Source organism: Mirounga angustirostris, unplaced genomic scaffold (assembly GCF_029215605.1).
Source record: "Mirounga angustirostris isolate CCGP_5_RB_7025 unplaced genomic scaffold, mMirAng1.0.hap1 SCAF_5, whole genome shotgun sequence".
NCBI lineage: Eukaryota > Metazoa > Chordata > Mammalia > Carnivora > Phocidae > Mirounga > Mirounga angustirostris.
Genome location: NW_026991713.1, coordinates 94,338,716 through 94,482,894, shown reverse-complemented (window position 1 = coordinate 94,482,894; position 144,179 = coordinate 94,338,716). Strand labels below are relative to the sequence as shown.

The 144,179-nt window shown below is 37.3% G+C and overlaps 2 protein-coding genes across 4 annotated transcripts; both read right to left on the bottom strand.

Moving 5' to 3' along the window:
* Positions 1-43,071: 43,071 nt before the first annotated feature.
* Positions 43,072-91,387, bottom strand: LOC123840037 (ovostatin homolog 2-like). Its single transcript, XM_045869790.1, is given in 35 exon segments — positions 43,072-43,124; positions 43,726-43,828; positions 44,861-44,929; positions 45,291-45,381; positions 46,442-46,566; positions 47,020-47,229; positions 48,230-48,441; positions 49,213-49,378; positions 50,221-50,295; positions 52,276-52,432; positions 53,209-53,290; positions 54,042-54,218; positions 55,057-55,140; positions 55,900-55,951; positions 56,760-56,878; positions 59,162-59,291; positions 59,666-59,894; positions 60,533-60,629; positions 62,222-62,369; positions 63,170-63,340; positions 72,403-72,552; positions 73,144-73,314; positions 73,317-73,348; positions 74,557-74,794; positions 75,609-75,767; positions 76,103-76,212; positions 77,775-77,886; positions 81,262-81,379; positions 85,236-85,320; positions 85,796-85,964; positions 87,739-87,759; positions 88,203-88,255; positions 90,107-90,311; positions 90,823-91,006; positions 91,323-91,387. Coding segments are annotated over 35 exon segments (4,422 nt in total).
* A 31,881-nt stretch (positions 91,388-123,268) lies between these two features.
* Positions 123,269-139,955, bottom strand: KLRB1 (killer cell lectin like receptor B1). 3 transcript variants are annotated; one of them, XM_064591601.1, is made up of 9 exons: positions 139,770-139,955; positions 133,899-133,997; positions 133,165-133,239; positions 131,918-132,072; positions 131,425-131,540; positions 130,602-130,661; positions 127,911-128,040; positions 125,938-126,030; positions 123,269-125,488 (listed from the first exon to the last, which is right to left on the bottom strand). In XM_064591601.1, exons 1-9 carry the CDS (start codon positions 139,852-139,854, stop codon positions 125,312-125,314), a joined length of 990 nt encoding a protein of 329 aa, XP_064447671.1. In that variant the 5' UTR covers positions 139,855-139,955; the 3' UTR covers positions 123,269-125,311. The 3 variants fall into 3 exon arrangements, with proteins under 3 accessions (XP_064447671.1, XP_064447672.1, XP_064447673.1); XM_064591602.1 differs by lacking the exon at positions 130,602-130,661 and having other exon boundaries at positions 123,271-125,488; positions 139,770-139,953; XM_064591603.1 differs by lacking the exons at positions 123,269-125,488; positions 125,938-126,030; positions 130,602-130,661 and having other exon boundaries at positions 127,893-128,040; positions 139,770-139,953.
* Positions 139,956-144,179: the final 4,224 nt, after the last annotated feature.

Below are 144,179 nucleotides of genomic sequence, written 5' to 3'. Positions count from 1 at the left end.
CCTCCCCAGTGTCTATATGGTTCTCTATTCTTACAGTTTTGAAAGAATGTTAGTTTTTACATTTATTTTCAAAGAATTTGCTTTTAGAGTTCACTGCTCTTTTAAGTGTGTTTTCTATTTTATTTTTCACTTTGATCATTATTAATTCACTCTTTCAAGTTCCTGAAAATTAGCTTTTTGTAATACTTTTAACTTCATAAAGTGAGTCATTAAGATCATTATTTATAGTCTTTCTTTGATTAGCATATTTTAAATCAAACATTTCCCTCAGAGAACTACTTTTCTTCTGCTCTGATGGTTGTGGTATGAAGAGTCTTTGATTTTCATTTCTTTTTAAATAGTTTGTAATCTCAGTTCTGTCAACCCTATTGTTTATTTGCATAATAGGTTTTAGATTTCTATTTCTTTCTTGCTATTTTTGAGAGGGAAGTCAGGTTTTTTGTTCAGTTTTTTTTTTTTTTTTTAGTTTTTTCTCCCTCTACTCATGTGGGAAGATGTCTTTCTCATGCAGTTCCAAGGATCTCTCGGGCAAAAGAACTTTTCTAGAATCCATGTTTAAGAAGTTTCGAATACTCTCCTTTTAAAGCTCTTTTATCTTTTCAAATCACAGATCAGCTTCCCTATAATTTATTTTCCTTGATAATTTCCTGAAGCCTGATTGGCTGACAATCAGGTTCTTTGCATGTATAAATTTTTCATATAGGCTATTCATGTCTAAATAGCCATTATTTTAAAACACTCCCAAGCACGCTGGATGTCATCAAACTTAAACCTCTCTTTCTCAGGGAAATGGTTTTAAAGCAGAGAGGTAGTTTGAACTTGTAAAACCAATGTTGGATTCCAAATAAGTTACAGTTTTAGTAAAGAAATTAAGAAGACCTCTTTTACTTGGTTGCTCTTTTCTGGTGACTTTTTATGGATGTTCTGAAATAGTCTTATTTCCAAAATGAAGTAATTTTTCTGCTGTGTGAGTATTTGTTGCAATGTACCTATAACACTGAATAACTTGGGTTTAGGCAGTTTATCCTTTTGGGGGTTCTGTATGGTTTATTCAAAGATTATCAAAGTTTTGGAGAAATCACATATACATTTCTGTCTTACTGTTATCCCTTTCTCCATTCTCATCTTCAATGCATTTTCAAACCAGAGAAGGACATTCTTTTTGTCCTGTAATTTGAAAATAAGATTTCATGACAGGCCAACATTTCCACATCTTTGACTCGGCCACAACAATGACAATCATCTTGTGGGCACATGTCTAATGAGGCTATCTCCTTCCATTTCTGTAAAGTCAGAAATCTTAGGGGCGCCTGGGTGGCTCAGTCATTAGGCGTCTGCCTTTGGCTCGGGTCATGATCTCAGGATCCTGGGATCGAGCCCCGCATCAGGCTCCCTGCTCCACGGGAAGCCTGCTTCTCCCTCTCCCACTCCCCCTGCTTGTGTTCCCTCTCTCCCTGTGTCTCTGTCAAATAAATAAAATCTTAAAAAAAAAAAAAAGAAATCTTATTGTAGTGCACATCTTGAGAAAGCTGAAAAATGAGAAATCTTTCATTATGAAAGCCTCAATACTACAGGTAAGCGAATTACATCCTTTTCCTCCAAAAGTTTCCTCCCACCCTCTTTATTATTATTTTTTGAGAGATTCAGTCTTCATGGGCTTTTATATCCTTTTCTCCGCCAGGCTTAATCCCAAATTCTTTTCTGCATATTGTGCAGGATGCTCGTTTGGTTAGCTCCCTGATCCAGTTTCAGGTATCCTTTCATCTATCATTAAAATAACACATTTAGGGACACCTGGGTGGCTCAGTTTGTTAAGCATCTGCCTTAGGCTCAGGTCATGATCTGGGAGTCCTGGGATTGAGCTCATGTTGGGCTTCCGCTCAGGGGGGAGTCTGCTTCTCCTTCCCCTTCCCACTGCTCCTTCTTTCTCTCTCTCAAATAAATAAAATCTTTAAAAATAAAATAAAATAACACATTTGGCTTTTGTTTTGTAATGGCTGGGCGATGCTGTCCTTGGTATATGCCCCGGACTGAATATATCTCCCCAAAGTTCACATGTTGAGGCCCTAATCTCTGGTGAGATGGTTTTTAGAGGCCAGGCCTTTGGAAGGTATTTAGAGTTATATTAATTCATGAGGCTGGGGCTGTCATGATGGGATTACTGCCCTGATGAAGAGAGGAGGAGACACAAAATTTCTCTCTACACCATGTGAAGATACAGCAAGAAGATAATCATCTGTACACTAGGAAGAGGGGTCTCACCAGATCTGGACCATGCTAGCACTGTGATTGCAGACTTCCAGCCTCCAGAACTATGAAAAATAAATGTTTGTTGTCTAATCTACCTGGTCTATGATGTCTTGTTATAGCAGCCCAAACTGACTAAGACTATAATGCAACCATTTTCATTTTTTTAAAGATTTATTTATTTATTTATTTGATAGAGATACAGGGAGAGAGGGAACACAAGCAGGGGGAATGGGAGAGGGAGAAGCAGGCTTCCCGCCGAGGAGGGAGCCCGACGCAGGGCTTGATCCCAGGACCCTGGGATCATGACCTGAGCCGAAGGCAGACACTTAACGACTGAGCCACCCAGGCGCCCCATAATGCAACCATTTTCATTTTCATTATCTGAACTCTTATATTATATAATCAAAATAGTCACGATGTCAAAATTAAAGTAGCACTATCTTAATACAGAGCGTAACTAGTTCACAAAGTTAAGGATGGATTGTTAATGTTTATGACCACGACACACTTAAGTTCCATGTTTAAGTAGCATCACTTTGAGTGATGAAATAATGGATGGTCTATTTTTGTGATCCACAGATCATGGTTGTCTGTATCAGTGGTTGGAAAAGAAACAATAACTACAAGAGGCTGATAATGCCATATACGTTTGACATTCAAAACAGTGTTGTTTCCAGCTCCTATATTTTGTATCATCATATGTGTTTTGTACTTTTTCTCCAACTTCTCATTTCCAAAAATTTGGATTTTTTTTTTGCATCCTGGAGAGTGACTTACTGGGAAATGGATTTTCATTGCCATTAGTAGGACAGACTTTGGTAAATCAAGATGGTTGGTCATCATAGGTTATCCATTCTTATTGAGACATTGGGAGAGAAAAATCTGGCTCTGATTGAGGATCTTATTGCCGTGCTTTTATGTCAACAGTTTTTTTTTTTTTTGAGTCTGTTTTCTTTTTTGCTGTGGTCTTGGAATGATCTGAGGTGCCAGTGAGAAAGCACAGGGAAATATTCTAAAAATAAATAGTTTAAATTCTGAGATCTAACCCTACTATACTTAAAAACATCTGCTGAACACATTAGACTCAGTTTGAAAATGGAAAGCAAACAAACACTCAAGCAAAAAAACCAGACTCTTACAGAGCTTGCTTGATTTGCAGAGCATAAGGTCACAGGATAAACAAGTAGCTTCTGCTACAAATGCCCTTTCATCCACTTATATATTCAGAGCTGTAGGAAAGATAATTAGTTGAAAAGCCATTTTTCCTCAAACAATGTATTGAGATTAACTTGTCATTATTTTGCTATAGCACCACACAAGGATAATTTGCTAAATGCTTCCCATAGAACAGGTGCTGTCCTAAGAATGAAGGGGGGGGAATTGGAGGGGGGGACGAACCATGAGAGATGATGGACTCTGAAAAACAAACAGGGCTCTAGAGGGGAGGGGGATGGGAGGATAGGTTAGCCTGGTGATGGGTATTAAAGAGGGCACGTTCTGCATGGAGCACTGGGTGTTATGCACAAACAATGAATCATGGAACACTACATCAAAAACTAATGATGTAATGTATGGTGACTAACATAACAATAAAAAATTTAAAAAAAAGAACAGGTGCTATCTTAAGAATATGATGCTTATTAACACATTTAATCCTTAGAGTAATCCAATGAGGAAGTTGATACTATTATCTCAGTTTTATAGACAAGGAAACTCAGGCAGAGATAGATTGGCAAATTGCTCAAACTGGGACTTGAACCTAGTCGATGCATTTCAGAGATCATGTTTTTAACTTACGTTTTAAAAGGCAAAGCTGAAGTCATTATTGGGAAAAGAAATATTAGAGCTAATAAAATGATTCAATAAAATTGTCTGGTAAAAACTAAAAACACCTAAACCGAGAGTTTTAATATGCCAAAAACCCAGATACAAGCAAAAATAAAGACAAGAGCAGTTTACAAAAACATTTTTTTTTTAATTAAGAATATTACTGAGAATAACACACTTGTCTGATTACTAAAACTTTATGGTGAAATATACATAGTTGAAGTCACAGACACAAAATTCTTTATTAAGGAAACTAAGTCTTCACAAAATAGTTCATTTATTTTCAAACAAATCTAAATCTGTGGAAATGACGGCCAAGCTTTCTGAAGATTCTACTGTCTGGTCATTTTGGGAGAGAATTCCTCTCTGGTAGCACCTAACAAAATAAAAGTTAGGCTTCAAAACAAAGGGGGGGCGTTGTGGAGAGCCCTACCTTAATGATTTTATGGAGTGTTAAAGAAAAGTACTAGCATCATCTTCTCTGGCCCCCCTTTTAAATTTGTTTTAAATTTTATTTTTTTTATTATTTATTTTTTTAAAGATTTTATTTATTTATTTGAGAGAAAGAGAGAGCCTGAGTGTGGGGAGGGGTAGCAGGAGATGGACAAGCAGACTCCACTGAGCCTGGAGGCCAAAGTGGGGCTTGATCCTGAAGAGGAAAAATCTGTGTCCTAAGATGGCCAACCGAGCCAGCAAGGGAGTCCCAGTCCCTGCCCCTGGGCTCTTCCGGGTTCTTCTCCCTGCCCCGCTACCCGCGCGTGCCAAAAGAGCCAAGTATGTGGAAGTAGAAGTGTATAAATTACCCCTTTGTGCTCTGGGCTCAGACTTTGGAGATCATTCTCCTCTGAGCCCGCCAGCATTAAATAAACTTCCTATCCTCCAAGATCTCCGAGTGCCGCTTGGTTCTTCTTAATCCAGGTTCCATAACAATCCCAGGACCCTGAGATCATGACCTGAGCTGAAGTCAGATGCTTAACTGACTGAGCCACCCAGGTACCCCCCTCCTTTTTTTTTAAGAAATTAATAATTAGAAGGAGAATGGAGAAGATATTTTATTACTGTATAGAAGCTTATTTATAGGGTTGTTGTTATAGGCTAAACTGCGCCCCCCCATTCCCAAATCCATATGCTGAAGTTCTAACCCCCAGTACCTCACACTGTGACTGTATTTAGAGATGGAGCCATTGAAGAGGAGATTAAGTTAAAATGAGGCCTTTAGGGTGGGCTGAATTTAATCTGACTACTGTCTTTATAAGAGGAAATTTGGACACACAGAGACATAACAGCAATTTAGTACCCAGAGGAAAGACCATGAGGACATAGCAAGGATGATGGCCACATGCAAACCAAGGAAAAAGGACTCAGGAGAAACCAAACCTGCGGACACCTTGATCTTGGAATTCTAGCTTCCAGAACTGTGAGAAAATAAATTTCAGTTGTTTAAGCCCCTTAGTGTGTTGTATTTGTTACAGCATTTCTAGCAAACGAATGCTGTACAACAGTAGGACCATTTTCCCCGATGCTGGTTAAAAAGCCCAGGATGCCAATGGAGTGTATCTCAGATTGTTACTGAACCTGGACAGGATCGCCTGATGAAAGAACCAAGTGGCACCCGGAGATCTTGGAGGATAAGAGGTTTATTTAATGCAGGCGGGCTCAGAGGAGAATGATTTCCAAAGGTCTGAGCCTGGAGCACAAACAAAGGGGGTAATTTATACACTTCTACTTCCGCATACTTGGTACTTTTGGTGTGAGTGGAGGAGGCGGGGCAGGGAGAGGAACCCAGATTGGCATGCTCAGGAAGCAGAGCAGAGAGAAGAGCCCAGAAGAGCCCCGGGGCAGGGGCTGGGTCTCCTTTGCTGGCTCAGTTGGCCATCTTAAGACACAGATTCCCTTATCAAGATTACACCTCCAGACTGCTATTTGCATTTTTTAGTTATGCTGGGGCTTTGAACAGCCAAGACTACTTACCAGAAGGAAAGGTTATTAGATAAGCAATTAACTCAAAACTATAAAAACTATCAAAGAGGTGTGTTAGTCCCATATTATTATTGGATAGATTATTTTTTTGTTAAAAAGTCACACTTGCTTGTTTAAATAGCAAATTGCACACTCTTAGACAAATGAGAAGGGTATAGATAATGGCAAAATGAGAGAAGTTCCATAGGGAATATTATAGGATGGGGAGAGGCCTCTGCAGAGGATGCAGAAATTTTCTTTGAGCAGCCATCAGGGCACCGGGGACAACCAGAAGACTGAAACAGCCGACACCTTCCCCCTTCAGGTAGTCCAGGGGCCAAACATTGTTCCAGGAGCAATCCAACTAAGGCTCTCTGTTATAGGATGTTGGAGATAAAGGTACAGCTTGGGGAAGCCCAAGGCTTCCCAATGGGGTTGTGAAGCCTATTTTCCTGAAAGTTGCTGGAAGATGGGGGGTTAGTTGGGGAAATGGGATTTGTAGCTAGTGCCTCAAGAGTGCTGAGATTCACATCTGGGCAGCCAAGGCCACCTTGGAAGTCCAAGGGGCAGGGGCGGGTACCTGGAGAACTCAGATCTGGCAGGTGGTGTTGACCAAGAAGAAGAAATGGTAAAGTAACCAAAAGCATTTATTTAGGGGTCAATGGATTGCAATCCTGGAGACAGAGTGGACCAAAATCAAAAGTGAGCTTCTAATTGCAAGGGGGTAGTACAGGCTTGTAAAGGCAAAAACCACAAGGTTACATAACTTGTTTAGAAGGAATTGGTGCTGATAGAGTTGAAAAGACTATTTATTACACAACTGCTATTTAGCTAATAGATGCTACATTATCTCTATTTCACTCCAAAGTAGAAGGCTGTATTCCCCAATACAGTCCAGGTACAACTGACAAGTTGTAATTGACAGAAGCCAAAAGTTCATGGTGTTCCAAAAATGGAAACAGGAGACATGCATAGATCCTGCTTCCTCAATATCCTCCTGACCCTATTCTGAGTGACTCTTTTAGCAATGCTTACTTCACTTTGGAATCTTTTTTCACATGTGTTCCTGCAAAAGTCTGAGCCCGACTTCCCTTACCAGAGATCGTCCCCACCTCTCTCCCTCAAGTCGAAGTACCCACCTGTGATACTACATATTTTACAGATGAGAAAATTGAAGCAAAAGATGTCAAATGTGCCTAGATTGCAAGTGGTAGGGTTGACATTTTAGCCAAGCACGTTTTACAACTATACCATAATGCTTCTACAATGAAGTAATTAAATAATTCATAGGAAGTAAATCAGAAATAATATCAAATGCATCATTTACTACACAATACGAATGGACTGAATTCTCTCATTAAAATGCAGACTATCAGATTGGGCTAAAAAAAGAACATTCAACTTAAAACAATTTACAGGAAACATTTAAAACAAGAATGTTATAGAAAGTCAAAAGTAAAGAAATGGGAAAATGGAAAATGTACCCAAATTAGGAGTTGTGATATCATCAGCATACAAGTTGTTATTTAATATTGAAAACAGTAAATTGGTTAATGATCAGCATTAAATAATATACAGCAATAAAAGGTAATTTATCAAGAAGATACTAAATCAGAGAACAGAAATGTATAAACATTAGATGAGCATTAGAAACACAGAAGTTACTAAAAACAGTAGCAGCATTGAGTAAACACAGAGAAAACGTCAATAATATGAGCAACACACTTCATTTTTTTTTTTTTTTTTAATGATTTATTTGACAGAGAGAGACACAGCGAAAGAGGGAACACAAGCAGGGAGAGTGGGAAGGGGAGAAGCAGGCTTCCCCCGGAGCAGGGAGCTCGATGTGGGGCTCGATCCCAGGACCTTGGGATCATGACCTGAACCAAAGGCAGACACTTAATGACTGAGCCACCCAGGCGCCCCAACAACACACTTCATTTAAAACAAATTTGAAGACTCTTATATGCCTTAAAGAGTCTATATTTGTAAAAAATTATCATTTATGTCGTCACAAAATTTTAACAGATTTTATTAAGTATTGATTTTACTGTCCACAGTCTCTAATCAAAATATAATAGAAAAGTGATGAAAATGTTGCAGGGTTTTTGTCTCATAGAGTTGAAGAGTGAATCTTGTGAAAGGGGTGAAGTGAAGTGAAAGTTTATTAAATGAAGGTGAGAACAGAAAGAGGAAAAAAAAAAAAAAAGCTCCCTAGAGTGAGGGGGTCCTGAATGGGTTGTCACTGAGGGCTTTTTTTGGTTGGTCTTTTATAGGGAACTTGATAAATATCTTATCTATAACATTTAAGACAAACAAGGTGGATTTGTAACTTTCATGAAAATATCTCCTCTATATTTAGAATAAACAAGGTGGATTTGTTATATTCCTTTCTCTCTGGTAAATAGCTCATCTATAACATTTCTCCACATCTGGGATTTCTGTGAGCCTGGTCACTTAGCCCCCTGAGTGAGCCTAGTCCCTTAGCCCTCTACCTATCTCTTCCAACCTAACCTTACCTGTTCCTTACTCAAAAGGATTTTGTTCCCTCATCCAAAACCAAACAAATAAACCAACAAGAAACAGACAAACAAGCAGTCATTTGGTATAGAAATTAAAAAATGCAGGGGCGCCTGGGTGGCTCAGTTGGTTAAGCGACTGCCTTCAGCTCAGGTCATGATCCTGGAGTCCCTGGATCGAGTCCCGCATCGGGCTCCCTGCTCGGCAGGGAGTCTGCTTCTCCCTCTGACCCTCCCCCCTCTCATGTGCTCTCTCTCTCTCATTCTCTCTGCCTCAGATAAATAAATAAAATCTTTAAAAAAAAAAAAGAAATTAAAAAATGCATTCATGGATAACCCTTGGAAAAGTAATCAGAGTTAAAAATATTTAAAATATAATAAAAATGACTAACATTTTATATCAAAATATACAGGGAAGAACACCAAAAGCAATACTCCAAGGAATGCTCATAATTTTAAATGTGTTCATCAGGAAAAACTACTAATAAAAGTATTCACTGCCCATTTTAAGAAATTAAAAATATTAAATATGAAATTTGAGGTTTAACATACATAATTTTTTTTTTTTTTTAACCTAAGGAAGGCAAGGTGTTGTGGTACAGAGAAGTTTCAATTTCAAGTCAAAATACCCAATCTGGAGCCCTTGCTCTGCCATTTACTTGTTTCGTGATGTAAGTAAGAAATCATCTTTGTTGAGCTTTGGTTAAAACAAACAACATGATAAAAATTTGGTTAAAAAGAAAACGGAAACCCCAAATTACTTGGCAAAGTAGCTCTGATTATAAAAATATTTTATTTTAATTGAAAAATCTCACTGTACTGGGAAATGTTTGGATAGGTGGATAATAGCCCCCTATACAGATAACCAGACTAATTTGTTGAAGGATCAGAGGCCGGAGTAAGTCACCTCAGCCAACAGTCAGCTATTCCCCAGCCAAGAGCCTGCAACCAGCTGGACATTTGAATGTGGCCACCCTAGATCGGTTAGCCAGATTGACCTCAGATACAAGAAAAATTTAAGCAGCACATTTGAGTCTGCCCAGCCCAGTTAGCCTGGCTGATCCATAGAATTACAAAGAATAATTAATGGTTGTGAGTTTAAAAAATATGATTTGCCAAAATATTTTTTAGTAAGATATCTCTATCATCTCTAATAGTGTATGTGTTTTTCTTTATTCAAATAAACATAATCTCTGTGTCCTCTAATTGGCACCAATTCATAAAAAAACTGTAAGTCAACCTTCAGAGCCATTAAGTTAGTTTTGCCTGAATCTACAATTTACTCAGACAGATAACCTACTTTACATTTGTTCTCCTTTATTTTTTTTTAAATTTTAAAAAGATTTTATTTATTCATTTGACAGAGAGAGACACAGCGAGAGAGGGAACCCAAGCAGGGGGAGTGGGAGAGGGAGAAGCAGGCTTCCCGCGGAGCAGGGAGCCTGATGTGGGGCTCGATCCCAGGACCCTGAGATCATGACCTGAACCGAAGGCAGACGCTTAACGACTGAGCCACCCAGGCGCCCCCTCCTTTAATTTAAATAAATATTTCAGTGAAAAGCCTGGTTAAGAAAAATCATGTCAGGGGCGCCTGGGTGACTCAGTCATTAAGTGTCTGCCTTCGGCTCAGGTCATGATCCCGGGGTCCTGGGATCGAGCCCCTGCATTGGGCTCCCTGCTCAGTGGGAAGCCTGCTTCTCCCTCTCCCACTCCCCCTGCTTGGGTTCCCTCTCTCGCTGTGTCTCTCTCTGTCAAATGAATAAATAAAATCTTAAAAAAAAAAGATACTTACATCCTTAGGAAAATTTTTAAAAAAATTAAATAACTCCCACAATATACCTCAGATATATACACCAACACACAAACCAAATTATGACAATAAATTTACATTTTCTAGGTTGAGAAAGACATGGCTAGTTTTGATTTCTACTTTGTCATCTTCCTGAAGCTAAAATGAGGAGGGAAAATGTGCTGAAAATTCAGGGAACTAGTAATAGAAACATCTGGTTATTATAAAAGATAAAAAATTCAGTTTCAAGTTGGTGGTTTTTCTGCATCATTGTACATACTTGCAGTGTTTCCATATAGCCTCAATAACAAATATTAATCTTTGAGACTCATTCAACATTTTTGAGAGATAGCATTTTGAGAGATGGGTAAATATTAGTTTCTAATTTTTAGTAGATAGAATAATACTAAACACTAAATCATGTACCTGTTTTATTTTTTCAGGATTACCATCTCAACAATATAAGAATATAAATTTGAGAAGTTCAATGTTGTACTATTAGATACATATGAGACTCAAATTTTATTCCTTAAGAATAGAAAATGTGTCCTTTGAAAAATCAGCTTGGGACCAATGTACAGCACAGGACCTAACACATTAGAACTATCTTTGACGTTATTTTATCTTAAAAAGATTTGATTCTTTCCTGTCTTAACAGATGATTTATTAGGTACAAAGACTGAAGCATCAATGACTGACATGTTGGAAGTGCTGCACCTTTCATAACTTTTTTTTAAGAATACAAAATTTGACATTGAAATAAATTTGCTCATTATTTAGGAAAACAAATTACCAATAAAAATGTATTTTTATACCCCAAATTTATCATAACTTTATAGCTTTCACTGTTCTGATATTGGAATAATTTCATAATAAACTGAAATTAGTTGTGATGCAGTGCTCACACAATCCAAGACATTTAGAACCCTCACTTGGAAGGTGGAAACCAATATAATCATTTTGCCAATCTCTTACTGGCTCCACTGAATGGCCCCGACTCCTTTGGCAGTAGCCTTGGGCATTGTTTAGAACACACAGGACATGTTATTTCATGAACCAAGTTACTGTACTTCAAGGGCAAACTGCCATCCTTGGCAATATGCCATCCCACCTGGGCAGCACTGCAGTGGTCACTTTTTCTATGACCTACTGAAGGGTCAGTTGCTAAGGCTCATACCTGAGCGAGGGTGTCAGCTTCCTGAATGCCAGGGGGTGTCAGTGCCTTAATGAGCCAGGATGTGGAAGACAATGAGGACTGTTTCAGGCTCTTGCAGGTGAACCCAAAGGTCTCCACACACATCCTGACCCCATTAGGGCCCACTCGTGATCATCCACTCCTTGGCTTCCCATTGTCCAAGACATTGGGTTAATCTCTTTAGAACCGCCCAATTGTCAGTACAAAGGGCTAATGGCCAGGGTTTATGAGTGATCACCAGCCAGATCATCCAAGCTCAGCCTACTGGCTGCTACGGTTTGTTCCTGTTTCCAACCAGATGGTGTCAGTGTTGGGCTGAACGGTGTCCACAGTCCACGTGGACAGATTCCTTGACTAGATCCTACTGTAGACCAGGCATCAGAGGAAATTTATCCTGCTCCCTCTTTAAAGGAATAGGGGTGGGGGAATCTCCAGGACCTACATATTAGTAGCACCCACCTTTCTAGACACAGTGCTCCTCTGCTGCAAAACGACATGTCACTTAGTCAAAGTGGGGTTTTGAGCCATGACAGAGGTGAATCGATGGAACATATTGTCAACCCATTCCTTGCTAGGTAGGAAAGTGACCATAATTTGTTGTCCTTTAGTGAGCAGCTCTACTTGAGGAGGGGGGGCTGTATACACTGCTAGGAGTGATTACTTTATGGGGGGTATACCAGGTTTCTGGCCCCTTCTAGAGCTGAGACCCAAACCTAGGAATAGTCACTCCTGTTGTTTCTGCCACAGTGTCCAACCCATACTTTGTGGAGTCATGGAAACATCTAACTCAAACGCAAGCCCTACTTGGGAGATGCCCAAAGCTTTAATCTGTTTTACCAGTACTTTTGCCTTTTCAAAGGCAGCTTGTTGCTCTGATCCTCGGTGCCACAGATGCCCTTTCTTTACCAGGCAATATAAGGGATGGGGGCCAGGTAGAGAATAAAAGTCCTCCAAAGCCCCCAAATCCCTATAAAGGCTTATATCTTGTTCACATTCTTAGGGGTCAGATAGGTTTGCACCTTATCAATCACAGCTTCTGGGACAACACAGTTCTCACCCAACCAAAAAATTCCCCAAAGCTTTACAGTGGTGCCTGGCCCTTGAATTTCCTGTGGGTTCATTGTCCATCTTCTCCTTCATAGATGTTCCAGCAAAACCTGCAGAGCGTCCTGCAGCAGAAGCAAGTCTTCCCATGTTAACATTATAACATCAATGTAATGGGCCCATTTTACTGATGTGGGGAAGGACAACAGGGACATATCTTGGGGTTCCACCCTATGACATACAGTGGGGTTGTGCAGGTAGCCTTGGGGAAACGCATGAAAGGACCATCCTTGCCCCTCCTACATGAAGGCAAATTAATCTTGTGACTTAGTGGCCAGGGCTATCCTGAAATAGACATTTGTTAAGTTCAGCAGAGTGTGATATACTCCTAGGACCCTGGCCAAGATGTCTAAGATGGCAGCAATGTTGGGCACAGCCCGCGTGGATGGGGGCACTATCTTGTTCAGTCCTCAGCAGTTCACTGTCATTATGCCACTAGGCTTATTTATAGGTCATACCTGATCGTTGAAAACACTACGGGCAGGACACGCAGTGCCTACTGAGGGCAGTTCTTGCATAGTTTCTCCTAACTACTTATGCGCCCAGGACATTTATATTGTTTGACAGTTACCACCCCACATATGTGGATGGCAGGGAGAGACCAAGGAAAGAGGCAAGCCACTCATGGGGGCAGCAGGCTTACCAGTTCCCAACTGGCATTTCCTCTCAGCACTGGTTTGCTTACCTTAACCTAAAGGTGGAATTCACTGATAAAGGTTTGCAGAGTTTGACTTTGGAGGATATCAATGCCCAGTATGTTCTCTGGTACTGGAGAGATAAAAGTCTCAAATTCTTGGCAGGGGTGGGGAATACCCAATTTGCAGGGTCCAGAGGCCCTTCCTGACTATAACTGTGTGCCCTTCATATCTGTCAAGGGCATTAAGGGAGCTAGAAACCTTCTGAGGGTTGCCATGCATTAGAGGATCAGCTCCGCTGTCAGAGCTGTCACTCCTTTTTTATTTCTGGAGGACCAGTGAATAGTGAACTCAACATGAGGTCTCAGGTCACCCTCAATGGCCCTCACCTGGAGGCAGTCTTGGCTTGCAATTTATACCCACGACATAGGAGGTACCCACCCTGAATAGCACTGTGTCCCTGAGACCCCTGTTGGGTCAGATGGTGCATCAGGGATGACAGGGGCAGGAGTGTCAGATCTGAACTGTTGTTCAAGCTTTAGGGCTTTCCACAGGACAATCAGCACAGTGTTAGGTTGTCTGTGTGTTCAGATGGGGTCCCCACAGCAATGGGGTCAAGCCAATTTTGCTTCTGGGTTATGTTTACCCGACCCTTTATAGCCAATTAGGATAGCCTCTTGGCTTTCCAAGCTCCTTCTCTGTTTTGGGTCTTTCCCATAGCTTGTACCTGTTCCCAGGATTTGTCAATCTCCCCCAAATCAGCAATGGATTGCCCATCATCATAAGGTCTTGTCCTACAACTGGACCCAGCATGGATATCAGGGTACCATACCAGCAAATGGTATTTTCAGGGGGTCCCTGTACTCACACTGCAGTCCACAAGCATCTAACATACAAGCTACCCCTTCTCCCACAGAAGTCGATGGCCAATATGGGATTTCCCCCACAGATGTCTCTTTCCCAAGGCCATTTCTTCAGTCTTCTGGCTGGCTCACCGGTTGCTGGTTCACAATCCCTTCAGGTGCTTCCCAGGTAAAATCAGAAACCAGCCCCACATATGTGGATGGCAGGGAGAGACCAAAGAAAGAGGCAATCCACTCCAGATGGTAGGTGGTAGGTTTAGTGAACAACTTACACATGAGGCTTGTCTTGGACAGCTGCAGGACGAGTGAATCCCCGTACCTCCCTGCCATATCTTAAAAGTTTATGTGGAGGTCTTACCTGGGTTCAGTCATTTATACCAGCCAGAACCTCAAAGCTGTGGCCTATGTGTATTCCAAGGGCAGAGGAAGGGATGAGGGGCCTCCAATAGAGGAAGTTGAGCCTAGAAGTCAACCAGTGGTCACGTCCTCTTGGTGACCTCCTCCACCATGTCCACAAACACAAACATGAAAACACATATGAAGATGTGTTCATCATTAGAGAAAAATCAGCAATGAGTCTTGCTTGTGCTGAAATGGTCAAAGGGCAAATACAACGTGTACATTTTGATTTCTGTGAAGTTGCAGCTACAAGATGTGACTTGACTATTAAGAAGGATATTGATCCAGCATTATTTTGTGGTAGCCACAAACATATAATTCTAGTTCCTGTTGCTGTTTGTTGGTGTAAAATGTTTTAGTTCATAAGAAGCAAATTTTGGGTATCACCAGTGGGCTATGTACTGAGATTGGGTGACCAGTTTCTAGCAGTGTATTAATAACATATGCAGTGAGAAAGATTTCATTATCCTCTTCCCCTTGAATAAAACATAGGGGTGACACGTCAGTCCCATGGAATTCAGAGGAAGGAATACATTTCTTTTTAATGAAAAAAAAAATAGTGAAAACTCAGATTGGTTGCTTTCTTTCCACATTTTTTTTGGGTGGGGTTTTTCATATCTTCCAAAGGTACTGCTTATAAAATCAGGAAATATAACTTATTTATTAAAATATTTTAAAATTTATTTTTATATTTTATTTATTAAAAAGAGAAAAGTCCATATCCTATAGGGATAGGGACACAATTTGCAAAATAACTATGTGTCTGAGGAGGTATTTAGAATCGAAGGAAGCACAGAATGCCCTGCAAAGCTCTCATTAAACCTCATCCTCATCCTAGAAATAACATAGAAAGTAGGATGGAAAATGCATGCTATATTATTACAGTAATTAAAAGAGTATAGTATAAAATAGAAAGGCAGGTCAATCACCAGAATAAGTAGAGAAGACAGCAAGCAATATAATAAAGTTGGTCTCAAAACTCAGTGGGGACAGACAACATTAACTAACAAGAGGTTTCTGGTAAGTGGTGACTTATTTAGAAATAAATCATATGCGGATCATACAATACACTGAAATAAATTCTAGGTCGGTAACATTTGTTATAAATAAAGTCAAAGTGGACCAAAAAGTTTCAAGGGCAATTACAAGGGAGAAAATAAACACTGAAAATAATCATATACAAAATATTTGTCTTCTGGACTCATTGTACTGGAAACCAAAAGGGACACGAAGCATCATCTTTGTTGCTCTTCTATTTGTGAAGATTTTTGTTTTAATACATATATTACTTAATGTTAGTGATAGTGCTCTAAGTCATACAGACACTGTATATGTAATTGGAGTATTAGTGTTAGTAACTCTACTAAACATCAATCTGGTGACATTATATCAGAACTTAAAAAAGTTCACCTACAAATATCTATCCTAAGTCAGTAATGACCTAGGGGCACATATTTATGTGTGAGAATGTTTATACAACATTATTTTGAGTTCATTTAACATTACTGAAAGTTCAGCAAGAGTACTAAGTTATGGTTTATCTGTATGATGGTCTATCATGAAGCTATTAATTTCACATTCTTAATTATTCTAATGATATGGCAAAGTCATTATAGGTAATGTTAGGTTTCAAAAAAGGCAGACTAAAAACTCAGTAGAGGATATTCTCAATTATGTTCATATATTAAAGAAGAAAAAAACCAAAGGAAAATATGCCAAAATTTAATCATGGTTATCTCTGAGATGTTGACATAATGCTATTTTGGTTAATTCTTTATTTTAAATTCTCTGAGCTTCTTTCAATAAGAAGTAGATTCCTTGCATACACCAATCTGAACGTTTCCTTCTATAGGTTTTCCATATGCATACCTAATAAAATAAAAACAATAAAATCACAGAGATTAATGCCATTATTAATCTGTGCAACCTCTTTTAAAGCCTTTCTTTAGTGGCTAAAACCATTAGTGCACCTACATTTAAATAGCCAATTACTTTAAATTTTAATTTCTGGAGAAAATCTAAAAGAATGTGATTTTAATTGAGCTAAATGCTTTAGGCAAAGATAGATTTTAATTAAAAATTTAGAAATAAACAACATGTAGAAGTCATATATCTAAATCAATAAGACACAATATAAACAAAGAAAGACATTAATAAAAAAGAAAGAATGATTATTGGCTTTAATTTCTTAGGATCATATTTTGCATCTTTTAGCTTTTCTGCATTTCCAAAATATGCTATAATGAGCATACATAATTTTTTACTTTTAAAATGTAAATTATCTTTATTTTTAATTACACAGGGTATATATATGGTTTCATTGTTAAAAAAAATCAAAACAATAGGTAGAAAAGGCAAAGAATAAAATTGTAAGGAATATTAGTAGATTCCTCTGGGCTGCGTTTTATGACAATTCATCAATATCATCTTTCATTTAGTGATTCTCTCTTTAGGGCTCTCCATTCTCCTAATCAGTCCATCTACACATTTTTACTTTAAAAATCAATATGCTGAATTCCAAGACTTTTCATTGATTATATAAAAAGAGATATGGTATGCACTCTTTTCTGAGTATGTAAATTTTATTTATTAATAAATTCTTGTTCTGGTTGATCTTCAACTCTTTTCTCAGTAATAAACCACTAATTTTTCAGTTGAATATCTTGATTTCAAGTTGTTATTCTTTAACGATTTGGTTATTCATGTTTATGTTTGGGGATTCCCAGCTGGCCCGTCTCAGAGCACTGGTCTGCTAGTTGCAGTATCTCTCCAAAAAAACAACACAGATGTTAACACACAGCCAAGCATGACTGATGGTACTTGGTCATCTGAGCTTGGGGGATTTCCTTTGCCCATGAGTTTTTCTAGCTAAGCTGGTAATTTCCTGCCTCCTCACCCCAAGTATATTGGGACTTTCTTGTCCCCTACTTCTTTTGCTTCCTCTTGTTCAACGCTGGAGGTGAAGCCCAAGATAGGGATATTAAAAAGGTCAGCCATGCCCCTTCTTTACCATTACAGACTTCCAGCCTAAAGCAGAGAAGCTGGAGAATAGGCAAAGCTTTAACCCTGAATTTAGCATTCAATTTTAGATGACTAGAATGAGGCTCTCCTTATAACTAGAAATCTCCAGGGTACTTTTTATTTCTAATAATCCAAAAGGAAAAGTAATGTAATATGCATGAGATTTGATTCATAGAGAAAAAAATTAATCCTCACATCAGGTCTGAGGAGACAATGCTTTATGTTTGCACACTAGCTGTCCTTGCTGGTTACACAAGCTTGGCTAATGCTTCTGCACTTAGTTAGGAGGTGGAAAGAAATTAGTTTGAACTACCTGGCTAGTACTCCACCATACACCAATTAAGTGCCTTGTTATTTGCCCAAAGTCCCTGTCTGCCTTTGATATCCTCCCCACAGTGCAGCAGAATTACGCAGGAATGACCTCAGCTCTCATAGTGGTTTTCTCTGGGAATTTTGGGCTACAAATTTTTTCTTTAATCATGTGATATATAAAGATTAAATCAAGAAGTCAGAGTAATCACATGATACTGTCCAAAAGAACTTTCTGGAATGATGAGAATGTTCTATATTCTATGTCTGTGCTTCCCAATTCAGTAGCTACATGTGACTTGTGAGCACTTGAAATGTGGCTGGTATAACGGAGAGACTGAATTTTAAATTATATTTAATTTTAATTAATTGAAATTTCAATGGCCACATGTATATGCGAGTCAAAACACTGTATGATCTTGAGATGTAAATAGTCAGAAACAAACCATAAGAGACTTTTTTTTAAAAGACTTTTTATTTATTTATTTGACAGAGAGAGAGAGATAGTGAGAGAGAGCACAAGCAGGGGGAACGGCAGGCAGAGGGAGAGGGAGAAGCAGGCTCCCCGCTGAGCAGGGAGCCCAATGCGGGCTTGATCCCAGGACGCTGGGATCATGACCTGAGCTGAAGGCAGCTGCTTAACTGACTGAGCCACCCAGGTGCCCCGAGAGACTCTTAACAATAGAGAACAAACTGAGAGTTGATAGACGGAGGTGGGTGGGGAATGGGCTAGATGGGTGGTGGGTGGGCACTTGTTATCGTGAGCACTGGGTGTTGTATGTAAGTGATGAACCACTGAATTCTATTCCAGAAACCAATATCGCATTGTACGTTAACTAAAATTTAAATTAAAAAACCTAGTAGTCTTCAATTATTAACTAAAACCATGTGCCATAACACATACTCAAATAATTAGACATATAGTACAAATTCATAAAATCAGCAATATCATTTCACACTTTTTTCCCCTTGCCTTCTATATATTTCTATATTGCTTCTTTTTGGTTGTATTCATCTTATTCTCATATCTTTCTGTAAATACATTATTTTCTTTCTTTCTTTCTTCCTTTCTTCCTTCCTTCCTTCCTTCCTTCCTTCCTTCCTTCCTTCCTTCCTTCCTTCCTTTTTCTTTCTTTCTTTTCTTTTCTTTCTTTCTTTCTTTCTTTCTTTCTTTCTTTCTTTCTTTCTTTCTTTCTTTCTTTCTTTCTTTCTTTCTTTCTTTTCTTTCTTCCTTTCTTTTTTAATTTTATTATGTTATGTTAGTCACCATACAATACATCATTAATTTTGATGTACTGATCCACGATTCATTGTTTTCTTATAACACCCAGTGCTCCATGCAATACATGCCCTCCTTAATACTCATCACCAGACTAACCCACCCCCCACCCCCCTCCCCTCTAAAACCCTCAGTTTGTTTCTCAGAGTCCTTAGTCTCTCATAGTTCATCTCTCCCTCCAATTCCCCCCCCTTCATTTTTCCCTTCCTTCTCCTAATGTCCTCCATGCCATTCCTTAAGTTCCACAAATAAGTGAAACCATATGATAATTGACTTTCTCTGCTTGACTTATTTCACTTAGCATAATCTCCTCCAGTCCCATCCATGTTGATGTAAAAGTTGGGTATTCATCCTTCTGATGGCTGAGTAATATTCCATTGTATATATGGACCACATCTTCTTTATCCATTCATCTGTTGAAGGGCATCTCGGCTCTTTTTACAGTTTGGCTATTGCAGACATGGCTGCTATGAACACTGGGGTACATATGGCCCTTCTTTTCACTACATCTGTGTATTTGGGGTAAATATCCAGTAGTGCAATTGCTGGGTCATAGGGTAGCTCTATTTTTAAATTTCTGAGGCACCTCCACACTGTTTTCCAAAGTGGCTGTACCAACTTGCATTCCCACCAACAGTGTAAGAGGATGCCCCTTTCTCCACCACCTCTCCAACATTTGTTGTTTCTTGCCCTGTCCATTTTGGCCATTCTAACTGGTGTAAGGTGGTATCTCAGTGTGGTTTTGATTTGGATTTCCCTGATGGCTAATGATGATGAACATTTTTTCATGTGTCTGTTAGCCATTTGTATGTCTTCTTCAGAGAAGTGTCTTTTCATGTCTTCTGCCCACTTTTTGACTTGATTATTTGTTTTTTGGGTGTTGAGTTTGAGAAGTTCTTTATAGATCTTGGATACCAGCCCTTTATCTGTGGTGTCATTTGCAAATATCTTCTCCCATTCTGTGGGTTGCCTCTTTGTTTTGTTGACTGTTTCCTTTGCTGTGCAGAAGCTTTTTATCTTGATGAAGTCCCAAAAGTTCATTTTTGCTTTTGTTTCACTAGCTTTTGGAGATGTATCTTGAAAGAAGTTGCTGTGGTCGATGTCAGAGAGGTTACTGCCTATGTTCTCCTCTAGGATTTGGATGGATTCCGGTCTCACATTGAGGTCTATCATCCATTTTGAGTTTATCTTTGTGAATGGTGTTAGAGAATGGTCGAGTTTCATTCTTCTGCATGTGGCTGTCCAATTTTCCCAGCACCATTTATTGAAGAGACTGTCTTTTTTTCCATTGCATGTTTTTTCCTGCTTTGTCAAAGATTATTTGACCATAGAGTTGAGGGTCCATATTTGGGCTCCCTATTCTGTTCCATTGGTCTATATGTCTGTTTTTGTGCCAGTACCATGCTGTCTTGGTGATCACTGATTTGTAATATAGCTTGAAATGGGGCAACGTGATGCCCCCAGCTTTGTTTTTCTTTTTCAACATCTCCTTGGTGATTCAGGGTCTTTTCTGATTCCATACAAATTTTAGGATTGTTTGTTACAGCACTTTGAAAAATGTCATTGGAATTTTGATTGGGATGGCATTGAAGGTATAGATTGCTCTGGTTAGCATAGACATTTTAACAGTGTTTATTCTTCCGATCCATGAGCATGGAGTATTTTTCCATCTTTTTGTGTCTTCTTCAATTTCTTTCATGAGTATTTTATAGTTCCTAGAGTATAGATCCTTTACCTCTTTGGTTAGGTTCATTCCGAGGTATCTTATGGTTTTTGGTGCTATTGTAAATGGAATCATTTCTTTAATTTCTCTTTCTACAGTTGCATTGTTAGTGTATAAGAAAGCAACTGATTTCTGTGCATTGATTTTGTATCCTGCCACATTACTGAATTGCTGGATGAGTTCTAGTAATTTGGGGGTGGAGTCTTTTGGGTTTTCCACATAAAGTATCATGTCATCTGTGAAAAGAAAGAGTTTGACTTCTTCTTTGCCAATTTGAATACCTTTTATTTCTTTTTGTTGTCTGATTGCTGTTGCTAGGACTTCTAGTACTATGTTGAACAACAGTGGTGAGAGTGGGCACCCTTGACATGTTCCTGATCTTAAGGGAAAGGCTCTCAGCTTTTCCCCATTGAGGATGATATTCGCTGTGGGTTTTTCATAGATGGATTTTATGAGCTTGAGGAATGTTCCCTCTATCCCTATACTCTGGGGAGTTTTAATCAGGAAAGGATGCTGTATTTTGTCAAATGCTTTTTCTGCATCAATTGAGAGGACCATATGGTTCTTCTCCCTCCTCTTATTACTGTGTTCTATCACATTGATTGATTTGTGAATGTTGAACCACCCTTGCATCCCGGGGATAAATCCCACTTGGTCGTGGTGAATGAGACTTTTAATGTGTTGTTGGATCCTATTAGCTAGGATTTTGTTGAGGATTTTGGAATCCATATTCATCAGGGATATTGGTCTGAAATTCTCCTTTTTGATGGGGTCTTTGCCTGGTTTGGGAATTAAGGTACTGCTGGCCTCATAGAATGAGTTTGGAAGTTTTCCTTCTGTTTCTATTTTTTGAAACAGCTTCAGGAGAACAGGTATTATTTCTTCTTTGAATGTTTGGTAGAATTCCCCAGGGAATCCATCAGGCCCTGGACTCTTGTTTTTTGGGAGGTTTTGATCACTGCTTCAATCTCGTTACTGGTTATTGGCCTATTCAGGTTGTCCATTTCTTCCTGTTTCAGTCTTGGCAGCTTATAGGTTTCCAGGAAGGCCTCCATTTCATGTTTATTGGCATATAGTTGTTGATAATAATTTCTAATAATTGTTTCTATTTCTTTGGTGTTAGTCGTGATCGCTCCCCTTTCATTCATAATTTTATTAATTTGGGTCTTTTCTCTTTTCTTTTGGATAAGTCTGGCCAGTGGTTTATCAATCTTATTAATTCTTTCAAAGAACCAACTTCTAGTTTTGTTGATCTGATCTACTGTGTTTCTGGTTTCTAATTCATTGATTTCTGCTCTAGTTTTAATTATTTCTCTTCTAATACGTGGCTTAGGTGTCGTTTGTTGCTTTTTCTCTAGTTCTTTAAGGTGTAGAGTTAGTTGGTGAATTCAGGGTTTTTCTATTTTTTTGAGTGAGGCTTGGATGGCTATGTATTTCCCCCTTAGGACCGCCTTTGCAGTATCCCATAAGTTTTGGACTGATGTGATTTCGTTCTCACTGATTTCCATGAATTGTTTAAGTTCTTCTTTGTTTTCCTGGTTGACCCAAACATTCTTGAGCAGAGTGGTCTTTAGCTTCCAAGTGTTTGAATTTCTGCCAAATTTTTTCTTGTGATTGAGTTCCAGTTTTAGAGCATTGTGGTCTGAGACTATGCAGGGAATAATCTCAATCTTTTGGTATCGGTTGAGACCTGATTTGTGACCCAGTATATGGTCTATTCTGGAGAAAGTTCCATGTGCACTCGAGAAGAATGAGTATTCTGTTGTTTTAGGGTGGAATGTTCTGTAAATATCTATGAGGTCCATCTGGTCCAATATATCATTCAAAGCCCTTGTTTCCTTGTTGATTTTCTGCTTAGATGATCTGTCCATTGCTTAGAGTGGAGTATTGAGGTCTCCTACAATTAACGTATTGTTATCAATATGACTCTTTATTTTGGTTAACAGCTGGCTGATGTAGATGGCTGCTCCCATGTTGGGGGCATAGATATTTACAATTGTTAGATCTTCTTGTTGGATAGACCCTTTAAGAATGATGTAGTGTCCTTCTGTGTCTCTTATTGCAGACTTAGTTTAAAATCTGATTTGTCTGATATAAGAATTGCTACCCCAGCATTCTTTTGAGGTCCACTGGCATGGAAGATGGATCTCCATTCCTTCACTTTCAGTCTGGATGTATCTTTAGGTTGAAAATGAGTCTCTTGTAGACAGCATATGGATGGGTCCTGTCTTTTTATCCAATCTGCAACCCTGTGCTGTTTTATGGAGCATTTAGGCCATTCACGTTGAGAGTGATTATTGAAAGATATGAATTAATTGTCATCATGTTACCTGTGAAGATGTTGTTTTTATAGATCGTCCCTGTAAATTTCTGTTGTATATCACTCTTGGGGTCTTTCTCCTTTTATAGAAGCCCTCTTAATATTTCTTGCAGGGCCGGCTTAGTGGTCACATATTCTTTCAGCTTCTGCCGGTCATGGAAGCTCTGCATCTCTCCCTCCATTCTAAATGAAAGCCTTGCTGGAAAAGTATTCTTGGCTGCATGTTCTTCTCATCTAGTACCCTGAATATGTCTTGCCAGGCCTTTCTGGCTTGCCAGGTTTCTGTGGATAGGTCTGACGTTATTCTGATGTTCTTCCCTCTGTACGTAAGGAATCTCTTCCCCCTAACTGCCCTTAAGATGGTTTCCTTGGTTCTAAGATTTGCAAATTTTACTATTACATGCCGGGGTGTTGGCCTGTTTTCCTTGATCTTGGGAGGAGTCCTCTCTGCCTCTAGGACTCGAATGTTTGTTTCATTCCCCAGATTAGGGAAGTTCTCAGCTACGATTTGCTCAAATACATCTTCTAGTCCTCTCTCTCTCTCCACTCCCTCTGGGATTCCAATTATTCTGGCACTGGAACGCTTCATGGTGTCAGTTATTTCTCTGATTCTATTTTCATGGATTCTGAGTTGTTTTTCCCTGGCCTCCTCTTTTCCCTTTTTGTCTATTATATTGTCTTCCAGGTCGCTTATTCTCTCTTCTGCCTCAGTTACCCTAGCTGTTAGATTATCTAGATTGGATCGGATCTCATTGATAGCATTTTTAAGTTCTGCCAATTCACCTTTTATTTCTGCCCTTAGAGACTCTATGTTGCCATTAATTGATTTCTCCATTCTAGCCATTGTCTTCACAATTGCTAGCCTGAATTCCATCTCTGACATCTTGGTTATGTCTGCATGCATTTGTAAATCTGCAGCATAAGTCATAATCTCTGAGTCTTTTCTATTTAGGGGGCTCCTCCTCCTAGTCATTCTGTTGGGAATGTATAGAGTCCAAATTATTGACCAGAACCCAAGCAAGATGCACCTGTTTTCTTGGGACCTTAGGGTTGCTGGCCTCTTGTTTTCCCAGCCTGTCTTCTGTGGGAGGGGCCTGCCGCACTGTTACGCAGGCAACCCTATTTGGGCGGAGTTGCCCTGCACCCCTGTGGTGGGGGATGGGGTCAGCAGGAATCAGTCTTTGGGGCTTTTGTTCTCTGGCGCCTTTCCCTGGCGGCTTTCTGCGTCTCTTCCACGAGTCAGAGCAGAAGAGATCGTTTCCAACCCTCTGCCTCAGATCAGAGAGACCTCAGTCTGTTCTTCAGTGAGCTCTCCAGGCCACACTGTCTCAGTTTCTGTCCGTGTTGCTATAAACTGCAGTGTCCCGGGTTGTGCGCCCCTCCGCAGCACTCCCAGTCCTGCCTCCAGGTCGGGGCGCGTCTCTGCCCTTTGTGCTTCTAAAACTGCCAGCCATTCGCACGCACGACCCCGCCGCTCCGGGTTCCGCCCCCAGGGGCTGCCCTAGAGTCCTTTCCCCGCTGCTACCGGTCTGTGAGTCTGTTCCCGTCCCCAGCGTGCGAGGCTGTCGCTCACCAGCGGTGCAGGATCCCCACGGCCAGGCACCCTCCCGCTGCCGTTTATCCTCCGATATCTGCCCGCAGAATCACGGCTCCCCGCTTTGTACCTCAAAACCAACCGCCTGGGATATTCTGTTTGTAGAGATCCAGATCTTACATCTCAGGCTGGTTTCGTGGGTGCTCAGAGTGGTCTGGTAGATATCCAGCTCAATTCCGGGACCATTTGAAATAGGGTCCCCTACTCCTCTGCCATCTTTCCCCTAAAAGTCTAAATACATCATTTTAAAAGTGCACAATTTAAACTGACAAGATGCAGACATTAACTTTGAATTCAAGGTCCACAACTAAGACATTTTCTGTGCATCTATAGTCATTTGGGTGACACTGTCAGTAAAAAGAAAAAAAATAACTAATTGCATTCATAAAAAGCAGTTGTTTCCCCTTAACAAATCATGGACTTTTGTTATATTTGCTGTTAATAAATAGTGTTAGGAGGGCACTGCAGGACATAAGAGCTGGATTTTGGAATTGGATAGAAAAATGAACACTTGAATTCCAAATCCATAACTTCTGAGGTATTGATCTTGGGAAAGTGTGTCTTAATATTTTCCCCTGTAGAATGGGAATAATGATACCAAAATAGAATTTTTCTGAGGATTTTATACGATAACAAAAAAGGAGTATATTCTTATCAATTAATGTTAATTCCATTCTTTTTATACAGAATGCTTTGAACATAAATGTGTCTTAAAAAGAGACTTGGGATGCCTGGGTGGCTCAGTCGGTTGAGCGCCCCAACTCTTGATTTCAGCTCAGGTTGTGATCTCAGGGTTGTGAAGTTGAGTCCCGAGTTGGGCTCCGCGCTGAGCTCAAAGTCGGCTTGAGATGGTCTCTCTCCCTCTGCCCCTCCCTCCCTCTCGTGTTCTCTCTCTAATATAAATAAATAAAATCTTTTTTTTTTTTTAAAGAGAGACTTAATACTTCAGAAACCATCATATAAACTGGATTACAAATACCACAAAAAGTAGTTATGATAAGGATCCTAGGTTAGCAGAAAATTACATGAAGATTATAGGCTGAACTAGGGGATAAAGACTGAATAGGTGGATAGGTGGAGGATCCTGAAACAGTAACAGAGTATAAGGAAGGAGGCAAGGAAGAAATACACATATAAAAGTGCTATTGCTGGGGTGCCTGGGTGGCTCAGTTGGTTGAACGACCGAATCTTGATCTCAGCTCAGGTCTTGATCTCAGGGTCCTCAGTCAGGCCCTTCATTGGGCTCCATGCTGGGCATGGATCCTACTTTTAAAAAAAAAAAAAAGTGTTATTTAATAATCATGCCCTTCCAAAACTGGACGGACTTTTATTATTTTTCTTATCATTAGCAGATAATATCTTCATAGCTATTATGTGCTATGTCTTCCCCCCACCCACCTCCCAAAAGCAATAATGTGATTTCTTTTCAGAGAGCATCTTCATGGTGATTTTATAACAGCCAAGGATGGGCTGCGAGGTGAATTGGAAGGAGAGCTGTACCACACCTCTCAGAGACTCCACATTCACCCACTGAATCTGATTAACATGTGGATCCTGAGAAAAAAGAAAGTGTGTTTTGTTGCATGCTAGATTTTTTTTACTTATCAGAAAATGTCAGCAAGGAGCTTCCCAATTATTAACCTTCTAACCTACTGATTCAAAACATGAGGATGTCCTCTGATTCCCCAGGGAGAATTGATTACTTACTTTCTGGGTTCACGTGGCTACATATTGTAGCTCTTAGTAGATTTTAAAGTTGCCAGTTTTTATAAGTCTATTTTCAGCACAGCCTCTGTGAGCTTAGCCAGCTTCTATGTAACCGTGCTTAGCAGACAGATTGATGTGGGAACCCGAGTACAATCCTTAGCTCTAACACGCTGGATTCTAAAACACAGGAAACGAAATATGGCAGGTATCCTGGCAGCAGCTTTATTCTCTTGGAAGTCATGATTCATTTCCTTTTGATCATTTTCATTGTTATCACCCTCTTGTGGATAGTATTCTCCCATTGATAGAACATTGTTTTAGACTATCTTTGCCATATTCTTGCTATTTAGTCCCTTAACCACAGATCGGTTTCTCTAAAATAATTCCCCTGGATTTCTGGGACGTGGGGTCACTTTCCTGAATGGGTAGAAACACTTCTCACTTTTCCTATCCTGACATAAGTAATGAGTAATTTCTGAAGAGGCCCTGGAACCCTTGCTCAATTCTTTTAGCCCTCTACTCTAAACACAAAGGACGACTTTATGACTAACCATAACCCAAATGTCTTCACTTAATTTTTTTAAAAAGTATATGGGGAACATAAATAGCCATAATCAAAGTGACATTAAAAAAGTATAAATAAACAAAACACATTCCTATATCCTTGAAATCTGGAAGAAGAGACCTTGGCATACAGTAGGCTCTTAATATTAAATAATGAATAAATTATGTAATGAGTAAATATTATATAATGAGTGAATTAAGTGATAAGTAAATGAAAACATTATGGATGCTTCCTATTTTCGTTATCAAGAGAGGTATTATCTTAGGTCAGCTTCCCCAGAATCAGATTCTGAGACACAAAGAAATGAACCAGGGAGTTACTAAGAAAGTGGCCCCAAGAGAAACCAAAAAGACAATGGGGGAAAGCAAGACAGGGAAGAGCGTAAGTTTCACTTCAGTTCCTCCCATGTTTAAGAAAAGAAGCTAAGTTTCTATACTCTAACATCAGGCAGTGGCTAGTGATGGGCAACCCCCAAGGTAGTGGTAAATCCCCAGGATTTACCAAGAGGCCCAAGGACAGGCCTCTTAAATAAAAGTTCACAGGTGCAAGCTGTTAGAAGCAAAGCACAATGAAACTGGGAGTGGGACTAGTAAAAGGGATCTAGGACATCTGGGTGGGGAACTGGCCGTGAGCGCCACAGGTGGGTCTCACGGGACAGGTGAACTTGAAGAGACTTCTTAGAGAATAGAGATGGTAGGAGGATATTGCAAACAGAGGAACAATGTTAGTGAAGGCCTGGGGGTGGAGAATCAAGAGAACTTTGGGAACAGTAATAACCCAGCGCTGCTGAAACATACAACAAACAGAAGTCACGGTGAAAACAGTTTGGAAAGGAGGCTTGGTGCCTCCTTACCTGTACTTCTTTCATTGCTATTAATAGGATGCATTTTGCCCTTTCCCGTCCCTACAGGGGGCCACTTTCTCTTTTACCTTGCTGTCGGAAGCGTGGGACAGCCCCTTCTTTAATTCTCCCAAACACAACTGGAATCTTCATTGTTTGAAGACTTTGTGTATTAGTTAACTACTTCCTCCTTTATCTCTCCGAATTCACTCCTACATATTCCCATTGACATATTTCTTTATTACCTGAAAATTTCATCATTTTATTTTCTATAATGCAGTTACTACGGTGCATTATACATATTTTCATTTGGGGTCCCTGATCAGTTTCCTGCTTACGAATTTTGCATTGCTTATTCACCTTTGTATTGCTACCCTGTATCAGTTTACCCAGCATATAATAAGAGTTCAGTACATTTGTTGATTACATTGATTTTTTTCCAACCATATTAAAATATGAAGACTCTACCAGATATTTACTATGACATTATTCACTGTTGATTTGAAGGACAGATTTCTGTGGAATTATGAATCAATGTTTCTTATAATGTCAAATAGTTTAGGTGATATTGAAATTTTATTATAAAAGTTTAATGTTACATAACTCATATTCACTAAAGAAAATTAAGACAAAACTCGTAAGACAAAAACAAATTCCTTTTAAGTCAATTACAGAAACAATATCCAAATGTGGTTCGTGGTTTGGGTGCTTACATCTGTGTGTATATTTTCCATGTAGACTCACCTTAATAATACTGCATTTTTCCCTTCTTTTAACACATTTCCCCTCTTTTAACACAGAGTAAATTAGGTGTTTTTGAATTGTGTCAACACCCTGTGAAATATTTGAGACAGCTATGTAATATTAGATCACAACAGGTTAATTTTATTACCTTTTTTTAAATAAGAGGGCACCCTTCTTGTAAGAGATACATTTTTGAAAATCTCAATGTAAAACTTATTCAATTCAGGACTTATCTTGTTAAAAGATGACATGTGTTTTTTTTTGGACTACTTAAAGTCTAGTCCCCATGTGGCTATAGCAGAAATAGCTTATAGTACACTCAGTTTGCCGGCTTTTTTATTTTATTATTTTATTTTAATTTAATTTAATTATTTTTGCCAGCTTTAAAACTATGAAAACTGAAAAAAACCCATTTTTTTTTCAGTTAAAAATATGAAGCGGGTGGCACCTGGGTGGTTCAGTTGGTTAAGCATCTGATTCTTGATTTTTTTGGTTAGGTCATGATCTCAGGGTTGAGAGCTTGAGCCCTGCATTGGGCTCTGCACTGGGTGTGGAGCCTGCTTGGGATTCTCTCCTGAAAGGAAACCTCTGCCCCTCCCCACTGTGCTCTCTCTTTCTCTGTCTCTCTCTCTCTCAAATTGATAAATAAATCTTAAAAAAATATGAGGAGATATTTTCGTTTACTAAAATTATGAACATAGAATGAGATTTAAATACATATATATTCATCTCAACACTTCCAAATCATATAGTTTAAATTCATATGCTTCACAGAAATTTCTAGTGAAATAACAGATAGCACAAAATCGCCAAAGTAAGACAAAACTTTCACATAGAATGACAATAATTGTCAGTATAAACATAATCCTCTTTTCTAGGCAGTGGAGATACTATCATTTACTCTGGGTTTGGCGGGGTAGGGGCAAATTACCTCCCCTTCCTAATTTTATGACATTTAGAGGTTTGTTTTTGGAGCTTAAAACATCTTTCAAATTTTTGATGAGCATTTTTTTTTTTCTCCACTTAGGTGTCCAGTGTCTTTATAGATTTACCTGTATGTATTTTCAAGAAAAAACCTAAAACTTATTGAGTTTAAATAAAGAAAATGGCTTGTTGTCTTAATTGTGCGTTCTAGCAGGGATAAATACTTGAAACAAATGCAGCGAAGCTCCTGCTAAAGAATTGTGGGACTCCAGGACTAGTAGTGGGTGGTGATTGTTTTAGGGGAGGGACTTGCGACCTGAAATTATACAAGATAAAATAGACTTTAAATTTCTTTATTTTTTAAAATTTAGTGTTTATTATTTTTTAAAGATTTTATTTATTTGAGAGAGAGAGAAAGAGAGCATGAAAGATACAGAGAGCATGAGCACCACTGGGGGGAAGGGAGAAAGGAGCCTGATGTGGGACTCAATCCTGGGACCCTGGGATCATGACCCAAGCTGAAGGCAGATACTCAACCGACTGAGCCACCCAGGCATCCCATAGACCCTAAATTTCTTAAGGTCTGCCCTATTGTCACTGCCCTGTAAAAAGAGCAGGCAAATAAATTGGCTAACGTGTCCTTATTTCTGATCTCTGAGTTACAGTTCATCGTTTGCTTTTTCTTTGCTCTTGGCAAATTTGGGCAGAAGTGATGACAACACTCAAGAAGGGCCAAACAAGGGGCGCCTGGGTGGCTCAGTCGTTAAGCGTCTGCCTTCGGCTCAGGTCATGATCCCAGCGTCCTGGGATCGAGCCCCACATCGGGCTCTCGGCTCTGTGGGAAGCCTGCTTCTCCCTCTCCCATTCCCCCTGCTTGTGTTCCCTCTCTTGCTGTGTCTCTCTCTGTCAAATAAATAAATAAAATCTTTAAAAAAAAAAAAAAAGAAGGGCCAAACAAGTATCCAGCTTTTCAGCGAGGCAGATAATTCTGGTCAAACCCTCTAATAATTCATTAATGACAAGTGTAGGGTATTTCTATGTATGATAAATGCCAAATGTGAAACTGTAAAACAAAGTTAAAAAATGTATCTAGATAATTTATGGGTCTTCTCTTAAGAATTTTAAATGGCTGGGGACACCTGGGTGGCTCAGTCGATTAAGAGTCTGCCTTCAGCTCAGGTCATGGTCTCAGGGTCCTGGGATCGAGTCCCCAGTTGGGCTCCTTGCTCAGTGGGGAGTCTGCTTCTCCCTCTGCCTGCCATTCCCCCTGCTTGTGCACTCTGTCTCTGACAAATAAATAAAGAAAATCTTAAGAAAAAAAAAAAAAGAATTTTAAATGGCTAAATTTGCAACAACTTGGCCATCAATAACTGCCTGTAAAATTTTCAGTGTGGACTGGTGTTATGTCTTCAGGAATTTGGCAGAAGAAGAGGGAAAGATTAATGTATAAATATCAAAAAGCAGATAGGTGGTGGTCACATATGAAGTGAGGGCAATATAGATGTGCTTCCTGTCCCCCACCCCATTACTTTTCAAGGTACATCTCTTTATATTCTTTGATAGGTCGGGTTCAGGAACGTAGTGGGGCAATTTGTCTTAAAAACTTAAGAGGACTTCCAGGAGATAATGAGATCACTGTATCATTCCATTAGGGAACCGTGTAAAGATGTGTCTGAGTGGACTAGGTAAGCCTTATCAAGGCCCGGATCCGTGAAATAAAGGTATCCTGGCAGGACACTGAAGCATTTATCACTTTTTTGCATTGTGTTTGCTTATTTCCCTTTCCAAGACTATGGCCAATTATTTTGTGTTACTTTATCTCTAGGGTTTTCACTAAATAAGAAACTCTTAGGAGATAATCTCATGATTGCTGTGATCTCGTTATGCATCACAAAGGATTTCTTCTGCTGAGCTCTGCCTCTAATATTGCCCTTTTATTGGAAACAGTGGGAAATCATTTTACACTGCCAATAGAACAACTTTTTCCCCCTAAAATGCAAATTAGTAATATTATGTCCTCTTTAAAAACTCTTTAATGGTCCATAATTACATACAGGATAAATCCCAAACTCTAGCAAGTTTCTTCTTAAAAAGGTTCTTCACTACCTTGCGCACTTCCCTATGGACACGCTTTGCTAGTTTCCATGAAAACATAAGCAATTTCTTATATGAGCCACACACTCTGTCTCTCCGTGTACATGTGTATGTGCTAAATCCTGTCTAGAATGTCTCTCCGTGGCTTGCTTTCTGTCAGCTCTGTATCTCCTTCTTCATGGTGCACTTCAAACTTTCATGAATCCCCAGATGAAATTAGTTGGCACTGCTTTAAATTCCCGTAACTCAGGTGCATATCTCTATTACAGAATATCATGTTCCCGTATAAATGTTTGCTTTTATGTCATACCGCACGTGGCTGTCAGAATCTCAAAGGCACTACTGGTATGTTTTGTTCTATGGTTAACTTTCTAATAGTGAGACTATTACAAGCCCTTAGTAGATGCCAATGCTATTTTAAATATTTAATAAACACAAGCACCTTTTGAGTTACTTATGGCTTATAGTCGGTTTCAGATTTTGCATAGAATTTTGCCTCTGCTCGCAACTAAGCATATTCTTAGGGAGTAAATTAGGAGAGTTTAATGCTAGCAAGAAAGAGAACATCTATTCACTGAACCCACCTTATGATGTGTTTGAAGTAAGCACTCTTTTTTTAAAGATATGATTGACATACAGCACTGTATAAGTTTAAGGTATACAGTATCATGATTTGACTTACATATATTATGAAATGATTAAGTTCATATTAAGTTTTGTTAACATTCATCATCTCATATAAATACCAAAAAAAGGAGAAAAATGTTTTTTTCTCATGATGAAAGCTCTTAGGATTTACTTTTTTTTTTTTTTAAAGATTTTATTTATTTATTTGACAGAGAGAGACACAGCGAGAGAGGGAACACAAGCAGGGGGAGTGGGAGAGGGAGAAGCAGGCTTCCCGCGGAGCTGGGAGCCCGATGCGGGGCTCGATCCCAGGACCCTGGGATCACGACCTGAGCCGAAGGCAGATGCTTAACCGACTGAGCCACCCAGGCGCCCCAGGATTTACTTTCTTAACAACTTTCAAATGCACTATGCAGCAGTGTTAACTATTGTCATCATGGTGTACATTACAGTCCTAGTACTCATTTATCTTCTAACTGGAAGTTTGTACCTTTTGACCGTCTTCCTCCAATTCCCCTCCCCCATCCCTCAGCTCTGGTACCCACAAATCTAATCTCTTTTTCTAAGTTTTTTTTTTTTTTTTTTTTTTTTAGATTCGGCATATAGGTGAGATTATACACTATTTGTCTTTCTCTAACTTATTTCATTTAGCATGATGCGATGCCCTCAGGGTCTATCCTTGGCAGGATTCCCTTCTTTTTTTATAGCCAAAGAATGTTCATTATACATATATATATATATATATCACAATGAAGGAAGCACTCCTGATCCCCATATTTTTAAAGCAAAAACCCATTTAGACAGTGGTTTAATAGTGGTGGGACAGTGTAACCCAGAATTAGACACTGTTCTTTCAATGGAGAAAGATGCATCTTTCCAACCAATAGTGTCTTTTGCTGGGTTCCCACTACTGCACATTCCAGATAATAAAAAGGACCAAAACCAGTCATCATCTAGTATTCGGATGTGAAAATATGTTAAGGAAACCTAACTCAAAACTGCAGTTAGCAGGGGCACCCGGGTGGCTCAGTCGGTTGGGCGTCGGACTATTGATTTCAACCCAGGTCATGATCTCAGGGTTGTGAGATGGAGCCTTGTGTCAGGCTCTATGCTGGGTGTGGAGTCCGCTTAAGATTCTCTCTTTCCCTCTGTTCCCCCTCTCCTTAAATAAATAAATAAATAAATCTTTTTTAAAAATTGCAGTTGGTGGGACGCCTAAGTGGTTCAGTTGGTTAAGCGTCTGCCTTCAGCTCAGGTCATGATCCCAGGGTCCAGGGAGCCTGCTTCTCCCTCTTCCTCTGCTGCTCCGCCTGCTTGTACTCTCTCTCTGTCAAATAAATAAATAAATAAAATCTTCAAAAAATAAAAATAAATAAATAAATAAAATAAAAAAAGCACAACTTCCCCCTTTCCTCTAGAAAATGAGGCTGTTTTCCTTTGTTCTCTGGACTTGCCTTTGGTTCACTATACTTTGTGTCAAATTGTATGTAACTCCTCTGCTATTCTTGAATAAACTCAATTTTGCTGGCTGAATTGCTTACCTTTTTCTTTTACAAGGTTGGCACAGGGTATGGCCAACTTAAGGAGGTACTGACTTGTGTTTTCTTCCTGTTATATTTTCACTGACCTCTTTCTAAAAAGACAGCCTTGTATTGTGTGATTCTTTACTTTGAAGATTTTGGCCAAACCTAAAGAAAATTGGTCCCACTTAGTTGACCAAGACTATGCCTTTATGCCTTTAACCTAAGACTTCTCTACATTACAGATAGGAAGCAGTTTCAGATTGGTGATCATGTATGTTATCCCTTATGAAAAGCAACAATAAAAATCTACTTCTCTTTATGTTTTCCCATTACTGATCCCTTGGCATTTCTTTCCCCCTTGTCATAACACTCCCTCCAAGATGTGACTCTGAAATGGAGCTTACATTTAGGACATCTGTATTAATTAAAATGCGGAATATAAATCATACCAGCAGTGGGGCATATCTGGAAGTCAAACGTTTTCTAAGACTTTATTAACATATTGTCATTTGGATGCCTTAAATCTAACATCAATTAGAGGAAATTCAACATGAGGAGTTTCGAAAACACAAGGTAATTACTATAAATGTTTAAGTTTGTTGAATGAGGAAATATTTGCATAACACTTCCTTTTAATAAGATGAATTAAGATGAATAAGATGAAATAATTAAGTTTAAATTTACACATATACATGTAATCTGACCTGATTTGGTAGAGACAATCATAATTATTAAATATTTGAATAGCTACTCCTCTGATAAATAAATATATATCTACCTTTAAGCTCACTAAATTGACTTCTCTATATGAGAATTCTCTAGATTGCCAATTAGCAACTAAAATTTGTAGTATCTACCCTTATAATTTTCTATCTGGGGCTCATGTTTGAAATTATGGTTTATTTTCTTTTTCCATGGAATTATAATACTCTGAGAATGATTCTCTTAATCTTATTTGTACTTGCCTCTGATTGTAATTCAGTTGCATCTGACTGAGACTATGATTGCTTATTGCTTTGAGATGTCCCCCCGGAACCTCCAAAGTGAATTTTTTGGAGTAGCCATTGTGTGTGTATGTGTGTGTATCTCTCAAACACACTCTCTAAATTTGGTAACAGTTATCTAGATGTCTAAATGTGAAATTTAAATGTGAAATAGTAACAATAACAGAAATATGTATGTACCCCAAAACACAGATACACACAAGGTTTTTAGGATAAATTCAATGAATAAGAATGTTATTTCTATAAGGAATGCTGAACAGTTGCTTCTGGTTCTCAGGTTGGATTTTTAATCAGGCAAAATTGGCGTCACACTTCCAACATACGGTAAATCCCCCTTTTTCTATTCACATACATTCCAGTGTACATTTTTTTAAAAGATTTTATTTATTTATTTCAGAGAGAGAGAAAGCGTGCATGCACATGCAAGCATGAGTGGGGGGAGGGGTAGAGGGAGAAGCAGACTCCCCGCTGAGCAGACAGCCAGAGGCTGGGCTCCATCCTAGGATCCTGGGATCATGACCTGAGCTGAAGGCAGCGCTTAACTGACTGAGCCACGCAGGCGCCCCTCCTTTGTACATTTTTTTCATCCTGTAAGACAGAGATATATTTCATCTTGGGATAAGGCCTCCTCATAGTTACTAATAAAGAGGTCCAAACAAACGCTCTTAATTTCAAGATCATTGCTCTAGTCTAAAATGCATCTTGGGTTCACTTTATGGTAAATATTTTCAAAAGAGCAGTGACTTCCTTTATGTAATCAAGAGAATGAGTCTGGTAATTATCAAAATGAAATATAAAGAAGACATAAGTCCAAGTCTGTGTATTTGTGAATATACTGCAATCATGTTATTAATAGATACTGTGTGCTTTTATTTCAATATATTCATGTATTTAATATACAAAGACATTTTATATACAGTTACTCTTGTCTACATTGAAAAATGATGGAAAAGCATATAGGCAATATATACTATTAAAAAGTAACAGGTAATAAATGCTCACGAAGGGTCAAAATAAGAAAGAAAAAGACGAAATAATGTTTCCCATCTTAGTGAAAACATATTCTCAGTTCCAAAGTTAATTTTGAAGTGTAACTTCTGTTCTGTCCTCCCCACCTTTCTTGCTTCACTTTCTTTAAAGTACAGGTGGTATTTATAATTTTTAATATTAAAATATGAAACTTCTGGGAAGAACCTTAACCATTTTGCAAATTTTGACTATCATTTCTTTGCATAACATTCAGTGTTAAGGTAGAGGCTAAAGGGCTTAGAGAAATCTGCCAGGAACTCATTACGAGTCACGTAACACATGAGGACTTGTCCTTCCCTCTGTGGAACTTGCTCTTGATGAGAATTCTACCCATAACCTCAGCAGGCAGATATTTCATGCAGTAGACGGTAAGCAATGCTCATCTGTTTTCTCCCCTCAGACCTCTCTTTGTGTGAAGACCCGCAGAGTACGTACCTGTGGTGGGGCTCTGTCAGGGGTAGCAGGCTCACAGTGTTCTCTTCGGAGTTACTGTTACCAAAAGTAATAAGGTGTCTGTAAACTTGTTTTGATTTTGGCATCAAAGTTTTTCTGGCAAGTTATAAAAATTTCCAGAATCTTTTTGCCAACAGAGGCAGACAGTCTTTCAGGCAGAGCGTGACTGGGAATGAATGCACCGTGCTGGGAAAAGTTTGCAGTAAATGCAATCTGTTTGCATAAATAAAGTCCTACTTTTGTTGTAGCCCAAAGGAAATCACATTTACTCACCTCATCTTTTCAATATTAGTATGTTAAGGTTGTGATTTGTGTGCAGAATTTTCCTTCCTTTCTTTGCAAAGCAGTTACAGTTCAAAGGCTCTAGAGCCTCCAAGCTGGTGTTTGGATCCTAGTTCTTACCAGAGGGATGACCTTGACTAAGTTACTTAAATTCCCTGTGGTTCTCTTTCTTTGTCCATAAATGAGAATGATAATAACAATACTTTATAAGCTTGTTGTGGGGATTAAATAAATTAATATATTTAAAGTGATTAGTACACAGAAATCCCCAAAATATGGAGGTATGGGGAAACCAGAGATAAGGCATGTGGGGTGGAGGACCACCCTGTCCTAGGCGTGAGGGGTGGGTGTCTTTATGATAATCACCCTTGACCAACAAAGAATAACCAGACCCTAAAAAGGAAGTAGGCCATTGAAGGTGTTATCAGTAGAGATGTTAAAAGGATTTAAGTTGGGGCACCTGGGTGGCTCAGTTGGTTAAGCAACTGCCTTCGGCTCAGGTCATGATCCTGGAGTCCCGGGATCGAGTCCCGCATCGGGCTCCCTGCTCATCAGGGGGTCTGCTTCTCCCTCTGACCCTCTTCCCTCTCGTGCTCGCTGTCTCTCATTCTCTCTCTCAAATAAATAAATAAAATCTTAAAAAAAAAAAAAAGGATTTAAGTTCCCTGGTTAGCTTTCTATAAAAGATCAGCCCTAAAGGCCCTTGTGGGCAACCCTATCAGAGGGGTTTTTCTGTATCTTCACTTAATAAACTTCTATCACTTAAAAAAAAAAGTGATTAGTACAGCGCCTGACACACAGAAAACCTTGGATAAGTCCCTGTTGAGATGTAATATCACACACACACGCACACACACCCAAAGTTCTAGTTGTGAAGAACATTACTGTGAACGAGTGATTCATGTCGGTCAGTTAGCACCTGTTCTGGCCCCTCTCCAAAATGATTTCCCTGGGATTAGTAATCTAGAAAGAACTTAAAAAAGGAGATATCACAAGTTCTGTGTAAAGATACGATAGGGAAAAAAAAGGCAAAGAATTGGGGAGAAATGATGCGAAAATCTTTATCAGCTGCAAGTAACAGAATGCCTAACAGAGACTTAGAAATATCAGACATTTCTCTCTTCTGTCACAAATTCTGAGGAAGGTGGTACTGGCGTGGGTTCAGCAGCTTATCAATGCCATCAAGGGGTTTCTTTCATTCTTTCTGCTCTGCCACTCGGTGGGTCAGTATTGTTTGCCTTTTTAGTGACAGCTTGCCTTCTGCAGTACCGAATGTTATTTATTCCCAATCATATCTCAATCTTAAACAAAGGAGTCAGCAGAAAAAGAGTTCTTCTCCTGAATCTCCTGACTCTCTCTCTCTCTCTCTCTCTCTTTTTCTACCAAGGAGCAAAATCATTCCAGATGCTGTCCCAGGAGGCATCTCTGTATAGGGCCTTAGTCAGATTTGGTTCCTATATCTCATTGCTAGACCAAAGGAGTGATCTGTGGTGTGTCCTTTATATATTCTCCTCTATGGCAGAAATATTCATAATTCCAGTGAGTAAGGAAAGGGTTAACGTATAGGCAGGGAGAGATAGGGGACCCCTAGCTGGGCTTTGAAACTATTCCTGGAAGGCAGAAGGGCTAAGCCAGAGTGAATAAGAGAATAGACCAGACCACCTGGCCCTGGATGTTAGAGAGTTTTTCTTTGGTGGCTACATCGTAATCACAGAAAATGACCAGACCTCAAAGAAGTAAGTCATTAAGGATGTTATCAATAGTCCTTGCTCAAAGTGGCATAAGAATCTCAAGGCCACAAATTTCCTGGTCAAGTTCTCGATAAAAGACTGCCACTAAAATCCCATACTGCCAACCCATTCGGGACCCCTCTAATTCTAGAGAGCTTTATCTTTCCTGCTCTCACCCTCGCTCAATAAACTTTCACTTCACTTCACCCTCTTATGTCCCTGAGATTCATTCGTTGACTCTGTGAGACAAGAACCCTGCAATCCTTCAACACCACTTCTAGAAGTGTTGGTGGCTATTGGCTCTCAGACGAATTCAGCTCTAAAAATTTCCCTCAGTATCAGAGAGACTTTTCATCCAAGTTCCCCCTTCTCTGTAAGGGCAGCTTGGTTTCCCATAATGGGTGCTGTGGTGGTATAAAGACCTGGATCCCTAGACTTAAGATGGGAGAATTCTAAAAGCCCATCCCAGCACCAAAGCTCTCTATGGGCTGAAATTTTTACTGGGATCTGTCGCAGCTCAACTCCTCTCCCTGTACAATCCAGATTCTTTTATCCTCCACTGGTGTTATTCTTTAAAGCCCTCCTTAGTCAAACCCCCTACACACAGATCTCCATCTCGGGAACCTGACCCCATGGACACCACCCACTGTCAGAGGGAACTGAGATAATGTGATTGGCTTAACAAGTATGATTCATCCAAAAGCACCCCGAGGCCAGAGCAAAACACAAGTTCCTGTTTTTCTAGTTGCTCTCACTGCCAGGAGTATTCTTCCCTCTGAAAGCTATGTAGCTAACTCCCTGCCTCCCTCAAACCTTTGCTCAAATGTCACTGCCTAAATGAGGTTGAACCTAAATCGACCTATGATTCCAGTCCTTCTCCTCTTCCCATCTCCTTGGAAGTTCTGGATCCTCTCACCCGTCTCTACAGTTTTTATTTTCCATAACACTTATCACCTTCCAATTTCTTACATTTTGCTTATCTATGTTGCTGATTTTATGCCTATACATATGTTGTTTGATTCTATTACATGTATTGTATATCTCTCCCGTTAAAATGTAAGCTCCACAAGGGTAGCTGTTTCTTACTATTTTCATTCACTGATATAACCTGACCATCTAGAAGAGGTTTTTGGCACATATAGGCACTCAAGACTGGTGGTCTGAACTAAGGCAGCATGGCAGTGTGGCTAAAAGTGGATCAATGAGTCATTCATGTGGTAGGTCAACACAGGTCCATTATCAACAGTAACAAGAAGAATGTGGGAGATGAGACAGGGGAGGGGTTAAGGCTGATACTTAGGTAACTTTTTAGTGATGATATTGTCACACACTGAGATAGGAATCTCAGTAAAAGAACCTGGTTTGGAGGTAAATGTTGGATATTATTGAGGTACCTGTGGGACATTTGGCTAAAGTATGGTAGACAGTGGGATTCATGGGTTAAGATGTAGATAGGAAGGCATTATTTGGAAATCATAAAAATACAGACATAAATTTTAATTTCACAGGATTTTTAATGTGTATAGTGAGAAAAGGACTTGCTAGAATCATGATGAAAAACATGATTTAATGTTTGGGAAAAGAAAGTGGAGCTAAGAAAAGATCAACAATTATCTGACAGTGAGAAGGAAATGTGTACATTATGGGGAGGGAGGAATCAAAATTTTAAGTGATGATGGAAGAAAAATAAAAGAATAAAATGAAAGAGGCTGAGACCTAAGAAAAGAGAAATAAGAAAAAAGTTGACAGAATGAGGAGGAGGCCAAAGAAGATGAGACTTCTTTTTTATTTATTTATTTATTTTAAGATTTTATTTATTTGTTTGACAGAGAGAGACACAGCGAGAGAGGGAACACAAACAGGGGGAGTGGGAGAGACACAGTGAGAGAGGGAACACAAGCAGAGGGAGTGGGAGAGGGAGAAGCCGACTCCCCGCTGAGCAGGGAGCCCGATGCTGGGCTCGATCCCAGGACCCTGAGATCATGACCTGAGCCGAAGGCAGACGCTTAACCACCTGAGCCACCCAGGTGCCCGATGAGATTTCTAGAAGACAGTAAAGGGGATGTTATGGTTAAGTATTTCATGTACTTGTTAAATGTATATACATAACTTATTTCAAAAGGCAAAAAAGTGTGATTGCTACATAAAAACATGGTAGAGGGAATGGATTATTCCCATTGTCCAAGTACTTTTGTGTAGAGAGCCAAGTGTCATGAGATGCTTTGATAGCATGAGCCTCATCTAGATCACAGCTATACATCCTCCATGAAATACACCCTGGTGGTCTAGTTTACTAAACATCCCTTCTTAAATACACACACATACACACAAACACACACAATCACATCAAAACTTGGCATTTCCCACTGAACAATGAAATGGCATTTCCCATTCCTAAACTGGAATGTCCAATATGCTCCATTTTATATTAAAGTGTGGACCAGGGAAATGATTTTGGTTTTCTGTCCAACATAAACTGGAAAGGGGTTTCAATGCAAAGGGCAAGCCACAGAGCTATATTGGTCATCAATAGTCTTTTATTCTTCAGAAGATATTTGGATCTCAGCTCCCCGTCACCTCCCATACTCACCAAGAAATTTTGCAAATGTAAACATTAAATTCTAGACCTTCTCTGTGCCTCAAAGCATAGTCAGTGCTAGACCTTCCCATGCTGTCCTTGTCTGCTTAGAATTTGAGAAACAATTTTATTATGTCAGCAGACTATTTAATACATGCCAAGTAAAATGAGGATTGAGGGGCACCTGGGTGGCTCAGTCAGTTAGGCGTCTGCCTTTGGCTCAGGTCATGGTCCGGGAGTCCCAGGATCGAGCCCCAGGATCGGGCCCTGTGTCAGGCTCCCTGCTCAACAGGGAGTCTGCTTCTTCCTCTGCCCCTCACTGTGCTCGTGCTCTCTCTCTCAAATAAATAAATAAAATCTTTAAAAAAAAAATCTTAAATAAATAAAATGAGGATTGAGAATTATTTAGGCAGAAAAAAAAGTTTCCCACAAAAAGACACTATTTACCACAAGGCAAATTCCCTTTATTTTACCTGAAACTTTAGCACAAAATTTACTGGAAGAGTCCTATTTTCCCGTCAGTGAAATCCCCAAGTATGTATAGAGCCTGAGGTGTTTTTAAAACCATGAGTACTGATGTCATAGCTATGCCTCTGATGTGCCATGTTTTGGTAAAATAAGAGAACCGAGAAGGTATAAAGAAATTCTTAACACAGTGAAATAAACTTTTGTAGCACCAGATGTGGACTGACACCAGCCGTTTATCTATGATGAATCAATTAATAGACATTTATTAAGAGCCCAATTGTAATTAGGCACTATTAACAGTATATACTGGGCAGGGAGACTACAAAAATAAGTAAGTCTAACCATCGTCTATTAAAAATACTATATTTTTAATTTGTTGGGTACTGATGATAGATCGAGGACACTCTGTTTCCAATTTTTTTTTGTTTTGTTTTTAACCCCCCAACTGGAGAATTTATGTGTGTCTGTTTCTTGCCTATAGCAGCGTCTCAGCAGGGTTAGAAGACTGTATGAAAGTCAGTAGAGAAATTGTTTTCATTTCTATCCTTATTTTCTCCAGTTTCTTCCTGCCTCGGTTTTCTCAATATTAATTCATTGCTCTATCGGTAGTGTTAAGTTGAGCAAAGGATAGACATTAAATATTGCTTTTCAGTAATAAGTGACAAGATCAGTATAATAAAATACTTTTTAAAAAAGATAAAATACCCTTGGATTACCCTCTCAATCAAGTATGGGAACTCAAAAAATCCACCAATTAATTTATGACTTTCTAAGTTCTTCTCCCCCATTCTTTGATGATATTTCATGGAGAAGAGTCTGTGTGTTTTGTGTTGTGTGTGTTTCTTTCATTTCCTTGAGCTCATATGAAGTCCTCTCCAACTTAGTCCCTTTCCCCCACATTCACTGACCCTGGTTTTCTTGCTCTTTCTCTGGATATTGTAGGATTCCATATTATGTACACCGTAATTCTAAAAGCTTAAATTCCGAATTGATGACAATAAATAGCAAATTGCCATCAAAGAAAGTCCTGAGTTTTCTAGGATGAAAATTATGTATAATATACTGAAAGAAAAGAAAATCACAGACTCAGATGAGAAATGAGAGCGCTTTATGGGATAATAAAGAAATAAAATCTGATAAGCAGTCATGGCAGATTACAGTATATCCAGTACAGGAGGTGGTTCATGGTTTTCTTCCAGGTTTGATAACAGAAGAATGAGTTTGTTGAAAGTAAATAGTTTTCCACCTGGATTTAAAAACATCATTTAAACAATAAATAACTGTGGGTGTGTATATATAAATAAATATATAGATATAGCTAAGCAAACATACATATATGCAAACATACACAAACACACACATACATATATGATATATATGTGGATATGTGTACATATAGGTACTTATGTAGTTAATGACCTATCAAGCTGTAAAACAAAGATGAGTGATTTTTAAAAATGAGACATGGATAAAAACCACATATATAGTTGTAAATTCTTTAAAGCTATTTTAAAGAAATAAATAAAATCTTAATGACTATCAGAATACTCATCTGGTGCACATAGCTATTCAAACCCTGTGACTTACCACAGACTTCTCTTTGCTTCATCCATTGTATCTTTTTTAGGTTTTCACTTTAGCACCAGATGTGTTTTCAATGGTTTCAATGTTCTCGATATTTGTAATTTTCTTACCTTTTCCTGAGCTTTATTTGTCTCACTGGGAAACTGAAACACTGTTGATGTTGTAAGAAGCAAGGGCATATTCATCTGGAAAATAAAGGGAAAGTTCACCCTTCTTAAATCTCCAACTTTCTATAGCCAGATTAAGACATAATCTTTCCAATAATTTTACAAGACAGTCAATCACTTCTTGACAGACTTGGACATTCAACGAGTAACTAACAGCATTGACCTTCCAGGGAAAATTTTTATGGTCTTTACAACATCTTAGTAATTGTTTTGGAACCTAATCTATCATGACTTTCCTATAACATTTCAGAGTATTGCCTGCTCCCCTTCTCAAATCAAAGTCCATCCAGGTTGCATGAAATGGTGAGTCTTGGCATTAACACAACAAAAATAACAACAAAGAGACCTTGAGGCTCAGCATGGTTTGTATTTCAAGTTAAAGGGGAGATCTCTCACACTGTTATCAAGAGGATTCCAGGAGTTGAAAAACTCCGGTAACTGGAAAATGACCCAGTCAGAAGATATATCAGGGAGGAAAAAATATCAGTATATAAAGTAAAACCAGTCATCATTTAGTCTTTGATGATGGAGGATGATTTTGGAAAATTTATGGGCTCAGGGAGTCTTAGATATAGACATAATGTTCCGTAGCTTCAGGGCATGGGCTTTGCTTGCCTACCTTTTTCATAATAATCATAGATCATAACTGGGGCTGGCTGAATGTTGGATACAAGGTTGGTTTGCTCAACAGAGAAAGTAAAATGGTTTGCCATACCAAAAACCTGTAAAAGATAGAAAGTATAAATATATCAGGTCTGCATCACACAAAGACACAGATTATAAATACATTAGGTATAAATACATCAGCAGGTCTGCAAAAAGAAAACCACAGAGCAAATTATGTCCAGAAGTTCATGATTTACCTAATTAAAGAGATCTAGGGTATCAGGATCTTGTATAATGACAAATAATGACAAAATAATGAGTTTGGTGACATTAAATTATATGAAATTTTAAGTTCCATTGCTTATACTGAGGTGCAAGAAATCTAGTTGAAAGCATTAGGGTAATGTAGGCATTTATGTGAATGGTAATGATGTACATATAGAAGGGATGACTCTAAAACTCATAGCAGCCTTTGTTGGAGTTCAGGTCAGACTATAAAAGGATTATATGTCTGCTCTGTGGCCATACTATGTTACATGCTGTGAGGAATGAAAAACAGGGAAATGCTATTTCTGACTTGAGAGTCACCTAGTAAAGTAGCCAAGGCGTATATGAGATAATGTTAGAGTCAACAGGGAGAAGATAGATTGTCAGTGGGACTGAAGAACACTGATCATCTTTAGTGTCCTGTATTTTTTGACAAATCCTCTCATATATACAGCTGACGTTCAAACAATGCAGGGGTTTAGGGCACCAACCCCTGTGCAGTTGAAATCTGCATATAAATTTTGACTTCCCCAAAAGTTAACTACTAACAGCTTACTGTTGACCGGAAGCCTTACCGATAACATAAACAACACATATTTTGTAGGGTATATGTATTATATCCTGTATTCTTACAATAAAGCAAGCTAAAGAAATGTTACTAAGAAAAATCATAAGGAAGAGAGAATATATGTCAATCCAGTATTGTACTGCATTCATTAAAAAAAATCCTGTGTGAGTGGACCCATACAGTTCAAACCTGTGTTGTTCAAGGGTCAACTGGATATATATTCATTTACATGTGAATAAGATAACAAGCATCCAATTACCTTCAGAAAAGAAGAGAAAGCCATGGAAGAAAAAACAGTTATTGCTCGACTTACAGTTTCCAAGTAGAAAAGAACATGGTCATTCTTGACTTCAGTCTTCATCACTTGGCCATTGTTTTCAAGCTTTATAGAAATTGGCAGGGAGGGATGGAGAATAAATATTAAAGAATACCTTCCCATATTGAATGTTTCATGCTTTTTACTTAACCGGTTGTCATGAATCTATAGTATGGATGTTCCCATGATATTTTTATAAACACAAGTAGGGACTAAATAAAGAGCTAAATTATGAACTGTGGGAAAAATGACTGCCAATTGCTACAAATTAAGAACACTGTCTCTCCAGCGTTACGGCAAAAATAAACATGAACTCTGAATAAATTTGTTTAAAGGAAGAACTGCATGACTTTATTTGGCTAACGAATTATTTTATTTACACACCATTGCTTTTTCTGTGCTGAAAGTGTAGACCTCTATTATTTACCTCCTCAATGGATGCCATGACTGGAGTAAATCCTGACAGCATCTTTACATCAACAAGGACCATATTGGAGTTTTTGCGAATTCCAGTATACCTGAAATTTAAAAACAAACACAAGTTTAGACAACAGTCCAGAAAAGTGACCTATCTTACGGCAAGGATAGTGGATACATAGATACCAACTGGTTATATGTCTGGAGCAAAGGCAAAAAGCTCTTGAAGAGGAACACTTGAAAAAAGTCACTCTTAAACATCTGAGAATAGGCACAACTAGAGTGACAATAGACACATAAGTTGGAATAAAGAGTGAATTATCTGGACCTGGCATCTCCCCAGTCTCTTTTAAGCTTACCTGAGGCCTCAAAGTCTTAGCTTATAAACAAAAGCTGATAAATTCATATCACATATACCTATGTTAGCCTTAGATTTGCACAATACTTAAAGGATATCTTTGTTTAGAAAGCAAGATGTTGGCAGAATCTCAGTGTAGGCATGTCCCCAAGCCATGTAGATTACGTCCCTAACTCTGGACAGCATTGTTGGGACACGAAGTTGAGAGTTCCATGGTGTATGTAGTTCGTATCTCAGCTCTGATGTTTAAGAGATTTTCATTTGGAAATCCTAAGATAAATCCCCCAAATGAGTTTTATTCACTGTTTCCCCACATATTAACGAGGGCCAAAACTCTCTGGCACCTATAAATTATATTTTAATTCGAGAGAATTATTTGGTCTACTCCAAAAAATAAAAATCTAAAATTTTACTCTACACAGTTATAGAATAAGCAGCCCTAAGTTTTCTGATGCTGGCCCACCTGTGCTTGTCTTTAAGAGGAAACATGGTATCTCCGTTGTCCAGCTCTGACAGTACTTACACACACACAAAACAATGGAGGCATTGCTGGAATATCAGTGAGGCAGAAGCTTTCAAATTGGTACTTGCCTACAGTATAAATCTTACTTTTGTAAGAACTAAACTGTGACATATACCCAGAGAGCTAGAAAGAGACTATGTTATAGAAATATCACCACCAACATATGAACTCCTCGGGGTTACCATCATAATATTGATTTTGCTACTGTTTCAAACAATTATTTTTTTCCTCTATTACCCTCTTTCTAACTCAGGAGTTGATATCAAAATGGGACACTTACCTGAGGGTTACTGTCAGGTCAAAATTACTCTGGAATGTATCTGAAGAGTTTTTCTTGATTATTTCTAAGGAAAGGGAAAATCCAGATGCTTTTTCAGGTAGTAGTATATTATACCTCAGGGTACTCTAGAAAGAATAGCAAATCAGGAGACAATCCTTTCATTTATCCTGTAGTAAGAACTGAAGGACTTATTTTTTCTCTATTTTCATTATTATTGCACCTTATTTTACATCTTTACCATCAGGGATAAGGTAAAATGTAATTGTTCAGTTTTCAGAAGATGCAAGAATTTTTACATAAACGAATAATCTTGACATGATGGAGAGATGTCAGAATGCTTTCTAACTGTGACATTCTTCAAGAAACTCCTCAGTTATCCAGCTATGCTTAAGAGTAAGTATCTCTTCATAAAATAACTTGCATTTTCAGCTGTTGATTCGAAAATATCAATGAGACAAAGAACAGAGATAATAATGGAAATACACAATGGTAAAATAACACTCCATCTATAACTGAAAGGGTAGCCTACCTCTTTAACTGGCAAATATTTGTCTCTGTTTCAGGTAGATTTCTATTACCTGGATAAATGCACAACCTTGTCCTTCCACACCTACTGTGTAGTGTCCATGTGCTTTTGTTAGTTCGGACCGCTGGACCAGTAAGCGATTGTCATTGTTAACCTGGAAAATCTCATTGGATTCTTCACTGCTAAAGGTGACAGTGTTTTGATCATCAGAGAAGGTGAACTTCATGTAGTGGGTTATGGCAAGAAGACAGACGGCAGTATCCTGCGAAGAACAGTAGAAGCAAAGATCTAAGCTTGTTATGATGAAATATAAGTCATCATTTGACCATGAACTTTAAGTCAGTCCGTAAAAATATTCCTAAGTCAATGGAACGCCAAGAAGCAAATCCTAAACAATAGGAAGATACATTTGCTTATGCAACTGTTGTCATTTAGTCTCCCTCAACAAATCTTAGATTTCAGTAGTCTAAAGGATTTTACAAAGTGTAATCTCTGATATTGAAAATAGTGCCCAATCTTTCCTAAAAATAGACCTAATGTAATATTGTTTATATAACATTATTATCATATAATAATATTTACATTATGTCAATTTGCTCAGTATTTTGGCTGCCTTGGACAATGCTTATGCCCATCGATCTTTGAGGAAAGGAGTCAGAATCAGAAAAGGATATTGGCAGATTCACTAACATATGGTTTTATTCAGAAACTAAGGCTACAGCAAAGAAAGTAAGGAGGGAAGTAAAAATTTCCTTTGTGGGAATGAAACTGCATTTCTTTGAATTTTAATTTTTTTCCTGTTAAGACATAAACCACTATTCTTTTTATACCCATTTCTTCTGTTACTCATTCCTTTCCTTTGTGTTTCCCAAAGTATACATCACAAAAATAGAGAGAAATCTTTTTCCCTGGTTGGTTGATACGTAGTATCATAGTATATCATTGGATATCGAACTTATCATCAAGACTTTATGACAACAATCTCTTTTAGACCTGTATGCTATTTCTGCATAAGTGGAGGTATAAATGAGTCATAAATTCCTTGAAAAGAGGCTTAGTGTATTCATTTGTGTATAGAGAATTCTTACTAGTGACTGTTACACAAGAATGGCCCAACAAATAGCTGTTGACTAAATAATAGGATACATAATATCAAATATTCTTCATCTCAGGAGGCATTTTCTGTGATTACCTTTGCTGTCTAGATTATTGAAGAGTAGCATTACACATATTGTTATTAATATCGGGACCACATCAATTACCTGAGTGGAAGAGAAGCCCCCGTGGGAGTTCATCTGTTGGGCAAGCCACTGCACAATCTTACTCGCATGAGTGAGGTCGGGAGTTTTCTTGGAAAGCACAGCCAACAGCACATAACAAGTCTTCTCGGTCTCAGCAGAAGGTGCGTGAGGAATAAAGGATGGAGATGCTTCTGTCTTGGGTTTCTTTGCTCTTTCCCAATAGATTACATTATCTGAGGAAAAGGAAGAGTTTTCACGTAGTCCCTATAAGCACCACGAATTACACATAAGAACATGCAAATTCCACTCCTGGCCTCTGCTGTGGGCTGAGGTGTGTCCCCTCAAAATTCACAGATTCAAGTCCTAATCTCCAGTACCTTAGAATGTGACTATATTTGGAGGTAGGGCCTTTAAAGGGGTGATTCCATTAAAATGAAGCTGTTAGGCTGGGCCTATGACTGGTGTTCCAATAAGAAGAGGAAATTTGGATACACAGAAGGGACACCAGATAGGCAGGCACACAGAGGAAAGCCCATGTGAAGACAGAGGGAGAAGACACCCAACTTTAAGCCAAGGAGAAAGACTTTAGAAGAAACCACACCAGTTGACACCTCAGCCTTGGACTTCTAGCCTCCAGAACCATGAGAAAATAAATTTCTGTTGTTTAAGCCACCTAGTTGGTGGTATTTGGTTATGGTGGCCCTAGCACACTAATATGGCCTCCCATAGCAACTTCCTAAGGTTAAAAATGGTACGTGGTCTATGGCATGGTCATCATGCTTGATTTCCTTTACTTCACTCATTTGGAAAGAAACTAGCAGAAAGGAGAAAGAGGGAAGTAGAAAATATATAACGTTCTTTAAAGATAAAGGGGCCACTGAGAAATTCCGTAAGAGAAATAGAAGCAAACTATAGTGAAGATAGGGTTCCCATATGATTGCGAAGTAAGTTTCATCGCTTTATTCTCAAGGTCATCCCCGTTAGTAAAAGTGAATAATACTTACTTGTTTTGGTAGCAGATTGATCCAGGATCTGCAGTAAGGATTCCACTTGCTTCTCTCTTTCAGCTAATGCAAAAGCATAAGCCAGAATTGCATGGATGTAGCCATTAGTGACCCCATCTTCCAGGGCCTCCTCTAGGCAAAAGAGCCCATTTCGTAGAGCAGGAAACTAGTCAAGAGAAGGATAATATATTTTAAAATAATACCTGAGTACTTCATAAGCTTGCTGAATATTTAATCATTCTTTAAAATGTATATAACCTTGAGTTATATTTTACATACAAACCTATTCATATACACACATGCATTGTACTTTATAAATATTGTTGGAATTTATTTTTAATGGTGATATTAGGATTTGGGAAATAAAATGTGTAAGTAATATGAAAATAGTAGCTTTATATCTCATCAGTTATATTTGAATTAATAATATGTATTTCTTCCATGCGGCAAAGCATATGAATGAATTTATTTTTAGACCAAGGTGTTTTAATGCCTAAAATAGAGGCTTATATTTCTAAAGATGATTTTCGAGATATACTAATGACAGTGAAAATTCCTGCTATCTTAGTTCAGGAATAGATTTTTGAGTCAGATAATCTGAATTTGGGATTGGGGGTAGCCAATGTGAATCATGCTTAATTTGAAAATGTTTACACACTGAATTGGCTAGACAAACAGAATATTGGGTTATTTATATACATAGAATAGGGGTTCTTAACCTGAAATTCATGGCTGAACTTCAGGAGACATTTCAATACCCGAAATGGTATGAAAAGCTTCTGTGTGTGTGCAGTTGTGTATTCTCCCTAGAGAAAAACTCAAAAGAGTGCTCATCACCAGTTTCTACAAATCAAAAAAACTTTGAGCAGCATTCACTTAAGGGGTGGTAATGAATTAAACGCTCTCTTGATGTTTCGTTCAGTCTGAGAATTTCAGATCACTCTGAATCCATAATTGATTTAATGTGCATTTAAGTGACTGGGACTCAAGAATGATGGGAAGCCATACAGTGAAATTGAGTCCAGCTTCAAGGAAGGCTCCAACAACATATGCAGTGAGTAAAATGTCCTCTTCTTCTCCACCCTAAACAGAAAGGGACAATTAATCAGACAGGACAGCAGACCACAAAAAAAAGAGCTATTCTTCTGAAGTGAAATGAAGTATGAAAGAAACACTAGAACAAATACCCTTATTAAAAAAAAATAGGGGCGCCTGGGTGGCTCAGTTGATTGGGCGACTGCCTTCGGCTCAGGTTATGATCCTGGAGTCCCGGGATCGAGTCCCGCATCGGGCTCCCTGCTCGGCGGGGAGTCTGCTTCTCCCTCTGACCCTCCTCCCTCTCATACTCTCTGTCTCAAATAAATAAATAAAATCTTTAAAAACAAAAACAAAAACAAAAACAAAAAAAAACAACCTTAATTGTAATTTTAAAATTAAATGGTTAATAACTATGCTATTTAGGAATCCACCAAGATTCATTATAGTAATGAAATAAAAAATACCATTAATCTCAAGTATACTAATGACATATATCATCTATTGATGTGACCTAGTCTTGGGCATGAATTCCAAGCAATTCATATGATTTTATTTTACTCTATTTGTTGTTACTTTGGAAAAGCAAACAAAGAATTTCTATTGCCGTGGGGCAGAAAGTTTCTGTGAAGCTGCCTGAACATCCCTGGAAAAGTATCCTAATGGCTAACAATAGTCAGGTCTCGTAGATTCTTACAGTGTAAAATCAGAAAAGCATTTTTAAGTTACACAATTGTAAACTTGACAGTGCACAAAAATGCCGCGGGGAACTTAAGCCTCAAATAAACCAGCATCCGCACAAGAGATTCTGATTCAGTCAGGAACAAGATACAGGGAAATGAATGAGTACTCTAATGATACTAATGCAAACAGCATTCAGATGGCACTGGAGATCCACTGATCTGGTATAAACCTCTCATTTTCTCTATTTAAGCAAAAGGTGACCTCTTTCTTCTTTAGAAAATGAATATCCGAGGAGCCTAGTTTTCAAGGTGCAAATAACTGTAGAAGGAAACACTAAAGTAAGATGTGGGGATCCATTTAAATTACACCAAGTTCTATCCCCATTCCACTGCAGTATAGGTTTTTATTTTTCCTTTGCTTCTTACTCCTTCCCAACTCTACACACACACACACACACACACACACAGTATAACAATTTGAAAACAATTTGCATTAAATGAAATTCCACACAGAGTGGCCATTTGTACATGTTTTGAAGTGGACTAGCTTTACGGTCCAGCATCCAAGAATAGGGGTGGTGATTAAGAAGGATATAAAGGGAAAGCTCAGACTATTTCAGATGATATTAGGGGATGCGAAAGTATCATAATCAGAGGGATTGTTTTCAGAGGGAAATACAAAAGTTAGGAGAATAAAGGACACACAGGATGGAATGGAGGTGGAGAGCTATCTGCAAAGACAGGAAATCAGAAGGGAAAATGCCTAGTGATTTACCTAAATATGGAAAGGGAAAGGGAAGGTGAGGGTACCATCAAGGACATGGTTCATCAAGGACATGGTTCATCTCAGTTGCATTTTGACCTACAGCAAACGAGGCCTTTATGGTTTGACTTGAGAAGGTATCGGAAGAGTGTTTCACTGAAATGCTGTAAATTATTAGATGTTCTTCCTGAACATCCATAAATAGGAATGAATTCCCTATTTGGGGCCCCGACCCCTGACATATTGTCTGGCTCCAAATTTATGGATGTTTCCTTTCTAGGTTTCTTTTCTCTTCCTTCTCTCCTGTTTTCAGTTTATCCACTGAAGGAGACTAGTTGTATGGAAGAACTAAAGACGGCAAAGCAACCCACAGATTCATGAGGAGTTAAGTCTAGCTAGGGTTAGCACGCATGTAGTGGAATGATCCTGTTGACCAATACACCATGGGCCTATGACTCCTGCAGACTCAGAAAGTGTAATATTCACAGGAAAAATATTCCTGTTCCAAGTTACTTAGATCAGAGATAGGAAAGGTAGGCAATACAAAGGGGCAAGGAAAGCCTCGTTCTGTTTGTCTCTCACCTCCCAGGCATTGTTGAAAAGCTTGCCATCACTTTTAAAGCAGCCATTTATTTTCTGTTTGCTTGAAAGCCAGATTAAGGTCTCTTTTTGAACTTGTTCGTCAATGTAAACATATTCCTTCATTCTCTCTAGTGTCTTAAAAGTAAGGGCACTGAGCCTGTAATGCAAATCACCAGTTAGACAAAAGTTAGATAAGAAAGAAATGTCATCTACTCCAAGGGTTCATCACCATTGTTCCCTCTGGATAATGGACGCATCTAATTTGGCTAATGCTGACTGTGAAGCATCTTTATTGATAGTGCATTTTTCCTTTGGGTCAAGAAAATGTTATGAATATCAATATGTAAAAAGAAGAGTGGGTCATTTCAGCATGTTTACAAACAAGATTCTTGCCTTATGGTTCATTGGATTATCTATACATGGAGATGGAATGGGTACAATTTGGTGGGGCCTTCTAGGTTTTTTTTCTTGTTTGTTTTTTAGAGAGGGAGGGAGAGAGAGAGAGAGAGAGAGAGAATGGGGGGGGCAGAGGGAGAGGGCGGGCCCAATGGGGGGCTTGATCTCAAGACCCTGAGATCATGACCTGAGCTGAAATCTAGAGTTAGATGTTTAACTGACCGAGCCACCCAGGCGCCCCTCGGGACTTCTAGTTTTACTTTCCTCTCCCCTGTCTATCTACATGGGTCTCTGAGAAGTGTGGACTAGCCTGTGCCATTTTCAGGGGGATGTCAGTAAATGAAACTTTTAGGCAAATTGACATGGTCGCATTAGAATCAGAAGAATCAAACACTTTAGCTTCTCCGATTCATCTCTGTAAATTCACTTTGAAACCCATTTTGCTTCCAAATCCCACCATATTCAATTCCCTCAGACCGTCTCATGCCCTCCTCAGATCACTCCTATATTATTTAAAATAAAATTTTCATCTCTTACCACATGCTTCCTTTCTGATTCCTCTGCCGAAACACACTATATGAACCATCATAGTTTTTGAAAGACAACTGCTTTTGATAACCTAAAGTAAAAAACCATAAGAAATTATCTTTTTAATCTAAGAAAATTAGAAGAAAAAGAATGGCATAGTACAAGCCCCGTGTTTGGGTTTTAGACAGACATAAATTACTAGATTGATCATTTCAGGTTTAATTTCTGAAACTCAGGGTCTCTATTCATAGTGAGAAAAACTAAGTCCTACTTTATAGGGTTTTAATGACAAGATATTACATGTGATTATGCCCAGCTCAGTAACAGGTACTTAACCAATCGTTTAATACCGTTTCATTAAGGTTAATTGACTTCTGTGTTATCTTTCTGAAAAGAAAACCTGAAGGAATTATACCCTTGGGCCTTTCCTTGCTAACATATTTTACAAGATTTATATACCCTTTTTCTACATACAAATCCAATCACTTCATTGCAATGGAACACCACTGAGCAAACAAATATAGAAGTTAGTAAGTGAACTACTTATAGCTACTATTAGTAACAGTAGCAACAAACAAGGTAGCTTGGCAAAATATTCAGATTAAAAAAAACTGGGCTTATAATTTGAAATGTTATTGTTTTAAGTTATGAAGCTAAATGACCACAAAGATACTGAAGTAAAAAATAAAAAAAGAATAGTGAGGACTCAGAGCACCCCAGTTCAGAGTTCAGACCCACTTTCTCTCCCTGAGAAAACCTCATAATAATAGCTTTGTGACATCTTAGTATTAGTAACAATTGACTTTGTTTTTTATGGGCAGAAATTACTTAAGTGGTCTCACCGTTAGACAAGAAAAAGAGAGCCTTAGATTTAACTTCCTCTGTCAACTGTTTAGTAGATTTCAGATAGTCAAGGACATAGATGTCTGATGCTGTTAGGGCAATATTCTGCTCTCCACATCCGTAGGGCATTTGGAGAAGATTCTCCAGATTTTGCATTGCAAGTCCTAAAATATCCCCTAAAAATAAAAAAAGCAGAAGGTTACTACTGCTTCTAGTTGGCATCTCAGCATTAATAACTATGGATAAAAGAGGCATAGTGGAAGCAGGAAATATTTAAAATTGCATTTAAAAGGTGGAGACAAGGAAAGTTCTCATGAGGTAATTCTAAAGAGGAGATAGGCATGAAGGGTGAAGTTAAAGGAGTTTCTGGTATGAAAAATACTTCTGAAAATCTCATTACCAGAGAGAGGGGGAAGTTAGAAAAGTGTGTGTTTGTTTGCTTGTTGTTATTATTGTGCATGAGTTTTCCTGTTACTAAGGAAATTCCCGCCATCTTGAACAAGCAGAGTTTATTCTCATGCTTCAAAAGGGAATTTAAGGGGCTCCTAGGTGGCTCAGTCAGTTAAGGGTCTACCTTTGGCTCAGGTCATGATCCCAGGGTCCTAGGATCAAGCTCTCTGCTCTGCAGGGAGCCTCCTTTCCCTCTCCCTCTGCCTGCTTCTCCCACTCCCCCTGCTTGTGCTCTCTGTCAAATAAATAAATACAGTCTTTTTTTAAAAAAGGGAATTTAATATTTCAGATGAATGAACTATGAAAAGAAGCCTTTGCTTTCTAAATGCCAGTTATCATCCAGCAAAACAAGTGTTTCCTAGGGACATAGATTTGAAAGTGGTACTACTGTAAGCCCTTCAGATCCCACATGGAAACAAGAGGATGACCTTCAACAGTACTTCCCTCCAACTAATACTTTAGAAAAGTCTCTCCATCCTGTTATTTTAATTATTATTATTTTTTTAAGATTACCTCAATCAAAATTTTCAAATCATCGTGAAAAACAAAACTTAACCAACTTACCCACAACAGTGAAAAAGGCCCTGGCGGATCCTTCTACTACACTGTTTGGCAGGTCCAAAACTACCTGCTTGGAGGCTTTGGTCCCTAGAAAGAAAATAGTGATAAAAAAGATAATATGATAACTTTCTTTTATAAACAATAACAGCAGATATGCGGGACAAACATATTAGGAAATAGATTCCATTATTTACTTTTATTTTGCAAGTTGCTTGTTAGAAAAGATGAAACTGACATTTCTGATCTAGTTTAGAATAACAGTACATTCAGAAAATGGTATGTGTATGTGTGCATTGGATAAGGCCCTTATTTTCCCCTAGTTTAGTGCCTAAACTACTTATGTATGAAAAAAGTGTAAAAAACTACTGACTATGGTATATAAAACCGCACACACAAAAGGAAAAGCTTGGAGACTCCCACTAAAATCAGATCAGCATCAACAAGATGGCCACAAAGCAGGTGATCGAGGGGCAGTGATGTAGCTCTCAGATGCTTTATCCCAAGAGTACAAAGGGCATAATTCTGATCTTCCTCTGTCCAATACTGTGCTGCGATCATGATGAGAGGAGCCAAAAATATATAAGATGGGAAAAATGGGGTGAGGCAGACCAATGTCATAGGTGAACTAAAAAAAAAAAAATCTCATAAATAAATATACTTTTTGTTAGCCAAAATTATACAGTGAAGATAGGGCATGAAATGAGGTAATCCTCCACTAGGTACTTAAAAGGAAATCACTGAGTTGACTCAGTGGCAAAGAAATCAATGTAGAAGGAGAGGACATAAACTGATCCTATTGATAATTTTTCTTTGGGACTAATTTGACCGCCTAAAAGGTCCTCTTACCTTTTGTACAGATAAGGAAACTTTGAGTCATTTCTTTTTCAATACCTTCAGCCTGTCAAAGAGTAAACAAAAACAAGCACAAAATAATGAGTCTGGGTCACCTTCCACGTAGGAAACATAATCAAGCATTAGCTCATATAGACATGGCTGGCACAAGTTTGTCCCTGGGAGATGATGCATTCATCACCCCCTTCTGTTTAAGTTTGAAAGTCGCTGTACATTACCAAGACCCACTTTAGAACCTGTGTTCCCATAGTTCGGACAGAGATAACTTTGATGTCATTGTGGGACACTCTCAACTCCTCTGAACCTGTCTAGCATCTCCAATAGATAAACGAAAGTGTTTTGCAGAGTATGGAAAGGCCAAGAGGCAACGTGAGAAATATGCACTGACAAGTGTTAATTCTTTTTGAGGATGATGAGAACGACACGGGAGTGTAGGACAAGAAGTTTTGTCTCGGATTTGAGAGTCAGTTAAAAAAAAGGAAGGGAAGAGCAACAGGCCTACAGGAAACGTGAGCAGGAGTAAGCAAGATATCATCAAGCCTGTTTCAAGTGTTAAGTTTTACTATCCTGGGGTCAGGTATTAATTAAAGAAAGGATGAATTTTTTTTTCCTCTAAATTTTTCTTTCTTTCTTTCTTTTTTTTATTATATTATGTTAATCACCATACATTACATCATTAGTTTTTGATGTAGTGCTCCATGATTCATTTTTATTGCTGTTTTAATTCATATAAAATGATGTATCTGGTGTAAAAGTAACTCTAGTCAATTAACTAAGCCTGTTCAAAAAGAATGTCTTTTCATATTTAACTTACTTCTTATCTGGAAGAGCTTGACAGTTTTGCATGTACATACCTCTACCAACAGACTTTTGACCACAGTATCTTTCCAGTTTAGATTCTGCTGCTCAGGTCCTTCTTTTGGGCAGGCACTACTTTGTCTGGACTCAGCAACTGCAGTGATACTCACTTTACCTGGAAAACATTCCCGAATATAAGTTAAATGATGATTGGCCCCTCCTGTAATGGGAAATGATTAGAGTCAAATGAACCACATCTTGAATTGAATGAACTGCATACTATTATCATATTTATGCTTAGACCAAAATGACTTGCTCTTTCTCTTGCCTGAAGATAATTTGGTATGTTCTGTTTTACCTGTACCTGTTTCAAGATCCCTTATATTAAATAAATATTTGTTATCTAAAAAACAAAACAAACAGACAAACAAAAAGCAGAATCAAACCTATAAATACAGAGAACAAACTGATGGTTGCCAGAGGGAAAGGAGTTGGGGGGATGAGCAAAATGGGTGAAGGGGAGAGGGAGATACAGGCCCCCAGTTATGGAATGAACGTCATGGGAATAAAAGGCACAGCATGGGGAACAGAGTCAATAGATTGTAACAGCCTTGTATGGTGACAGATGGTAGCTAGACTTGTGGTGAGCACAGCATAACCTATAGAGATATTGAATCACTGTACACCTGAAACTAATATAACATCGTGAGCCAACTATACTCAGATAAAGAAGTTTCCAAAAATCAACCAAACAAAAAATAAGTGACTCATTTACTTAATTAAAAAGTAAGAAATTTTAAGGAAAAATAATAATTTGCAAAGCCAACAGAGCCAATTCCTTGGTAACTGCTTATCAAGGTTACATATGCCGATATGGGCACAGAACATCAAATACCCAGGACTCCTAACTTCTCCCAAGTCTGAATGAACAAAAATAGTAAAATATGACATAGTGGAAAGGGCATTAGATTTAAATTAATGCTAGCAAGGAATCTTTTTTTTTTAACTTCTTGTGAATCATAGGTCATGCAATTAAAACTGATCTTCAGTTTCCTTACTTATAAAAACTAGATGATTGAAAAAGAGATTTCTTGGGGCATCTGGGTGGCTCAGTTATTAAGCGTCTGCCTTCGGCTCAGGTCATGATCCCAGGGTCCTGGGATCGAGCCCCGCACCGGGCTCCCTGCTCGGCGGGAAGCCTGCTTCTCTCTCTCCCACCCCCCCTGCTTCTGTTCCCTCCCTCACTGTGTCTCGCTCTGTCAAATAAATAAATAAAATCTTTAAAAAAAAAAGAAAAAGAGATTTCTTTTGTTTAGTATTACTGTATGCCTATATATATATAACCAATTTACTATTCTTGTTTTTGCTTGTTGCTGTGTTTTGTCTCATTTCTTTTTAAGAAAGCCTTTGATTCTCCAATCTTAGAACTATGTCCCCCACTTAAGGCCATAAAACTTGCCACAAAAAATGCCATGCAGTGTTCTATCTTAATTGCCAAGGTAAGATTTTTGAAGACATAGTGTAGTCAGAACAATTGAGAAACAAAATCTATCAGGAAAACTAGTTTTAGTCAGACCAACCTCACAGGTGAACTAAAACAACCTCAAAAATAAACTCTTTGCTACCCCAAATAATACAATGAATAGGGGACATGAAATAAAGGAAGTTTTAATGACAATTTTTTACGTGAGTGATAATGAGCATCATGCATCTACCACATCTAGCTTTTTCTGTGTACTAGACTCTTTTTAACCCTTCCCTTGTATTTTCAACAGGATACTTTCAAATTTATTTTTTTATATTACAGATAATACATGCGTGAAGACAATATTCCACTCAGTGTTTGATCTCCATCCAAGTGTTCAGTATTTTTGGTATCTCATGATATATTTAGTAAATTCGCAAATCCTGGCAATTTGTGATTGAGGAGTAATTTTGGGATTGATGACACTTGTTCATGATGGTGGGTGAAGGAGCAAGTTAGAAGTGAAGGAACTGGGCAACATTAATGAAAATATAACTTTCTTTTAGGATATGATATATGGATTTGATAGATCATGAAAATTGGCATTTATATCGTATTTCAATCACATTATGCTTTTATACAAATGAATGGTGGTTTTGCTCTACATAAGCATGAACTACAGGAAATTAGGTTATAAAATTAACTGAAAATTTTAAAAAAGGAGAGGGAGAAAATTATGTTTGTATAGAAGATGTAAGGAAAATAAAGGAAGGCATTAAAAATAGGTTGGTTTCCCCCTTCACCTATTTCACCCAATCCGAGGATTGGAAGTGTACTTATCATGACGAGGCCTGAATAATGTATAGAATTGTTGAATCACTATACCGTGCACCTGAAACCACTATATGTTAACTGCACTGGAATTAAAAGTAAAAAAAAAAAAAAAAAAAGCCTGACTTTCCATGAGAGATTGGCATACACATAGATGCTTACCCAACGTCTTAGGTAATAGAGTCCAGACATATGTTTTCTTCTCTCCAGCCTGGATAACCTCACTGCCATTGTTTTTAGGCGTGCTGATATTTGCCTCAAAATCCTGAGATGCTTCTAGCTGAACAGAAATCTAAAAAAAAAGTCATGCAATGAAGGTGGCACTCTAAATTATTTGCTGTTACTACTCCTCTTCCCATCTTGAGAAAATGAACTATTTTAAGTTAGCAAAAATTAAAGATACCAAATGACTTCTCACAAGAAGAAAAATAGGCTAGAACACACATCATTATGAAATTATGAAATGACATTGTCAAGGCAGTATTTAAAACTTTGCTGTGAATTAAAGCAACTGTCTTTGTCTAAGGAATATGGAAACAGGTCTTAACACTTTATAGTACCATTTTGCCCTTGAGAATAAAAAGAATATGGCAATATTCAAGGAAAATATTGAGAGATCTTTTGGCTTTGTTAGATTTTGTCTCCAGGTCAAAGGGAACAGCTTACCTCTACACATGTGTTCAGGTAGCTGAAGACATTGACAATCAAATCAGATTGTTCATTTCGAACAACTGAAAAGGGCAAGATCATTTCAACAAAGAAAGGTTGGGAGATTTCCAGAGTAGCTGTTGATGAAATGCCAAATCCAGCATGACCATTCACACAGAAGCCATCTGCCTGCCACTGGGTTATAGTATCAGGGATGCGGAAGGACAGATTTGCTGAGCCTGAGGAACTAAGGAGAGATCGCTGATGAAATGCATTCTTTGTCTAAACAAGGAAATTTAGTCCAGAGCAAGCAAAAAGGTATTAACTGAAGGTTAAAAGTAAGTTAAAAGGTTTGGGGCGCCTGGGTGGCTCAGTCGGTTGAGCGACTGCCTTCGGCTCAGGTCATGATCCTGGAGTCCCCGGATCGAGTCCCGCATCGGGCTCCCTGCTCGGCAGGGAGCCTGCTTCTCCCTCTGACCCTCCCCCCTTTCATGTGCTCTCTATCACTCTCTCTCTCAATAAATAAATAAAATAAAATCTTAAAAAAAAAAAAGTAAGTTAAAAGGTTTAGACAGAGCGTTAGATAACAATCTTGAGAGCTAGATTTCTACGAAATTTATCCTTAAAAACCTCACATTTCTTTAAACACTGCATTATTTTTTAAAAATTGAGGTAGCTTACATCTCTCTGCATGAGATTAATAAATGAGAAACAATGCTATAGAAAAAAATAAAATAAACTACGTGGTCAGTACATACAAATGAATAGTATAATGTATTTTACAAATATGCTAGTGCTTTATATATCCAGGAGTAAAGTTTAAGAGATCACAACAAAAAGAAAATAGAAATAAAGACATGTAGGAGAGAAAACTCAAAAACTCACTTGACACTGATGAGGTCCCATATCCACGTCTCTGGAAAGTTTGTTCTTACTGTTTCTCTTACAGCCTGTTCAACATAGTCAAAATTCTCCTTCATGCCTTCACGAGCTAAAAGAAAAGAGAAATGCTTTCTTTGGAGAGAATAAAGGTATGGGCTTCAATGACACACACTTTTAGCCATTTCTTTAACCACATATGCTTTGCTCCCAGGGCTCATTGCTAATAAATGTACATCTCAACCAAGGCATCTGCATTTTGCTGTTCAAATTTCTGCCATTACTAAAAACAACAACAAACAGACAAAAACAACAATCAGGCTACAACCAAATCTAGAGGAAAGTGATTTTTATTCACTGAATGGAGTTTCTCATTTGACATTCTGGTGTCTGCCAGTTCCACTATGTTAATATGCCTTGGAATCTCTGCTTGGAATGCCCTTCTGTCTCTTTTTGTGGTGCATTATTGTTCATCTTTCAGGTCTTGGTATAAATGCTCTTTCCTTCAGGGGGATATAGTAAGCCTTTGAGGAATTTATATCTTCTATTCATATTCTTTCCATGTAACGCACTCTCCCAAGGCTTTGGAATTACCTGTCTCGCTGTAATGCTTCCCTGTTAGACTAAAGGTTCTAGGACAGTAGAGATTAAGCCACGGCATTTACAATGTGTGACTCTGTGCCTGGCCTCAATAAATGTCTGTTGAGTGAATTAACAAATGCATAACTGAAGAAAGAAGAGGTGAAAATGAATGACTTTGGGTTTCATTATATTTTATTGAAAGATACTAAAGAGTTGAAATGTTCCTGATAAAGCTTACTGAATATGGTGTCATCAAGTAGCAGAAAAGTGGGGAGTGGGGAGCTTCAACCTCTTGACTAGGACTCCAAAGTGGTTTCTAACTCGACTTTGTAGGGCCTCTTGACTATTCACCAAGTCCACCTTTGTATAAAGTTGTCAGGCCTTTCATTTTTCTCAAGTCGTTTCTGGATCAGACCCACTTCAACTAATGGACTAATTCAATGTTACGTAGAAGGATTTAAGAGTGCTATTCAAGTATTTTCAGACCTGGAATTCAGCTTTGATTTCAGTTCTGTTTTGCTGATCTTGTTTCATTTTGCTTCTCTGACTAAACTTCTGTTTTGAAAATCTGCCCTAGTTACCTCATTCATCTAAGACTGTGGCTGATTTTTGTGCTTATAGCCTTTCCAATAGAAAATGGACTAATATTTGAACATGCTTCTCTGATACCAGCTTTTTGGCTATCTGGGAGTTAAAATACCTTTTGCCTTGAACTCTGTGTATTATGGTTTATACATAATAAAGGTATAAGGGCCCCATCAGGACACCTCATTCTCCCTTATCACACTCACTTATAATGACTGTCCTCCCACATCCCTCATCCCTACACATTGCCTCCTTCCTATGCTCTTCTGATATTGTGTTCTACCCAATAAAAAAAAAATTTACTTTCATAGCTGAAGGTAATCTTTCCCTTTAACAAAATCAAACCAAAACAAAAACCATTTCTGGTCTGCCTTATCCTGCTTTATTCACTTGCAAGATTTCTAGATGTAGCCAAAAACATGGTACAATTCACACCTAAGTCCCAATTTTTATAGTTTTATCCCAAGTACACCCAATTCCATGAATTCTTTTAGTCGTCTCTCAGACACAAAATTCTAGATTACCCACATGCAGTTCTAGATGGGGCATAACTGTATACTGGTGCATATTCTTCTGAGGCTAGATACAATGGCCTAGGGACTCGCAGCCTTCGCTCCATTGAACATACTTCTGGTTTCCGGTAATGAAGATTGGTAAAGACTTTCAGACCCATAGCCTTCAAAGAAACAAACAGGAAAAGAAAGTTGTGCATTTCTTTCATGTAAGACCCAAAAAGGCCTATCAACTCTATTATAATCATAAGTAGGTGATATATACAGGTTTTCTCTGCTAGCAAGGGTCTGGGATTTTAGAAGTCAAGTCACCTCTATTTGATGTATGGAAAGTCTTTAATCTGGAACAAAAATAATAAGCACTATGATTTATCTAGCATTTATGTGCTAGGATTTGGCTAAGTATTTTAAATCATTCCCCACTTAATTCAAAGGGAAAAATACTTATGAGATAAGCACTATCATCAGCCTAATTAACACCAAACACACACACACACAAAACAGTCTTTTGGAGAGTTGGGACTTAAGCTAAAGTCTGTCTAATTATATGCCCCTTTTCTTCTATACCTCTGACCTCAATTATAAAAAATCCTTTTGTGGAGGCCTCAGCATATCTAATTGATAGCCTAGGTTTAGATGGAGCCTGGACTATATTTTAGCCCCTTGATTTGATGATTTCTGCATAACATTTATTGCAGTAAGTTGAAAACTGTCTCATTACTTCAAACATGAGGTTTTTATAACTTCACTGCCACTTGTTTATTGTTAAAAAAGAGAGAAAAATCAACAAAAATTAATATCTCCTTTTTATAAGACAATTTCTGAGTGATCTTTAAACAAATTATGGACACCAATCTCCAAGAATAGGAAGTAAAGTATACAGTTAATAAAACATGGGTATGCATTATGAATACTAAAGTTAAAATTGAGATGAAATAATTTTTAAAATCTTAAATGATCTTACCCTGAGAATATCATAGATGTCTCCATCCCCATAGTTGCTTACAGGTATGTAATACAAACCATTGTAAAACATATCCCTTTGAGGAATGCAAGGGTCAAGCTTGCCATCATCAAGGTTGAGCCCATGATGGAAATAACCATATAGTTCTATATTTGGAAGCAGGTTGTACACCTATGAGAAAAATCACATGGTTCCCAATGATTTTAAGCATTCCTTTTATTTTTACAAAATTGGCAAGTTTTGTGCCATTATAATTTGTTCTTTTCTTTAAGAGCATAGCCATCACATAGAAGACATGAATAGCCATTTTTCCAAAGAAGGCATCCAGATGGCTAACAAACACATGAAAAGATGCTCAACAGTACTTATAATCAGGAAAATACTAATCAGACCATGATGAGATACCACCTCACACCTGTCAGAATGGCTAAAATTAACAACACAGGAAACAATAGATGTTGGTGAGGATGTGGAGAAAGGGGAACCTTCTTGCACTGTTGGTGGGAATGCAAACCGGTTCAGCCACTCTGAAAAACAATATAAAGTTTCCTCAAAAAGTTGAAAATAGAACCACCCTATGATCCAGCAATTGCACTACTATAGGTATTTACCCAAAGGATACAAAAATACAGATTCAAAGGGGTACATGCACCCCGATATTTATAGCAGCATTATCAACAATAGCCAAACTAACTGATGAATGTATAAAGAAGATGTGGTATATATATGCAATGGAATATTACTCAGCCATCAAAAAGAATGAAACTTGCCATTCACAAAGGTGTGGATGGATCTAGAGGGTATTATGCTAAGTGAAATAAGTCAGAGAAAGACAAATACCATATGATTTCACTCTTATGTGGAATTTAAGAAATGAAACAGATGAACATATGGGAGGGGGGAAAAGAGAGAGAGGGAGGCAAATCATAAGAGACTCTTAAAGATAGAGAACAAACTGAGAGTTGGAGGGAGGTGGGTGGGTGATGGGCTAGATGGGTAATGGGTATTAAGCAGGGCACTTGTCCTGTTGAACACTGGGTGTTGTATGTAAATGATGAATCACTGAATTCTACCCCTGAAACAAACATTGCATTCTATGTTAACTAACCAGAATTTAAGTAAAAATTTGAAGAAAAAAAAAAAAGAGCATAGCCATGATATTTAATCTAACACTTTTGAGTTAATTCATCCTTTCAGAAGAGGGTATCTTCAGTTTTGTTTGAGATGGTCAATGTCATGTTCATAAACTTTTTCAGCTTTGGTTCAGGACTTAGGATAGCATGTAGGCAAGAGATGCCTGAAGATCTATGGATTATTCCAAGGCCTAATTTACACATGATCCATAGCAATTATAATGCTAGAACCCCCAGCTGTCTGGTAGCTGTCTGATTTTAATCTTCTTACATATCCTTCCAAAGCAAATATAAAATCAAAGAGAAATAATAATATGCCTGACTGTGTCTTTAACATTACTGGGATATAGATAATGCCACGACCTTCAAATTACTTGTTAGTAAAGAAATAAACACCAAATTCCAACACAGCTCTGTACTGTTGCTGAAAATCTGAGGGTATGGAAAGCTGGAGAGGGAATGCTTAAGAGAGTAGGACGAAGAAGAGACTGGATGGAGAAATGAGAGGAAATACACACCAAATCAACTCCAGATAAAGAAAGTACTACATTCAGTATCAAAATATGAGTCATAGTTCTGAGATTCAATATATGATACAAGGAAGGGGGTTGAAATGAGTGGGCCTGGAAGTGGCAGCTTGGCTGATGGGAAATAGTCAGATTATTAGAACAAGTGTGATGCTCCTTGGAAAGGGAAATAAAAATATGCCCATCTCCACTCCTATTTCCAACATTAACAACATTTTTTTAAAAAAAGAAATTGCATTTCATTAAAATAACAGGAAAAGGCGCTCTACCCAGGAACACTGTCCACAAAAATATTAAGAACTGGAGAAAATTAATACCATACAAAACCAGTATAAGATAAAATAGAAAATGCAAATCGGAACGTTTTAGCTAATGCAACTTACCTGCTAAAGTAACTAACTAACTGAATATATAAATAAATAAACAGAAAAGCCATCCCAAAACACTTCATATAAATCAAATAATCTTAAACATTCATTTGGGGTATTAAGAAAGCACCATGAATTAGAAATTCAATAAAGAAAGGATGGAAGAATGGAAATGAACAAAACCTAGGAAGAAATAAAATGATAATTTATTAAAGTCAGAAAGAGTCAGAATAATATCAGAAATAAACTCTATAAGGAGCTCAAGAAAAAACAGATTGAAAGAAAACTTTAAAAAGCAACATAAAAATAAAGAAAAAAAGAATAAAAATGAGAGAAAAATAAATTAAAATGAGTCATAGGCAAAGTAGTTGAACTGGAAAGCCAGCAAAGAAGATCCAATATATTTATAGAGTTTTTCTAGAGGGAGAAAAATGGAAAAACCAGTATTTAAAATTATAATCCAAGACAAATTCTGGAAATAAAAGATGAATTTACACAATGCATGGGTCTACTGAATACCTGGTAAAACTTCTCCTAAACAATAGATTCTGAGAGATTTTACTAAAATAGTTTTACTAAAGCTATTAGACTTTAAGTATTAAAAAATAAAAAAGCCTCAATGCCTTCAGGAATACTTTTTAAGGGCAAATGATTTAAACATGTCAGAATTCTTGAAAGCAATATTCAAAGTAAGGCAATAGTGGAATATAATTTTCAAGAAACTTAAAAAAAGGGGAAACAAGGATTTAAGATATAGATAACTTGTCCTTCCCACAAAAAAGCTTTAGTGAAACAATTGTGAATATGCGAAAATCAGGGAATTCTATACCCATATGACCTTCTGAGGAGTCTAGTATAAAAAAGCTTTATACAACCAAAAGGTGATTGAGGAAGTGGGCAGAACTTTGTGGATATGGAGAGAAAAGTAGAATGTAAGTGTAGTATGTTTTGACAAAGAAGTAAAGATTCAAATTTAAAATGAGAGAAAAGGGAAAAATACAATAAAATTATGGACTGTGGTGTAGGTAACAGGAAGGAGTCAAAGGATACTACTTAAAAATGGCTAGATTTAATTATGAGGCAAGAAAAAAGTGAGATTAGAGTATTAAAAAAGATAAAAATACAAAGACAATCACTAAAATAAAAATTAAACCTCAGCTCAATACAAGAAGAAATTTGAAAACATAGCAAAGAAAAACTCAAAAAGCTAAAGAAATAAATTTGAATAATGCACAGTAATGATAACAAAAACATTATGATAGAGTTGATGTCTAACATATCAATCATATCCATACAAGTGAGTGGACTTAATTTTCCTTAAAAATGGCTTTTTAAAAAAAGCAAAATCCAGCACTATACTATGTAGAAAAAAACCCATAAGATACAATATTTCAAAATATTAAAACTAAAGGCCAGGTAAGTGAAATTAATAAGAAACAGAGGTTATAATTATCTTGATATCAGAAAAAGTAGAATTAGGGCCAAAAGGCATCAAATAAGATAGAGAAGAGCACTTTCCAGGGCAACCCCTCCATTGTGTAATAAAGGTATAAGAGTTATGAATATCTGTGCCCCAGATAATACAGCAACCACTTACACAAAGCAGAAACAACAGAAGATGCAAGGAGGAGCAGACAGAAACACTCTTAATAGGGTAGTTTAACACACTACTCTCAGTACAAGACAGCTCAAGTGTATAAAAAAATAAAAACAGAATCTTGCCATTTGCAATGATGTGGATGGAGCTAGAGAGTATTATACTACGTCAGAGAAAGACCATATGATTTCACTCATACGTGGAATTTAAGAAGGGAAAAAGAGAGAGTGAGAGACAAACCAAGAAACAAACTCCTAACTATAGAGAACAAACTGATGGTTACCAGGAGGAGGTGGGTGGGGGATGGGTTAAATAACCATGGGATTAAGGAGTGCGCTTGTGATTAAGCATTGGGTGTTGTACAGAGGTGTTGAATCACTATATCGTATACTTGAAACTAATATTGCACTATATGTTAACTAGCTGGAATTTAAATAAAAACTTGGAAAAAAGTCAGATCTTACGGATATAAAACATACTGATAAAAGAAACTAAATCTTCTGAACTCAAGTGAAGCATTCTCAGAATCTGTTCATATATTTGGGCACACAAAAAAATATCAGTAGTCTCCATAAAATAGAAAGATTACTGATCATGAGGCAATATAACTTGAAATTTAAAAAATCCCCAAATAGGGAGGCCTGTCTACATATAAATTATAGAATGTTCCACTAAGTAAGTTTTCAGTGAAAGGCTGAGTACAAATATTATAGAATTTCTGAAAAATGATGATGTTAACTGCTACAGATCAGAATCTAAGGGATACTTTAAAAGTAGAGATCAGAGAAAAATTCATAGGCCTTAACACTTAAACCTTAAACTTAAATGAAAATTATGTAAATACTAAATAAAAAAGCTAAAAATAGCACCAACAAAAAGAGCAACAGTAAAGAAGTAATAAGGATAAAAGCAAAAATTAATGTAGTACAATACCCCAAAAAACCCCATTACATCAAATTAATCAACCAAAATCTGAATTTGAAAAAATCAACAAAATAGATAAACCACGAGCAAATTAATACGGAGAAAAAAGGAAGAAGGTAAAAATATACAAAATAAAAGTTACACATAAGGAGGAAAAAATTAAGGAAAAGGAGGATGTAGCTATTGATACAGAGCACATAGTTTTTAAGTATCATGAGATTCCTTTGCACTTTTCAGGACACATAAATTTGAAAACCTATAATAAAAGGTTTAATTTTTTAGGAAAACAAAATTGCCAAAACTGACACCAGTAGAGAGACGAAGCTTAAGCAGACCAATTTTTATAAAAGAAATAGAGAAAGTTATTAAGAAACTACCATGTGCAAAAGCACCAGGCACAGGATAGCCTACCAGTTATTTTGGCTAAGGTCCAGAACAAGGCAAGGATGCTATTCCTCCTGCAATTTAACATTGTACTGCCATTAGGCAAAAATTAAAAAAAAAAATAGATGCACGGGGCAAAAAGGAAAGAAAACTATCTCTATTTGCTGGTAATATGGCAGTATACCTATAAAGCCTAGAGAGCCTTTGATAAAACTAACCAAATCAATAAAGGAATTCAGCAAGTTAGCAAAATATAAGATTACTATGCGAAAAATACCTCCCATGTGCCCAAAGAATAAGTTAGAATGTATAAGAGAAGAGAAAGCCTCATTTACAATAGCAACAAAAGAGTTAACATGCTCATGAATAAGCTTAACAAGAAACTATATATAGAGTTATTTAAAATTAAAGTTCATGGAAGACATCAAAAGTATTCTTGAACAAATGAAAAGATATTCCTTGCTCTTGATATGACATCTCACCAATAAGATGTAGTTAATTTGATTTATAAATTCCATGCAATCACAATAAAAATTATCATAAACCTTTTCTTGAGTTAGACGAGTCAAAAATAAAATTGCCATGGAAAAATCAAGCATGGAAAAATAGCTAAGGAAACCCTAAAACAGAAGAGCTGAGAGATGAGGATGAGGAGTTGATTCCTACCCAAAATTAATGCACACTACAAAGCTTCCATAATTAAAACAGTGTGGTGCTGACACATCAATAGACAGACCAATGGAACAGAATATAAATTCCAGAAATAAACATAATAACCAATAGAAAAATAGTATATGAAAAAGGTAGTATCACAAATCAGCAAAGATAATGTATTAACTGGATAGACATTAAATTTTAAAAAGAGAGAATTAAATAAATGCTATTCCATTGTCTATGGAATTAAAGATCCCTGGAAAAATAGTTATTTTCAAGGCTAGCGCAAAGGAAGTAGAAGATGGGCCTAGAACATATGGTGTCAGAAAATCGATGAGTGCTAAAAACATGATCTGGACATATCACAAGAACATGAAGATGCTCCCACTGGAAAATTTAAGACAATTTAACATAAAAATAATTAAGGATAGTGACGAATTATGAATTCCAAATTATAAATCTTTGAGAAATAAAAATGCTTGCATCCATAAGAGGAAGAGGGAAAATTAGAAAATCATGTTTCCACTATCATACCAATATTGGTTTAGGCAAAAAGTATCAATGGATGCTAACTCTAAGGAAATTTTGATGTGGAGCAGGGTGTACAAATAGTCTTAATAAGCACAAATTGCTTATTAGTTTAAGGAAGAAAATAGCGCATGGAGATATATGGAAACACCTTTATCAGGTGATCAAAATTACCATCACCAATGATGGGCAGATGGATCTTGTGTACCTTGAGAAATACACAGTATCATGTATGTGGTATTCTGGCCAGAGATCCATAATCTTGACCCAATCATGAGAAATACCAGACAAACTTAAAATGAGGGACATTTTATCAAAAAACTACTTGGGAGGCGCTCGGGTGGCTTAGTCTGTTAAAAGTCTGACTCTTGATTTCGGCTCACGTCATAATCTCAGGGTAATGAGATGGAGCCCTGTGTCAGGCTCCATGCTGGATGTGGAGCTTGCTTCAGATTCTCTCTCTCCTTCTGCCCCACACCCCTGCTTGTACTCTCTCTCTAAAAAAACAAAACAAAACAAACCCCCCCCCCAAAAAAACCCAAAACAACAACAACAACAACAACAAACCCAAACAAACAAACACAAATACTTGGCTTATGTTCTCCAAAAATATCAATTTCACAAGGGACAAAGAAAGATTGTGTTCTAGGTTAAACGAAACTAAAGAAACATGAGCACCGAATGCAGTATGTGATCCTGTCTTGGATCTTGCACTAAATTAGGAAAAAATATGTGGTAAAGAGGACATCTGATGAAACTTGAACATAGCTGGCAGATTAGATCCAAAGTATTGAATCAATGTTTAATATCCTAAATTTGATAACTGTATTGTAATTATGCAGGAGAATATCCTTGCTCTTTGGAAATGAACACTGATATATTAAGGAATAGCATGAAGTATTCAACCCACCTCAAATGGTTTAGAAATAAAAATGGAAATGCTATGTACATATATGTGAGGCATGTGTGTGTGTGGTGGGGGGGAGACAGAATGAGAAAGAGAAAATAAATGTGGCAAAATGCTAAAAACTGGTGAATGTAGGTAAAGAGTACGTGAGAGTTCTCTGTAAAATTCTTACATTTTAAAAAATTATTTAGGGCTCCATGGTCAGCAAGGAGTCTGCTTGAGATTCTATCCTCTCCCTCTGCCCCTCCTCAAAATAAAATCAATAAATAAAATCTTTTAAAAGAAGGGGGACAATTGCATGGCTCAGTTGGTTAAGTTTCTGACTCTAAGTTTCCGCTCAGGTTATGATCCCAGGGTTGTGAGAACCAGCCTTGTGTCGGGCTCCGCTCAGGGCAGTCTCTTTGAGATTCTCTCTCCCTCTCCCTCTGCCCCTTCTCCCCCCGCCCCCCAGCTCTCTCTCTCTTTCTCTCTGAAATAAAATAAATAAAATCTTTAAAATTATTTAAAACTAAAAATTAAACTTATGTAACGTAATATCAAAAGTACTACGAACTTAAATAATATGAATTGGAATACACTCATTTATATAACATTGCTTGATTTACACTGTTAATATGGTTATAGATAATAAACAAGGGCAACTGCCTCTTTTGGCTCTGATATCATATTCAGATTCACTTGAATCTTCAGGTCTGGTGAAGCGCTTCTAAAATTTTCTATTGGAGGACCCTTAATGGTTTTTCCTCAGGTGGTTTTTCTAAGACCTTGCTACCACCAGTTGTAGGAAGAATGAGGAGAAACTATTTACTCTGACTCCATGAAACTTTTAGAAAAAAAGTGCATATATATTTTCCACATTTATAGATAAGTTTATCCTTTATTTGCTGATACTTTTCTGACTCTGAAATCAGTTAGAAGCTTCTTAGCACCAATAAGAAATTTATATGTATTTAACTTTTACAACGGGAAAAAATATACAGTTTATGTCATGGTTAATCATTATTAGCATATTGTTATTAATTAATATTTACAGTTTATATTTAAAACTAGCTGTACTATAGAATGTTAAAAGCAGAAAACAAAATTTCATTTTTCAGGGAGATCTCATTTGTAACATATATATGCCTTCAGAAAAGAGATTTAAAAATTGCATCACAAATGTTCATTTCTGTACAATAAGAGTCCATTTTGTGAAATAAAAAAATATGTTTCAGTGTTAAGATAATGAATGATTTTGAGGATTTCCTTCTTTATGTCTTTGTGTATTTTGCACATTTTCTACACTACACAGGTGCTGTGGTCTGAATGTGTCTTCCCAAAATACATGTGTTGAAATCCTAATGTCCAGTGTGATGGAATTAGGAGGTAGAGCCTTTGGGAGTTGATTGGGTCATGAGGGTGGAGCAAGTAGAGAATGAGATTCATGCCCTTATAAAAGATGTCCTTTCCACCACGTGAGAATACAAGAAGTCCACAACCCAGAAGAGGGACCTCACCCTACCATGCTGGCTCCCTGAGCTCAGAATTTCAACCTCCAGAACTGTGAGAAATATTTTTGTTGTTTATAAGCTGCCTAATTTGGGGTGTTTTGTTGTAGCAGCTCGAATGGATTAAAGCAATAGGTATAATTTTAATAAGAAAAAATTTAGGATCATACATCTCCATATTTATATGTTCTTGTGCTAAAAAATAAAGGGAAAATATCCAACAGTTATTAATGAAAACAGTTTTGCTGTCAAACTCAAGAATTGCTGGTCTGGAAATGCTTATGAAAATATAAGCTCTGTTAACAGATAACAACTTTAGATACTGTATCCAAACATATCCTTCAACTCAAGAGATTTAACTCTAGGTTTCAAGAAAAATGAAGTATGTAACCCATGAAGGAACAAAGGAAGAAAATATTTGATATTCTCAACATGTGTCATCTCAAATAAAAACATCAGCTGAGGGCGCCCGGGTGGCTCAGTCATTAAGTGTCTGCCTTCAGCTCAGGTCATGATCCCAGGGTCCCGGGATGGAGCCCCACATGGGGCTCCTTGCTCAGCAGGGAGCCTGCTTCCCCCTCTGTCCCTCACCCTGCTCTCGTGCTCTCTCTCACTCTCAAATAAATTTAAAAAAATCTTTAAAAAAACAAAACAAACAAACAAACACAAAACATAAGCTGAAGGGAAGGAATCCGGATGAAAATGAGGAAATCAGAGAGCTTACACTTTCAGCTGACAGCTTGTGTTCTGATTTCAGCAGAAGAACACTTTTATCCACAGCCCGGAGCGCACAGAATGAGTCAGGGGCTGCTTGCAGGTAGAGACTGGTGTTGGAGCCGGGTAGCCCCTGCTCCTTAGAGAACTTTATGCTAACCTAAAGTGGAGGAAGAAAAGGAGAGTAAGATAATTTTAAAAATAAGTTGAATAAATATATTTGAATACATTCAAAATAATTTGAATAAACACCATCTTTTCCAAATAAATGTTTATAGATTTCTTTTTTTAAAATTTTTTTAAAGATTTTATTTATTTATTCATGAGAGACAGAGAGAGAGAGAGAGAGAGAGAGGCAGAGGGAGAAACAGGGTCCCCAAGGAGCAGAGAGCCCGATGCGGGACTCGATCCCAGGACCCCAGGATCATGACCTGAGCCAAAGGCAGATGCTTAACCATCTGAGCCACCCAGGCGCCCTGTTTATAGATTTCTGTACCTTTGTTTCTCCTGCCTGTTCTCACCCTTAACTGTCCCTACAAGGACATCTTCACCAGCCTTCTATCATCTCAGGATTGGTACTGCTACCAAAACTTACTCATTCTGCTTGGCGATTCCCTCATCCCTAATAATTTAGTTATACCAACATTTACTCTGAGATCACCATGTAAAGGTGATAGTAATTACGTTAGAAGACAACAGGGAGAAAACTGCTCCCTGCTCTCGCAAGACAGGCAAGAAACAGAAGCGTCACCTTGTTTTTAAAGCACTTGTCAACCTGGAATCTGGCACTGTCAGCCACAATTTCCCCGCTGGGGTGAAGGGTGTAGACCAGCATGACAGCCACGGGAGCCAGATCAGCACTAATGTTCATCGGGAATGAGAAGCTGCCATTCCAGGCTGTGTAAATAGGAGACGGCGTTAACGGATACAGTGCCCGAAGTTTCCTGGCTCACTGGCTACACTTAGCTAAAAGAGAATGGCTTACGGAAAGGAAGAGCAAATTGGGCTTTATTTTAAAGGCAAATCAATTAAATAATGGGAACTATGTACACAAATAAAAAAGACTGCATCATTTAGGCATTGACAATATTTGGGTTTTGGACATCACTTTTCTATAATGCGCTTGATAACCTGGCTATAATAGAAACAAGGAGAAATCTTTCTTTGAAATAGTTGGAAGGATATCCTGGGCCATACTACTGCTTTGTAGCCACCGACCATTAACATTAAGTGCTCTTCCTAACCTCCTGACTCTACCCCTATAACATTTCCTTAAAAGGAAAAAAAAATGAAGGCAGAGTCCATAGTAAAAAATGAATGCATTATGTATGCCTTTGTTTCTGATTTCCTTCTGCCCGCTGAGGAAGATAGCTGCTTTCACCATCACCTGTGCAGAACAAAGAAAACAAAATGTGTAACATTATACTATTTCACAGATATTAAAAATCGATATGAATGGTCTAATGAGAATTCTATTCCAAAGAGAGGTAGCTTCTAAGAACAAATATAAAAAGTAGACTCGACACAATTTGGAAAAGAACACAGAAACTATGATTAACTGAAAGCCTATTATGTGCTAGAAACTTGGTGAATAATACGCAGTGTACTGTGCAAGGGGGTATACAAAGCTCTGAGTTACTTAGACGGTCTGGCTTCGAGTAAGACAAGTCATTTCACTTCTTCACCACTGTTTCCTTATTTGTAAGATGGAGACATCCCTAGGGCAGAAAAGTCTAGCTTTTCACTTGCCTTATAAGGACAGAATGGATAAATATGGGGACAGAACCAAAAGAGCGAATTCCTTTTACTGCTTATCCAAATGAGCCTTGCACCTTACTCTCTGGTATTTGCCTAATGTTGTACTCTCCTAAAGGGTCATGAATCCTTGATATGAGTTATAATAGAATGCTTAAAATAGTAGACTCTGAATAGTAAGTTTTTCAACCTTAGGGAAATTGAAATTGCCTTGGATCTTTTTTATGTATCTGTTTGCTTATGTTTATGTGTTCATTTACTAGTTTCTGTTTGTTCTTAATAGATCCAATAGTATTCCCAGCAAAGTGAGAAGGTTGGCTCACTCAGATACCATGGCATGATTGACATACCCCTTCCAAGCTGCACTGTGCTAAGCAGACAATTAGACAAGACCCAAGGATCCATCAACTGAGGCTTACCAAATAAAAGAAGTTGATATTTGAATCATCCCTATATGCTTCCCCATTTAGGGAGTAATGCACGGTAACAATCTTCTGTTGATTGCATCTAAGCTGCTTTGGCTCAGGAACAATCTTCAGGAAGCTATTGGTTCGGGAGTAAAAGCGTGAAACTGAGAAATAAGCGTCCACATACTCAGGTGTTAGCCAGCCGGAAGGATAGCAGTTCATAGGTCGGATATATGTGGCCTGATAAGAAAAGGAAAACAAAGGATCTTAGAGCTATAAAGACCCTTAAAGACAGGGATTATTCCAGAATGGAAGGTTTCTTATCGCTTCAAAGTAGAGAGGAAGGAACCTTAGCTTGTGGCTGATGTTTCAAATATCAAGTTACTGGAAGTAAAATAATAACACTTCCCTCTTTTTTGTATACAAAACATGACCATAATTGTATGTATATTTTATTAGGCCTATGCTAATTTATTTTCACTTTGTAATTGAAGTCAGAGAATAGCCCCCTGTGTCTTTCAGCTATATTTGTACATGGACAAAGTGTTTAACTCCAAAACTCTATTTAAGAAGCAGAAAAATAGACATCATAGTATCTCCCCTATCTATGCATCAAATGATCAAAAGGGAAAAAAAGGCCAAATTATCTTCATGAACTATCTCTAGTTTCTCAGAGGAAAATATTGGCTGGTAGAGACTTTATAACAATTGTACCAGGCCATTATCTCATCCTCTTGAATAAGTATTCTCATGTATTATTTAATGAACAAATAAACATATAAAATACTCCAAATTTTAAAACCTTGTTAAAGGGTAGAGGGACAGAGTGTCTAACAGACTTCACATTGAGCGTGGAGCCCAAAGGGGGCTCCATCTCACGACCCTGAGATCATGACCTCAGCCAAAACCAAGAGTCAGATGCTTAACTGACTGGACCACCCAGGTTCCCCTAAAATATATTCTTAATGCAAATGATCTTTTAAGAGATTCCTTATGTTCAAAACCCTAACACTCAAGTACTTTGTGGGATCTCGTCTACTCTTTGATGTCTTACTTTCAGGTTGAACTCTTGATCAAATATATCTGAAGTGTCAATAGAGAACGGAGCTTCCCCATTCTCATCTGTGGTGTAGTTTCCTATAATTCTGTTATTCAGCTCCAATTGCAATAACTTGTTCACCATCGGTACATTATCAGGACCAGAAAATTTAAGCTGTGCACAAAAGAAAAAAAATAGCATTAAGTTTTAAAACTCAAAACATCACATTTCTACAGAGAAGGAATTTTTCTATTCCTAAGTGTGATTATTTATTTGTAATTTTATGAAATTCCTATAGACAGAAAAACGTGCTATTAAATAGATACATAAAATGGAAACAGCTATACTTTTATCTATTGCTTTCCCCCTGGGAATTTTTCTCATCTATCAGATGCAGTAAGGCTACAAATGTGTTACAAAAGTAGGAAAAACGTGTCCAGAAATTTTCAAAGGGCAATCCATGATCCCAGAAAATGAAACGAGAACATGTATTTTTAAGTCAGACCTACAGTTCCAAAATAAGAAATTCCTCTTCTATAGAAAGGATCCATGTTCTCAAAGCTCACACTGCCAAGCAATTGAGTGATAAAAGTAGAAGCTCTTTCACTGATCTGCACACCTGAAAGAAATGAAAAATAGTATAAGGGAGGATGCATTGTTTGATCAAGACCCTCAAAAGAAAAAACAGCTTAGAGGACATGCACAAACTTCTGGTACACAGAATTACATTCTTGTTCTACATTGAAAGGGAGGTGTGGATGCTTTGGAGCATGCTCCAGAATACTCCATATCTATGTGGTTATAATATACGTCAAACTGAACAATGTAATTAATATGAAAGTATTTGAATCAGAAGCAGGAGAAAATGCTTTTAATTTCCTTCCTCTGATCATTCTCCTCAGTTCTGGCTAATAACTCCTTTTATGACACAGAATTTCATAGACATCTCTAGAATAAGGCTTTCACTTCCTTTATACCTTTCCTTAGCCTACCAGATAACTACGCTTTTAGACTTTTGCCGGATAAGAAAAATATCTGAAAGCAAAGTAAATGGAAATGCACTGTGGTATCAGCAAAGCATGTGATAAGCAGAGGTAAACACATCTAGCTAAGTTACCATATGAATGTGACAAACATCCATAATGAATGCCATGACACAATTGATCAAGTACATTTATATAAAGCACTTTAATATAATATTATCCCAATAATTTTTAATTAACAAGAAATAATTAGTAATTGAATCTGGTTTTCTCCACCCCAAATTTAATTTCACTTACTTTTTTTCTTTTCCATTCTTGTAACAGTTACTTATTGAGCACTTACTACGTGCAGTCTTGTAAATGTCTCATTAATGTTTTACACTTGCAAATGTCTCCATTTGTATCAAATTAGAGGTTGACAAACTTCTTTTTTTAAATTTTTTAATTTTTTTTTTAAAGATTTTATTTATTTATTTGAGAGAGAGAGACTGAGAGAGAGAGCACACATGAGAGGGGGGAGGGTTGGGAGGGTCAGAGGGAGAAGCAGACTCCCTGCCGAGCAGGGAGCTGGATGCGGGACTTGATCCAGGGACTCCAGGATCATGACCTGAGCCGAAGGCAGTCGCTTACCCAACTGAGCCACCCAGGCGCCCAGACAAACTTCTTCTGTGAAGAGGATCTCATAGTTACTATTCTAAGCTTGTGCACCACAAGGCGCACAGCTATTCAACCTTATAATTGTAGCTCTTGAGCAAAGTAAACAAATGTGGTCCTGTTCCAATAAACTTCACATCAGTAAGCAGGGAGCTAGATGTGACATTCTAGATATTGTGATCTCTTGTATTAAATCAAAGATTAAACCCTGGCAATTGGTTATCAACTGACTGACACAAAGTTAAAGAGAGATCCATAATTTATGAGCTTAGCTCTGCTACTTCAGAAGAAGGATCCTTGTTCTGATTGATGCAGGCACAGAAGCAGTTACAAACACTTGGCATTTACATAATTAGTTTATTTTACATATTATGAGGAAAGTCTTTTTCAAAAGCAACCTTCAAGTTGACCTATTGACAGCCATACTCCACTTGACTATGTTTAACAATGAATGATCTCTATTTGGTGAGTATTGATAACTCGATAAACTTCTCCCCAGTAAGCTGTGTATATCCCCAGGTTGCCCATAAAGTGCGATCATTACCTGTCCCAAATTCCGTAACTGTTACAGTGGTATGAAATGACATGAAAAATTCTGTACGGTAGAGTTGGAAGACTTTCGTATTTACAATTTGAGTGATACAACCGTTTCTCAACTGAAAAATGAAGAGAAGGTATAATGAAAAGATTAGGGATTCAAAAGTCTTAAAAGGATGTAGAGTTTTAGCACAGATTTCTAACTGCCCCCCACCACCCCATGGCTTCATCCCACAAACTTGTTGAAATGACCAAGAATTGCAAAAGAAGGGGTGGGAGTTCATCAGCAATTAAAGCAAGTTAAAGAGGTAATGTAATTTTTACAGATTTCAGGGATACTCTACTGAAAACAACGTAGATGAGGAACAAATTAAAGGATGAGTCTGGAACTGAATGAAATTTTAAGAATTAGAGATTAAAATCATCTTGAGTCTTCAAGTGTGTAACACCAAAACACATTTTAAGATAAACTGTTCATTTAAAATAAGGAAAAATCTGTAGATAATCTTTCATTAGTGACATCAAGAATCAGAGAAATATAGATTTAATTATATTTTAAAATAAACAATGTCTATTAATTCTAAATTTAAAATGTTAGAGGGATAGATCAATTCATTTGATTCTCAAAACTACCCTATGAGCTAGACCTCCATTATATGGATGAATAAACTGAAATACAGGTAGGTTATGTAATCTGCCCAAGGTCACACAGAAAGCGGTAGCTAGGCATTCTGATCCCAGAATATGCGCTCCTCTGAACTATCAGCTGTAATATTCACAACAACAAAACAGATAATTTTACTTCATCTATTTATAATATGGATTAAAAAGAAATATAAAATGTAATCAGAAGATTCTTAAGTGCCTTGAAACTAAGAGAAAAACACTTTTCAATAATCCCCGAGTCAAAGAGATAAAAATCTTAACATTAATACCAAGGAAAAAAGTGCTTTGCATGAAAATCTATGGTATTAAGCTACGGTTAAAAGAAAAAGAAAAACACAGTGTGTGTGTGTGTTTTCCAAAGGTTTTTAAATTTATTTGAGAGACAGAGAGAAGGAGAGAGCGAGGGTGCGAGCAGAGGGGAGGGGCAGGGGAGTGGGAGACACACACTCCCCACTGAGGAGGGAGCCACATGTGGCTCCATCCCAGGACCCTGGGATCACGACCCTAAGCCGAAATCAAGAGTCGAGGCTTAACTGCCTGAGCCACCCAGGAGCCCCACACAATGTGTTTTTAACAAAAAGAAACAACTAACCTTTTTTAAACACAACAAAATAAAATTTTAGGGTAAGGAATGAATATGTTGAAAATAAAAATAAATGATTTAGGAACACAAAAGTAATATCAGAAAGAAAATAATAAAACAAAATCAGAGAAAGTCAGAGAAAGGCCAATAAAATAAATGAAACTTTTATGAACGTGATTTAGAATAAAGGAGAGCAAAGTTGTAAAAGATTAGGTGCTAACACAACCGAATATCCATTTGGAAGAAAACAAAATGTCTTATTTTAGACTATAATCAAAAATTATTTTATGTTGATTAGAAACATGTTTAAAATCTTAAAATGTTTAAAGAGCTGTATGTACAACACGGTGGTAAGTGAGACCTTTTTCTGAAGCTGAGAACTTATAAACATTAGGAACTTTGATATCTCAAAAATAACACAATCAAAGTCAGTATTTAAATAACAGACTTGAAAAAATTTGCTTAGAGGATGGAGGGTAATATTCATAATAAAAGAAAATTTCAATTTCACATGAACAGGGAAAACGGATAATTAAGAGTTCTTAAAAGAACAAATTCAAACAGATAACAAAAATATGAAAATATGTTCAAACTCATGAGTAATGCAAATTAAAACAAAATGAATTTCTATCAAAATGGCAACATTTTAAAAACTGCTATATGTATATGCTGACAGTAATTTGGGAAAAACACTGTTCTCACATGTTGCTGACAGGAATCTGAATGCTTAAAAACATTTTGGACAATAATATGCTAAAATTTTTAAAAATTAAAATTGGATGTATATATAATTCTATCTATCTATCATCTATCTACTTTGACTCATGGAACCCACTCCAAGGAATCTATATCAAATAAGTAAAACCACTCATATATAAGAATAGTTTTAGCAGATTATTTATTGCTTTATGTTCACAATGGGGGAAAAAGGCATTAGCTAAGAGAACACCTATCACTTGGTAAAACAGTTAACTAATGTCTGTTATAATCACACCATGGAAAAATGCACTGCTGATGTGGAAAAATTCCACCCTGCCTTTGCTCGCCTGCAATTCCTATCTAAAAGATTTCTGCTTGTCTTGACCAAATATTGATATTTACCTAAAGGATGTTCATCAATTTGGTGAGTAACTTCAGGACAATCAGACTTAAATTATAAACTGAGGTGTATACGAATTTCATGTTCAAAGTCCAAAGTTGCTCCTCAAAGAAATGGGCAGAATTGTTTACTTAGGTGAAGATGCTGCAGATGGGGAAAGGAAAGGGCTTCAAAAATGAACTCAAATCTAACGTAATACAAGTAGATACTCTGAATTGCAGGTTTTGCAAGTGAACTTTTTTCAGAAGGACAATTCTAGGTTGCATGGTGTGTACAATCAGGGATTCATTTATTTAACAGATGACTAATGATTCCACACAGAAAGATCAGAGAGGTTAGTAGACAGTATATAAAACAAGAAAACGAGTAAGATTTTTCAAATTTAACAAATCTATGAATCCATAGGTGGGTGACAATTTACATGGCCTGGAGAATAAGAGACTACTGGTAGATGTTGTATTTGCTCTTCCTTCTTCACCTTATCTAGGTGAAACCTCCATTATCCACAAAATGAAAACAGTGTTGTTAAGTCCCTTTTATAAATGGAATTGTAGAGGCCAAGCGCAGTCCTCCCCAAACATGCCACTTTGGCATATTGATTATGTTATATAAATGTTACTTCAGAAACAGCCAGTGCGAGGACACTAAGACCCTCCTTGGTCCCCATGAAAGCAGGAAACAAATCTCCCATATGAAAGGCACTCTCACGGCACTAAAAAGTAAACAGACATCCTTACCACTAGAGAGAGGGATTTGAAAGCCGAGAAAGCTGTGGAAATAAACCTTGTTCCTTTTTTCCTATCTACTACCTCAGCCCAAATTCCAATTAGAATTCCCTACTAATTAAAGCTCCTAAACATCTGTTTTCTTTATCCTCTCAATTCCTCACAAATTTATTGTCTCTTTGTTTAAAAAGTATAAAAACTACCTGCCTTGGTCATTTTGTTAGATCTCAGTTTCATTATGGGGCCTCCATGGGCACCTAATAAAACTTTGTTTTTTTTCTCCCGTTAACCTGCTTCATGAAAATTTAATTCTTAGTCCAGTGGAAGACCATGAAGGGTAGAGGGAGAATTTTTCCTTCTCTACAGAATGAAATGAACAAGAACTTTTTTTTTTTTTTTGAGTAAAGATGATGATCTGTACCTGTGCAATAAATTGTTCACATATTTCATGGTTGTTGTTCTCACAATTCCCAGAGGAAAAAAATTCTCTGCACACCCGGATTTGGGCTTTCCCTTGCACAGGCTGGCCATACGTGTACCTGGCAGGAGAAAGCGTACATAATTATAGATGAACAATACCATGGGAATATTCTATGGGCTTCTTCAGAAATTATATATGAAATCTGTAATCTGTGACTACTCTAATGACAAAAATCAATTGGGAATCCTCATCTACTGGTTCTATCTTCCCCACAGAATTTGGGTTAAGTTAGGCACATGATCTGTTATGAGGATTCAACTGCTTTTCAAAAAATCAAACTCAGGGGGCACCTGGCTGGCTCAGTTGGTAGAGCATGTGACTCCTGTTCTTAGGGTCCTGAGTTTAAACCCCATGTTGGGCCCAGAGCTTACTTTAAAAAAGAGAAAGAAAGAACGAAAAAAAAAAAAAATCAAATTCAAGGTAATGTAGAATCTAAAATCTCAGTAAATAGAATTTAATGATTAAATTGAGTTTTTACAATTATATTTTAGTCTAATAGAAAAATTATAAAAATTGCAGCACTTTTTTTCTTTAGCAGAAAATATATATGCATATAAGTAACATGTGGATTATTCAGGATCTTAGAAAACTTCTAGATCGATACTTTAAACAATTCTCATTGTGCATCCAATAAATGTAGAAGGTAGGGAGATTGGCATAAACTAGATAAACTTTGATGAAAGGTACAATGTTTTAGGGGTGGGGTTAAATAAATATCTCATTTTCTCCTAAAACACACAAAAAACTACAACACAAGTTTTTTTTAAAGTTTCAGAGAGGCAAATACAGTTGATTTGGGTTTTTTTGTTACTTGAGGATTGTTTCCACTAAGATTTAGAAAAACAGTTAACAAATGTGAAATTAGTAAATAGTAAAACTGAATATAATTACATTTATCAATTATAACATTTTTCCCCTAATTGTTGGACACTAGTATATACCCGATGTTTATGTAGATTATCTCATTTATTTTTTTAAGTGATTCTGAGATGTAGGTGCATTATCTCATTGTACAGATTAGTATAATTGAGATCAAACAACTCACTTCTCCACACTGTAAGATATGGAATTAAAATTCAAATTTAGATCTTCCTCACTTCCCATAGTCCATGCTCTTCACATTCCACTAATTAGTTTTTCTCTATTTAAAAATTCTCAATGCTTCTGAGACTCAACCCAAATCACTAAAATCATCTGTGAGCTCTAAATATCAATTACATGAAAATAGAGGCAAGGCTAAGATCAGGCCACAAATGTTATACTTGCACATATCTTGTTAGTTCTTACTGTCTTTTGCTTACAAAATAAAACTCTTATTGTAGTATTATCTATGGGTTAACACATGCCCATGAAATACGTAGCTCAAATTTTCATACAGATCAGAAAGAATAAAAAATTCTGAATAGATGTGTGATTTGAAAAGCTTTTGGTAGATACCAATGCATTTTATTAAAATCCCTTTGCCTGTAGGTAAGTTTTCTTCCCTTCTAAAAGCTTAATTCATCTTGGAGGTTGTTGGCTAAAATAATCTGATTTGCTGTTATTTTCTCTAGCTGTCCCAAGTTAAGTCCGGGGAATACTAAAGAAACAATGCACAGACAGCACATACAACCTGAAGTAGGCAACTCATTCACTCCTGTTCACTCCTGGACATACTGATTTCATTCCTTCTGTTCCTGCAGCCTGCCCAGAAATAACTTTGTAGCCAGCAGAGCTTCTGTCTCAACCACCTGGTCCTGTTGCAGGATATCATTATTGCTGATACTGACATACTACTTAATGTCAAATCTACGTGGAATGTAAGGTTAAAGAAGTGTCAAGAAATCCCAATTCCGTATCAACATTTAGCTTAGCACGTCTCTTACAAAGGCGATACTTGATAAATATTTTGGCTCTCCTGATATGTGCGTTGTACTTTTTTAGCATAACACTGGGCCGATGAATTATAGGTGTTAATCCCATTGACAATTCTGGCTCCGGGTAAGGTTTTACCGGTAAAACTAGTTTAGGATCCTGGAGTTTTTGAAGCTTATATTGATTATCCCCTTATTTTTAACACACATAATCTCCATCTCTCATATATTACATTCATAAGATTCTGGCACATGTCAGCTACTCCTCCCTGAAACAAAAAAATATTGTTATGATTTCCCTAGAGTCCAAAGGACATTGTAAAAAGTGTCAGCCTTTTACCCAATATGTCTTTAAAATGCCTTTAATATTCTCCAAAATACTTTGAAAATGCTAAAAAAAATATTTTAAATACTTTGAAAATGCTCAAAAGGAAGTAATTTCCATGTCATCAATTAAATAGTTTAAACAAATATGTTAAATATTAAATTTTTAATTGTTTATATAAATTACAACAGAGGTCTTAGTTAGGAGAGTACCTCTGAAGCCAAATAACATTGGTCTAAATCCAATGCTAGGTCTGCCATCCAAAAGGTCTATTAATGTTGATAAATTATTTCAATTCTCTGTGTCTTGTTACCCTTCTTTCTAAACTAGAGATGATAATAGCTCTTGTCTCATAGCATTGTGGTAAGAATATAATGAATGTAATGCTCAAGGCAGTAACTGGCATTCAGTAAATATTAACTATATTAATTATTATTAGAAATTTGAGAAAAGGCATCACACCTTTAAAAATATAAAAGACATTAGAGGGGCGCCTGCGTGGCTCAGTCGGTTAAGCGGCTGCCTTCGGCTCAGGTCATGACCCCAGAGTCCTGGGATCGAGCCCCACGTCCGGCTTGCTGCTCAGTGGAGAGCTTGCTTCTCCCTCTCCCTCTGCCTGCCTCTCTGCCTACTTGTGCTCTCTCTCTCTCTCTCTCTGTCAAAAAGATAAATAAAATCTTAAAAAAAAAGCCATTAGAAATAATTTCTCAAAAAAATGAAAATTTCTCAAGTCATATGAATTTTTTTCACATTAAGAGGAGTCAAATTAATCTTAATTAAATTGATAAAATATCTTCTTTCCCACTATGACATTTTCAAGAGTTTCTTTTCTTTCTTTTTTTTTTTTTTTTAAATGAATACACCAATGATGGTAATGATTCAATGAGGCAGGCACTTCTGTATCAGCTGTTGGAATTTATGCTGACACAATGTATTTAGTGAGTAATATGGCAATCAAAACCTGAAAGAGTGGGCGCCTGGGTGGCTCAGTCGTTAGGCATCTGCCTTCGGCTCAGGTCATGATCCCAGGGTCCCGGGATCTAGCCCCGCATGGGGCTCCCTGCTCGGCGGGAAGCCTGCTTCTCTCTCCCCCCACCCCCCCATCCCGGCTTGTGTTCCTGCTCTCACTATCTGCTATCTGTCTCTCTGTCAAATAAAATAAATAAAATCTTAAAAAAAAAAAAAAAAAACACCTGAAAGAGCATTATACATTTTGTCTTGATAATTCCAATACTGGACATCTTTCTTAAGTAATTAATTTTTAATTCAGAAGCTACTTCTTATACACAAGGACATATACTATAATAGTATTTCTTACTAGGAAAACAAAATCAAATAGCCTATATGTTATATAATAAAAGAAAAGTTAATTTGGTATGGCCATATAGAGATATACTCATGTAGCAAGGAATTGGAATTCATGAAAGAGTGGATGAATATGAAGGCATGTTTTCTTAATTACAGTGGGTGAAAAAGTATGATTGCAGTTGTGCAAAATATTCACAAAAGATTAGAAGAAAATAAATCACAACGTAAATGGCAATTGGTAGAATTAATTACATGTAATTTCTTATATTTTTCTTTATCTTTTCCAAATATTTTACAATGAGAATTCATTACTCCTCTAATAATCTTAACGTAAGCATATAAGTAATTGAAGTTACATGGCTAATTTTATTTCTCATTCTTTCTGAGCTTTGTATTGACCTGTGGAGTCAAATCTCCTGAATACTTACTTAGCACATACATTCACTTGGAATTCATCATCCGAAATAGCTACTGTTTGTGGTGCACTGACCTTAACTTCAAACCTGGGCAACACTGGAAATACAAAGAAATAGACTTCAGTCCCTACAATCACTGGTGAGAAAAACTTATCGCAATCTTGTAACTAAGTATGCCTCTGTGCACAACATTGTCCTATGTATGCATCTATATACACCACGTTTCAATTGCCCCAAATTCTGTGTAAGTGATAGTGTCTTTCTCTTTTCTACTCTCAGAACTTCACATTTTTTTTTATTATAGTTTTTTACATCATGTAGTAGATTGTCAGGATTCTAGAAGATGAGATATTTCCTAGGTAGAAGAGTCAGGGGTTAGAATCAGGCTATGGGACAAGGAGTGAAGAACAAGAAAAGAGAGATGATAAAGCAGAAAACCCCAAGAAAGGAAAATGGCAGAAAACTAAATCAAGCCTCATCGACTTTTGCCTAAATCTAACATAAAAAAAAATTTTTTTGAGTCCTTTGAGCCCTGCATTTATACAGAACAACCATAAATAGTATTTAGTTACCGTATCTATCAACAGTAAATTGGTGTGTCAATGTCTTTCCTGATTTTATTCTCACAAAAATAGAGTAATCTCCAAACATTGGTTCTGAAATCAGTTGGAATGAGAGTTGGGTTATATTTTGAAAAGAGGTCACATTTTGCCATTGAAAAATTCTATTGTTTTGAGGATCCTAGAAATAAAGAAGAAGTAAAATCAGAGGTCATAAAGAGTATTAGTCTTTCCTTCTTTATTTTGGGTATTTTCTGTACTTAATGTAAGTAAAGAAAATTACCATTTTATTGAACTAATACCTCACACTGTAAAAATAACATAACTTTCTCAGGTATTCAAATTCAATTAATATTAATATTCAATTAATATAGTATATCTCTGGTAAACACCCCCTAAAATAAGAACAATAACCTGTAATAAATGCTTTGGATTTTTGTCTTTCTGAACCAGAGCTGCATAGTTAAAAAAATTTAAAATTCAATGTGTCTGCTCCAGAGTAGTGCTTTCCAAAGTAGAGTGGACCCACACCAGTAGAAGCATATGGAGGTATTTATCCTAACAGATACTTAATAAAGATTGTCCCTGGTGTTTTATTTGGTAAACAAATTGGTCATGAATTTTCACACTGCATGCAAAAGCTGTTCAGTGGAAGTTCTATAATAAGAATGGATTGATAACGCCACCCTTACCCCTTTACTTGCTTTTAGTATATTGCAGCTTATGTGAGCCAGGCTCACATAAGTTCTGATTAAAGAACTCCTGATAAAAAGATTTTTACAAAGAAACAAAAATATTATTTACTACTCACTTAATTTTTTTTCCTTTCACCTATGATAAAGTCTAGAAAACTAAATTAATTTTCCAGGCTTCCTTTCAGTAAGGATTGCCCATGTGACTAAGTGTTGGCCAACTGAAAATAAGTAGAAGTCACTGGGAAATTATTTCTAAAAGAATCAGATGTAGCTGACATTGAGAATAAAACAATGCACAGAGCATGGCAGGGAGGTTAAGTAGAAGAAGCCTGGATCCTTGGTAATACTATGCTGTTCCCGTCCCCATCCGCGAGCACCTACACTTAGGCGTAGCAGTTTGTGAAAACAATAAACCTTTTACTCGTTGAAGCCAATGTTAGTTAAGCTCTCTGTTGCTTTCAATGAAATACGACACTGGCTGAATTAGGATGTGAAGATAATACTATTTACGGATTACTAATGACGTAGAAAACACGGAAATGGCCAACTTGATATTTATCCTACTAGAAGGATGAGCTATTTGCCACCCATATAACAAAGTCAAAAAAAAATTCAAATTATAAAGAAGCCTATTTGAACTAGGCATTTACATACATGTTCATTAATGAAGATCTCAGTGTATTAACGTTTAGACTGAGTTAATAATAATGGTACATATTGCATGTAGAAATTAAAATGCATATGTTGGAGTTGATTGATACGAACAATTTACTGACAGACATAAGATTTGAAATGAGTTCGAAAGCCACACTACTGCAATAGAGATTTGAAAGCGAAGTGTCCATTTTGTAATGATATCACCTCATTTATTTCAAATCTTTAGCTGTTTATGTTTTCTATTTCCTTACAACAACATGTGGTTAAATTAAGATTGAGAAGGGCCAGTAGCCCAAACTAAGCAATTTTAAATATAAAACTCCCTTAGAAGGAGCCCAATCTTTTATTTTCCATGAAAACTCATCACTGCACTTGCCACACAGGACCTACACTAAACGTGGCAGCCCTTTATTTACATCTTCATCTGATGCCTTACACTGTGTATGGAGATAAAGGTTTTTCTTCCCTTTATTTCAGTTATCTTAGTTTCTAACACATGTAAGGAAAACTAGACACGCATCATTATTTATCTGAATATTTAAAAAATGAGTGCTTTCAGAAAATAGTTAATCTTGAGAAATTGTGATGAAGCGGATCGCTTACCTGAAGTGTGATCAATGGATACTGAAAAGAAAAAAAGAACCTGCAGGTTAATATTGTAATAGCGCTTTTTTTTTTTTTTGCCAGATATTGCATTATTAAGATTATCTGACTTAGTGTTGAAACAGTCTTAACTCTCCCAGAAGACAAAATTTTTATAGCTAAGCATGCCAAGAAAACCCCAAACACGAAGGAGCTCCTGAACCTCATCAGGGAAGTCGAAAGCTGGTTTCATGCAACCCATCATTCCCCCTTATATGATGAGAAGACCTAAAGAAGTATAATTCACTCACTATAAAGGGAAGTTTTCAATTTGGGGGTCAGCTTTGAAACTATGCCTGTATAGTATTCCATGTCAGAACTGATTTCCATACTTATAGAAAGCTTCCTTGATGACACTTTATACAGCAATGGATTTGTTTATTTTGCTTTGATTTAATTGTACCATTAGAAAGTATTGAACTCACCAAATCCTCAACAGGTCTGAACTTGGTATCCAGTGTCACAATGCGAATTTGTACTAAAAGAGAAGAGGAAGAGGGCACAATATTTTTTCTTGTTATTCCTCTCCCAGGCTATGGTTGCTTGTAAATAGATATAGAAATTAATTGTCTTGCTATTACAGAATGCTATACTCCCTTCGCCCCTAGCTCTCACTTGACCCTTTGAAAGTTGGGTTCTATTTGGAAAGATCTCTTATTACACATTTGTAATTCCTCTGTTGCCGATTGCTCTGTTATTACCAAAGCTGACAGTAGCTGCTGCCACCACCAGAAACTTCTACCCTAAATGCCCACAGGGATACCTTAAAAATTGGTGCCGGAATTAATCATAGAAAGACAAGTGTGAAATATGTATAGTAGGAGTTATACTCCTCCTACAATTTTCCTGGAAAAATATATTAATGTTAGCAAACATTAAATTAATTTTAGTAGAATTCCAGAAAGACCATTTTAACTACCTTTGTTTTTTGTTTTGTTTTGTTTTTTATTTTTTTTTTAAAGATTTTGTTTATTTGACAGAGAGAGACACAGCGAGAGAGGGAACACAAGCAGAGGGAGTGGGAGGGGGAGAAGCAGGCTTCCCGCTGAGCAGGGAGCCCGACGTGGGGCTCGATCCAGGACTCTGGGATCATGACCTGAGCCGAAGGCAGATGCTTAACGACTGAGCCACCCAGGTGCCCCCATTTTAACTACCTTTGTATACATAGCTGTCATCATAGCTTTTAACAAGCCGAGAGAATGTAACGCAGCAAAACATCTCACTGTATGAATTCTGTTTTAATTCTTTTAAGTAAATCATACAAATATACAACATTAGAAGAAAATATATAGATGCTGTCATCCAACCCCCTAAATTTATAAATGAGAAAACTGAAAATCTCTAAGAGCTGAATTTACTTGGCAAAACCCAATAATTTATCAACAGAGCCAAAACAATGACCACATCCTTCAGAATCCTAGTTTGGTGTTCTTTCCGCTACCTTTTATTTAACACAATAATAAAGAAAATTAGAAGGACTCTGCTCTGCTTAGGTGATGAGATTTGTGATTATTTCTACTGGTATGAATAATAATAATAATAACAATAATAATATCATTTGCAAAGTCTTTACTGGGTGCTAGGTACTATTTTACATTGACTATCTTATTTTACTCTCACAATATTTCTGCAAGTGAGTCATTTTTAGTATCTCTATTCTACAGAGGAAAAAAAAATGAGTCTAAACAGCGGTTTAATTAGCTTGCCCATTTGGTAAATTATGGGGCAACAAGTGAAACCAAATAATGGTTTGCTCATAGTCATTATATTATGGAAGTCTGTCACTAGAATTTTTAAAACGTGAAAGTGGCATGCACGAGTTTAAGAAGCCAAGCAATTTTTTTTATTATGTTATGTTAATCACCATACATTACATCATTAGTTTTTGATGTAGTGTTCCACGATTCATTGTTTGTGCATAACACCCAGTGCTCCATGCAGAATGTGCCCTCCTCAATACCCATCAACAGGCTAACCCATCCTCCCACCCCCCTCCCCTCTAGAACCCTCAGTCCGTTTCTCGGAGTCCATAGTCTTTCATGGTTCATCTCCCCCACCGATTTCGCCCCCTTCATTTCTCCCTTCCTACTATCTTCTTTTTTTTTTTTTTTAACATATATAATGTATTATTTGGTTCAGAGGTACAGGTCTGTGATTCAACAGTCTTACACAATTGTGTAAAAAGCCAAGCATTCAATTAATGGAGTTGGAAGGCACTGTTTCCTAACTGATCTGGACAACCAGTAGAAATTCTAGAAATCCACAATCCCATAACATTTTAAACTTAAGACTGACATTCACGTGTTTGGATTGCTTTAAATTTGAAGACTGTGTTCCTGAGGCCAGTGATACAAAGGAAACATGCACATTGACTTACTATTCTCTCCAGGTTTGTAGATGGGTTTATCTGTCTGCATAAAAGTTACCGTCTCCTCTGAAGTGAGTGCTACAGATCTCCTCTCGAAGATTTTAAGCGTCTCTCCTTTAGCCAACAATGTCACAAAAGCCAACTGCTCAGAGGACTTCTGAGAAACCTGTTTATGTTAAAGAGCAGAGAATGGGAAAACAGTTTTTAGACATTAAGCTGGTAAACAATGTCTTAATCTGGTTTTTTAAGCTAAGAGCCTCCAGAGAGCACATTGTTTCTTAACAGGAGGTGTGGAGACCACTTTTTACAATTCCTTTATTGAGCGTGAGGACAGTTTCTAATAAACTTATTTTTATGTCTGCTAGCCTTCTATTTTCTTTTTTCCTTGCCCTGAGTCCCAGTCTTGCTTCTCTTTACCTGGATTCTCTTTCCTCATATTGTTAAATGGTTCTGTTTAAAAAGCAGTGATTGCATTTTATTATAACTTCCTGTGAAAGAAAAATGGCAATATTTCACAAGTTTTGTGGCATGGATTCCTCTCAGGAATTCTCTAGTTCTACTCCCTAGTTTCCACAATTCATCCCAAATCAAAATTTGTTATCTCTCTTAAAATGATTTTTATGTAATAATTTCATCACCCCAACAGAAGCACTGAAAGGGCAAATCCAGTGCCTCACCTGGAAATCTGCACAAGCATAGAAGTTATCCTCTTCCACAGACTGATCAAAAATTGTGGTATTGTATCCATCATATTCTAAGACGACACTCAAGGATATGGATTCATTAAGGTTTGGAAGGTGGAGACAAGCCTTTTCGGCAGAATGACTCTGCATCACAGAGGAGACCCATAGGATATACTTTCTATGCAAAGAAAGTGATCAACACTTTAAACAAGTGTAGCAGAAATGCAGAACATGCATAAGAAACAATTTTAGCTTATTGAAATATTTCTAAAGCATTTTTCATTGTATTAAAATAATCTTGAGTATGCAGAGAGTTATCTTAAGAAAAATATGTCCATTCCCTTCATACACTTGTTTAGAATTCATAAGGCAAACCAGCACTCAGTCGCAGAAGTTGAAATGGTGAAATACAATCAAATTTTAACACAGAACGCATTTAATAAGGTCACTTTGCTAGTACTATAGTAAGAATAAAGGGTATAACATTTCCTTACGGTTCTGAGGCCACAGAAACAGCAAAATGAAGCCAAAAGGTGCTCAGAAAAATGATGGGCACCATTTTATCCTGGTGTCTGAACAATAAAGACTTAAAGGTAAATACTCAATCTCTCTCTTTCTTTCTTAGTATATGTTAGCTGCCCCAACTATCCACTTTCTTTTCTTCCTTCTACTGTGCCTCACTCTGTACCTCTTTGCTTTTATAGTAACCCACAATGAAGGATCAGCTACGTTTTGGAACAAGTCACAGAGGACCCACCAATCACATTTAGATGGCCTCTCGCATTACTTGGCTGGGTGGGGTGCGAGGGAGGGGTGGTGGTGGTGGTGCTTGTCATTTTGTATACAACTTCCTTCTCAAGTTCACTGAATGCTGCTCTCTGTTTTTGGAATCAGCAGCACAGGTTGGGCAGGAAGAAAGAGAAAACAAAGAAAGCAGTTTTGTGACACGTGGGAGTTCATTAGTTTAATTTAGCATTTCCCTCCCAGGGCTGATCGCAGTATCAAAAGCAGTAATAGACAGGAATTTGCACTTGGAAGAAAAATCCCTCTCGGAAGAGCTGTTATCATCCCAATTGCCAAAAGGTAAATTTTTCAGGCTGCTGAGAAAAGTAGTATATCTGATGTTGTCAAAACACAGATGCAAATAGATATCTCAATATAGGCTCATCTTACAGATAATTGAGACTGTTGTTATTTTTTTTTATAAATTCCTAATACAGAATACAACATTTAAAATGTTGATATGTGGTCAACATTTACTACGATTTTCTTAGTAAGATTTTCTTTACAGTGTTCAATATCCTTTTCTACCCTAAATATAATAAGAAAAAAAATTAAAGAAAAGGTAATAAATATATGTGTGTGTACACACCTACTGATCACTTCTAGCCCCCCCCCCCCCAAAAGGGCTTTATCATAATTTGGTTCCAAAACATTTCTAAAAGGAAAATGAGCCATGCCAAAGAAACTCACGATCTCTTGACTGTGTCTCTAGTGTGTTAATTTTCCCACTTGTCTTCTTTTTTTAAATTTTCTTTTTTCTTTTTTTTCTTTTTCTTTTTTTAAGATTTTATTTATTTATTTGACAGAGAGAGAGCACAAGCAGGGGGAAGGGAAGGGGCAGAGGCAGAGGGAGAAGCAGGCTCCCCACTGAGCCGGGAGCCCACGCGGAACTCAATCCCAGGACCCTGGGATCATGACCTGAGCCGAAGGCAGACACTTAGCGGACTGAGCCACCAGGTGCCCTTTTCTTTTCTTTTCTTTTTTTTATAACATATTTTCTGTTTCAAGTATTGATGGAGTTAGAACATGTGGTTTGAAGAATGTTACATTGTGTCGAGAAGAGAGAACTGGTTTCAGTCTTTATTTCTAAAAGAAATAGGCCGGCAGGCAACAGGGCAAGGGCAAATACAAAGTGAAAAACCATAGCAATTATACAGATGAGGAGCTGTGATGAGGTAGTAAGAGGCCTCAGGAATGTGAGAGCAAGGGCTGCTTGGAGACCACACTTCGTATTCCACTGCTGAAGTGTGTTCACAAAGTCTCTGACCATGTTGCTCTCTCAGTACAATTCCTCATTTCTATGTAGGACTTTTGTTTTTGTCTGCCTTTTCTCTATTCCTGCATAAGAAGTCAAATCTCTTGAATTCTCTGCTTCAGTGTTAATCCTCAATTGTCGACCTGTCCTGCCAGTTTTATGATTTAATTTCTTTTCACTGGAAACTCAAACTGTTCATCTCTGTTTTTGACCAAATTCTTAACCTCCGAGAGCCCCTCAAGCTTATTATTAGAGCACTCTCTCCACTCCACTCCCCAGACTCATAAGATCAATCACTAGCTTCCCGAACAATTGAAGCTCACCAGCTTTCACTCACCAGTTCAAGGCAGACAGCCGCCACAAGGCAGATTGTTTATAGATCAAAGCAACTAATTCTTTATTCCCAGGGCTGATAAATCCAAAGGATTGAAACTTCTCTAAAATATTTGCATTTTCCAAATGTAAAACTTTCATGCTGATTTAATGACTCTGTTTATCTTAACTTTAATCAAGGCAATTTACTGCTAACAAAAATGTCTATTTTACCCAATTATCTTAATTCATCTTTGGGACTAACATGTTTTTTACAATATTGCTTTCCCCAAATATAATTTTATCTGATTAAAGTGGTCTTCAGGTTAATGGGCTCTTGTCCCAGAGACTTCAGGTATTAATCCCACCTTACCTATTGAGTACTTGCAATGTATAGGCAATAGTGCTAGGTTCTAGAGATCAAAAGATGGGTAAGACTCAATTCTCTAAAGCAGTTTATCTTCTAGTAGAGAAGGGAATGAAGAAAGGGAGGAAGGGAGGATAGAAGAAGATAAGGAAGAAAGAAAAGAAAGGGAGGGAAGAGAGGGAAAGGGGGAAGGACATGGGAGAAGGGAGGAAGGAGAGAGAGGATGAAGGAAGGGAGGAACTACAGACAAGAGAGGGTATTTCCTGAGCACTCTGTATGTAGCAGGCAGGATACTAGGGGCTGATAGTGACAGTATCTCACTGAATCCTCAGAAAATACAATTTTAAATGTATTACTTATTCTTCTTTTACGAGATAAGAAAATACAGTATCAGAAAAAGTCATTAATTTTCAGAGTCTCTCAGACAGTAAGTCTGGGAAGAAGTTCTTTTAACAATCATACATTGAATGAGATCAAAGGGTTATGTTCATAGGTAAGAATATGAAAGGACATGGATTAATATACTATGTTCTAAGTTCTCAGTAGGTTTCTGCTGAGCAAAGGCATATGCTATGGAAAACAGATATTACATCATCATTTGACAGATTCAATACTGTTTAAGTTATTGGTATTTACTGCTAAGGGAATAGCTCTATTCACTTCATTCAGTATGTATTTATTAAGTACCTACTATCTGCCAGAATTGTGGTAGATGGTAGGAATGAAGAGGTGAATGTAAGTTTTGGAGTTATCATTCCATTAGGAAGGGCAGAGGCTCAATAACTAATAATTCATTACAATCATGGTAAGTATCACAGAAGAGAACAACAGGGCACTATGGGAATGTATGTTGGGGAGTACTTAGTATTAAACCAGATCCTGGTGATAAACAGATGAGCGAGCCCACTTCTTTTCCTAGAACAGTTCACTGTCCACTCTGCAGGATGTGTAAGCACAAAATGCAATGCCATGTGATAGAAAAACTACTCTATATTGAATCCGTGAACAATGCTCAATGGAATCACATTAAAACAATAAACTGGAAAGTTGGAAAAGAATTTAATAAGAAGGCTTTGAGTTGGAAATATTAACATGATTATGAATTTTCCAGGTATAGTAGAAATTAAAGAAACTATTACTGATGTAACAGCTTTAAAAAAGTTTTTTTTTTTAAAATTCAAGTATAATTACTGTACAGTGTTTTATTAGTTTCAGGTGTATAATATAATGATTCAACAATTCTATCCATTACTCAGTACTCATCATGATAAGTGTACTCTTAATCCTTCACCTATTTCACCCATCCCTTCACCCACCTCCTCTCTGGCAAGCACGTTTGTTCTCTATACTTAAGATTCTGGTTTTTTGAATGTTTGGGTCAACCAAGAAATCAAAGAAGAATTTAAGCAATTAATGGAAATCAGTGAGAATGAAAACACATCGGTCCAAAACCTATGGGATACTGCAAACGCGGTCCTAAGGGGAAATACATAGCCATCCAAGCCTCACTCAAAAAAATAGAAAAATCCCGAATTCACCAACTAACTCTACACCTTAAAGAACAGAGAAAAGGCAACAAATGACGTGTAAGCCATGCATTAGAAGAGAAATAATTAAAATTAGAGCAGAAATCAATGAATTAGAAACCAGAAACACAGTAGATCAGATCAATAAAACTAGAAGGTGGTTCTTTGAAAGAATTAATAAGATCAATAAACCACTGGCCAGACTTATCCAAAAGAAAAGAGAAAGGACCCAAATTAATAAAATTATGAATGAAAGGGGAGCAATCACGACTAACACCAAGGAAATAGAAACAATTATTAGAAATTATTATCAACAACTATATGCCAATAAACATGAAATGGAGGCCTTCCTGGAAACCTATAAGCTGCCAAGACTGAAACAGGAAGAAATGGACAACCTGAATAGGCCAATAACCAGTAACGAGATTGAAGCAGTGATCAAAACCTCCCAAAAAACAAGAGTCCAGGGCCTGATGGATTCCCTGGGGAATTCTACCAAACATTCAAAGAAGAAATAATACCTGTTCTCCTGAAGCTGTTTCAAAAAATAGAAACAGAAGGAAAACTTCCAAACTCATTCTATGAGGCCAGCAGTACCTTAATCCCCAAACCAGGCAAAGACCCCATCAAAAAGGAGAATTTCAGACCAATATCCCTGATGAACATGGATTCCAAAATCCTCAACAAAATCCTAGCTAATAGGATCCAACAACACATTAAAAGGATCATCCACCATGACCAAGTGGGATTTATCCCCGGGATACAAGGGTGGTTCAACATTCACAAATCAATCAATGTGATAGAACACAGTAATAAGAGGAGGGAGAAGAACCATATGGTCCTCTCAATTGATGCAGAAAAAGCATTTGACAAAATACAGCATCCTTTCCTGATTAAAACTCCCCAGAGTATAGGGATAGAGGGAACATTCCTCAAGCTCATAAAATCCATCTATGAAAAACCCACAGCGAATATCATCCTCAATGGGGAAAAGTTGAGAGCCTTTCCCTTAAGATCAGGAACACGTCAAGGGTGCCCACTCTCACCACTGTTGTTCAACATAGTACTAGAAGTCCTAGCAACAGCAATCAGATAACAAAAAGAAATAAAAGGTATTCAAATTGGCAAAGAAGAAGTCAAACTCTTTCTTTTCACAGATGACATGATACTTTATGTGGAAAACCCAAAAAACTCCACCCCCAAATTACTAGAACTCATCCAGCAATTTAGTAATGTGGCAGGATACAAAATCAATGCACAGAAATCAGTTGCTTTCTTATACACTAACAATGCAACTGTAGAAAGAGAAATTAAGAAATGATTCCATTTACAATAGCACCAAAAACCATAAGATACCTCGGAATGAACCTAACCAAAGAGGTAAAGGATCTATACTCTAGGAACTATAAAACACTCATGAAAGAAATTGAAGACACAAAAAGATGGAAAAATACTCCATGCTCATGGATTGGAAGAATAAACACTGTTAAAATGTCTATGCTACCCAGAGCAATCTATACCTTCAATGCCATCCCAATCAAAATTCCAATGACATTTTTCAAAGTGCTGGAACAAACAATCCTAAAATTTGTATGGAATCAGAAAAGACCCCGAATCGCCAAGGAGATGTTGAAAAAGAAAAACAAAGCTGGGGGCATCACGTTGCCCCATTTCAAGCTATATTACAAATCAGTGATCACCAAGACAGCATGGTACTGGCACAAAAACAGACATACAGACCAATGGAACAGAATAGGGAGCCCAGATATGGACCCTCAACTCTATGGTCAAATAATCTTTGACAAAGCAGGAAAAAACATGCAATGGAAAAAAGACAGTCTCTTCAATAAATGGTGCTGGGAAAATTGGACAGCCACATGCAGAAGAATGAAACTCGACCATTCTCTAACACCATACACAAAGATAAACTCAAAATGGATGAAAGACCTCAATGTGAGACAGGAATCCATCCAAATCCTAGAGGAGAACATAGGCAGTAACCTCTTTGACATCGACCACAGCAACTTCTTTCAAGATACATCTCCAAAGGCAAGTGAAACAAAAGCAAAAATGAACTTTTGGGACTTCATCAAACTAAAAAGCTTCTGCAGTGCAAAGGAAACAGTCAACAAAACAAAGAGGCAACCCACAGAATGGGAGAAGATATTTGCAAATGACACTACAGATAAAGGACTGGTATCCAAGATCTATAAAGAACTTCTCAAACTCAACACCCAAAAAACAAAGAATCAAGTCAAAAAGTGGGCAGAAGAGATGAACAGACACTTCTCTGAAGAAGACATACAAATGGCTAACAGACACATGAAAAATGTTCATCATCATTAGCCATCAGGGAAATCCAAATCAAAACCACACTGAGATACCACCTTACACCAGTTAGAATGGCCAAAATGGACAGGGCAAGAAACAACAAATGTTGGAGAGGTTGTGGAGAAAGGGGCACCCTCTTACACTGTTGGTGGGAATGCAAGTTGGTACAGCCACTTTGGAAAACAGTGTGGAGTTTCCTCAAAAATTTAAAAATAGAGCTACCCTATGACCCAGCAATTGCACTACTGGGTATTTACCCCAAAGACACAGATGTAGTGAAAAGAAGGGCCATATGCACCCCAATGTTCATAGCAGCCATGTCCGCAATAGCCAAACTGTGGAAAGAGCCGAGATGACCTTCAACAGATGAATGGATAAAGAAGATGTGGTCCATATATACAATGGAATATTACTCAGCCATCAGAAAAGATGAACACCCAACTTTTACATCAACATGGAATGGACTGGAGGAGATTATGCTAAGCGAAATAAGTCAAGCAGAGAAAGTCAATTATCATATGTTTTCACTTATTTGTGGAACATAAGGAATAACATGGAGGACATTAGGAGAAGGAAGGGAAAAATGGGAGGGGGGAATTGGAGGGAGAGATGAACCATGAGAGACTATGGACCTGAGAAACAAACAGGGTTCTAGAGGGGAGGGGGGAGGGGGGATTGGTTAGCCCGGTGATGGGTATTAAGGAGGGCACGTCCTGCATGGAGCACTGGGTGTTATATGAAAACAATGGATCATGGATCACTACATTAAAAACTAATGATGTATTGTATGGTGACTAACATAATATAATAAAATTAAGAACTACAAAAAAAAAAGATTCTGGTTTTTTGTTTGTGTCTTTTTTTTTCTTTGTTCATTTGTTTTGTTTCTTAAATTCCACATATGGGTGAAGTCATATGGTATTTGTCTTTCTCTGACTGACTTATTGCACTTAGCATTATACCCTCTAGATCCATTCATGTTGTTGCAAATGGCAAGATTTCATTCTCCTTTATGGCTGAGTAATTTTCCATTCTGTTTCCATTCATCTATGGTTGGACACTTGGGGCTGCTTTCCATATTTTGGCTATTATAAATAATGCTGCAAAAATCATAGGGCACATATATCTTTTCGAGTTAGTTTTTTGTTTTCTTTGGGTAAATACCCAATAGTGGAATTGCTGGATCATATGGTAATTGTATTTTAAATTTTTTGAGGAGCCTCCATACTATTTTCCACAGTGGCTGCTCCAGCTTGCATTCCCACCAACAGTGAATGAGAATCCCTTTTTCTCCATAACTTCACCAATATTTGTTGTTTCTGAAATAACAGCTTTTTGAAGAAAATTATAGAACTCTAATTAAATATTATGTATATTTAAAAATAATAGGTTCAGTATTGGTGGAGGAAACAATGTGGTATGGAATGACATTCAATAAGGAGATTGAAAAAGGTTGTGGTTGGCTTGTGAGAAGTCTTTTTCTTGTGTTAAGGATACTGAATGTTATTTTGAAGGGTAATGGATATAATGACTCTGTACTCCATGGAAAACAGAGAGGAATAAAATGGTGGCAAGAGAGCCATATATAAGTCTGCTCAAAGACTATTCTGAGTTACAAAGGTAAGGGACTGAACAATGGCAGTATCTCAAGAAACATTTTTTACACTCCAGTTGAGTGCCATTGCAATTAGACAAGATAGGAAAGACAAAATGAATATATAGATGAAGTGATGATTTAAGTTTGGTATATACTAAATATGAGGGAACTACAGTGCAAAAAAGATGGGATCCCCAGTAGACAGTTTAAATAATAAATCTGGTGCTCTGGAAAGAGTTGGAGATGTGAATATAGATTTGGAAATCATTACATCATATATATGATGTTAAATATCATGGGTTGCTAAAATTATGGAGGAAAATCATTAACAAAGGGAAAGAAGGTAGCCAGTGGTACCAGAAAGCCTGGTGAAGATCTAGCTTCTCTGCCTCTTGAGCTGGGTGATATTTATCAGGCATGGGGCAATACTGATTTATTTCCCTAGCACCACTGAGGTGAATCGGAGGCAATGCCTTAAAATGTTTTGACATTATGTGTTTTACAAATTCTTTAAACAACAAGAAAAATTTTCTTGATTTTCTTAGCTACATAATTAATAATAGTCCATTTTAAGTGACAGAAATTTAAAATCTATTTCAGAGTTCCTGAGAAAATCCCGAACTTCTAGCTCACCTGTATGAAATGTTTAAGTCAACACTACAAATAAGAGTATTTCTCAAGACCAGTAATATATAGGCATTTAGTTATGTTTTAGAAAATAAAACTATTCAATTTCTGATGTTGCAATCCATTGAAAAGGAAATCACCTTTTCCTCCTAAAACATCCTGCTTGACAAGTGAAATCGCCCTTCTCATTCTCAGATGCTTATCTTCTATATCACTGATTGGTTGTTAAGGTTGCCAAGAAATTTCTAATCACACAATACCCACCTGTGGATGAGTGATTAAAATAAAAGTAATGGGGAAAAACAGATGGATGATGAATGGCCATGTGAATATTTATGATGTGACTAGGTCTACAAAGACATATTTTTCAACTCTGCAAACAAAATTCAACAGGGTCAAAGATAAGATTATCCAAGATCATTTAGGCCAGTTTTTTATCCTTCCATTTGCCTAAGCATCCACTACCAATCCTCCCATCCAAGTACTAACCAGGACCGACCCTGCTTAGCTTCCGAGATCAGACGAGATTGGGCGCGTTCAGGGTGGTATGGCTGTAGACTCCACTACCAATCCTAAATGTCAATCCACCTAAACAGACAAATAAATTAACAGACCAATGTCAAATGGAGTCTTTACCAAATGCTACCACCCATATGGTGGTTCAGATACCTTCAGTTCTACAACACTTTTTACTAGAGAAAAAGGCTGAGGTGAGGGGTGGATGAGATGGAGGAAGAATGTATAAGAATGATAATATAATGTAGTATTTATAGTTATGTGATTCTTCACTGGAACCACCATCCTTTCTGTGACCATCCTTGTAGAGACGTGGCCTTAGCAAAACATTTAGACTCCAATTAAACTTGTCTATATGACACAGAGATTAAGTCATTGCTTCATAAAATATTCATAATGTGTTTGATATGACCACATATCAATAATAGGTCTGTGATTGGGTAGAAACAAAAAAAGTAATAATACATGGTTTATTTTCTTCAAGAACATGGTGATATAACTGGTAAGAGAAGTGCAAGATCAACTCCAGGCCATGCAAACGTAGTAATAAAGAAAAATGGGTTTTAGGAAGTTTTCTGCCTAGAGGAAAGCAGGATCAAAGGGGATCCCGACAAAGAGTCTTCAGGTTTTTAATTTTATTATTATCTAAAAATCAGAAGCCTCAATTAGATGTACTCCCTACCCAGAACTGCTGTTACACTTTAACTTGAGTAGGTGGATGGTACATCAATAAATGGAACTTGGAAGAGGTTAGGGTATGAAACTCTATAGGGTCAAAAAAAGTTTTGAATTTGGAACCTGGATGTTAGGCATGAGAGATAAGGTATGATTTTCTCTTTCTTCCCCAGAATAAAAGGGGATAAAAGTTAGCTAATGCAGGTCTCTGAATTCCTCTGAATTGGTGGTGTTCTTTCTCCTTCTATCATCAATTAGATTGATAAAACCAATTAAGATGGCACTTTTTCGAAAAACAAGGGAGGCACTAGGACATTGCATCTTTATTTTCTTGTGTCTGTTTTCCTTATCTTCCTAAGTGAAGAGATAGTATAATAAAATGAAATAACCTTAGCTGAGTGGATCTGACCTACTTCATTGTGACTATCTGAGCAATCAAACTACCTTGAGTAACCCTTCTGGTCTGAACACCTAGCTCATTGTGATGACCATGGTGAGATTTAAAAGAATATGTTTATATATGACTCTTGACACATTATTTCAGAAAATTTTATGCATCAGCATTTGAATCAGTAGACTGGGTAAAGAAAATCTGCCTTGACCAATGTGGACAGGCATCATCCAATCCATGGAAGTCGAGAACAGAATAAAAAGGCAGAGTAAGGGCAAATTCTCTGTCTTCTTGGGCTGGAGCATCCATATTCTGTTCTCAGACATCAGAGCTCTGGGATCTTAGGCTTTTGGACTCAGAGTGATTTATATCACTGGCTTTCCTGGTCCGCCAGTTGGAGACAACATATTGTGACATATCTTAGCCTCCATAATCAAATGAATCAATTCCCATAATAAATCTCTATTTTATCTATCTATCTATCTATCTATCTATCTATCTATCTATCTATCTATCTAATCTATCCTCTATCTGTCAATCATCTATCATCATTATATATACTATTGTTTCTGTTTCTTTGGAGAACTCTGGCTAATACACATCCCTTACTTCTGCTGCATGTAGGAGAGTAAGCAATTTAGGTACCATTCAGGCAACTTGTTGCAATTCTACCTCTTAACCACACAGCCTTTAAGCATTCATTAACAGGTAGGACAGTAGAGTACCTTTGCTTCTCTCTACTCACCTACCACTTGAGGGAGAGCATTCACCAGCAGATCCTATGAAGTTCTCTCATATTCCCTAGCTTGACCCATGGAACTCTTGTTCTTTCTCTTCTAGAAGGGCATGTTTTGTCAGTGTCACATTTTCATGCTGTGTCAGAAAACTGTGAAGAATCTGAGATTTTATCTTATTTTCAAATTAACAAGTTAGCCATCTATTTCATGAATGCCAGCAGAAGACACTAGACTCCTGGAGTAGAAGCAAAGCAACTTTATTATTCATGGTAAGCAGTTTAAATCACATGTTCACTTTGGTTTCCATGGTCCCTCCCAGTTCCACTGGGACAACATGCAGTGACCCAGAGAGGTGCTACGTAAGTAGTGAGTGTGAATCACAGCTCAACAGCCCCAACCTGAAGGAACCTTGATCTTGGGGTGCCTGGGTGGCTCAACCAGTTAAGTGTCTGCCTTCAGCTCAAATCATGATCCTGGGGTCCTGGGATTGAGCTCTGTGTCGGGCTCCTGGCTCAGTGGGAATCCTGTTTCTCCCTCTCCCTCTGCCTGAGACTCAGTCTGCTTGTGCTCTCTCTCTCTCTCTCTCTCTGTCAAATAAATAAATAAAATCTCTAAAAGAAAAAAAAACAAAAACAAACCTTGATCTTTTACAGTAGGCTGCAAACAAACCCACCTGATCTTTGCTTCAGACAAAGGTCATTCTTTTTAAATACTAAAAATAGATTAAATAAATTATTTTAAAAATAAGAGACCTTACTTTTATTATATTGGATAGCAAATGAATCTGCCTTCTGCTCTGGAGGGAGACATGGTGTGTATTATCCAAGGCTGTTCACTGTATACGTATCCTTGAAAAGATAGTCTGGAAGAAAAACATATGAGTCTCTGTTCCCAAAATGTGCACAGAGACCTTGGAGAATGGTCTACCAATAATATTTGCATATTATATGCACTGTTTGCTTCTTTCTTTTTTCACTTACTCATCTGTTTTAGAAATCTTACATGGAGTGCGCCATCATTGACTTTTGCAAGAGCAGAGGTAGAATTATCTGGACCCTTAGATTAATCTTTTGCTCCTAGAAACAGTAACTTCTAATATAATTTTTTTTATATACGGGGACAAGTCTTATCTGTTGGAAAACTTTGCCAGAAGTGGAATTGCGAGGTCAAAGTTAATGTAATTTCAATTGGAATAAAGACTGGTAAATTGTCTTCCATACGCACTGTACCATTTTGCACTACACTAGTGAGCGAGGCCTGTTGGATAACTGCCTTGTCAACAGAATGTATAGCCCAACTTTGAGACCTGTGCCAAAACAATAGGTGAAAATAATAGTTTTGGCTTGTACTTGTTTTATGATGAGTGAAATTGAGCATCTTTTCATATGCTTAAATGTCATGTGTTTTTATTTACTTGCTAAGTTTTGGTTAAAACCTTTTGTTTATTTTTCCACTGGGTTGCTGTTCTGATTTGTTTCCATTTCTGGTACCTCTCTATACCCAAAGAAAAATAGCTCTTCATGTTGTGATGTTTTCATTTGTCATTGACACTGCTTATGACTTTTTTTCTTTAAATGATGCAGGCACCTTTATTTTTATATAGATGAATTTTAAAATCTTTTCTCTTTTGGCTTCTGGATGTTATCTTTTTCTTAATTTTTCTTTTATATTTTCTATTATTATGTTCAATTAGCCACCATACAGTACATCATGTTTTTGATGTAGTGTTCAATGATTCATTAGTTGCATATAACACCCAGTGCTCATCACCACATGTGCTCTCCTTAATACCCATCACCCAGTTACCCCATCTCTCTACTCCCCTCCCTTCTGTAACCCTCAAATTGTTTCCAGGAGTCCAGAGCCTCTCATGGTTTGTCTCCCTCTCTGATTTCTTCCCGTTCAGTTTTTCCTCCCTTCCCCTATGGTCCTCTGCACCATTCCTTATGAGTTATCTTTAAAAAGGTCACTAAGCCAAAGTAAGGAAGAAATTACTCTCTATTGTCTTTCAGACTTTTTATGGTTTTCGTTTACATCTACATTTTGATCAATTTGGTAATTATTTTGATGTACAGTGTGAGGTTCAGTTCCAACTTGTTCCACTTCCAGATGACTATCTAGCTGTTCAAATATCATTTATTACCTTGTTGCTTTTTTGGATGTTGTTTATATCAAGTACTAAATTTCCATGCATACATTGGTTTACTTCTTGTTTTTCTCTTCCATTCCTTCAGTCTAACTATCCAGTTGTGCAACATAAACAAGCACCCATTTACATGATCAAAATTTTTAATCTATTCTAATATCTGGTCATGCTTGCCTTCTCTCTAATTCTGCTTTGGTGCTTTTGCTTTTTAGAGTTTTCTTGACTTATCTTGACTCTTTCTTTTACCATAACCTTTTTAGAGTCAGCTTATTTCCAGGATAAAAGAAAATCTGTTGTTGGTTTTCTTGGAGTTGCATTAAATTAGGGAGAATTGATGCTTTTATAAAATGTTGAATTTTCCCATTTAATACATTGCATGTCTATTTTATCCATCAAGTCTCTTTTGTTTCCTTCAGGGATATTTTAATAAGTTATTCTGTTTATTCTATTAAGTTTATTCTGAGTTATTTTATTTTATTCTTTGTTACTACTAAAATGGTATCTTTTATTATGTATCCTAAGAGGTCTTTTATTTTTCACATGAAGACCATTGATTTCTGAATATTCATTTTACATTTTGCTGACTTGTTTTATAGGAATATTTTAAATGATTCCTTTGAGTTTTCCAAGTATATGGTAATATTGTCTGCAAATAATGACAGTTTTAGACATATATTTTTCACTACCATTTAGGTAGAAAATTCTATAGATTGTAATTGCACAGGAAAAATTTCAGATTTCCGTGATGTGCATGAATTTGTTCTTTTCTCTATACTCATTAATTTGTCATATTTACTGAGTACCTGCTATATGCCTGGCAATGGAAATCATCCTTTTAAAAAGCAAAGGGAAGAAATAAACTGGGTTTTGTTTATGCCTTGGAGGAAAAATGCTTTATTCATTGTAATTAAGATTCGTTGGTATTATCTGATTAGAAAAGGGAGAGAATGCTGTAGTATAAAATTTCTAAAGAAATATTGCTGCGTCTTTGGGGTAAATACCCAGAAGTGCAATTGCTGGGTCATAGGGTAGCTCTATATTTAATTTTTTGAGGCACCTCCACACTGTTTTCCAAAGTGGCTGAAAAGACACAGATGTAGTGAAAAGAAGGGCCATATGCACCCCAATGTTCATAGCAGCAATGTCCGCAATAGCCAAACTGTGGAAAGAGCCGAGATGCCCTTCAACAGATGAATGGATAAAGACGATGTGGTCCATATACACAATGGAATATTACTCAGCCATCAGAAAGGATGAATACCCAACTTTTACATCAACATGGATGGGGCTGGAGGAGATTACGCTAAGTGAAACAAGTCAAGCAGAGAAAATCAATTATTTGGTTTCACTTATTTGTGGAACTTAAGGAATAACATGGAGGACATTAGGAGAAGGAAGGGAAAAATGAAGGGGGGGGAATCGGAGGGAGAGATGAACCATGAGAGACTAAGGACTCTGAGAAACAAACTGAGGGTTTTAGGGGGGAGGGGTGTGGGGGGGGTGGGTTAGTCTGGTGATGGGTATTAAGGAGGGCATGTATTGCATGGAGCACTGGGTGTTAGACGAAAACAATGAATGGTGGATCAGTACATCAAAAACTAATGATGTATTGTATGGTGACTAACATAACATAATAAAATAAAATTAAAAAAATAAAATTCATTCCTAAAAAAAAAAAAAGAAACATTGCCACTTACTTTTGTGGTATAATATTTGTAATGGATTCAGTGTTAACAGCTTGCTACATTTCATAAAGGCATCAGTGGGATGAGTAGACATGGGGTAAGGATTCACAATTGTCTAAACCTATAAATACAATATTTGTTAAAGTTAAGTATAGTTTAAATTATGTTCTTAACACTGAAAAATAAAATGTAAAATGTGACTAAGTCATACTATATAGTAGTGAAAATATTTGTGTATAATCTTACACATGTGAGTAATCATTAGGCAATATTGTTAGTATTAAGAGAGGTAGAATATATTGTGTTTAAAGTGTGGGCCATGGAGCCTGACAAGGTTCAAATCCAGGCTCTTTCACTTACAAAAAGATTGATATTGGGCATGTTGAAACCTCTTGGAAACTGATATCTTCATTTGCAAAATAAGGAAAATAACAGTACCAATCTTACAGAGTTCTTCTGAGGATTAAATGTGTTATTAAAGAGAAAGTGAACAACCTTTGTTACATAGTAAAAACTCAATAAATGTTAGGACATGTAAGGGGAAGTGAGACATGGGGTGTAAGCAAAGTAAAACTCTTTGACCTGGCCTCAAGTCTGCTTTTGCCAAAGGTGGTGATTGAACAATCTCTGGTTCCTTCTATGCTTATACATCCTATCTCTGAAGTTAGACTAATTGATATTTCAAGAAATAAACAGAATCGATTATTTAGGAGAACAAGTGGTCATTTGCTTGGTGCCAGGGCAGTGATTTTCATCGTTCCAGGAAGGAAGAAAGAGAATCGGTTGCTTGCTGTGACTTGGACTCTGCCTAATTGGTCTGGAATTGTGCAAATTAGTACAACAATATTTGATTAATCTAGTCCAATGCAAACACGGGCAGATTTCTTCCTTACCAAACCCTTTCACTGCGACAAAAAAAAAAAAAAAAAAAAAAGCGACAGGTAACTGAGCTTTTAGAAAGCCAGGCATTTTCCTTTGTAAACTAAAGATTGTATAAATAAGAAAGCACTTATTTGGGATTAGAAAATATTCTAGAGTTACGAATGACTCTTTGTTGAAAGCCTCTTAAAGATATGAATGGTATATGTTTTTTTTTCTTTTGTCTATTGACCTGTGATATCTTTAAAGTATTACAAACAAGTAAAGAGAGAAGCTACCAATCTATTCTCCTGCATCCAACAAAAGAAATGGAGCATTTTTAAAATTGTAAAATCCTTATTTTTCTAGATAGCCCTGACCAAGAATAAGTGTGCTTTTCTTTTTAATCACGGTCTCATTTTGAAGAAATAATACAACTATACAAGTTAATCCTTTGTAGAGCAAAACTGGTGATGGTCCAGCCAGGCCAGTCACTCAGTATTACCTGTGAATTCTTCTAATTTTTCAAAGTTCTATCTTATTGCATCAATAAAATTGAGAACATCACATATGATTTCATTCCACATCTCTCACAAACTTTCAAATACATTTGAATCCATTTTTCCTCAACTCCTTTTTTTTTTTTTTATGTCAGAAGATTAAATGTCCCTCCTTCCTTTAAGGTAAATTATTCTTCCACCTATATTTTAGATCCCATTTTATCCATATCTTTGAAATCTTACTTCTTAGATAATTGGTCCATGGCTAAAACAAGCTAATAATTTGAACCAACTAGTTTTTGCCTCATTGTATCTGTAAGAATACAGTCTTGATAATGCCTTTGCAATATACAATTGAACAAAAAATGTTACCAAAGTAGACAAAAATACTTCCTCTCTTAATATTTAAGTCAAATCACATTCACTTTCCTCTGTATTACAATATCTAGGACTACGGACTTTAGTCTACTTATGAATATTATCAAGAATAACCCTGAGGCTTGAGGTGCCTGGCAAGAGGAGCTGACCTTGCATGGAGCCAGTGTAACTGATGGAGGTCAAGACTCTAAACAAAGGTTGTCTGTTTCTTGGAAGATGTGGAGAACTGGCACTCTTTGCTTTATACGGATTTCACCTACATAACTTTAGAATAATGCAAATTTTCTAGTTAGAACTTGTTTTTATTTTTCAAGCCCTAATTTACAATAACAAAGTCTGAGCTCAACAAAAGTCTGCAAAAAAAGCAAATGTATTTTCAAAAAATGTTTGCTCCACTTAAGATCTGGTGGATGTCTTTCAGTTCCTCAAATAGAAAGGTCTTTTTCCCATGCTATGCTCTATAATGAAGATGCTTTTATTTTTCAATTCTTGGAAAACCTCTATACTAGACCACAGATATAAGATAATATATTAGGAAACAAAATCTTCAAACTATCATAATTCACCATCACTTTTTTTTTTATCCATGGCACCACTTATGATTCCTCCTTCATATTGTATTGCATTTGAAATTGATGATTCAGTATTTGCTGTCTCCTACTTAAATGCAACCTTAATGAGGGCAGAGTCTTAAAAACTATGTCTTCTTTTGTACTGTATTTTCAGTGCCTTGAACTAAAACTTGTAGTGTATGGTAATTGCTCAATAAATACTTTTTAATGAATGAATTATGGTATATAATTATAGTATAGTATATAAATATATTATGGTAGAACATCATTCAAGTAATGATTGTGAGTCTGATTTTTTAAAAATAATTACTTCAGCTTCTTTGATGAGAATAGGTTTTAGGGAACCAGAAATGGAGGCAGGTAAACCATTAAGGATGTTATTGGAGAGATACAAAGAGAGGTAATGTAGCTTTGTGCTGGCATGGTAGTTGGGAAGATGGAGAAGAGAGGAGATATTTGGAATATGTTATGAGAGGGAAAGAACCTTAACTTGCTGTGAAGAATAAAAGAACATGAGGAATAAAGAATGAATCCTTTATTTTAGCTAGTGCTACTGAATAACTACTTAAGACCAATTTCTGAAGTGGAATATGAATGAGTAGAGAATTAAGAGTTCTACTTTACACGTGTTGTGTATAAAATATGAACACTTTTTTTCCCCCTCAGACATCATGTGGGAACGTCAAGTAGACAAATGGATAAATTGGTCTGGAGTGCAGGGGAGGGATGGGAGCTAAAGATATAAATTTGTGAAGTTTGTGCCTGGTTGGTATATAGCTAATATTCATATCAAATATTGGTCAAGCTTAGCCAGTCAGATTCTTTTAGGTTATTAAACCAATAGTAACAGTTATATTTATCTTAAGGCTATAAAAATTAGTTTTTATATACTTCTATAGTAAGCAGATTCCCTGGAAGTTTCTCTTAAAATATTTTTGATATGTCATCAAGTGGGACTTATAAAAGGTCCAAACTCATAATTTTTCTTTTGAGTTTTAATATATTTTCACAATGTATCTAGATTTAAAATATAAATCCATTATTTTAGGTCAAAATTTTACTGAAAAAAAGTACTTTTTGGCAGGGTTTATTAGGGTTTAAGAACACTAATATCTATAAATCTCAGTGGACTATATACCATGCTTTGACCATAAGAATTTGTACCTCCCCTATTCTTGTCAGATTATTCTAAATTAAAAAATACTGTAGAGTATCAGATATGTTCCATGGACTTACCAAAAGACTTGGAGAACAAAAATGAATACATGATCCTAGCTCATGTTGGCTTAAAAATATGAGCCATTGAGTTCTTTATTATTGCAGTTATAGAATTTTCTTGTTACTGTTGCAATTCCCATTATAAAACTGAAGTACAGATCTCTAAACACAGTATTGGCTTAATAAATGTTCTAATCAATTTGAATGAAAAATTTCCCATATATTCAATTCTATGTGTTCTCCAGCCCAAGTCAACAAGATGAAATACATCTAGGGGTGATCAATCCTATCCTAAGTATCTAAGTGAAGAACATGAAGCATTTAGGCTAAAATTCATTCTGCTGGGTTTATTTTTTGATGTACCTATAAGACTGTCAGTCTATACCATAGTTTTACTAGCATGTTCCAGAAGTAACCCCAAGAAGAAAATAATCCTGTGAGATTATGTTTAGGATGAATAATTCAATATAAATTTTGCCAAAATAATATATTAAGTTTAGGCAAATAAATATATTCAAGTTATCATAATTAGTTCACTTAGCAACTATTTTAGGATTAATTTATCCTGGAAGATCCATAATGAGTTATTTTACTATTTTTTTAAGAGATTTTATTTATTTATTTGATAGAGACACAGCGAGAGAGGGAACACAAGTAGGGGGAGTGGGAGAGGCAGGCTCCCCACTGAAGAGGGAGCCTGACGTGGGGCTTGATCCCAGAACTCTGGGATCATGACCTGAGCGGAAGGCAGACGCTTAACGACTGAGTGGCCCAGTCGCCCCCATAATGAGTTATTTTTATATGGAGATGAAGAAGTGAACTACTTTTAGCTTCAATATTTTGATAGTGAAGAATGCTGGTGCATCAGTGAAGTAAAAAAAAAAGTGTATAAGTGAACAAATTAAAGATATTTTGTTGAACCAGATGAGAAGACTCAACTGGTATTGAATACTGTCATTCCTAGAGATAACTCTAGGTAGTACCTTCTGTATGAAGTTGTGAATTGCAAAGCCATCATTATCAGAGTGAAACCAGGACTTCTAATCACAACTGATCGCAGAAGTCACACAATAAAGATTTTGGGGCACCTGGGTGGCACAGTCAACCGACTGTGTCAGACTCTTGGTTCTGGCTCACGTCGTGATTTCAGGGTCTTGAGATCAAGCCCTAAGTCGGGCTCTGCACTCAGCATGGAGTCTGCTTGAGATTCTCTCTCTCTCTCCCTCTGCCCCTCTCTCTAAAGCTCTCTCTTTCTAAAATAAATAAATGAATCTTTTTAAAAAGTCACACAATACAGATTTTCCATATTTCTTAGATCTAGTTTTATTAGCTCATTATGTGGAGAGTAAAAACTTGAGAAGCTCAGAAAAATGATCCCAGAAGAGGCAAGCAAAATCTCTGTATCTAGTACACTATATTATAATAAATTCTTTTTACTTACATAGAATATCTTCTTCTTTAAATATGAAAATCTGTAAGTCTGTATGAGTCAAAGCAATGCAAGTTGAGAAAATTACTGGTTCTGCATGCACTAAATTATAGAGGCTACCTGTATATAGAGAATTATCAATGTGGTTGAATATGGTAATTAATCTAAGTGATTAAGCATTTTTGGTTCAATGCTTACAGAGAAGCATGATTTTGTATACAAGATAATATGATTTATCTTCTCATTAAGGATATTTTTACACATTATTAAGATGGCAATTTCAATATAATATGAATATTGTCCTGTATTATCAATGTAACATTTTTTTTAAGATTTTATTTATTTGACAGAGAGAGAGAGAGAGAGAGAGACCACAAGCAGGGGCAGAGACAGAGGGAGAAGCAGGCTCCTTACTGAGCAGGGACCCCGATGTGGGGCTCAATCCCAGGACCCCAGCATCATGACCTGAGCCAAAGGCAGATACTTATCTGACTGAGCCACCCAGGTGCCCTAATGTAACATTGTTATATGGTAATATAATACAGAGTGTGTCCTATTTAATGTACTGTGTTAATTATATTTTAGGTTAAATTTACTTTAATTTTTAGTTAAATTTATCTTCTATTTGTATATCTACACATACATATATATATATTTATATGTGTAAATGCATACATAGAAATTTATTAATAAATCCTTTACTGCAAATTTTTGCATAAATGGTACACATGAGCAAAATTAGAATTTTTTTCTTTTTCTGTAAAATGACTATTTTTCTGTGTCCAGATAACAAATGCTCTTTTTGTTTACCAATCTATTCTGTTAAACTTGATCTTGATGTATTTTAACAAAATTCCTTTTTTAAATACTAAATGTTCCTATTCATCTTTGCTTCTTGTTGAAATGTGTCTTTAAAGCACAGTATTCTATTTATCTCTTGTTTCCTTTGGCAATAGTCAATTTTGCTTTTCTCAAATTTAGGTCCCCAAATAGGAATAATAGAACTGTTGTTATGTATAATCAATTTTTGGGTCCTGGAAAGGCCCCCAGATATCACATTTATTCCTTTATTTTACTCAAAGAAGTAGGGTAGGAATAATAAAAATAATCAAGTTTGTTTGTCAGCCTCAAAATTTGATTATTTCACACTACTGTGAGAATACTTTGTTTACCGAACTTAAAAGAACTGATAAATCTAGAAGAAAGTACATCCTCCTAGATTTATTACGTATAAGCTAAGTATTATATTGTGAATATGTTACAATGATTGTAAATAAGGATTAAAAAAAAAAGCTTAAAAAAAGGACACTCATGTTTAAGCACAAAGACTGGTATTATAATTATTTATAAAAAGCTGTTGTTTCTAGGACCCTAGTTTAAAGTACTCTTGTTGATTGAAGGCATTTAGAGTTATATTAAAGTCCTCCTATTTGACTCTTGTTAACATAGCAATCCACCACTGTAACATGCTGAACCCAGAAGTGCTCCTTCCTCTACGTAACAAAACTCCCCAGTGGTTTAATCTCTGCTAGAAAATGTTCTATGCTTTACACAGGCCTTTTGTAATTTCCTTGGATAATCCTGATTTAATTTTATTTTATAATGGTTTACACTTAAAAACCAAATCTTGAAATTATCAAGCAAGCTATCCAATTACAGATTTAAATTCAATCTTAGAACATGAACCACTTCCTGAATCTAAATTAATCCACACGACTGAGTTAGTTATCCTCATCTGTGCCTTCCACGTTAAAAAAAAGATAAAGATCAACATTTAAACAAATAATGATCATGTTCTAGTATGCCTGGTCATTATTTGCTTATTTTAAGAAGTACCTTTCACTGAGAATGTTATTAAATACCTTTGTAAGGCTTTACTTTTTACTTAAAAATTATTGTTCTTATCCTCCATCTTCAGTGAAAAGTAGGAGAACAAAGGGAATTAAAAAACCGAAAAGTGGCAAAGCTCTCAGAGACTCTAGAACTTCCATGGCTGAAGGAATTGCCATAAGCCTTGATGATACACAGGATACAGACTCTCCCTTATAGATTAATAACAGGCTGCCCCATATAGTAGGTACTTCCGTATTATGAACAGATATAACTAGATACAACCAGTCTTATTAAATGGGTACAAACAGTTTTTCCAAAATAATCACTCAACACATCCTTTCATAAAATGAACATGGAAATTTAGTCTTCTCAAAGAAACACTATAAAAAAATCCATCCCTGTCTTTTGAAGGAAAGGATCTAACCTGGTACCATAACAACTAGCATTGTAGTAAAACTCCAAAGTTGGTCCTTGGATTCATGTTTCCCACTTAAGAACACAGATAACATCTTCTCTTGACCCCCAGATATCATCTTGTTCTGATCACTGGTATCCACTTCACTGGGGGACTTTAAATTGTAGATTCTTAAGTGTCCTCTAAAAAGAGGCAGCCGCAGGGAGTAGAACGCTTCCACACAAGATGATAGAATAAAATTAATTTTTTGATTCCCCACCATCCTATTTCTTTCTGTTTTCTCTTTTCTAATCTTGCCTACTATTGTATTTTAACACCCCCTACTGACTGATTTCCCAACAATCTCCCCCAGGGGGTCTTCCTCCATCTTTTTACTGTTGACACACTGTGGCCTTCTGTCACTCAAGGAAAAACAAAATTTTCTTATGCATTTTCTGACCATAGCTACCACTTTGAATGAACTGACTGGCAGGTCTATCATTCCCCATCTGTTCCTGCTGTCAAGCATCCAATAGCTGTTTCTTTAAAATATGCATTCTCAACAGGGGTGACACCTCTAAGAGAGCAAAAATAAGTTCTTATGGGTTGAAAATGTCTTACTTTTTTATGTATAAGCATGGTTATACATACAGTGCATAAACAGGTATACAGAATATCTAAGTCTACAGTATTAAAATTTCTTGGGTATGACAATTAGAAACAAAATGCCCAAAAGGGCTCCTTAGGGGAACAAAATTGAAGAAAGATTGAGAAACATTGTGAAAATATTTCAAAAGGTAGGTTTTCTTTTGCAGGTCTTGTCTGGTACTTAAACTACCCTTACATTATTAATTGTAACTAATCTTGTGAAAATTGGGCCTTGAGTCCCCCACCCGGTCCCCAACAGAATGCTTCTATTGAGGTCATTGTATTTTTAGCAGCTAAATCCAGTCCATTGGAAGTATACTAATTTCAGAACTATCATTAGTAAAATAGTGTCTCTTCTGGTTTCTCAGAGACATTCCAGGAATGATTTGACTCTACTCAGAAAATGTGACTGCCTTAAGGGACCGATGATTGAGTCACTCCTGTTAGAATGAATGATACTTATATTATCAATAGGGACTGTGCCCATCTAGGGGCTACCACTGCTCACATGGACATCACTTCTGCTCTTCAAACTCAACAAGGGGCTCCTGGGTGGCTCAGTCGGTTGGGCATCTACCTTTGGCTCAGGGCATGATCCCAGGGTTCTGGGATGGAGTCCCACATTGGGCTCCTTGCTCAGTGGGGAGCCTGCTTCTCCCTCTCCCTCTGCCTGCAGCTCCCCCTGCTTGTGCTCTCTCTGCCAAATAAATAAAATCTATTTAAAAAAAAACCAAAAACAAAACCTCAACAAACCATTTTAAATTCACAATCAAATTTAGCATGGCCTATGATTTCCTCTTAAGGAACTCCCAATGCGGGGTGTGTTGTACCATAACAAATCTTCCTTCTGTACCTCATAAATGCAGTCAAGTAAACAGCCCATGACTAAGCTAACAGAAAAAGCCACCTGGCTCTCTGAAACTGACCTATAAGGATATTGAGACACGTTTTAATGGTCTGGGTTTAGTTATCTAGGTTCCTGCTTTGTTATCTATTTCAACAACTATTACAGTTTTGCTGTTGGCAGATGTCTGTGTTGGCAGTTGACTGCATTTTATCCAGTGTTGTAGATTCCACCGCACATCCATTATTACATCACACGATTCCACAACTTATAACAACGGCATGAAGGAGTAACTCTCATTTGATGGCAAACAACATTCTCTAGAAAATCTCCTGATTCGCAGAATTGCAGCAATTGTGAAGACCTGGGTATCACAGATTCATGTCCTATGGCTTGAATTCATCTGCCTTTAACCAAAAGCCGGGGATTAAGATAGAATAAAGCATCCCTGACGACTCTTAGCTGGTGTTCCTGCTGAACATAATAATTTTAGAGAATACAAACATTACCCAAGATCGCACTGGGATCATGTCGAAGTGAGACAAAAGCAAGGCCACTGCTACTCATAGTACAGACACAGACCAGAACCTTGTGCAAACTACAAAAATAATCAAGTATCTCCCTCTCTCAGAGACATATGTGACTCCAGCTTCTTTCTCAGTACAGCTCAGGTCTTGCTACGTTCTTCCTGCCTTCTACATTACAACTACTGAAAAACCTTCAGCAATTACACAGGGTTACACAAGTGAAAGGAATCTCCAAAGAGCATACCTAAATAGAGTTTTTGATAAAGACAAAAGATCTGTGTCCACAGGGGAAAGAAAACACAGGCAGATATCACCAAGGTCCTAGATACCCCTGCACACGATCCAGGGTCCTCTTCCTTTCACACAGACATGCTTTGTGTCTGGAACATGAACTCCTATGATGTGCGTATGACATCTTGGTCTCAGGGAAATCAAGGGACAAGTCTATTGAGGGGTCTTTTATCGCCCACTGGTCGCAGAGCAAAACCTGCCTCTGAAACCAGGTTAACTCAATACAGAACATCAATCTGTACATTTTCAGTGAAAAATGGAGTCGAGCTGATGGAGGGCACATGCGTGTGCTTTTTTGGCATGTTAAGCCTCACATAATAAATTATTAACTAGCGCATTTATGCAGGCACACCTGGAGAAAATCATAGAGCTACCACGAAACAGCTGCAAGTTAGCCCTATCCCTCTACAATACTCAGTAATCAAATTGCCCTGTGGACCAAAGTGCTAGTTTCTGAAAGCATTCAATCCAGAGCAAGACCATGCTTGGACCCTCCCCCAAATCACCTAGCACAAGGCCAAATCCTATAACAAGCTCTTCCTAATACTCTCCTACTAAAACATTCCACTGTGAAAGATAAAGTTGACTTACAGTTGAACTGGACAAGAAAAGCGATAGCCTATCTCTGAGGACTGTTGGTTGTCTGTCTTTGACTCTTGGCAAAGATAAGCACGGTGAGATTTATGACGCGCTGTTTAAACTTCAAAACTCCCACGGTGACCCCTAGGGCTAAGTTTGTTGATGGTTTTCAACTGGCCACAACCAATTAGGCAGCCGGACTATAATGTGGCCAATGGGGAATAAAAACCCAGATGAGAACTTCTGTCCTGAGCTTTCCCAGAACTACAGTTCTTTGCATAGATATTGATAGTTCAGTTTAGAAACAGAATGCAAACTATGTGTGAATAAGAACCCTGGGGTGACTGCGCTCGGAAGTCTCCAGGATCCCAAATGTTTGCTTACATACTCTTTCTCTGGCTGCCTTGCATCTCTGCCTTTTACGTAAAGGGCTTATGTAAGTAGGCTCTGTGGAGTCTTGGAATTGCTCAAATATCCAAGCTGTCAAAAACCTTGCACCCGTGGATTCCTACGGTGTGGGTATCCCTTGCTGCAACACACCATCAACCCAGCCCTAAGTCTGATTTGTTCTTGTCTTAAGCTGGCAGACATCGATTCGGGAAGTCAAGGCAGAAGTCTCACCACTAAGGTAGACAGGCATAGTTTGTATCAGTGGAAAACAAAGATCTATACTACATTTTACCTTTTTTTTTTTTTTAAAGATTTTATTTATTTATTTGAGAGAGAGAATGAGATAGAGAGAGTGAGCACATGAGAGGGGGGAGGGTCAGAGGGAGAAGCAGACTCCCTGCCGAGCAGGGAGCCCGATGCGGGACTCGATCCTGGGACTCCAGGATCATGACCTGAGCCGAAGGCAGTCGCCCAACCAACTGACCCACCCAGGCGCCCCTTTCTTTTTTTTTAAAGATTTTATTTATTCATTTGAGAGAGAATGAGATAGAGAGAGCATGAGAGGGGGAGGGTCAGAGGGAGAAGCAGACTCCCCGCTGAGCAGAGAGCCCGATGCGGGACTCGATCCCGGGACGCCAGGATCATGACCTGAGCCGAAGGCAGTCGCTTAACCGACTGAGCCACCCAGGCGTCCCAAAGGTGTTTAATTTTTATTATTATTATTATTTTTTTAAGATTTTATTTATTTGCGAGAGAGAGAATGAGAGACAGAGAGCATGAGAGGGAGGAGGGTCGGAGGGAGAAGCAGGCTCCCCGCCAAGCAGGGAGCCCGATGCGGGACTCGATCCCGGGACTCCAGGATCATGACCCGAGCCGAAGGCAGTCGCTTAACCAACTGAGCCACCCAGGCGCCCCCCCCTTTTTTTTTTTAAAGATTTGTTTGTTTATTTATTTTAGAGAGAGAGAGAGCAAACACACAAGCACAGGGCAGAGGGGCACAGGGAGAGGGACAGAAAGTCTCAAGCATGGAGTGTGGAGTGCTCTGTGGGGCTCCATCTCATGACCCTAAGATCCCAACCTAAGCCAAAACCAAGAATCAGAGCTTAACCTACTGCACCACCCAGGTGCCCCTACATTTTACTTTTTGAACAAAACATTTGGAGAGAAAACAGATGGAGCCATAGTATATGGCTATGTTTAGAAGAGTACAGTAATGTATCATCATATGTATAAAAGAAGGCCTAGAAAAATGTTTGGGGTTAGGGCTAAGGAGAACTGAATTGCTCTGCATTAAAAAAAAAAAAAAGTGTTAAATTTTTTTCTTCTTTCTTGTTCCCTAAAGACAGTAAATTGGACAGCTGGAAATGGTGCAGCAATCTAGCTAGCTAGTGTCTAGAGATGAAGTATAAATGTAGCCAAAAAACTATTCTCTTCCAGAACCCTCAAAATATGAAGAAGAATAAAAAACAAAAACAGAAAACTTGCATGAATATGGAAACTAGAGACAGTGTCTTCCATGTATAAATGAGATACAGTGCAGGAGGGTAAAAAAAAAAAAAAAATTGATGCAAAAGGGAAGACCTTGATCTGATGGTCTCTATTTAGAAGAGCAGTAAGGCCAGGGGAAATGTTTACAAGACTCTTCCATAACATTCCACTAATACTCCTTTATTTTAGGATAAAGAGCAAGTAGGTCTGTCTTTGGATTTAGCTGACACAAACTGAAAGTCAGCATATAATTAAAGCTCTCTCTTAAGAGAGACCGATGCCTAGTAATAGCCTAGTTTCTTTTGGAAACTCCTCCCACAGGTTGTCATGGGGAGTTTTTGACCCTACCAGGTGTGTACTGAACAGTTGGGGCAGCCTTTCTCCATCAGGCGGGGCGGTACCTGATTTGCAAATGCATTATAATGAGTCTAGGGGTTACCCTGGGACAGAGGTGGAAGAAGAGAGCGCATGTTCTGCACCTGTGGTTTTTGATCTGTCAGGCCGAGGTCTTGGAAGGCGCAAGGTCAAGATGTTGAGTTCCCGGGCTTATAAGGTGTAGTTTATTTATCACCGTCGTCCTTGCCTCCGCTCGTTTCTCTATCACTCCCCTTCAGGGACTTGGGACTCTGCCTCGGGGCCTTCCTTCCACTGCTCCTGACTAGCTTCTAGCTAACCGATTCAAGAAAGTATAGCAGATAATATCTTAACTGCAAAAGAAAAATCACCATTTGACATGCTTCCTCTTGCCTGATACCTTTGGTTCCCTTGCCTCGAAGAGCAGCGCCCTTTGTGGTTTTCCTTTTTCTCATTAGTGTCTTATCCACAGTCTTTGTTGATTCTTCTACTTCCATTGTTCAGGACCAGAGCGAGGTCCTGGCCTCTTCTCTTCCCTGTAAACGTTCCCTTTCTCAATGGTCTCATTTAGTTCCTTAGCTTTACACGCTAATAACCCCCGTATTTCTGGTTGCAGCCCAGAGCCCTCTCCCTAACGCAAAAGGTGTGTATTGAGTTACATACTAGGAATCTTTAGTTGTAAATCTAAGGAGCATCTGGGTCCCACCTGTCCAAAACGGAACTCTTAATCTACCCCAAATCTGCTTCTGCTCAAAGCCTTTCCCCATCTCACTTGATATCAAATCTCCTTTCTATGCCCTGGCCATAAAATCTGGAGTCATTCCCAACTGTCCTCTATCTCTCACATCCCATACCAATCTTCCAGAAACCTTATTAATTTCACCTTTAAAATATATCCAGAGTCTAAGCCCTTCTCACCACCCCCACTGCAGTCACCCTGCTCTGAGCCACCATCTTTACCTTCCTACGTTATCACAGCTCTGCAGTACCTGTCCCCTTCCTTCTGTCTTTGCCCTCCATAGTCTTTTGTCAATACAGAGATCACACTGAACACTTAAAACTAAAAATGGAAACCAGATCAAGCCCTTACTGTGCTCTAAACCCCACAGTCACTTCCCATTTCCCACAGAGGAAAAGCCAAACTCCTTACAATGACCTACAGGTTTTACATGATCTTACCTTGTTATCTTGCTGACACCAGTTCATTGACTTACCTCTAGCCTTCTTGCTGTTCCTGGAACATGAACTTTTGTTTTTCACTGGCTCTTCCTTTTACCTGGATTTTACCCGGATCTGCTTTCACTGTGATAGTCTCTTGCCTAAATGTCTTATCTCCTATTGTCTTCAAGGTTATGCTCAATATATCTGACCTTCACCATCTTATTTAGTAGAGCAGTCTACACCACCACCATCCCTCAAATCCATCACCCTTTGTTTCCTTTTTTCCTTCTTTATTATTTATTACCTTTTACACACTTACTTATTTTTTTGCTATACTGAATATAATGGAATGGAAACTCAACGAGGTCTGGGATCTTTCTCTTACTGTGTTCACTGACATAACCCACGTGACAAAAATTGGCAGGCTTCTAGGTCGGCCACTATTTCTTCAATGAATAATTGATTCTGAACTATAATGTACCACAGTGTAGATTAAGAATATCTACAGAAATGTTTTAAAATATATGTGGAATGTGTAGAATCAAAATTACAGTGGGAAGCTTTGTCATACCAGACTCCTTATTCCATAGATTCACTTGACTAAAGACTCATTAGGATATAACAGACTATAGTACAAATAATAGGGCAGATTCATGAGCTTTTTAAATTATGCATCTCAGAGAATACACCATTTCTTTTTCAAAAAATACAGAGCATAAAGTTAAATATATTGTCATTATTTTAGAAACCACTAAAACATTTTAAACAAAAACCTCAATGCCTGGAAAAAAGTAGATCACTCTTCTAAATAATTCTTGAACTGAAGAGAATTTCAAACAATAACTACAGAGTATTTATAATAAAGGATATTGACAGCATTACATAATCCTAAGTGTAGGATTGGGGCCACCTTCCTATCCAGAAAGAATATCATTGTCTTGAGTGCTCTTATTATTGGTAGATAAATTAAGTATCCAAGAGTTTTACTCACTTATTCAAGATTATACAATTCTTGTGGCTGGATTAGGACTTGAACCCATTTATTTTCTCATTTGCATGACCTATATGACATTTCTGTTTAGAAAAGATTTTTAGAAAAAAATAATAGCTCACCAACAGTCTCTCAGAGCCTCTATCTCATCTCTGAAGCAAACAAAACATAAAAAGTAAGACATGACTTGGGGCTGATATTAAAAATCATATAGTGTCCACATGTAATACCGAGAGACAATAGTTTACAGATTGAAACATTTTGTTGAAAATGTATCTATGGTAATAGCATAAACAATTAGGATAGGAACTCCTTTAGACCAGGAATTTTTTTTTTTAATTGAGGAAGGAAGACATTTTGGGAAAATTTGGATGCAAAATATTTCTTAGAATATACATTGAATAATTTTTAATTTGTATAGATCAATTTCTGTGTGCAACTTACTTTCAAATCATTCAGAAAAGAGGGTAATAAAAAGCAAAAGAGAGGTAAAGTTCATATGGAAAAGTTGTAATAAGTATTAGATCTAGGTAAGGAAAAATACTGGTGTTTATTGAACTTTTTTTTTTAAATGTGACACTTTCCCTCTATAAACTGCACTTTTATTTTATTTTTTTTTTAAGATTTTATTTATTTAGGAGAGAGAGCAAGAGAGGCAGCGCATGAGCAGAGGGAGGAGTGAGGGAGAGGGACAAGCAGACTCTGTGCTCAGCCCAGAGCCCAACCAGATTCCAGGACCCTGAGGTCATGCCCTGAGCGGAAATCAAAAGTCAGAGGCTTAAGCTACTGAGTTACCCAGGCGCCCCCAAAACTGCACTTTTAAAGTTGCAGTTAAACATGATGGTCACAAGGTGGCGATAGACTCACTTTTGAATTTATTTAGGGACACTCCTTCAGTGAAAGGAGCATCCAGAAAAGAATTCTTTTTAAACACAACATCTTCAACTGGAGAAATGTGTAAAAATCTCGGGAGGTAAGAATCACTGAGAAATTCACACTTAAAATTGAGTAGTTAATATTCACATGGGCATGCTGGAAAGTAGAAGGACACAGAAAAAGGAAGAAGCAAGGACTGATTGGGAGAAATCTAGTATTTAGTCCTGGCTCAATTAATGCTTAATTTGTGACCTTACCCAAGTCAACTATAAGTAGCTTTCACATGTAAAATGAAAAAAAAAATTAGACTCTGGGATCTTTCACTTTCTTCCCAGCTGTAAAAACAATCTTTTCCCTTTTTGGTTCAACTTGAATATGGTAAGTCTCTAATAATGAATTCTTTCTTCTTAGTCCTCAGAGACATTGACCCTGGAAGCAAATGCCTGATAAACTCAACTGACATTCTGTTGCTGTGACAAGTTTCCTATGGAGAAAGAAACATAGTTCCTCTTAAGATATATACAAATATGATTGGAGATGCCTTAAAATATTCCTGTGCACTGTATCTGTTTGTAGCACATGGATAGGTGTTTCTGAAAACATATATACAATTACTCCTCTTCTGCTCCTATGCATTGCCATCCCATATGTAAGCCAGGTGGAGAGAGTAAAGCAACAAGGCTATGAGGGATGAAGAGGCAGTGGGCAATAGGACATATGATAAAGATCTGGAAAGATTTAAATGATAAATTCTTTGATGCGAAAAGGAAATAGAGTTGGTTCTGAATAAATTATCCTGTGAATTTCATCTTTCCCATACTGCACCAATTCATCTTGTTCATGACCCTTGCTAACTTTCTGACATGCTGTACCCAGGAGGCTGGTGTCTTTTTACTGTTTTCTGGTAGCTTCCAAAGCAACCAGAGCTTCCCTCTTTTACCATATCCACTGTTATCAAAGTATTTGCAACTCTTTTCCACCTCAAAACCAAAGTCCATTCCATAGGAAAAACAAATTTTCAAACCGATTGACAAATTTTATTGATTAACAGTCCCTTTTATCTACCCCCCTTCTAATTTTGGGGGATAAAGTCATAGAATTGTTGAATCCTTCCATTGGAAAACGTCTTTGTGGACATTTAGTACCAATATCCCAATTAATAGAAGAAATTTCTGCACATACTGTGTGAAGTATGGTACAACCAGAAATCATTTTAAAGGGTTTTATGTAAATTGAGCAAAAAGAAATAGCACCAGTTCTGGTTCTCTGTCCCTCCATTGTACCCATGCCCTTTGTAATGGAACTTGGCACCTCTTCTAATTAAGATCAGAAGTCTACTACTCCTGCTCCCTGAATCTGGGCTAGTTTTTTGACTTGATTGGTCCTACAGATGTGGGGAGAGTGACAGAGTCCACTTGGAAACCTAAGCCCCTCTACCTCTTGGAACTCTCCCAGCTACCATCTGAATAATTTGAGTTAACCTGATGGAGAATAAGAAATGCCTGGACCTGCTAGCCAAGTGGGCAGTGAGCCAACTGCCCCACAGGTGACTAAGGTCCCCCTAGCCCAGTCAGCCTTCAGCTGGTTGGTCAGCAGCCCACAGATGCATGACTGAGCCCAGACAACATCAGCTGAACTAGTTTCAGTAGAAAGTTCCAGCTAACCCATGGTCTCATAAGCAAAACTAAATCATTGTTTCAATCCACTGAGTTTTGAGGTGATCTGTCATGTTGGAAAACTTAACTGACTCAGGTAACAAGTACAATTGTACTTGTACTTATCGTTTCTATTATAAATCAATTTTAGCATTATATAATTCCATTAATTAAATCCGAAAAATTTAATAATAATTTGCTGCCGACTTGTTTGCTCTGATTTGATTGGTTAGAAATGTTGGATATTATTTTGGTTTGTTTTAGCAATTCTTCCTTTGGGTTGCTTTTGTCTGTCTCTGTCTGATAACTGCAATGGATGTTAATTCAGGGAAGAATACTGATAAGCCAGAAGCAGCTCAATTATACGTTAAATAGTGTGAGAATTTTAAAATAAATACAATGAAAGACTCTAAAGACCGTATTTGTCTTAGCATAATAACAAAATTGAGAGAGAAGGGAATTGATAATATATTTAACACAAAGCATATGACCAAGACTGAAAATGCAATAAAATTTCACAGAAAACAGCATCTCCTGCAGCTGAAACAATCACAAATCACTTTATAGAAGGTAGTCTTAATTTGAGTCTTAAAAATATTCAAAGTTCCCAACAGGTACAGAGGAAAGAAGGGCATTCACTCAGAAAAACAGCACAAACAAAGGCATCTCATCCCATATATCAGCTCCTGAAACATCATTTTTTTTAAAGATTTTATTTATTTATTTATTTATTTATTAGAGAGAGAATGCACGCGTGCATACACACACAGTGGGGGGAGGGGCAGAGGGAGATGGAGAAGCAGGCTCCTCGATGAGCAAGGACCCCCCCCCCCCAAAGTGGGACTCCATCCCAGGACCCTGGGATCATGACCTGAGCGGAAGGCAGATGTTTAACTGACTGAGCCACCCAGGTGCCCCCGAAACATCGTTTTATTAACTACTTACAATTTCCTACAAAATAAACACTGACAGAGAATATTTATTCTTCTTTTTAAATCATCGTTCATTCAGTATTCACTGAGTACCTGCCATGTGCCTGACATCTTTCTAGGTTCTTGGGACACATCAGTGAAGAAACAGAGATCATTGTGATTGAGGAGCTTGCATTCTGGATCCACCCCTCCATTGCTGGTTAGGCAAAATCACTTCATGTACAAATGAATCATTAATTTAAATCATCCTATATTTGCATTAGCACCAGACAGGAAGTTGAAATAATATAGTAATAATTGAATACTGCCTTTCGTGCTTTCAGCCTGAAAATCATTACTAATAAATAAAAATATCTGAATAAAAACTTGGAGAAGAACACAAGCTCTCTGGAGAGCAATTTAAGTCAGAATTGGATTACATTTAGAGAGTATGCTTACTGAATGTCTTTGCTTGGGAATTTGTAGCCATGTAGCGCTTACCTATTTCCTAAAGTTATTGAATATTGAAAATTTCCCGTGAATCACAAATGATAAATCCAAAGCACACTCTAAGTATGCAGCGTTCAAATGTTTGTTTTGAAAGGGCCCCATTAGATTGTGTTGGGATAGATGGAGAGGTAGGTATGCAACTGACTTCATATACCTGGGAGATCAGATTTGGGTTCTAGCTCTATCAGTGGGTCACTTCCTAAATGTTGACAAGTCATTCTCTGCTGCTTGTATTTTTTAAAAAAGATTTTATTTATTTGACAGAGAGAGACACAGCAAGAGAGGGAACACAAGCAGGGGGAGTGGGAGAGGGAGAAGCAGGCTTCCCGTGGAGTAGGGAGCCCCATGTGGGGCTCGATCCCAGGACCCTGGGACCATGACCTGAGCTGAAGGCAGATGTTTAACCAACTGAGCCACCCAGGTGCCCCATGTGCTTCTTGTATTATTATTTGAAAAATGGTCTTTTAGAAAAGCTATTCTTGTACCTCAGCCACCCTGCTGAGGTTCAAGGCAACAGTCATAATCAATAGCTATGAATGTTGGTGAGGAGCACTTTGCTTGGAGATAACACCAGTCCCAAGCACCATCTCACTCCAACTGCATTAGAGACCCCAAGCAAGAATCATCTCGGGAAGCCCATTCAATCAACACATTTGATTGTACAATAATTTTTTGTGCAGGAAATACTTATGGAGAACCTACTATGTGCCAGAACGACGTATTGGTTAATAATACTACATAGATCCTTCCTCTCGTGGAGCTCATAATTTTTTTTTTTTAAAGATTTTGAGAGAGTTATTTATTTTGAGAGCGAGAGTTAGAGCATGCAAGAGTGGGGGCAGAGGGAGAGGGAGAGAGAATCCTCAAGTGGACTCCCTGCTGAGCACAGAACCCCATGCCGGGCTCGATCCCAGAACCCTGGGAATTATAACCTGAGCCGAGATCAAGAGTTGGCCTAACAAAATAAGAACAATAACAAAACAATAAACAGATAAACAAAATAATTACCCCACTTCCTATGTTATGAGAGAAATAAGGTTTTGCAATGGGACAACATGGATAAACCTCTTCTGATATTTATTGTTTGTGTCATTTCTCCGTTGACAAAATTCTCTTTTTAAAAATTTTTTAAATTTGAGTATAGTTGACACACAACATTAGTTTCAGGTGTTTTTCCCTTTGTTCTATTTTGCTTGGTTGGAACAGAACAAGCATAGCCAGGAAACCACAACCCAAACCAAGTACGTCCACAAGGTGGCAGAACGGAGTCCACAGCAAAAAAACGGAAGTACAAGGGCAGGTTACCTAAAAAGGAAAAGAATCTCGTGACTGGCTGCCTACACATCTGGGCATTGGAAACAATGACTTCTTAAAAAGCTAGGCTAATGCATCAAGAATATCTTATATTTAATTCTTTTCCACCATAAGGGTTTTTCCACGAGAACTGTTTTTTTAAAAACATTTTAAAATTTAAATTCAGTGAATTAACATATAATGTATTACTGGTTTCAGAAGTACAGGCCTGTGATTCATCAGTCTTATGTGATACCACGAGAACTACTTTTTATCACGCACTGCGCCTATCAAAGCCTGCTGTGGAATGAGCGGACAGGAAGTAAAACAGAAGCAAATGGATTTCAAATCCAAGCACATGGCATAGAAAATAAACAGAAGGAATCTCCCTGGTCCAGCCTCAAGGTCAGTCTACAGCAGCATGAATAGACTGTACTGTGCCATTACTCAGCTTAGCTCACTGATTTAAAACGAGTCAGGGACTTCCTTTCCTTCCTTTCATTGTTCTGTCTTGGTACTCGTGCAATGTCAGCCAGGAAAGCGGTGGAACCAGCCTGAGAAACACAAAAGCAACTTATTACAATATAGCAAAGAAGAATTGTAATTATATTTCAGAAAAGTAAAGAGAAATAAATTTACAAATTGTGAGAGAGAGAAGCTTGAGGAAACATTCAGAAAGGAATTAACATTTGATTTAAACCATCCACAACTTCTCCGGTTTTTCTAGTCAAAGCATAAAGATGTGTGAAAAGAGAACCTCACACTCATGGGACAACATGTATTAAACAATGAAATCATACAACGTCAGGAGGTGTTTGGAGATCGGTAAGGAGCCTGCACAAGGAGCGTATGGGCCACTTAGAGGAAATGTAGATGGCAGATCTTGAATGACGTAGCAAGGATTTCTTTTGACATGTTTTAGAGTTGCGGTTAGTTTGTCAATAAACAATGACTCAAATACTGTAGATCTAATATTTTTTAATCTGCGTAGAATATGGTTAGACATGCTTTCCTCAGGGAGCTGCGGAAACTTTATAGTTTGAGTCTCAAAGATGATCTCCAGTGTCCTATCCACTGGTAAATTTAATTGATCATCTAATACTGCAATAGCAAATCCTTGTGACAGAACTTAACTTCTTGGAGTCAGTTTCATTGTAAAACACTCTTACAGTTGTGTCCCTTAGGGCCACTTCATTTGGGATCTAACAAGTATAGGAGAAGGAACAGGTCCATGTTTGGAATGAATTCTGGATTAACTGGATGGATTTAGAGAGCTGAATCCTGATTCGCTTTAGAAGGTTGCATTGAACATTATTTCAAGGGGTGGACATGTACACTGTCAATTATGGAAACACTTTTTTTTCAGATTTCTGTTCTTTATAGGTCTCTTCCTCAAAAGTGCCAAACAGTTCAAAATCTCACTGTTATCATATACTGTTCATAATGATGTTCTTGTCTAGAATGTCTCCCTAAGTAATTTATTTCCTAACACAAAAGAATTATACTTTGGGTTTTGACATAGTCAAAATTGTATATTAACAAGTATTATAAATCATCATGAAAACAGAAATTGAAATGTTATTTTGGTCACTATAGTATGTACTCGAATTTATATAATTCAAATTGGCATTGAATGATCAGAGTAAGTAGATATCTATTTTTCAGAAATTTTATTATAAGCCTCCAGTATTATTATTTATTTGATCTCCATAGAAGATGTGGCATGTTTTAAAAAAAGTGAACACTCATGATATTTATCTGAATAAACATTTCTCTTTTGTTGAAAAAACACTTATTTTCCATTAAATAATGGAAAACTTAATTACATATTTCCTACAGCTTGTATGTGAGCCATAGAAAGGAGACATAGAAGGAAAATAGAGAAGTAATGAGAAAAAATGGGAAGAACATTGGAATGGTGGGAAGGGTTTAGATCCCTTCCCAAGATCCTTTGGTTATGAGATTCTGATATCAGAGTCAAGAGAATGGACTTAGGTCAATGTTCTGTCACAATCCAGTTGTGTAATAATATGAAAAATCATAGACTATGAAATATTCACGGGACTTTAGAGATCTTTTACTAAAACTTTTCTAGAGGTGAGCTAAGGCATAGAGGGGATCAATGAAGGCCACACATATATGCCAGGACTGGAAACCATTCCTCTCAGCTGCTCTGGGCTTCTTTCCATAGAACATCTTAAAATGATACATATTTTCCCTATGTATTTGTTTCCTCATTCATTTAATGAGTAGATTAGACATGAACTTCTGTAAGATTCATAATAGTTTTAGAATTCTCAGTATTGGTTCACTTTGTGCTATTAAATATACATTAGGCCAGTTTAACTGTATATAATATAGTTAAAATTGCAGAGACCTATAATGGAAAGTAAAGAAATTGAGAGGAGATGTATAGTCAAGAGTCAGAACATACTTTATTTCTGACAGGTTTTAATTCTTTTTGGCAGATCCATCGATTTTCTGTGTCACAGTCCTCAGAAATAATTCTTGTTGGTGAGATGGAAACACAGCTCTTTTCTTGAGTATAACCAGTAATTTGTAATCTGTGGAGCAAAAGAAAAAACTCCCTTAGTGTTTGTGATTTTCTCACATAATTAATTCCCTTCATCTAGCCAGTGTCTCCTACAACTTTCAGGAAACAACGGGATGCTAAATTATTAAGTATAGCGTAAGTACACTGTCAAACATAAAATGGTATAAACACTTAAAAAAAGATTTTTATTTATTTACTTATTTATTTTTAAATTTTATTTTATTATGTTATGTTACTTAGTTTTATTTAGAGCACAACTAGGGGGAGGAGCAGAGGGAGAGGGAGAGCGAGACTCCCAAGTAAACTCTGCTAAGTGTGGAGCCAGATGTGGGACTCGACTCTGGGCTGGACACGGGGCTCGATCCCATGACCCTGAGATCTGAGCCACCTAGGCACCCTGGAATAGCTATATAAGTCTCTGGAACTCGCCAGTTCATCTTCACTGGAAAAGCATTCTCTAACAAGAAGCTTCGTAATAACATATGCAAAGAAGACAAGCTTTGGAAACTGGGATTCTCTTCTGATTCTTATTCTATCATTGACATATCATGTGAAAAGTTTCTTTACCAAACTTCAATTTTCTTAAATATACAGGATATAACCACTAATATTTGGGGGAGACATTGAGATGGCACATGTGAAAGTATGACAATGCTTAAATGGTGTATGTGCTCAGTAAACATTAAGTACACAGTGAGTGATGGGCATACAGGGTCTATAGACTTTGGACACAGCTAGGAAAAGAGGCTTCGTTTGTGTGCTATGTGGTCAGAAGTTTCCTTTTTTTTTCCTTTCCAAGCAGAGGTTGGTAGGTGTCTGCTTCAATATGCCATTAATTCCAACAAGTGTGAGGCTTGTGGCTCACTGCGGGTGAGGGTAGGAGTAGAATCAACAACAGAGTAAGGCAACATTAGGGCCAGGTGCCGGGATGGGGTGAGTTCAAGACTCATGTGTTTCAAACCAAGTGGAGTGGTGGTGGTGGACAGGGTTCTGTCACAGCTTTTCTTTGTTACTTCATTGCATTTCTTCATGCAGCCCCTTGGGCCTGAGCAGCCAATCTGATTCCTCCCTAGAGTCTGACACTCTTGTCAAATTATGAACTTCTCTCAACTAGGCTATTGCCGAAGCCTGCCATGTTTTGCCTCTTTACCCTTTTGATCCCTTCTTCAGCTTTCAAGATAACTTTTTTAATGCTCAGATGGCCAGGTCAATGATTGTCTTTCCAAAAGGCCCTCAATCTCAGCCTGGTTCTCTAAACTTATCTCATTTAATCCCTAAACAGTCCTGAGAGAAAAATTATTATCACCCTCTATTTTTCTCCTTACCAGCAAGCCAGGCTGACAGTTAAAATGAAAGCAGAATCTGATACCCTTTCTACTATAACCCGACACCTTCCAGGGTTATCTGATCACTGCCATCTTAATCAAGCATCATTTTTATCCCAGAGTGAAATGGAATATTCAGCTGAATTTAATCCATCCACTTTACTTATATTTCTGCTCACAGACACTTCAGTGTTTTCCAATTTTATTATGAACCTCAGTAAAATAAGTATACACACATACTAAATTGAATCAACCCAAATTAACCTTTATTATGCATGAAAAAATAAAAATAAGTCAATATCAAATTTTCATTTATATGTAGATAAAGTATAAAAAATAATACCCAGAAAGCATATAAAAAATGAGGATAGATTTGTGTGTGCGTGTCTGTGCTGTGTGTGTGTGATATATGTGTAGAGTATGTGTGGTGTATATGTGTGTTGTGTATGTGTAGTGAGTATGTTTTGTGCGATATGTGTGTGGTGTATGTGAGTATTGTTTTTGGTGTGTTCTGCTGTGTGTGTTTGTGTTTGTGATGTACATGTGGTGTGAGGATAGATTTTATTTAACAGAAGGAGTATGTTTGCCTTTTCATAACTTTATTCTACTCCAGAACACTTATTTATTTATTCATTTATTTATTTTAGATTTATTTATTTCAGAGAGAGTGAGAGAGAGCACACGGGGAGAGGCAGAAGGAGATAGAATCCCAAGCAGACTCCATGCTGAATGGGGAGCCCAACATGAGGCTCGATCCCCAGGACCCTGAGATCATGACCTGAGCTGAAACCTAGAGCCAGATGCTTAACCAACTGCGCTTCCCAGAACACTTATTTTAAAATAATCTTTCAAAGAATCACATTTTAAAAAACAGTTTAGAACATGGGTCAGACAATGTGAAAATTTGCTAATTAAGCCAGCTTTTTTTCAATGTTTAATACTTTTCCATAACAATTATCACTATGGCTTAGATAAACTTGAACAAGCTCCTGTGTTTTAAATTTCATGTTTTTTCCTCATGTTTTTTGAAGGATAAAAAAAATTTTAACTGTAATTTATACAGATTTGATTGAATCATTCACAGACTAAAAAAAATGCAACATAATATCATCTCTTCTGAAAAATCTATCGAAAAGTTCTTTACAGAAACATTATTGAATTCCTACATACTTTTGCTCCTGAGGGAAAAAAAACTCTTCATTTGTTGTACAATTAACCATGAATTCTGTTAAAATATGTAATTTACCTGTGCAGCATCAACCCTCCTATTACACGGCTAGTTATCTTGACCACCTTACACAAGAAACTATAATGAAACACCCAAGAGAAAATAGCAATTAGATCCTTTGTGGCCTATGACATATTAATCCCATTCCCTGAAATAACTGTCTCCTTTACACCACTGGTTAAAATATACAGCTAACCCTCAAACCACATTTGTTTGAACTACACAGGTTCACTTCTATGCATTTTTTTCTTTTTCGATAAATACAGTGAAGTATTGTAAATGTATTTTCTGTTTTTATAATTTCTTAATGACATTTTCTTTTCTCTAGCTTATTGTGAGAATACAGTATAGAATACGTATAACATATAAAATATATGTTAATCAATAAGGCTTTTCATGTGTCTGGGTTCTGCATGCTGATATTTACTTTTTTTTTTTCCCCTTATATTTACTGTTCCAGTGCTGATGGTGACCCCCCCAAGGTATATTGTCCCACAATTTGAAAAACACTACTTAAAAACTTTTGCATGATGAAAACCTCCAGCTAGAGATTGCTTAATTTTATATGCCCCTCCCCAAAAAAGTTAGTCTGCTCCTTTCTCCTCTAAAACCCCCTTGCAGATAAAAATATATATTGCTATAATGGGCTGATGTCTTTTCACATACGGAACTTTTCAACCAACCAACTTCAACATCATTCATCTTAGTCTATTCCGAACCTCTTGAAAATTTCTAAACTAAATTAAAACCACAAACCTCAATCTTCCATAACAGTGTTACTATCCTGAAATATTAACCTGATTTGGGAATGAATATTCAAATTAGCTGATCTAATACTCACACATTTGAATTTAAAAATGAACCATTTATCCATTTCCATTTCTTCTCTGATAATGTTAAATTTAGTCCAATCCAAAATAGCATTCCCTTTTCATTTATCCGCATTCGTATGAGTTTCTATCAATAAAACGAAAGAAATGACTGAATATTGAATCTGCATTATCTATTCATGGTTTGCATTTTTCTGCTCATTCTCTAAAACAGAGTTCAAGTCTCACCTAGTCTATGATGCCTTTCCTAACTCCTCATCAGAGTTAATTATTCCTTCTTTGTGATATTATTGTCCCTATATTTATATCCATATTGCTGCATGCATCAAAGTCTCTTCAATTATTTGCCTACACCTGTGTGTAGTCTCTCAGACTGTGAGCTTCTTGAAGTGAAATTTGCTACTTCTATCTGCATAGAACCTTTGGGCTAAAGCCCAAAGATCTTGGTATGGTTAGAAAAAAGTGCTAAGTTTTATTATTAAGATATCTTATTTCATTATTTACCAATTCTTCCTGATCTCGAATAAGCAGCAAACTGGATTCTTTTGTGGAACAGTCAGTCAGACTATCTTTCCAAGTGTTGGAAGCACGAGAAAGAAACAAGCATTTTTCTGGGAGTATATGCCAATCTTCTGGGCACTTTAACAGATCTAGTTTCTCTGAAGTAAACAGAAAGAAGAAATAAATAAGTGTTATATTTCTATTCTGTCTCCACCCACCACAACTAATCACACATGCACAGGTCATTATAAATGCACAGAAGTCTCTGATTATCACTGTGAGAACAACAAATGAATTTATTATAGTTTTGAGGTTTTTGAGACTTACTGTTCATTCTGGTATCAAGAATTGGAAATTCATGACCAGTTATAGCGAGCATAAATGGAATCATAGAATATTAGAATAGGGAAAGACCATCAACATCATTTAAGCAGCCACATCCTACTTTTTAAGGCACTGACAGAATAATTTAAGTCCACACAATCAGATGGTGGTAGAGTCAAAACTATTCCTGAGTTTCCTTAAACCCATCACTAGTGCTGACTCCACTATACGTCCAATATGTAGTTATCTAAAAAATGTTTACTTTAAACAACATGTAAACTGCAAGGCAGATAATAATTGATTTCACTAAATTAATGACAAATTCTATGGAAAATTTCTAATTGTCAAATTATCTTTGCTAACTTAAGGCAATCTATTAGATAACATTTTCTGGAAGGATTTTCCAGGTTTCCTAAAATTTCTGTTCTGTAAGAATGTGCACAATCCATGAACACATTCTGCTACAGTCATTCAACAATAGTGTCTTTATTAACTCACACTACCTACTGGAACAAGATTGATGTCTTAAGATTAATGGACAAAAGTTAACTCTTTGACATACTCATAAGATCATCAAATATTTTGCGTAAGTGCATAGTTAACTTTTTAACATGGTATTTGGCTATTAATTATTGAATATTCTAACAGCAACTTCCCATGAGGCAACATGAACTGGTGATTAAGATCATAGACTTAATCTATGATGCAATTTCTGGCCACAGGTGTAATTTCCGTTGTCACCTCTTACTAGGTGTATGACCCTAAGTGAGTTGTTTTCCCTTTCCATTCCTTAGTTTTGTCAAACATAAAATCAGAAAGATAATGCCATCTTAACTTATGGGTTGTTAGGAGCTTTTACTACTGTAACATATAGTATCTGTCAAATATGGGCTATTATTTTTAGAAAGTTCAAGCTACCAAATTACCTGTTGTTTCATTCCTGTTCTCTTGAACATCCACTCGGCTTTCTTCTATTAATGAGTTTCGTCTTAAGAAAGTCACTAGCAAGTAAGGAGAAACCATTAAGAAGATTAAATGCTGAATGTGGTGAAATGGATGTGTTATATTGATCACTTCAGGAGACTATATTATCTCAACAAGGCTGAATGTGGACAGAAGATAAAGCGATAGTAATGTAGCAAAGAGCCTAGTTAGAACACAGCATACATACACAAACAAGAAAACACATGGAACGGTGAAATCACACAGACACTGACTTACCTGTTGTCTACTCTTAAGTTGTTTATACTCCTGACCAAGCTTTTTCATCTTCAAAATAAATATAATTATGTTTACCCCATGGGAGAGGTTGCCTAGTGCAATCTGGAATTTAGTAGGCACTTAAAAAACTGTAAATAAGGGAAAATTTTATTTTTCTTTGTCACTGTCATGTTTTTATTATAACTGTGATCATTTTTAGGTTCTGGGAGCACATCTGAAATACCACATGAAGACGATCGAACAATTAGGAAGAGAAATGTGAAAGGCTGAAGTTTGCAGAGTAGATTTGGGCCGAGCATTGTGAAAAGCATTGTTTTGTAATTGTTTTTATTTTATTGGTCTTTCACTAAGTTTGAGGTGGCCAAATGATGTTGATACTCTAATATTTGTGATAGAAATAATATAAGTATTCTGAAGCAAATAATCTTGAATTACTTACCTGAAACACTCAATCCAATCACAGTCAAAGTAAGAAGAATAATCGCAATACAACCAAGTTTCAGAGCAAATTGATGCCAAGGTGAACCTTGACAGACATCTGAGAAGTTAAGAAAATACACTCAGTTAACCCAGTTGAGTTCATCTGGTACAAAAAGCAAGGGTGTTTTGGATCACCTATAGACAGATTCAGGATGGGAGCTGGGGGCAGGAAAGAACAATCAGCCATATTAGGGACCCACGAGGTGGATTCTCAGCCAGATCCAGCTGAGAGTTTGCTCACTGATAAAACAGAAATATTTATGCTTGTCTTATGTACAAATGATTGGTATAATAATCAAATGGGATAGATATGAAAAGTTTTGAAAATTGCCAAGTGCTGTGTGAAAATCAAACAAATACCATATTATAGGGAGTAAGTGAAAGAATTTTGTCTAAAAAAAGATGGCCATTGTCCAGTCAAGGTATTTTAGAAAGAGCTCTATTGAGGCTCTATTTTGTGCTAAGCACCATTTTAGGTTTCGGTTATATACAACAATTCTATTCTTGGACGTGGATTCCTCTACTTTATTGTCATCTAAAACAATTATCTCCAACTTGAATCAGATGTATGGCATTCAAGAAAGAGTGTTTTGTGAAGCTGCATATTATTTTCAGTATTTCAATGAATGTAACATAGCATGAACTGATGTCTACAACATTGCATAGTCTAACAAAATATCAAATACATTTGTATTTCTCTGTAGTCATATCACTTACAATATAGCGTATATCTCATGTTCATCAGAAATTGTGATCGTATTAATTAATGAAATGGGAGGCTTAATTAATTAATGAAATGTATTTTGGTTCCAGACATCTTTATTTGTTTTATTTTTTAAAAGATTTTATTTATTTATTTGACAGAAAGAGAGAGAGCACAAGCAGGGGGAGCGGCAGGCAGAGGGAGAAGCAGGATCCCTCCCTGATGGGAGCTTGATCCCAGGATTAAGCAGATGCTTAACCGACTGAGCCACCTAGATGTCCTGGTTCTAGACATCTTTAAAAATTTGGATTTCATAGGGAAAACTAATGTGAGTAATTTTCTAATAAAAAAATTTGTCCCACAATTCTTTCAGGTCTTGACTCAAATGTCATCTTGCCGTCAGGTTCTGTAGATATTTCATTTGATACTGTCCCTCCCCCAAAGCTAAATTCTACTTCTATTTTTTATTTTTCTCAATTGCACTTAATATCATGTGATCTTTCTTACATATACTTAGTTCTTTGTTTATCTGTGTCTGTAGTAGTGTAATATAAACGTAATAAAGGAAAAGATTTTTTTTCTCTATTTTGTTGACTGCTGTCATCTCAGCACTGATGGCCTAGCACACAGAAGGTGCTTATTTTTGAATGAATGAATAACCTCTAGAGGCATTTTGCCAACACCTTACTTACTTTTCTAAGGGACCAAAACCCTGGACTGTAACAAAATAGGTCAACGCTCACATCTCTGCCTGGTTTTACTGACTCTTGGTTTTCTCACTCTTTTATGGTAACCACAGCCTGAAAAACTTAGCCAAAAGCTCAGGAGTGGTTTCACAATAATTGTAATATCAGGCAAAAAAAAGAAACATATAACACATTTTGTTGACTTTATTCTACTTTTTTTCAGTTTCGCTTTTAGGATGATATTTTGTAGGATAAAAATATAATCAGACTAGACAAATTTTCTGGACCCATTGATTTGGGGTCATAGAGAGTAGATTTTGAGGAAAATCTCCCTGCCTTTTTTTTTTCTTCCCTTTTTCTGACATCCCCTTTCAACACCATCTTCCTTTCTCTCCACTTTTGCTAGATCTGAATAGGGTCAGAGAAGTCTTACTCTTTCCCATAAAAAAATATCTGTGACTAGACCAAACCCCAATTGTAGTTACCAAAATCCTCCAATTCTCCTTAATCCCCATATGAAAAGTATAGTGAAACTTATTTGGTAACCCTAAACCTTTTTTCCCAATTTGGAACATTGATAATTTAATAGTTTCAAACCTATCCCAAGTCATTCTAAAAGAATATAGTCCACATGCTTAGCACAATATGAAACAAATATCAGGTTAGATAAAAATCCCAATATCACATTTGGTTAGATTTCAGAAAGTCATGATAATTTCATATGTATTTTCTGCCTAGTTCCTGGTCTTTTTTCACCCATGTCCAGGTCGTGGCATCCCTCACCTATTACTTCATATTACACTTCCCTATTTTTTTTGTTGTTGTTGTTCACTCACACGGAAAAGTGCTGATTCCAACAAGTGTCAAATAGGTTTGTTCGTTAATGATATTCTCCAGTGTCTCAAGGCTTATCTCCTAAACTGTGATACTTTTCAAGTATCAAGTTTCAAAGTTAGAAACCATCACAATGTAATTATATTGAAGTCTGCAGTCTTGAATATGATTTTCTTCCAGAAATTTTTTCCCCTTCTCTTCGGAGAGTGAAGGATGTTAATCATTAAGCTTATACTTTGCATTGTGAAAAAAATACTATAGAAGTGAATTCACTGGAACTTAATCTTAGTATTTTGTGAGGGGATTTGGAATAAGGTAGGTTACCATTACAGCAAGGTAGCAATGTGTCTCTAAAAAATATTGCTTTGTTCATATGTGTAAAATGTTTCTTCCTGGTTTTTAACCAAGGCTCAGTAATAGAAGTGATGTTCACTTTTCACACTAATATCTTTTTTTAAAAAAGATTTTATTTATTTATTTGACAGAGAGAGTGAGAGAGCACAAGCAGGGGGAGTGGGAGAAGCAGGCTCCCCACTGAGCAGGGAGCCCAAGGCGGGGCTTGATCCCTGGGCCTAACTGAGTGAGCCACCCAGGTGCCCCAGTAAATTTATAATCTGTGCATCCTTAAGCTGATGGTGGGAAAAACAGAAGGGGCTGCTGTTTTTAGAAACATATGAAAAATACATTGTTAAAATGTCTATGCTACCCAGAGCAATCTAACAGCAATCAGACAACAACAACAAAAAATAAAATGTATTCAAATTGGCAAAGAAGTCAAACTCTCTCTCTTCGCAGATGACATGATACTTTATGTGGAACATCCAAAAGGCTCCACCCCCAAATTCCTAGACTCATTCAGCAATTCAGTAATGTGGCAGGATACAAAATCAATGCACAGAAGTCAGTTGCTTTCTTATACACTAACAATGCAACTGTAGAAAGAGAAATTAGAGAAACAATTCCATTTACAATAGCACCAAAAACCTAAGACACCTGGGAATAAACCTAACCAAAGAGGTAAAAAGAATCTATACTCTAGGAACTACAGAACACTCATGAAAGAAATTGAAGAAGACACAAAAAGATGGAAAAACATTCCATGCTCATGGATCAGAAGAATAAACATTGTTAAAATGTCTATGCTACCCAGAGCAATCTATACCTTCAACGCCATCCTGATCAAAATTCCAATGACATTTTTCAAAGTGCTGGAACAAACAATCCTAAAATTTGTATGGAATCAGAAAAGACCTTGAATCGCCAAGGAAATGCTGAAAAAGAAAAACAAAGCTGGGGACATCACGTTGCCTGATTTCAAGCTATATTACAAAGCAGTGATCACCAAGACAGCACGGTACTGGCACAAAAACAGACATATAGACCAATGGAACAGAATAGGGAGCCCAGATATGGACCCTCAACTCTATGGTCAAATAATCTTTGACAAAGCAGGAAAAAACATGCAATGGAAAAAAGACAGTCTCTTCAATAAATGGTGCTGGGAAAATTGGACAGCTATATACAGAAGAATGAAACTCAACCATTCTCTAACACCATACACAAAGATAAACTCAAAATGGATGAAAGACCTCAATGTGAGACAGGAATCCATCCAAATCCTAGAGGAGAACATAGGCAGTAACCTCTTTGACATCAGCCACAGCAACTTCTTTCAAGATACATCTCCAAAGGCAAGTGAAACAAAAGCAAAAATGAACTTTTGGGACTTCATCAAGATAAAAAGCTTCTGCACTGCAAAGGAAACAGTCAACAAACAAAGAGGCAACCCACAGAATGGGAGAAGATATTTGCAAATGACACTACAGATAAAGGGCTGGTATCCAAGATCTATAAAGAACTTCTCAAACCCAACACCCAAAAAACAAATAATCAAGTCAAAAAATGGGCAGAAGACATGACATGAATAGACAGTTCTCCAAAGAAGACATACAAATGGCTAACAGACACATGAAAAAATGTTCATCATCATTAGCCATCAGGGAAATTCAAATCAAAACCACGCTGAGATACCACCTTACACCAGTTAGAATGCCCAAAACTGACAAGGCAAGAAACAACAAATGTTGGAGAGGTTGTGGAGAAAGGGGCACCCTCTTACACTGTTGGTGGGAATGCAAGTTGGTAGAGCCACTTTGGAAAACAGTGTGGAGGTGCCTCAGAAAATTAAAAATAGAGCTACCTTATGACCCAGCAATTGCACTCCTGGGTATTTACCCCAAAGACACAGATGTAGTGAAAAGAAGAGCCATATGTACCCCAATGTTCATTGCAGCAATGTCCACAATAGCCAAACTGTGCAAAGAGCCGAGATGCCCTTCAACAGATGAATGGATAAAGAAGATGTGGTCCATATATACAATGGAATATTACTCAGCCATCAGAAAGGATGAATACCCAACTTTTACACCAACATGGATGGGACTGGAGGAGATTATGCTGAGTGAAACAAGTCAAGCAGAGAAAGTCAATTATCATATGGTTTCACTTATTTGTGGTACGTGAAGGATAGCATGGAGGACATTAGGAGAAGGAAGGGAAAAATGAAGGGGGGGAATCGGAGGGAAAGATGAACCATGAGAGACTATGGACTCTGAGAAACAAACTGAGGGTTTTAGAGGGGAGGGGGTTGGGAGGGGTAGGTTAGTCCAGTAATGGGTATTAAGGAGGGCATGTACTGCATGGAGCACTGGGTGTTATAAGAAAACAATGAATCGTGGATCAGTACATCAGAAACTAATGATGTATTGTATGGTGACTAACATAACATAATAGAATAAAATTAAAAAAATTAAAAAGTAAGAATAAAAGGCAAAAAAAAGAAACATGAAAAATATAGGTTCATATATTATAAAAATATATCCAGCATTCTTTTTTTTAAAGATTTTATTTATTTATTTGAGAGAGAGAGCATGAGAGAGAGTGAGCACATGAGAGGGGGGAGGGTCAGAGGGAGAAGCAGACTCCCTGCTGAGCAGGGAGCTCGATGTGGGACTTGATCCAGGGACTCCAGGATCATGACCTGAGCCAAAGGCAGTTGCTTAACCAACTGAGCCACCCAGGCGCCCTATATCCAGCATTCTTGATGATAATATTCTAAATTTAAAAATTTCTAAGATATTTCTTTTTATTTTCTTTTGTGATTGTATTAATTAATGAAATAGGAGGCTTACTTAATTATTTAATTAATGAAATGTATTTTGGTTCTCCACATCTTTATTTGTTTTATTTTTTAAAAGATTTTATTTATTTATTTGACAGAGAGAGAGCACAAGCAGGGGGAGCAGCAGGATCCCTGATGTGGGGCTCGATCCCAGGACCTTGGGATCATGACCTGAGCCGAAGGCAGACACTTAACTGAGCCACCCAGGTGCCCCCACACTAATATCTTGATAAAAAACAAAATCGACAAGGGGCGTGCTTTTCTTGGCAGTTATTGTTACCTACAGACAAACTCTGCTGCACCACTGCAACAGTAATATAGAATTGCTGCTCATCCTCAGAGCAATGATTGAAAACCATAAATATGAGAGGAAATTCTAACTCTGGAAGATAAACAAATGCCAAGAGGAAAATTAAAGGTACTTACCTTGAGGAAATGATGGGGGTGATGAACTTGCAAAGCAAGAACCCCTGGATAAGTTTAAGTCAGCATATACCACTTGTCTATCCATTGTAAGCAGGGGAATATGGCACTTAACTTGTGTGTAAGGACAGACTCCAAGTTCTATGAGTCAAGATCAGCAAAAGGAAGTGCCCAGTCTGAAATGCTTTGTTGTTTCTCTTGTAACCCCTCCCACTGACACTTTTAGCTGTGGGTTTCCTCTGTAAATTAGGGAGACAATTCACTTATTGGGTGTCTAATATACTTGGATATGTAATATCTACTTTGCTTAATTAACTGGTCTGTTGTTTGACAAAATTTTGGGAAGATTTTGTCGTTGTGCTTCTAACCATCCCTTTTGAGTATCTTTCTCAGGGTCAGGACCGGCATGAGGCAAATGAGACACTCATCTAGGGTGAACATTTCAGGAACTCTCCAAAAAGACTCAGTAATCGAGAGAAATAATAGTTAATGCAATGTGGCAAAAAATAAACATTTATGCAAAAAAATGGCAGGATGCCTTTTAAAAGCTCTAAATTCTTCCTGAAATATTCGTGTTCCAAATAAAGCTGCTATAGAAGCACATGCTTACTCCTTAAAGATTACTAATAATTATGAAAAGTAAGCATGTGTGAGAATTGAATGACCCACAAAGAAAAGTATGACATTTAAAAAATTTTTTTATTAGATTTTATTTATCCATTTGGCAAAAAGAGAGAGAGTGCAAGCACAAGCAGGGGGGAGTGGCAGAGGGAGAGGGAAAAGCAGGCTCCCCTCTGAGCAGGGATCCTGAGGGGGGCGCTTAATCCTAGGACCCCAGGATCATGACCTGAGCTGAAGGCAGATGCCTAACCGAGTGAGTCACCCAGGTGCCCCACTACATTTATAATCTATGCATCCTTAAGCTGATGGTAGGAAAAACAGAAGAAGTTGCTGTTTTTAGAAACATATGAAAAATATATGTTCATATATTATAAAAATATATCCAGCATTGTTGATAATAATATTCTGAATTTAAAAATTTCTAAGATATTTCTTTTTATTTTCTTGTAAGAGTTTAATTTTTAGAGTGATGCACCAGTGTTTACCCGCCATTATTTAGAAGGTGGATGTTTCACCCTCCCCCAAAATTCTGAGTCTTGACTATGATATATTGGCTCACCAAAACTAACTTACGTTGATAGTACCATTGTATGCACTCTCCAGTGACTCAGTGACAATGTTAACTATCTGACTATTTGGTAACTAAGAGTCACTTTATTTGTGCTATTTTATTTGGTTTTGTCACATACTTCACCTAAATTTTTATTTTATTTTTTTTAAAGATTTTATTTATTTATTTTGAGAAAGAGAGATAGAGCACACACGTACAAGCAGGGAGAGGTGCAGAAGCAGAGGGAGAGAGAGAATTTCAAGCACACTCCATGCTGAGCATGGAGCCCAACACAGGGCTCAATCTCAAGACCTTGAGATCATGACCTGAGCTGAGACCAGGAGTCGAAGGCTTAACTGACTGAGCCACGCAAGAACCCCTAGAGGATTTTAATTAAATATCAAATACATATAGCATGTTTTACAGATAGAACAATAATTGAATGAAAAACTGAGTTAATATTTTGCAGTTTTCACAACATGTCTTTTTAGACAACCATATTTAAATCCATATGACAACCTTGCCTTTCTTAAAATTTCCATTAATAAAAAATAAAGTTCATATTGATATGAAAATGTTTGTATCAATGCCTGGACCTTGCCAGAAAATTGAAAATAGAAATGACTGAAATATAATTAATTAGAATGAATCTCCAGTTTTCCCCAACCTTGACTCTAACAATGAATGAGAGGGAAACTGTATACCGGCAGGAAGGTGATAATGAGCTGATGGCTAATGGCAGAAGTGAATGTAAGTAAAAAACACTTTGGGAAAGTTTAGTAATTATAAGTAACATTTGTAAAGATCTTTATTTTTTTGGTATTTGCATAACTTCTTGACTTGGAATCACCTAAATTTTTAGAGTAAACATAATCTGCCAGGATTATGGAAGGGTATACTGGGTCACCTATATAGAACAATGATTCTTGAATTTTAGTGTCTATACAAGGACCACCTGAAAATTTGTTAATAATGTAGAATCTTGTTACATATACTCTTCCCTTCCTAAGATACAGTTAGTCTGGGGTGGGGATGTGCTAAAAAATCATCCCAGGTAACTGAGGTGGTTCATGAGCCACAAATAAAAAAACACTCATGTAGCATGTAAAAAATGTGAGGATATTTGAGAAAGATTAATAGAGTGAACAGAAGTCTGATAATCAGGGGATTTAAATAATGTTTTTAGTGCACTAAAGTTTAATTTAAAGTTACGCAGCACTGGGGTACCTGAGTGCCTCAGTTCATTTAGCATCAGCCTTTGGCTCAGGGTCCTGGGATGGAGCCTGGTGTAGGGCTCCCCACTCAGTGGGGAGTCTGCTTGTCTTTCTCCCCTCCCCAAGCTCATTCTTCCTTTCTCTTTCAAATAAATAAATAAAATCTTAAAAAAAATAAAGTTATGCAGCATGATTGTGATTATTAGGAATCCACAATGGCCATATGAAAATAATTTATTTGAATGTTCCTTTCAGAGCGTTTCCTTCAAACAGAAGCTTGTAAAAGTCTGAACTGCAAAAGCATAAACTGGCTCGAAGAGAAGTAGAAACAAAAGATGAGTCTTTACTTGTGCATATGTACTATACAACATATTGATGGTTCATTTTGTTTGTTACAGCCATCTTCACAATCATCTATCACAAAAGACACTTATTGTGTGATCATTATTGTATACATAAACCCTTTATAAGAATTCACACTTGGAGAATTTTTTTAGTTATGTTCATCTAATCATCTAGATGGCACTTTTGTTTTGTTTTGTTTTGTTTTGTTTTTTATTTTATTCTTATGTTAATCCCCATACATTACATCATTAGTTTTAGATGAAGTGTTCCGTGATTCATTGTTTGTGCACAACACCCAGTGCTCCATGCAGAATGTGCCCTCCTCAATACCCACCACCAGGCTAACCCATCCTCCCATCCCCCTCCCCTCTAGAACCCTCAGTTTGTTTTTCAGAGTCTATCGTCTCTCATGGTTCGTCTACCCCTCCGATTTCCCCCGCTTCATTCTTCCCCTCCCGCTACCTTCTTCTTCTTCTTCTTTTTTTTTTTTTTTTAACATATATTGCATTATTTGTTTCAGAGGTACAGATCTGAGATTCAACAGTCTTGCACAATTCACAGTGCTTACCAGAGCACACACCCTCCCCAGTGTAGATGGCACTTTTGCAAAAAGCATATCAGAATTTAGGAATATACTGTCACATATATATGTATATATGTTATATGCATATATATATGTGACAGTACATTCCTGACTATATATGTGTGTGTATGTATATATACACATTTACACATACATACCGAGATAGGCACACACATAATATATATGATGTTAAAGCTAAATATTTCAGAGAATGAGTGATTACAAACTATGAGATTTAGAATGTATAACAGTAGCAATAACATTGAGTAGCTCAAAAAACAATAAAGATAGATTTCTTTTTACTATATCACCTATTTTGACATTGAGCTTTCCTAGGTTAATAGTGAGAGTTGGAGGGGTGCCTGGGTGGCTCAGTCGTTAAGTGTCTGCCTTCAGCTCGGGTCATGATCCCAGCATCCTGGGATCGAGCCCCGCAGCGGGCTTCCTGCTCAGCAGGAAGCCTGCTTCTCCCTCTCCTACTCCCCCTGCTTGTGTTCCCTCTCTTGCTATCTCTCTCTCTGTCAAATAAATAAATAAAATCTTTAAAAAAAAAATAGTGAGAGTTGGAGTGGAGAGGAAGAGAGAGTAAAATAAAAACAACGTTACTTTTGAATGTGAAGAAATATAACAGAGGCCAGAAGGTAGCTAGGAAATGGAGAAATGAGTGGTAAGAGAATAATTTGGTGCAAGAAGGTGAAAACACAAGAGGCAATATGTGGTAATCATGAGACAAGAGAATCCATTCCAGGCTTATAATATAAAAGAAAAGGCAGACTAGGAAGCTACCGGCTCACTTTCTTTCACTGAATTAACAACCATATATGGACCAGAATATCTCTGTAAGAACTCTAGAGACCAGCTGAGAAACTGCAGCACCCAGGCCATTGTAAAACCAAGAAAACATTCCACCAAAAGGGGTAGGATAATTCCCAGCATTTGGTACACTCGTTAGTGCCCTTACCCCTACACAGCATATTGTGGAGACATCAGGAGGAAACCCCATGTAACTTCCTTCAAGATGGAAAAAAAAAAAAAAAAGAGTGGACCATGCACCCAACATTCTGGATTGTCTGAGGGCCACTCAGGGAACTGGTCTCTGT

What these genes read in the sequence shown, in the direction of transcription:
- KLRB1 (XM_064591601.1), bottom strand. Translation starts at nt 139,854, where the DNA reads ATGGATAGACAAGTGGTATATGCTGACTTAAACTTATCCAGGGGTTCT. An exon ending in ACCCCCATCATTTCCTCAAG is followed by an intron (nt 133,998 to 139,769) that starts GTAAGTACCTTT and finishes TTAACTTCTCAG; the next exon opens with ATGTCTGTCAAGGTTCACCT. An exon ending in GAACAGGAATGAAACAACAG is followed by an intron (nt 132,073 to 133,164) that starts GTAATTTGGTAG and finishes TGTTTACTTCAG; the next exon opens with AGAAACTAGATCTGTTAAAG.